At 39.1% G+C, this 144,179-nt stretch overlaps 1 protein-coding gene across 12 annotated transcripts; it reads left to right on the top strand.

Moving 5' to 3' along the window:
* The first annotated feature begins 27,058 nt into the window (after positions 1 to 27,058).
* SCN2A (sodium voltage-gated channel alpha subunit 2) lies at positions 27,059 to 130,677 on the top strand. 12 transcript variants are annotated; one of them, XM_075530446.1, is made up of 27 exons: positions 27,059 to 27,363; positions 28,477 to 28,595; positions 35,841 to 35,930; positions 36,924 to 37,052; positions 37,621 to 37,712; positions 38,591 to 38,860; positions 39,825 to 39,888; positions 41,586 to 41,727; positions 41,863 to 42,069; positions 43,364 to 43,654; positions 47,414 to 47,761; positions 63,420 to 63,549; positions 70,559 to 70,797; positions 92,558 to 92,731; positions 94,571 to 94,927; positions 100,165 to 100,644; positions 111,251 to 111,371; positions 113,067 to 113,221; positions 114,777 to 114,950; positions 115,799 to 115,921; positions 117,712 to 117,993; positions 123,225 to 123,278; positions 125,133 to 125,270; positions 125,771 to 125,875; positions 126,862 to 127,132; positions 128,767 to 129,716; positions 129,768 to 130,677. In XM_075530446.1, the coding sequence occupies exons 1-27, from the start codon at positions 27,097 to 27,099 to the stop codon at positions 129,960 to 129,962; spliced, it is 5,967 nt and encodes a 1,988-aa protein (XP_075386561.1). In that variant the 5' UTR covers positions 27,059 to 27,096; the 3' UTR covers positions 129,963 to 130,677. The 12 variants fall into 12 exon arrangements, with proteins under 12 accessions (XP_075386561.1, XP_075386562.1, XP_075386563.1 ...); XM_075530447.1 differs by lacking the exon at positions 37,621 to 37,712 and adding an exon at positions 37,435 to 37,526; XM_075530448.1 differs by having other exon boundaries at positions 41,863 to 42,063; positions 47,414 to 47,614; positions 123,225 to 123,282; positions 125,137 to 125,270; positions 128,767 to 130,677.
* The last annotated feature ends 13,502 nt before the right edge of the window (positions 130,678 to 144,179 follow it).

Raw genomic sequence — 144,179 nt, 5'->3', positions numbered from 1 at the left:
TATTGCTTAATCCAAGCAAGATGAAATCCTTGACAACTTCGCTCTGTGTTTATCATGAAGTTACCTATTGGTCCAGTTGTGAGTATTTTGATAAACTTTACTTTGAGTTATAATCTATACTGAAGACTGCAGTCCTTGATTTTCATCAGCAAATACTTCAAATCCTCTTTGCTTTTAGCAAGCAATTCTGTCTTATCTGGACATCCTTGTACAGGTTCCACACAAGCACAATTAAATAATCTGGGATTTCCATTCATCTCAATATCATTCATAGTTTGTTTTGATCCACACAGCGCAATGCCTTTGCATAATCAAGTAAATCAATGTAAACATCTTTTTGATATTCTCTGCTTTCAGCTCAGATCCATCTGAAGGCAACAAAGATATCCCGGTCACCACATCCTCTTCTGAATCCAACTGAACTTCTTGCAACTTTCTGTTGATGTACTACTTCAACCACTCCTGAATGATTTTCAGCAAAGCTTTACTTACATGTGATATTCATGATATTGATCAATCTTTTCCATATTCTATTGGGTTACCTTCCTTTAGAATGGGCACAGATGTGGATATCTTGCAATCAGTTGGCCAGGTTGCTTCTTACGGATATGTTGCCATAGACAACTGAGTATTATCAGAGCTTCATCACCTTGCTGAAGCAGTCCAGCGAGTACTCTGCCAATCCCTGGGGCCTTGGGGGTTAATAAGACCTTCAGTGCAACTTGTCCTTCACTTTGGTGCTTGATCATAGGCTACTTCCTGAGATGGTTGAATGTCAACTAGTTCTTTCTGGTACAGTAATCATGTATTCTTTCAATCTTCTTGTGCAACTTCCTGCATCATTCAATATTTTGCCCACTGATATTTTGCTACTGCAATTTGCAGTCTGAATTTTTCTTCCATTCGTTCAACTTGAGATATGCTGGATATGTTCTGCATTTTTTGGTTTACTAACTCCAACTCTTTGTATATTTCATTATAATACTTTACTTTGTCTCTTGAGCTGTCCTTTGGAAATTTCTGTTTTGCTAGTTTGTGTCATCATTTTTTTCCCATTTGCTTTGGCAACTCTACTTTCAAGATCATGTTTTAGAGTCTCTTATGACATCCACTTTGATGTTTTCTTTCTTATTGTTTAAATGATCTTTTGCTTTCCTTAGCTTGATGAAAAAAATCATCCCAGCTCACTAGGTATTATATTCAATGATTCAAATCTATTCTTGAGATGTTCTCAAAATTCAAGTGTGGCATACTCAAGGTCATATTTTGTCTCTTGTAGATTTGTTTGAATTTTCTTCCACTTCAATTTGGATTTACACACAAGCAATTGAGGGTCAGTTCTACAATCAGCCCCTGCCTTCCTTGATCAGCCCCCCATTGTATATCCCACAGATATAGCTAGTTGATTCCTGTGTATTCCATCTGGCAGATTCTATATGTGTAGTTGCTTTCTATATTGTTGAAAATGGGTGTTAGCAATGACAAAGTTGGTGGCCTTGTGAAATTCTATCATGTGATCCCCACGCTTCCTACTGTCACGCAGGTGATATTTTCCAACTACTTCCGCTTCCTCTTTGTTTTCAACGTTTATATTCTAATCATCAATAATCCTCGAAGCATCTTGAATACATGCTTGACCAATTAAAACTGAAGAAGTTGGTAGAATTCTTAAAGTTCTGCATCACTGACTTTAATGGTTGGTGCATAAATTTGAATAATAGTTGTATCCATTTGATTTCCATAAGATCTATCCATATTTTCCTGTCGTGGACAGTATTGTACTTCACGATAAATTTTGAACTGTTGTTTTTTGATGTTGAATGCAATGCCATTCCTCTTGAATTTTCCATTCCCAGCAGAGAAGACCACGTGATTTTCTGGTTTGAAATAAACAAGGCCAGTTCATTTGAACTCACTACTGCCTTGTTGATCTCTATGTTTTCATTTTACTTTTGATAAGTTTTAATTTTCTTAGATTCATATTTTTGAACATTCTAACTTCTGATTAATAATACATGCTTGCAACTATCCCTTCTCAATGTGAGTCTCCCTATTAACAAATGAAGTCCCAAAACCTGGCTCCAGCTATATTTTAGAGGCCGACAGCACTTTAAGAAGGCAACCCTACCTCCGCTATATTTTGAATGCCTTCCCACTTGAAAGGCTCATCTCCACCATGCTATCTGACAATGCTCCATTCATAAGGTCATCAGCTATGTTAAAATGCCTTGGTAAACTTCAAAGACTGCCCAGCTGCAATATAATTAGAGATAAGTAATTGTTATACATCTGGAGAAAGTCCAGTTCTTTTTGCAAATAAGCAACATATTTCTATGTAATCCATGGAACAGGTTCTATACTGAGAAATAATTTGAATACAAAATTGGTTTAATACCCATGTTGTGTCATGTCTTTAATCATTGTGTTGTCTCAGGAAAAGATTGGTCAAATTCGGATTTTAGTCTTCTCAGAAATGGAGGAAAAAAATGGGCAGAAAAATAGATTAAGGGTTGGGGATTCTCTTAGATGATCCATGGCCATCAACAGTCAATGTTTTTATTCTACTTAAATTGTAATAGGGATTTTGGCTTGTACATATGCTAATGGGTAAATATTTTTCATTGTAACAGTAAATAGAGTGTTAAATAAATGTTTTGAAATTTTCTCCTGCTAAGCCCATAAAAGACTATATGTGCAGCAAAATGAATAGGACATTAACAAGGCACTGAATGACGGTTTCCATTTCCCATCAGTGGCACACTAGGAGAAAAAAAAGACTTAATTATGTTAATATTGATAAGGATTATGAATAAAGGATACATTAGATAGTGATTAAATAATGGAATAGACAACCCAGAAAAGTTATGAAATTTTTGTTCTAGGATATGAGACAGAACCATCTGTCTCTGATTTTAGCTAAATCCTTAATGAATATAAGTAATTTGCTAAATGGTCTTTGGAGGGGACCCTATCCAACCACACACATACACACAACATCATTTTAATTCATATCAGTTATGGTGCCAAAGAGTTAAAATAAAATAAATAAACCCCCAACTTGTTCAATATCATAATGAAGAGCAGATCTTTATTTCAAAATCTACATCATGTCTTCTACTTTACTTTTTTTTAAATTGGAAGAACCTTTTAATTATAGGACTCAAACTATGCCATCACATGTAAGGAAAAGAAAAACATTTAATTTACATTTCATGAGTGTGATTTGAACTTTTCAAAAACTGAGTGAGTCACTTCTTGTCATTTGATAATTTCCAAATGATGAGATTTTTCTTTTAGAAATCAGTTTTCACTTTCAATGACGTTTGCTTCGTTGGTCGGGAGTGAGAAAAAAATATGACATATCATTCACGATGAAGAGCCTGCTCATGAACTTCTGTAGAAGGAAGCTAGTCACTCTATTCGGAGGAGCTGGTACATTTCCCTAAGGCTTTGGCCCTTTTCCCTTCGGAAACTTCCTCTCTTCCTTCTTTAATTTGTAGAAGAAACTGGGGCCAAAATACAGTAGTGTGGAAATGATAGATGGGGGCTTCTCCCAGGTGGAGATGATACGTGAAAATTAACTATAACACAGGGCTAGGTTTTTATTTTCTTTCTTTAATTGTTGCCTCCTTGCTGGCTGAGCATCGTGAGCAGAGTGTTGAGTGTGTCTGTGGTTGATGTGTTGCTTTGACTTGACATTCCCCTAAGGTCCTCATCCGTTACCCTGAACAGAGGTTTGATTCCTTCTGCATCTGCGACACTATGCATCTTTTTCTTGCTTGGAAGCTGAGAGCCCACATCCTTGGTTTCTAGATCAGAGAGGTGAGATAACAACTATGGTAGTTACATAGTCTGATGTCAACTTGAGAATATTAAGAGTTAAGGGGTGGAATTTAGACCGCCAATCATGTTGTGACTTGACCTCATTTGGAGGCTCTATGGAGATGAATAACTCACTGATGGCCAGACCCATACTCTCTGCTTCATCATCCTGCTGACAAGCTACATGGAGCTACACTGAGAGAGCTAGAGCCCTGGAGCTGGAGAAGCCACACAGAGACCCATGCCAGTGCTGACATGCTTCAACAAGACTTTTTACCCAGTGGCCTGTGATCTTCCCACTTTCGGTATCATTGCATGTGCTGTGTGAATCTGTAAAAGAATTCATGGACTAATATCAGACAAATGGGCTAAAATCAGACTTATGGACTTGATTTGGCGAGGGCTGGTATGTTTTCTTAAAGTACAATTACAGTTTATATAAAATTCTTTCTTCTATACATATGAGTGTCTAGGAATTTGTTTCTATGGTCAACCTGAACTGACATGATAACTAGCTTTCTATTGTGGGAGTTTGTAATTTTGCAAAGGTTTGGATATTGAACTGGAAGAAGATCCTCATGGCCTTGAAGTTTCAAAGCTTTAATATATGGAAACAGTGCATCTCCATACCTGCTTTGAAGCTCATTCTTCATGGGGTGTAAAGCCTTTATCTCTGTGCCAACACAAGGTAAGCCGACTCCAGCCAACAGCCCTACATTAATCAGGGGCCTACTAGATAAAAGGCCACTTCAGCATAAGTTGCGATGAAGTGGCCTGAGTCACAAAAGCAGCTCCAGCTTGGGGAGTCTTCCCCTCAGTATCAAGATGAAAGAGAGCCTTCAGGAGAAGAGTATCGAGTCCATGGCTTACAAATCCAATAGATGCAGCTCTTATGTCAATGGCCAAATGAAGGTCAATAATGGGTGCTTGTTGGCCTTGGTGCCGTGATGCATTCACTTCCACTGGATCCACCACTGGCTGGTGATCTTCCTGCATTCAGCATCATTGCATGTGCTGTGTGAATCTCAAAAGGAATTCCTGGGCTAATAATGAATTTATGGACTTGATCTGGAATGGACTTGGATGTTTTATTGGTGCATAAGTGCTTCTTGAGATATATTTCTCTCTTACACATATATGAATCTCTCTGGATTTGTTTCTCCAGTCAACCCAGACGGACACAGAGGAGAAATAGGAAAAGAAATAAAGAGAATAAGAAAACTAACCAAGGGTCAAGAGGTTGAATGAATTAATGCTATAATTAGACTAGAGGGAAGGTAGAAGCTAACCTACAGAATGTTGGCGTTTGTTGGTATTAAGTACTATTGAAACAACACTGACTCATCGACCATAAGCACAATCTATCAGACACCACTGTCTCCTCCCTTCAGTACTATGCTCGAGCCACTTGCTATACAATCGCTGCAACCACTGTGCCACTCCTACCTGTTGAGGGTCTTCCTCTGTTTTACTGACTCTCTATTTAGGCAATCATGGCGTCCTCCAAGACTGGTCCCTTCTGATAGAATGCCCCAAGTATGTGAGACAATGACTCCCTATAACAGATTAATGCATGACCAACACATTTCTTTTCGCACATCACACATGAAAATAAAGAGACAAAAATGTGCCGCTATGCTTGCTTTAAGGAGGATCATTGCCATTATCTGCTTTAAAACTGGATCATGCTCAAAAAGGGTATGCTTTTCCAATTCCTGTAAGATTTCCACAAACAGTCCTGAGACTAGGCAGAGGCCTTCTTTTGTATTGCACACTGCTCTCGTGTTGAGCTATTGATGGTGGTCATTTTTCGCTATTGGACTTCAAATCTCCCTCCAGTGTTTCTTGGGTTCAGTCGGTGGGCAGTCATCCACGTTTAGATTTTTCAGGGCAGGTCAAGCATGGCTGTCTGTTTTTCAATACCTTTTTGTGGACTCAGACTGAAGACTCTGACTAGCAGTGAACTTTCCTCTATTTCAGCTATGACGGTTGTTTCCCAGGGCCTGGCTTGGGCTTTGATCTTGACATTTATGTCACAGGAGTCACTGGTGAAACTGCTGTGAAACCAGATGGTAAACTTGATGGTAGTTGGCAGCCTGTACTGCGCAGTCCCCTGTCACTTCTACCTGCTCTGTCTCCTGCTTCCCATTGACATATCATCGCCTTGTGGTGTCATTTCATGCTTGCACTGTTATGTATCTTTCTGTAGGCCTTTCTGAATGAATACCTTTCTGTAATTCTTTTTGATGTAATCTCCTTGCTGGAATCTGTTCATCTAAGTAGGCTGATCACTTCTGGCTTCCTCGCCAACTTCCAGGGCTTTTGCTTAAATGTCACTTCCTCAGCAAGATTTTTCCCTGTTCACCCTATTTAAAATTGACACAAACCCTCCTTCCTCCACATGGATAGGTTTTCTCCCTCTTCTGGCATTGTTTTATTCTATCGCAGTTAGCGCCAACTGCTGTATTCTGTATTTGACTTAACTTGTGTGTCACCTGGATCCCTCTACTGGAGTATGTAGAACATAGGCTCCATCATTGAAGATTTTTTTGGACTGTTTAGTTCATGACTGCATTTCAAGCAACTAAAAACAACAAAAATAAACATATCCTTAGCAACTATTTTAAAACTTTGCCATATGATATAACTGGCTTGCAAATTCCTAAATATCTTGCTTCAGGCTTTATAATTTCACATACTTCTTTTTCTTCATGCTGAGTATGGGAGCTTGGGAAGGGATGGGGTTAACTAATGATTAATAGCACCACTGTGTGTCAGGAACTGTGAGGGACATGACACTTCATTTATGTAATTGAATCCTAAAACAATCCAAGCCTTTTCCTCAAAGAATTACAGCTAGAAAGCAGAGTAATCATGCACATCAAGTCTGTCTCCAAGGCTATTGCCTTTAAAAAAAATCATTTTATTGGGGGCTCATACAACTCTTATCACAATCCATATATACATCCATTGTGGCAAGCACATTTGTACATATGTTGCCATCATCATTCTCAAAACATGTTCTTTCTACTTGAACCCTTGGTATCAGCTCCTCATTTTCCCCCTCCCTCCCCCCTCCTTTATGAACCCTTGACAATTTATAAACTATTATTATTTTTCCATATCTTACACTGTCCAGTGTCTCCCTTTACCCACTTTTCTGTTGTCCATCCCCCAGGGAGGGGGTTATATGTAGATCTTGTGATCGGTTCCACCTTTGCAATGCTGACTACCAAAGAGTAGTGACTCAATATGGGCTCATCAAAATGGATGACATTGTGTAAAATAAATAAAATATATTTAATATAAAATATGGTTAGAAACTGAGGTTCAAAAGACAGTATCAATAAAAAAAGAATAAAATATGGTTTGAAACCCAGTTTCAAAATACTTGTCTATGGGGTTAAAAAGCTACAAAAAGGGAGCTAGCTATAAAAGGACAAAAGTGAACTTCTGGAAAGGAGATCAAAAGCTATTTAGAGCTTTGACACTTTCCAGCTAAATGCCTGGGACCTTCAGTTACCTGTTTTGAAAAGAAAACCATGTATCTGAACATATATATTGATATATTTGTTCAAGATGTATTATCTGTAGTATGAACCCGACAAGGATAGCTAGTCTTTGGGAATCATAGAAAAGTTGCAAGGGGACTTTCTTACTATAGCTCTTGAATGTTCCCCTTACAGCAGTCCAAGAAATGGAAATGATTATATTTCCAAAGTGAGCCAGATTTCGTTGTTAATACTTTTTCTTATTTTGCCTTCACCTTTGACAGTTTAAAATCTTTCTTAGAAAATGCAAATTAAGTCTCATTATGATTAATTCATTACGACAAATTCGTGGAAACTCACGGGCAGTGAAATAAGCACTGGAAACACAAAAGTCATCACTCAAGAACGACTGAGTTGACGCTGACTCATAGTGACCCTGTAGGACAGGGTAGAATTGCCCCTGTGGGATTCCAGGATTGCAACTCTTTACAGGATTAGAAAACTGTCTTTCTCCCATAAAGCTGCTGATGGTTTCAAACTGTTGACCTTGCGGTTAGCAGCCCAAGGTATAACGACGAAGCCAGCGAGTTCTCCCACAAAAGTCACCAGCCTTGTGGGACACACAGCCAGGTGACATCAGTCACAAATCAGGGAAATGAAAGGCTGATGATTGTCTCCAGCAAAACAAGTTATGTCCAATCCAGAGTTGATGTAAATTATATTAATAATTTCTTATTGGTCTCATTTTGCTTTCTTTAGCAGAATATAATTCCATGTGTTTATTTTCAACCATTAGGATTTAACACTAACTTTAAATAAATCTAATAATAATCATTTTTTAAATATTTAAATAAATCTTTTGATAATTTTCTTCTGCTAAGCCCACAAAAGGCTGTACATGCACTGAATTTAATAGAACAATAGCAAGGCACTGACCAGCAGTTTCCATTTCCCTTCAGTGGTACACTAGGAGAAAAAAAGGCTGAATTATGTTAATGCTTATAGGGATTATGAATAAAGAATGTTGGAAAGTGATTAAATAATGGAAAAAATAACCCAGAAAAGTTGTGAAATCTTTGTTCTAGGATATGAGACAGAACCATCTGTCTCTGATTTTAGTTAAATCCTTAATGAATATAAGTAGTCTACCAAATGATCTCTGGAGGGGACCCTTTCCAAACACGTGTGTGTGTGCGCAAACACACACACACACACTAAACATCATTTTAATTTGTATCAGTAATGGTGCCAAAGAAATAAAATAAACAAAAACCCAAATTGTTCAATATCATAATGAAGAGTTGATCTTTATTTCAAAATCTACATCATATCTTCTACTTTATTTTTTTTAATTGGAAGAACCTTTTAATTATAGGACTCAAACTATGCCATCACATGTTAGGAAAAGAAAAACATATTTAATTTACATTTCATGAGTGTGATTTGAACTTTTCAAAAACTGAGTGAGTCACTTCTTGTCATTTGATAATTTCCAAATGATGAGGTTTTTCTTTTAGAAATCAGTTTCACTTAGTTCCTTGGTCAGGATTGAGAAAAAAAATTGAAATATCATTCACGTTGAAGAAACTGCTCATGAACTTCTGTAGAAGGCAGCCGGTCACTCTATTCGGAGAAGCTGGTACATTTCCCTAAGGCTTTGGCCCTTTTCCCTTCGGAAGCTTCCTCTCTTCCTTCTTTAATTTGCAGAAGAAACTGGGGCCAAAATACAGTAGTGTGGAAATGATAGATGGGGGCTTCTGTCTGTTCTCCCAGGTGGAGATGATATATGAAATTTATGACACAGGTCTAGGTTAGTTTTTATTTTCTTTCTTTAATTGTTGCCTCCTTGCTGGCTGAACATCGTGAGTAGAGTGTTTAGTGTGTCTGTGGTTGATGTGTTGCTTTGACTTGACATTCCCCTAAGGTCCTCATCCATTACCCTGAACAGAGGTTTGATTCCTTCTGCATCTGCGACACTAAGCATCTTTCACTTGCTCGGAGACTGAGAGACTGCAAACTCGGTTTCTAGATCAGAGAGGTGACATGTTGCCTTGGTGGACTGGTAGCCTCAGACAGACCCAGCTAGCTTTCTTTAGCGGGAGTTGGCAACTTAGCAAAGGGTAGGAAATCAGACCGTAGCAGGATCCTCATGGCCTTGAAATTTCAAAGCTTTAATATATGGAAACAGTGCATCTCCATTCCTGCTTGGAAGCTCATTCTCCATGGAGTGGAAAGCCTTTATCTCTGTGCCAGCACCAGGCAAAAGGACTCCAGCCAACAGCCCTTCGTTACTAAAGGACCTAAGAGTTAGATAAGAGGTCATCTCGGCAGAAGTTACAATGAAGGATATTAAGTCATAAAAGCGCTCCAGCTTGGGGAGTCTTCCCCTCTGCATCAAGATGAAAGAGAGCCTTCAGGAGAAGAGTATCAAGCCCGTGGCTTACAAACACAATAGACATAGCCCTTATGTCAATGGCCAAATGAAGGCCAATAATGGGTGCTTCAAACCTTGGTTCAGTGATGCATACATTGCGTTAAACCGTCTTGTAATCTGTAGAACCGGGTTCTGCTGTGGTTTCCTAATTAGATAGTACATGAGAGTCAATGCAACTTTAACAAATCCTCTCAGATATCTTGGGATTGATCACAAAATCTGGCCCACACCAGTCCAAGTGTCTCCCATCCTTGTTTGGAACTGCCCTGTCGGGCTTGATGAGTCCTCCAAGGGCGCCATTTGAAAAATCATAGAGCTGCGGAAAGACTACCAAAAGGCATGTTATGGGAAGAGATCTGGTACCTCCCATGAAGGAAGTACCTCCCATGAAGGCCTCCCATGAAGGCCATGACTTGGGCAGGGGTCTCGAGTCCAAAACTGTACAAATTCATATACAGGAGCTTGCTTAAGGAGACGTTGAGACCTAGAATGCAGGGCAATGTTTGTTTTTAAAATGCTTCTTCTCTATTATTCCTACAGCAAAAATATGATATATTTAAGAACAATAGAAAGCTGAATTAACATTGATATTGTGTTCTACAGTTTGAAATGGGTTTTACTTCTTTCCATCCATATTCATGGCAATAAAAACCTTATGCATTTGACTAGAATAGGAAGTATGCTTACTCTGCAGAGAGGATGTGGAAGTTACATAATCTGTCAACTTGAGGGAAAGGGTGGAATTTAGCCTGTTGTTCAGGTTACAAAGTAATACCCATGAGGATTCTGGGAACTTCCTCTTTTTCTCCTGGGAAGAGGACCACACAGTCTCTCTCGGAACATTCCTATTGACAAGCCACATAGAGCCACGCTGATGGCAGCCAGATCCCTGGAGCTGGAAGAGCTACATGGAGACCCGCACCAGGCCTGAGATGCTTCCACTGTCACTGGATCTACCACTGGCTATTGATCTCCCTGCATTCAGTATCATTGCATTTGCAGCATAAGCCTCAAGAGGATTCATGGGCTAATATCAGACTTAGGGGCAAATATTGAACTTATGGACTTGATCTGGACGGGGCTGGGGTGTTTTACTGATGCATAAGTGCTTCTTGATATAGTGTCCTCTTACACATATATGAACGTCTCTGGATTTGTTTCTCTAGCCAACCCAGACTGACACAGAGGCGAAGTAGGAAAAGACGGAGAACGCAAAGATAACCAAGGTCAAGAGGGTGAATGAAGTAATTCAAAAGTTACACGAGAGGGAATGTGCTAATGAAGGTAGCTGCTCACCTACAGAGTGTGTCACTGTTGGTGTTAGGGACTACTGAGACAACGCTGACTCCCAGACCCTGTGTACAATAGATCAGACACCACCCAGTCTCCAGCCCTCAGTACTGTCCTTGAACCCATAGCTGCAACCATTGCAATGCTTTTGAAAAATACAGGTTTATGTATTTCAAGAGTTACAAAGAGGGGTACATTGTAGAGAAGTATTCATGACAAATGTACTGTATGAAATCTAAAACTGCGATTGTCTTCTCAGGTTGAACTGATGATTCTGTGTAGTGAAATAGCACAAGCAATAGTTTAAAAGTGGAGAACAGAGTGCAGGTTGAGAAAAACTTGCACAAATGGATCTATCTACCCCAATATCCTGGTAGGACTTGACAGGCACCGAGACTAGCAAAGGGAGGTGTTGAAGGGGGGTTGTTTGTTGTTTAATGCCAGCATGAAGAAGCTACATTTTATATGGTTGGCAATGGAAGCCACCTTTAAATCCTTGAGTCAGTGTGACAAATACATCATCAGTGTTGGTGTATGCATGGGGGGTGGAGAGGAGAGGGAGTGAAGAGATGAGGCAGATCTTAGGTGAAGGTGTCGGGGGAAGTTACATAAATCCCAACCATAGAGGTGTCATAGTGTCAGGGAAAGTGAAACATTAAAAAAATAAAATTGGAAACCTAGGAAGTTTAATCTCGCATCATGAGTCATAAACTATCCTGGAGGAGAGCAAAACAGGACATAATAAAAATAACAAGGATGCTACTGCAGTTAAACATGGAATGACGATCATTAATTCCACTGTTGATAGATGGTTTACCTCATGAACCCCTGGATGGTTCAAAAGGGCTAACATACTTTGCTGCTAATCCCAAGGTTGGAGGTTTGACCCTACCTACAAGTGCCGCAGGAGAAAAGGCTGGTGATCCAGGTGCACACATTCAAACATTGGAAATCCTATGGAACACAATTCTCCTTGGACATACATGGGATTGTTAGGAGACAAGATGGGCTCTCTTCACAGCCAGGTTTACCTCGGGTGAGGTACAATGTAGGGTACTTAATGAAAACCACACAAAAAGATGGAATAATAATTTCAAAATATATTTTTAATGAAACAATAGAAGAGACAAGCTCTAAAATGTTCATATGAGGCAGAACAACAGACAACAGGAAGCTGGTCCTGAAGGAAGAAACAGAAACTAGCATTTATTAAGTAATAACTATAACCCAGTCACAGTGGTTAGCATTTCCTTAAAAGTTCATAAATGCAGAAAAATGAGCCTGTAAATACAGCCATCATTCTTTATACTGACAAGAAAATGAGACCCAGAGAATTCAAGGGACATATTCAAGCTCACTGGCTTACTAAATGTCAGAACATAAAATATCATTTCAAATCATTTGCTCCTAGCTCTTTCAATAGATAGGCTTTTCCGCTGCTATCCCCCAAAGGGGAGCATTCCTATGAAACGATTGTAAGCCAAAATGGCACAAAGCAAAGAAGCAATTATCATTGATGTGTGACTTTTTAATATTTTGGGGTGTTTCCAGACACCCAACATAAGCTACCAAATCATACCCAAACCACATACATATAACTTAAAATAACAGTAAAAAATAGCGTTGAAAGACACAGTGCAATGTGCTGACTGTCTCCAACCCCTCCCTGCTCCCAGTCAGCAAACATCAGTACAAATGTAGGTCTTTGGTAAAACTGCATGTTGTAAAGCAAACCTTTGAAAACCAGGAGATGCTGTAGAACATTGCTTGAACTGTGTCCCAAGCATCCTTAGAGGAATGACAGCTCTCACCTGAGGAAACGAAGTGAGATCTCTTACTCAAAGTGGTATGTGAGCTAATTTGGGCACTTCATTTTGTATGACCTTGATTTAGACAGGGAATATATTTCATTCCCCACGGAAGAAGCTATTTGAACAAAGGAACAGAGGTTTGAATGCACGGGAGAGGGCATCTCTAAATAGTTCATTGTGGTCGAATATTGGGAAATCAAATGGGCTTAACGGAGGAAAGGAAATGGAAGATCAGAGTGAAAAGGGCTACAAAACTTCCCCCTTTAGGAGGCTTTTTAATTAGACTAATATTTCATAATGTTTGAGCGATGGTTGCTATAAGCAGAGCCATGTAGGAGGAAAAATCAATCTAGTAGTTCTACATGAAATGGCTTAGATAAGCAGCACACTGGAGAATGGAGGTGATTTATGGAGTCATCCAGTGAATCGATGGTAAGGTCCTGAGCTGGGACATTGCTCATGGAAAGAGGAGGCAGGAGAAGTATTAAGAGTCATTTCGGGACCTCAATGGGCAGAACTTGATAGAAAGCAGAGCAAAGGGAGGACAGGACATGATGTGAGGCTTTGAGCACAAAAGCAGGAGGAGATGGTGCCTTTAAAAGAAATAGAAAAGTTCAGGGGAAAAGTTTTGTGATTTCAGTGCTTATTTTGTCCATGACAACCTGCTTCTGAGAAGATTTATAGCCGGAAAACCCTTTGGGGGCAGTATTCTATGCTTAAGGGTAGCTAAGAGTTAGAATAGTCTTTACATTTGAAATGTAGCCCATTAATATGACTCTTCTAGCCATAATTCCTCATGTGGTCTATTAAATATCTGGACTCTCTCCCTGTGGTTATGATCCCATGTTGGAGGGAGATCTCTGCATGATAATGAACAAGATGAGAGGTAGAATTAAGTCTTGATTTCGTTGAGGGTGTAAACCAAGTCACACCCTTTATCTCCAAGGGGCTGTGGTGAGCTGAAAAACACCCCCCTCCCCCCCGCCATAGCTCTTCCTCTGTGTCTAAGAGCCATCTCAGAAGCGGAGACAAAAGAGAAAACTCCCAGGACCATCAGATCTCTCTCTGAAGTGGTGGAGGCCAAGACCAGAGTCCAAACAGGTAAACCATGAGACAGAACAGGGAAGCAGCATGGAGACCATGGGGCAGTGAGGTAGAGCGACAGGTGGGTTTCCTGATACACAGAGGCAGGGGCCAAGGGACCACGTGACCATGAGGCTGAAGACCAGAAAGAGACTTGGCTCTTGCCTAAGAAAAGGTGTTTCTGTGGACCAGTGACTGTAGCTTTATAATAAAAAGTTCCGAATTGTGTTAACCTTTACTCCTCAAACTCCCGCCATTGTGAGTGTTGGCTATGAGATCTGCATGGCTTTCTCAGCAGATTATGAAGCCCTGAAGGATTTGGGTCATCAGAGCAGGTAAAGAAGGGCGGAGCATGGAGCAGGTCCGAGCCCGGCCTTGTTGAACTGGGGAAGCCAGCGAAGGTCAGCTATGGTCCTGCTGCAGTATTGACTTAACAGCAGTGGTTTGGGGAATGAGCCCATTGATCACTATAGTTCCTGGACCATCGATGATACTCCAAAAATCTGTGACCAATGTATTCATTCCCTACAGGGATTATTCGAAACATTGGAAATATAGAGGTGAAAAGATAAACAAAATGCCCTGGTGTCATTTTGTTCCAAAGGGACGGCATGTTGTTTTACTTAGACCAGGCCACCTGGTCCCATGAATTGTTTCTGTATCCCTTTGTGAGCCATGGAGTGGGTTTGCTTCCTAGCATCCGAACATGTGTATCCTTTTGAAGGCCATTCTTGGTGTTATTATTTGGACTGGGTATGGAATCTGAAGTGTCTGGAAGTTTATACTCACCTCCCCCTCTATCATGCACAGGTATAGGCGATGACTGACTTGCAGGCAGAGATGAGGCTACCTGCTCCCCTAAAGAGTTATGGCCCCAATGCCTGTCAGTAGCAGAATGGATATAGAAACTCTAGTACGTGCACACAATGGAATATTATGCATCCCTCATAAATAGCGGTGAAACACCTCAACATGGACAGAGTTGGGGAACATTATGCTGGATGAAATGAGTCAGTCACAAAAGGACTCATATTATATGAGTCAACTACTATTGTAAGGGTGAACACCAAGACGAAGCAGGTGCCTGCTCTCCGGTCATGTAATCTTCTAATTTGCTCAGTCAAGAAACACGGTAGAGAGCTTGCCTAATGCCCCTAACTCATGTAGCGCCCCTTTAAATGTACCTCTGAAAAACCACTTTGACAGAGGAGCATTCACCTCAGCTGGTGTCAGTTTCTCAGGATGAGGGGAGAGAAAGAGGGGCACCCATCCATTTGTTGCCATACCACATTGTGCTAAGGTCATTTCAAGGCAACAGACAGTCCTACCGGAGTGATGAGAAGCTTACTGGAAATTCAAGTCACAACAGGGGGAGAAGGACATGTCTGTCTCAGAGAACGTGATTACACTTCTGTTGGCAGCTAAGAGCAACCTCCCACTGGGGAAAAATGCTTAACAATGGACCCACGACTATGCTCCCAATTGGACATTTTGACATAGTTTCTATCCAGCCCTTGGTGACTCCGATACTGACCTATATACTGACTATTGGGACTTTAGACTGTCCTTTTGAGGCACACAACACTCGTGAGAGGCCACACCAGAAGGATTACATGTAGAAACCCCTTCTGCAAACCAGGCTTTACCTCACCTCACCTGTAACAGATTTAATGAACTGACTTACTCTTAGACTTACTCTTAGACTGAAGGCTGACAGGCCCTGTGTGAAAAGAAGCCGATGACTGCTATCCTAAGGTTAGGTAATTGGTAGTCATTGGACTTTGCTTCTGATCTTGGGCTTTGAGGAGGCCCAGTGAATGGTGGCCTGGGACTACATGTGTTTATTATTCTAATGCCCTGGTGGCATCGTGGTTACATGCTGGGCTGTGATCTGCCAAGGTCAACAGCCCCAAACCAGTTCTCTAGACGAGAGAAGACTTGGCTTTCAACTCCTGTAAACATTCTTGGAAACTCACAGGGACAACTCAACACTGTCCTATAGGGTCGCTATTCACATGATGGCAGTGAGTTTGATTTTTGCTTTGCTTTCTTATGACATGTGTATTAGTCTGGGAAGCATGGTTCTGCCTATGTAAATTAGTGTTTTGAACGTTTCGCCCTATCGCCAATACTTGCTCTTTGTGTAAATAATGAACGGTCACTTAAAAATTTTTAGTATGATGTGTCAACAGTTCTTGCATGGTGGTCTGAAGCTGGCCTGTTGTTATTATTGTCTGGTGGCATGTAGTGAGTTCTGACCCTTTGCGCAACAGAACGAAACACTGCCTGGTCCTGGGTCCCCTCACTGGTGTGCCCATGCTTGCGGCCATTGTTGCACCCACTGTGTCAATCTGTCTTGTTGAGGGCCTTCCTCTCTTTTGCCGCCCCTTCACTTTAACAAGTTTGATGTCCATGTCAAGGCACTGGTCTCTCCTGACAACATTTCCAAAGTATGGAGGACGAAGTCTTGCCATCCTTGCCTTTAAGGAGCACCCTGACCTACATCTTCAAAGACAGATTGGTTTGTCTTTTTAGCAGTTCATGGTACTTTCAATATTCTTCTCCAGAGTCACACTCCAAGTCCATCTATTCCTCGTCAGTCTCCTTTGTTTAAGGCACAACCCTGAGGCAATTGAAAACGCCATGGCTTGGGTCAGGCACACCCTAGTCCTCAAAGTTACGTCCTTGCTTTTCTGTATTCTAATGCTGAAGGTTTACTTAATGCAATCCATGGGGTGATCTCTTGACTGCTGCTTCTCCATGAGCATCGATTGTGAATCTAAGACAGGATCCTTGACAATTGCGATCTTTTCCCCAGTTATCATGATGTTACCTTTGGGCCCAGGTGTGAGGATTCTGGTATTCTTTACATTGAGTTGTGATCCCTACTTAAGATGGCAATCCACTCCTCCTCACTTTCAGCAAGCAAGGTTGCGTCACTCACATATTGCATGTTGTTAATAAGCCTTCCTCCAATCCTGATGCCACATTATCCTTCATATAATCAAGCTTCTCTGAATATTGGATCAGCGTGTGGAATGAATAAGTGTAGTAAGAGGGTACAACACTGACACACACCTTTCTTGATTTTAAACCTGGCAGTATTCATTCCCCTGCTCTGCTTGCACAACTACCTCTTCACCCTTTGTGGTAGATATACAATCATTTGTCAGTTTGAGGATTAAGAGTATAGGGGTGGAGTCTAGCTTGTCAATCAGATCGTAGCCAATGAAGCCTCTGTGTGGGCATGGCCTTCTCCTGAGAATTCTGGGAAATCCGGTACTTCCTCCTTGGAGGCAGGAGACACTTCTCTCTCAGCCACTCCCTGGGAGACTTTGCAGCGAAAAGCCTCATGGAACTGCCCTGATGCAACTAGACCTCTGAAACCGGAGAAGCCACTTAGAGATTCCTGCCAGCGCTGAGATGTTTCCAATGACACTGGATCCAAAGACTTTCTACCCACTGGACTGTGATCTTCTACATTCGGCGTCAGTGCATGTGTTTCGTGAGTCTGAGGAGGACTTTATAGATTGGTATCAGACATATGGGCTAATATCGGACTTATGGACTTGATCTGGACTGGGCTGTGATGTTTTCTTAATGTTCAACTGCTCTTATATATAAATCTCTTTCTTATACACATATGTGTGTCCATGGATTTGTTTCTCTAGTCTACCCAGACAAACACACCATGTACAAGTTTGTCAGGAGCACATTGAAGTGTTCTGGAATTTCCATTCTTCTCAAGGCTATCCTAAGTTTACTATGATCCACACACTCAAATGCCTTGACAGGCAATAAATCACAAATACAAATCTTTCTGGTATTTTCTGCTTGTAGCCAATATCTGTCTGACATCAGCATTGATATTCCTGGTTCCATGTACTCTTCTGAATCTTACCTGAACCTCTGGAAGCTCCCTATCAATGTACTACTGCAACAGTTGTTGGATGATCTTCAGCAAAGTATTACTTGGATGTTATATCAATGACAATGTTCCATAATTTGAGTATTCTGTTGGGTCTTCTTTCTTTGAAATTGGTACAAATATGAATCTCTTCCAGTCAATTGGCCAAGTAACTGTCTTCCAAATTTCCTGGTATTGAGGACTAAGCGCTTCCAGCTTTTCTTCAACCTGTTGAAACATTTCAATTAGTATTCCATCAATTCTTGGAGTCTTGTTTTTGGCTAATGCTTTCAAAACATCTTGAACTTCTTCCTTCAGCACCACTGGTTCTTGCTCATATGCTACCTCCTAAAATAGTAGAATGTTGACTGGCTCTTTTTGATACATTTTTCTTTTTCTTTTCTTTTCTTTCTAACCCTAACCTTAACCCTAACCGTAACTTGATACAGTTTTCTGTGTGTTCTTTCCATCTTGCTATGATGCTTCCTGTGTCACTCAATATGTTCTCATAGAATTTTTCAAGATTATAACTCGAGGTTTGAATTTTTGCTTGAGTTCTTTCCGTTTAAGGTATGCGGAGCCTATTCTTTCTTTTTGGTTTTCTAATCTTAGGTCTTTGTACATTTCAATATATTTGGCCTTTTCAGCATGAGCTGCCCTCTGACATTTTCTATTCATGTCTTTGTCTTCATCTTTACTTTCATTTTCCTTAGCTACTCTATGATTAAGAGCAAGTTTCAGAGTCTCTTCCGAGATCCACTTTGATCTTTTCTTTCTTCAATGTCTTTTCAATGACCTTTTGCTTTCTTCGTGAGTGATGACTCATCAGGTCTTCTGTAATAAGTGTTCAATGCAGCAAGTCTATTTTTGGGATTTTCTCAAAATTCAGGTGGGATAGGCTCAAGAGCTTATTTTGGTTCTTGTGGACTTGTTTTAATTTTCTTCAGTTTCAACTTGTTTCCAGATGGGCAATTGCTGGTCGGTTCCCCAGTCATCCCCTGGCCTGGTTTTAGCTGCTGATATTATTATTGTCCATCGCCTCTTCCCACAGATGTTGTCAGATTGATTTTTGTGTATGCCGTCTGGAGAAGTGCATGTCAATCGTCCCCTTTTGTGTTATTGAAAAGAGGTATTTACTATGAATAAGTCTTTGGTCTTACGAAATTCTATCATGAGATTCCCACTAAGCCCAAGATTTCTATCAGCGCAAGACCATACTTTCCAACTACCGTTCCTTCCTCTTTATTTCCAATTTTTGCTTTCCAATCACCAAGAAATTATCAATGAATCTTGATTGCATGTTTGATCACTTTCAGATTGAAGATGTTGATAGAATTCTTCACTGTATCAGCAATTAGAATGGTTGGTGCATAAATCTGAAAAACAGTAAACAGCATGGCTTTGTGATTCAAAATGGCCAGGAACAGCCCATTTCAGCTCACCAACGCCTAGCATATCAACCTTTATGCATTTCATGTCATATTTGAGGACTTCCGATTTTCCTAGATTCATATTTCAAATATTCCGAGTCCTGATTATGCATAGATTTTTGCAGCTATTTCTTCTCAGTTTTATTTGTGCCCCAACATTTCATGAAGATCCCAAAGATTTCAGTCCCGCAGACTTCACTCCACTCATGTCATAATGGGAGCCTCTGCTTTGAGAAAGCAGTTCTTCCTCAGTCACATCTGAGTGCCTTTTATCCTCAGAGACCCATCTATTGACACTGTCTTATGCGTAAGGTTTTCAGCGACGTCTTACTCTGAAGGGGATGGCGGATTCCTTCTTCATAGTCTGCTCTTAGTCAGTAAACTCCATTGAAACCTGTTCCTGCTGGGTGACCCTGCTGGCATTGGAAATATGAATAACTTAGCTGCCAGCAACACACAGCCACCGCAGCACAACAAACTGACAGAAAAGTATTGAAGACCGTGGGCGTGTTGTCAGGAGACCAGCCCCTGGAAAAGAACGTCATGCTTGGTAAAGTAGAGGGAACGTAAAGCAAAGGCAGGTCCTTAAGGAGTAGGGCTCACACAGTGACTACTACAGTGGGCTCAAGCAGTCATGAGGACGGCTCAGAACGAGGCGGTGCTTTGTTCCATTGAACAGGGGTTGTTTGATTGGAACTGGCTCGATAGCACCTGATGACACAAAAACAACATGTTCTCTCACGTTCCTGGATCTGTGATTCACTGCAGGGCCTCCACAGAAAATCATGACACTTGAACTATATGTCTCATGTAATGGTCATTGCTGTTCAGTCTCAGTACGGAAGATCAAGCGGAGACTAGTTAAATGCAGGGTTCAGAGTCAGAAGCTAAAAGTTCCCAAACTTCATATCAGGGTTTCTTACTTCTACCAAAGCTCAGTCAGGAAACAGAGGTTTTGCTTTTCAGGAGATATTGGGGAGAATTGTACAGCCGCACCAGCATTTATACCCTGTCCCAGGAAAACAAAGGCTGGTGCCTTATGTCATACCCTTTAGTACATTCGTCTGAAAGATTTTCCAGTGGTGTAACTTGGTTCACATCCTCTCCTAGAGCTAAAGATGCCCCCAAGGAAACAACACACCTGAGTTGATTCATGTATTCTACTAAAGTCAGGTCTTAATACCACTCTTATCCTGTCCATTAACACAGTAGACTCTCTCCAAAATGGGATTATAGTCACAGGCATAGTGTCTAGAATTCTAATATATCATATAAGGAATTGTGGATAGGAGGGCTATATTAATTGACTAAAACTCAAATACAACAGTAATTTCAAATTACTATACTTTTAACAATTCCAAACTTCATTCTTGGGTATATGATGCCCTTTGACCTTAAGTGGTTGATTGCTCTAAGGTGTGCATACAGCACTGGTTATTACTCTTGTACACTATTGTTTGGTTAAAACTGAGTCAGGAAGGAGTCATTTCTAGTCATGGGGTGTGTTAGTCTGAGTGGACTGGAGAATCAAATTCATAACCACACTCATATGTGTATAAGAAAGAGGTGTGTATACAAGAACAATTGAACATTGAGAAAACAGCCCAGCCCAGTCCAGAGCAAGTCTATAAATCTGGTCCTAGCCCAAATGTCTAAACCAATCTATAAAGTCCTCTTCAGACTCATGAAACACATGTGCAGTGATACCGAATGCAGGAAGATTACAGGTCAGTGGGTGGGGAGTCTTGTAGATCCATTGGCGTTGTAAGCATCTCAGCACTAGCAGGGGTCTCTACGTGGCTCTTTCAGTTCCCAGGGCACAGAGTCTATCAACATAATGTCATGTGTCTTGTCAGTAGAGGGTCTCTCAGGGAGTGAGCAGGGAGAAAGAGTGTCCCCCACTTCCAAGGAGGAAATACAGAAATTCCAAGAATCCTCAGGGGAAGGACATGTCCACACAGAGGCCTCATTGGCTATACAGTGACTGACTGGCCAGACTCCACCCCTTCACTCTTAATCCTCTCAAATTGACAACAGATTACATAATTACCACATGGGGCAGGGGAAGAGGGTGTGGTTTAAAGTCTCAGGAGGTTCAACCAATCTCTATCCAACCAGTAAATCTGGTCTCTTATGATTTTGTTTTTTCTCCCACCCAACCCAGGACCTTTGAATATGATGCCTTTCAAAGAAGTTGGTGTTGGTAGCTGGGACCCACATAGTTCTGTGTTCAGAAATCGATATTTGCGTGGTCCTTTAGTTCATTTCAGGTTTCCACGCAACTTCATTTTCACCACTTTTCTTTGACAGGGGAAGACTAATAGTCACATCTCAGATGGCCCCTCATGAGCTCTACAGCCCCACTCACTACACACTACAGTAGGACACAGAACTCTGCCATGCCGACAGACCTAGGTGTCCACAAGTCTATGGGGCTGAATTCTACAAGGTGTTTGGCTAAATCTAAGAAGTTTTCATATTTGTCCCCATGTTTGCTTCATGATATTCATGGATATATTTGCAGAAAAGGTCAATATCGATGTACAATGTCCTCGATCAAACCTACATACACATTTGTGGATGTGCTTCCATCCTCGCTCCTACAACCCTTCAGCTCAAGGGCCTCGATGTACCTACTCATAGACTATCATGATTGCAGGACTGTGTATGTAATAACATTACTCCCTGTTTTCTTTAGAAGGAAAAATGGAAATAGGAAACACAGGGAGAAAGTAGAATAAGTGATGTTATATTGTAAGGGTGGCAATGACTTAGATGAAACAAATGCATATTATTAATCAAATGTCAAATGGATGATCTGCTCAGAATGCTGCAACCGATTCACAATAAAAAGTTATTAAAAATATTGAACAAGTAGCATACTATGAATTGCCGAGAACAAGCATGATTCCTATTGGAATGCTAAGCCTAATATTTAAGGGGGAAATCTCCACAGTACATATTGAATCTTTCACTTTATACTGAACTTGGCTCCTAATCTATAGCAAAGCAACGACAACAAAAATAACCATGAAAGTTTGATTGTACCGAACACTCCCTCCCCTGTGGAAATGATTTGTTATAGGAAAGAGATGGTGGACCCTCTTTAAAGAGAGGATTTACAGAAACATAGCATGTAACAATCAGAAATCCATGAGGAAAAAAGATTTAAACTAACGTACTAAGGAAGCTAGAAAATCCAGAAATCAATTCTTCACATGATGTATAGCAATTTTTAGATTATTTTTCCAATATTCATTTGTTATAAATGACTAAAATGTCCAATTTTAAAATATTTTTTTAAATCACTTTCAGCTAAAAGACATTTACCCATCTTTCTTGATTTCTTAACTCTTTGACACAAAATTATCTTTAGATTTTTTGAGTACTTATCCAAAATCATAAATTCTAATATAAACTTATTTATAATTTTTCCACATTTTGAAATACAATAAACCACTCTTTTCCTTAGTATAAATGTATCATAAGAGTACTTATATCATTTTAATGTAGATCCTTTTGGAGAGAAATTAGACTCATATAATATTTATTACTATATATTGATTCTCATTTTGCTGTTGCCTTATCTTTCATATAATTAATTGCAATTATGATTGTCATATAAAATAAAATGGAGTCATTTATTTTTATGTTTTAATTTAAATAGCACATACTCTTTTATACAAGTGAGGATACAAAATTAAAGTAGGCATTGGAAGGTAAACAGTAGGGTTGTCACCAGAATTTAGAAAACAAATTCTGAATATTCTTTCTATATCCCATATTACTTTTATTTTCTGTATACTGAAGAATGTTCAAGAAACTACATGGAAGAAGCACACCAGCCTGTACGATCACGAGGTGCCAAAGGGACCAGGTATAAGGCATCATTAAAAAAAAACAAAAAACATAGTGAATGAAGGGGGAAGTGCAGAGTGGAGACCCAAAGCCCATTTGTCAGCCTCTGGAGATCCCCTGACAGAGGGGTTTAGGGGAGGAGATGAGTCAGTCAGGGTGCAATGTAGAAGCGATGAAGAATACAGTTTTCCCCCAGATCCTGGATGCTTCCTCCCCCCAACTACCATGATCCGAATTCTACCTTGCAAGACTGGATAGAGCAGAGGTTGTACACTGGTGCAGAAAGGAGCTGGAGGCACAGGGAATCCAGGGCGGATGATACCTTCAGGACCAGGGGTGTAAGGGGCGATACTGGGAGAGGAGAGGGTGAGTGGTTTGGAAAGAGGGAACCGATTACAAGGATCCACATGTGACCTCCTCCCTGGGGGACGGACAACAGAGAAGGGGGTGAAGGGAGACGCCAGATAGGGCAAGATATGACAAAATAATAATTTATAAATTATCAAGAGCTCATGAGGGAGAGGGGAGCAGGGAGGGAGGGGGGAAAAAGAGGACCTGATGCAAAGGGCTTAAGTGGAGAGCAAATGATTTGAAAATGATGAGGGCAAAGAATGCACAGATGTATGTATATGTATGGATTGTGATAAGAGTTGTATGAGCCCCTAATAAAATGTTTTTTTAAAAAAGCTGAAATATAAAATCTTCTGTCAGAAAAGCACTCCAACTTAGTGAAGGTAAGAATCTTCAGGTAATTTCTTCCCTGGAGCGTTCTCATTGAATATCACTACATGTTAACAGAGTTAGAGAAAATAGAAGAAAAACTAGCATGCATCACTTATGAAAACTTCATCGTGAGCAATTACAAATAACTCACTGCTACAGAGTCCATTCTGACTCCTGGTGGCCCTGCAGGGCAGAGTAGAATGGCCCCTGGGGGTTTCCTGAACTGGGAATCTCAGAAAGCCTAGTCTTTCGCCTACATAGCCGCTGGTGACTTCCAAGTGCTGACCTTGGGTTTGAGACCCACCTCGAAACCCATGAGGTGGCTTCTTGAAATTATGAAAAAGAGACTTTAATTACTATTTCAAAGATATATGTCAATAATCTTTTTGAGATAAAAATTAATAACCAGGAATTCCTCACTTTTCCATCTGAAATACTTTATTAAAACATTTTGCATTCAACCTTTTCATTGATTCCATGACAGTGTTAGAGTTGCAACATACCAGCTAGGATTAATGGGTGAGAAAATGATAACCCCTTACAATTTATGACAAAGAAGCTGTCCATATTTTGATGCACAATGATTAGAAACATGAATTCTGGACCTAGACTGGAAATTGACTCCTCTACTTCCAGCTACAAGAATTTACTCATTTTTGAATGTTAAGTAATTTCTTGCTGATCCAGTTTTCTTATATTCAAATGGGGATTAAATAATATCTGCTGCCTCTGTGTTATTGTGCTGTTCTAATTGTTATAGCTCTTAACTTAATGCATAACAAAAAGTAAACATTTTATATAATCGTACAACTAACCTCCCTCCCCACAATGTATGGGTAATAACATTGTAAGCCTTTAAATGCCAAGTTTTATCTTTAAAATGAAATACTTTGTATAACAAGATGGTCTATTGCTAAACCACCTGTGTGAAGAAAAACTAGAAATAGTCATTTGATACATAAGACTTCTGGAGAAAAATAACTTTGGAGACACAAAAGCCATCTCAGCATCGAATTGTTGTATTTCAGATAACCTGGGACTGAGGCTAATCTGAGTTTAGTCTGAGATTTTCATAAACTTGAATCTCTGTAGAATGTGTCTTCCTTTTCTGCCTCTCCTACTTTGTTTCTGCTTTTGTTTGTAATTATTTGTATTGATTGATGCTCAAGTTAACAAATAAAAAGCATGAGCAGAAGCACCACGAGTGAACGCAATTAATAAGTGAATTGACACAAACTTAAATTAGCCTACATTAGATCAGTCCTGCCTCCCTGAAAGCTTTATGCTGCTCCCCTGTAAATCTGTGTGCTCCACCCAGGTGTTTCCCTGCTCACAGTTTTCCTCGCCCTCTGGTGGTCGTTCAAATAATTCCACTTTGTAGTCCCCCCACAGGAAATGCCGTTTTTACTTCAGTTACCAGCATCCTTTCACAGGAAGTTAGGTGTGGTCTTTGAAGAATTAAAAAAATAATAATAAAAAGAAAGGAGAGGAAAAAACACACACCAAAGGGGTGAGGGGCAAAGGCATGATGGAATTTTATCTGCAGTCTTCCTGGTCTTGATCCACCCCAACCTCTGGGTGTAAAAGATTCTGCAGGGGTAACATTTTCATATTCTTCTTCTGCTTATTCACTGTGGTGCTGCTCTACCTGTACAGTAGGCTCCTGGGGGAGGCTTTCAGTGCGAAGCTGCTGGCGGCATGTTTTAGCATGTGTCTTCCATTCAGCATCCAGGCGTGGCCGTCTCCTCCCCCACAAGTGCAGGGAGCGTCTTCACGCTGCTGCCTGTAGCGAGGCGTGAGGGTCTCTGGGGTAGATGAGGAGCAGGAGGATGCTATGGAGGCGCTGAGAGGTCAGTCTGCTAACATCAACGCCTTCCAGCCTTGCTGGTGACCGAAAAGTCCACTACTAAACAGTTCTGAAAATGGTATGATGGCATGTTTTTTTAAATGTCCCCTGTTTGTCTGACGTGTACTGCAGCAACTCTCATCCCTGTGGCGTGAAGGCTTAAATGAACTGAGGATTGAAAAAGAAGGAACAGTGAGATGAATGGTTCTGTACGGATGGCATCAGGAACTCCGCTTCTTGGCTGTATTGTTTGAAGTAGAACAGGAGACCTGGCTGCTGGTCCAAGGATCACAGTAGAATGACAACTGTGCTGCGCTGAGTTACAGCCTTCAATCAAATAGGATCACAACACCAGCAAGACTCAATTCATGTTCTAGTCACGACCCTTAGAATAAGAGTTTGAAGGGGGGGGGGGGGGAGATCAACTATCTTAAAGTTATTTTCTTCACGTTCCCATTGGGAAATGACCACTCTGAGTGCTACGCTAGGTGTTGTGTGTGCGTGTGAGAAATGGGCACTGTTGGAGAAAAGGGGTCCTCTCTTTCCTAAGGCACTGCACATTTGTTAAATTGAACAGCAATTATGTGAGCTAGCAGTCGGTTGCTAAGCCAGGGGGTCCAAGCTAGAGACCTCTGATGTGGGTGACTTCCTGCTCCTTTGGCAGGAGCTGGGTCCCTGCAGCTGCTGAGCAGTTCCTTCACCATCCGGCATCCCCTGCTCCTCCCCCCTCCCTTGCTTTCAGCAGCATCCATCGATATTTGCGTCCATAGACTGGGATTTCAGGATCTCCAGAGCCCTTTACCTGGTACATTGATTTTGAGTAAGCATCAAAATGGAGCTAAAGTGAACCAAAGGGAACATGAAAACTTAAGAAATATACTTGTCAGCTCCTCGCAATCCTGTGTTGTATGATTTTATGATCTCCCATTTCGTTTTGAATTTATGATTTTTTCCCCCAGAAAGCATGCTGAAAAGATGGCTGACAAAATATTCAGACAAGTGACAGAGCAAGCAGAAATCTGTATCTTCCATTTCTGATTTGGAGCTGATATTTCTGAATTAAATATCACCTCTGCCTTCCCTCCCCACTTCCACGTAGCACAACCGCTTACAGCATTTTGGAGATGGGATATTAGATCACCTCATAGACACCTACTGCGTGTCATGGAGAGCACTCCATGCAAGCAAATGAACGCAAGCATGAGAATCCCCTGTATGCTAATTATCACATCTTTTAAAAATTATGGAATGTTTGGCTTATGTATTGGATCTCACTGTCATGTGAGTATCACAGTTACCTCTGATCCTAGTGACCATTGCTTTCTTTTTTTATCCCCCATGTTTCTATAGCACTTTCTCATGCAAGGAGCTAAACACTGATTAAAGAAGCAGGATGAAAAGATGGCACAGTCAGTGCTGGTACCACCAGGACCTGACAGCTTCCGCTTCTTCACCAGGGAATCCCTTGCTGCTATTGAGCAACGAATTGCAGAGGAGAAAGCTAAGAGACCCAAGCAAGAGCGCAAGGATGAAGATGACGAAAATGGCCCAAAGCCAAATAGTGACTTGGAAGCAGGAAAATCCCTTCCATTTATTTATGGAGACATTCCCCCAGGGATGGTGTCGGAACCGCTGGAGGACCTGGACCCGTTCTATATCAATAAGAAAGTGAGTGTTTAGTCATGTTGCCTTTCTTTGTCCTACTCAGTCGCTGTTCTGGCCAGCCTTGAGTGTCTGGTAAGGAATATTGTCCTCTTCTGTTCTGTATCAGGTATTACTAGGGTGTTAGATTGGCCTGGCCATGCAATGGGTCCACTCAGTGAGAAGTCTTTGGGAGAATGCATCTGAGCTGCTTGGGACAGGCAGGAAACTAATCATTTCTGTAATAAGAGAATTGGAGAAGAGTAAAAACTGGTAAAGATGATTCACCTCCTTGAGATTTAGTTATATTTCCAAAAAGAGTGAAAATTGACCTCAATTTTCTTTGTAAACCTGAAACCTAGGGACTATTGATATATTAAGTTGGCTTTACATTTCAGTTAATAGTATTTAAATATCTCCTTACAATCTATGTATTTATAGAAGCTGCCTTGGTAGTCTGCGTGTGTGTGTTCATCCACTAGCCTAGATTTTTGGCCTTTCCAGAACTTGTGTGGGTGACAGGATGGGATGTTTCCTGCAAGGTCAGCAGTTTGAAACTACCAACTACCCCTCATCAGAAAGCTGAGGCTTCCCACTCCCACGGAGACTTGCTACCTCAGAAACTCAAAGTGGCAATTATAGTTTGTTTGATAAGGTCACTATGAGTCAGAATCGACTTGATGGCAGTGCATTTTTAATTTTTATTTGTATAAGGAAGGAAAAGTCAGCGGGTAATTTATCTAAGAACAGAACATTTGAACAAAAGCACACATAGAATAGTTCCCATGAAAGACAGTTAATTAATGGAAGTTATTAAAGTTTCCTTTTTGTCTGATAGGTAAGTTATAAATGTAGTTAGCAAAACCTGATAAGGACTCAACAGAAATGCACGATAAAAATAAGAGTTCCTATAACACCAAACATAAGTTTTCTCCTTCAAATCCTTTTGGCACTCTGCAGGTTTATGAGAAATTTTGGTCAGAGAGAAATAGCCCTTGTGACCATTTCATCCACTGGTGATTAGTGTACGTCTACATTGTTTCATATAGCAATGTTTCTTGATGATGATCTCATATTTCTCTTAAAATGTCTTAAATATTTACCCTAAATTCTGTTTTATGTGTTGTTTTTCTTTTTCAGACGTTCATAGTATTGAACAAGGGAAAAGCAATCTCTCGGTTCAGCGCCACCTCCGCCTTGTACATTTTAACACCCTTCAACCCTATTAGAAAAGTAGCTATTAAGATTTTGGTACATTCATATCCTTTTTTTCAGGTTATCATTCTATATAATTTTGCTAACTGGCTGAGCAATTGAGGAGGACAAATTTCAAAATATATGTGGCAGGTAGTGTTATGCGCTCTTTTTCCCTACTCACTCAACACTTAGCATATTGCATGGATGGGATCGTGGGTAAGTACACCATTTGTTCTCACCTCCCAAGTATTTCTCTATTACCTGCCTCACTACTGCCTCTCTCATGGTTTATTTTCCTTAAGATTTGCTTGCTACCTTCACACCATCTTCATTAACTGGGACCCTGTGACCAGTCTCTCCTTTTCTCACGTGTCTTCAATTTCACGATGCTGTATAATGAACTCCATGAACCAAGTATTATTTTCGTTTCTGCTTTTCCCTTTGGAAGATATATACATCATTTGAATTGAGTATTTACACGGTCTAGTCTAGATGCTAATACCCTCTGCTTTTCATTTCGGCATTTGACAGCTTTAAATTAGTGAATGCTTAAAAGTGAAACTGGGTCTAGGCTAACTTGCCAAGTACTTTGTAACATTGTCTTCCCCAAATCAATTCCACTGGTGGTCTTCCTTGCTCTCTCTGCTTCCCTCCCTGGCTGGCTCTCTCTCCTTTCCCACCTCTTGTTGGTGGTAACTATGTGTCATTCAAGAAGCAGGTTCTGTTACCAGTAATTGCCATCCAACGTCTTAATGTGGTATCTGCCCATGTAAGTTCTCATTTTATTTTCCAGTCTCCTTATTTGAAGTGTCTACTTTATGGAAATTGGATGTATGGCACCTTTGTAGAAGGTGGTGATTTGGCTCACTTTTGGGTAGAGTATTTAGACATGAGAGCTTTTGTTCCACGTCAGGCTTTCTGGTCTGGCTGATGGCCAGGTCGGAAAAGACCAAGGAAGCAAAGGCTAGAAGGCTGTGGCTGCAACGGGCTAGGGGACACTTAGAAAGCAGAAGACTTGGGAGGAGGACTGGTGGGCATCACGAGCCAGAGGTAACGAAAGGGAAACAAGTATCGCAGTAAATTATTTCCATGACATGGCCATCCCAGGGTCTAGCTTTTGCAATATATAAGCTCACCAATGTTAGTAGAGTACAATATAATTTCTTTAGATAAGGTGAGACTTTAGGGAAGGTAGGACACTGGGGAGATTCCTCAGTTTTGTTCACAGTTTTACATGGAGTAGGTGCAGAGCATGTCCCCAGACTTGCTGGTCTGGCAGTGTGACAAAATAGCCACAGAAGCATGGCATTCTGGGAATCCATCTCCTGTCACCTCTGGTTCACAACATCCCCGCTTCCCAAGTTTTAGATGAAAATAAACATGCTTTCATTCGATATTCATGTAGAAGATTCTTTTTTGTTTGTTTGATATTTTCTGATGACTCAATAAGGATATATTCCAAATGGCTCACGTTGGGATAGAGGGGGAGAGAAGAAAAGGCGTATATCTAACATGGATCTATCCATCGGTCCCATGCTAGTCATGTCTAAATGGAACAAAGGTCCAGATCAACTTAGACTTATATAATGCTGCTCAGTTTGCACCTGGTTCTCCCTGTTGTCTTCAATTCACCCCAAACACAAGCATCAGCTTAAATTCTGGTGTTCTGACTTTAAGTATGGAAACTTTTTCTGCAAGTTCAATCTGTTTGGAAAGGTCTTGGCAGGGTTTGCCAAAATTTGGAGGTGATTGTGTATATGTTATTATTAGTTTGTAAACCAGAAGAATAGCCATCACAATTAATTAGCATTATAAACTTTCATTGATAGCGTTACTTCCAGCAAACCATTAGCCATTAAGTGTATTCCAAAGTATCTAATATTTCATAAAGAGCTAATGATATCTTCACGAGGATATATTACACAGCAAAATGACTTTTTTATTTTAGCAGAATGGGATGTTATACCTACTATATGCATTTTTCCAAATATAAAAACTACTTTAATGTGTCTATTATCTTGTTTTTGTTGTTATACAGTTACATTTTCTTCATCAGAATTTAAAAATAATATATCTAAAACTTTCAGTTTTTGTTACCTTTTTAAAAAATTATTCTAACTTAATATGCATACTCTTCTCTTGTATCTTACTGTCGTGGTTCATCCAAACGTTCATCTGTAATTGTTCATTGATTGCCACTCCTGACATAGCGTTGTGCTGCAACATTAAAACGTGCAAAATCTCTGCTCTCGTGCGTGGAGTTATAGTCACAAGCATGTGTGTGGTTTGCAGGGAGGAAGATAATAACCACATAAACCGTATGTCAGGTAGTGATAAGAACTTTATTAAAAAAAGAAACCCGTGGAACAGAGAAGAGAGAAAAGGAACTCTTTCAGGTAGCATGATCGTGGAAATTCTCTTTGAAAACATTCCTTGGAAATCTTGCAGAAAGGCAAGTGCAAGAGGAATGAGCAGGAAGGCAGACAGGCTTTTTGTTCCCATAAAGAATCCCAGACCCGAAACCCCCATGCGCAGTTCTGCCCTGCCCAGTAGGGTCAGCACGAGTTCACACCAACTCTATGGCAATGCATTTTCATAGTACCTGCAGAGCAGCGGATCTCAACCTGTGGGTCGCGACCCCTTTGGAGACCAAACGACCCTTTCACAAGAGTTGCCCAATTCAGAACAGTAGCAAAATGACATCGATGAAGTAGCAACGAAAATAATGTTCTGGTTGGGGGTCCCTACCACATGAGGAACTGTATGAAAGGGCCGCGGCATTAGGAAGGTCTAGAACCGCTGCTGTAGAGAAATATTGACAATCAGTGGATGGCTATATAAGTGGTACTTGAAGCCAAATTTGTTGTTGAACTCTACGAGATGAGGGGAGATGGTAGCTTGGAATACAGCCCCAGAAAAACGCCACGTGTCAAAGAATCCCGTGAATACCTGCTTAGGAAGGATCCCGGCATGCTGCGAGGCCCGGGGAAGGGAATAGGTGAGTGATGTACAGAAGGGAAGCGCTGCTCGAGTGGGGTCCTTCCTTAGAGACATGAGTGGGGGTTCAGGGACAAGACACGAGGGCGGAGACCCGGACACGTAGTGGACAGGTTGAAGATGTCTACTAACCCGGTAGAGAGATTAGACACTGCCTCCCGTCGTAGGAAGGAAGGACAGGTGCTAGTGCAGAGAAGTTGCTCAGTTGGAGTGGGAGTGGAGTCAGGGCGATTAGAGGCTTTTCTCTCTGTGAAATAAGGAATGAGGTCATTCACTTGCGGGGTGGAGGTGTGAAGAGAGAGAGGACTATTTGCTTTTAGCTTTGCCAGCGTGGGAGAAGGGCTGAAGAGAAGGAATACAGAGGTCTTCTGAGGACTGAGAGGTCATTCCAGGCACCGTACCCATCTCCACATAACAGAGCAGGCCAGCAGACACAGATGCTTCTGTAGTTTTATATAGTATTTACATGCCATCTTTCATTTTCGTTTTGATCTTAAAAATGAGATAAAATTACGTGTACCTTCAAAATGGTGTTTCTCTCTGTGGGTGTGGGCTCCTTTTTTGTTCTTGTTTTGTTTTTTTAGGTTGTAGTACCCTCCGGTGGGAATCTACGTCATTCACTTGTGAGTGTTTTCTTCTGGAGGCTTTGGGAATCTGGGAATTAAGCACATGGTCACCTCACTGTCTTTGAAACACAAAATATGAGGGGGTACCACCAAAAAAAAAAGAAAACATGGATTTTTTTCAAAGCTATGTACCTATATACTCCAATATAAGCCAACCCAAATATCAGCTGAGGCACCTAATTTTACCGCAAAAACTGCATTAAAAATGTGCTGAAAAATTAGGCTTATACACAAGTATATATGGTATCACTTTTTTTTTTTAACAAAACAGCCTTATAACCTATAAAGCACTCTCCATTACACTGAATTCATTTGTCAAATCTGTGGTTCCATTCTTGGAAACATTTTTCAAACTCATCTATTTGGATGACTGACAGCACCTCTCTTGTTTTTCTCTTCACTGCTTCTACCTAGTCAAATTGCTGTCCTCTCAGGTACCTCTTCATTCGCAGAAACAAAAAGAAGTTTCATGTAGTGAGGTCAGGTGAGCAAGGTATGTGGGACAAGAGAGGCATGCTGTTTTTGCCCAAAACTGCTGCACTGAGATGGCTGCGTGCGCAGGTGCGTTGTCATGGTGGCAAATCCAGTCTCCCATCTGCCACAAATCAACCCTTTTTTGGTCCCACACTGCTACACAGTCTTTTCACAACCTCTAAATAGAAAGCTTGATTACAGTCTGACCTGCACTTTCCACGGGCTTGATTGATGTTTGCTTTCCAGGCATGAGAACAGCACCACGTCTAGCCACCAGTCACGACCTTGGGGAAAATGCCTGGGTCACTTCCAAGCTGTTCTTTCAAAGCATGGCATGTTTCTGCTCTACGTTCTTTTTGCTGGTCGGTCAGAACCTGAGGCAAAAATTTCACGGTGACCCTTCACATTCGCAAATCTTCTGTTAAAATTCACTGAACTGAGCTCCAAGATAGTCTAGATAACTTTTCCATCTCTTCAAAGGTACGTCGTCAGTCTTTGAGCACAAGTGCACGAATGTTGTTGACAATTTCATCTGTTCAGGAAGTTGACAGATGTCCAGAACAAAGTTTGTCATCGAGTGGCATCTCACCTTTTGTGAAACAAGAAAACCACTCATGCATTTGAATTTTCCCCCTAGTGCTGTCCTTGTAAACTGTTCAACATCACAACAGTTTCTGCAGTATTTTTCCAGAACAGGAAACAAAATTTCACAGCTGCACGCTGTTCTCTTAAATCAGCTACTACGAAAAATGAGGTTCAAGTGAAATTGAAAAAATTCACTTTGACCAGAGAGAACCTTCCCAGGTGACACCATTAACTTGCACTAACTCAGAGCAAGTTGCTCGAACTTCCCCTAGTGGGGGAAATGCTAACTATGAAATCTCCACATAGGGGGACCTTTTCCGTTTTGGGGGGTACCCCCTCATAGATTATTGTTTTAACTAAGCCATCTGCCAGTTTCGAGGCACTTTCTAGATTAACAGGACATTGACTCCTCAGGGGCTTGTAGTTTGACACTTGAAGTTGCGTTGATATTGTGTTATGTGAAAGTAATGCAATCGTTTTATACGAAAATAAGAAGTGATAAGGGAATAAAAATTCCCTTTCTGTGATTTTTATCACTGTGCCTAGATTAGCATGGATAAAGACTGGCAATTTACATAATTGCAACTGATTCCTCGTTGTGCTTTTTTTTTTTTTACTAAATGTGAAGGAAAATAATTTCAATAATTTTAACTGCTGAAAATGTATTCTTAACCAAATTTGGTTTTGTTATTTTTCTATATAAATGGAAGAACCTTGTCTCTGCCCACAAAGGTAAAGTGGAACAGGGTGAAGCAAACCAGAGGCTAGTTATAAGCAGTGTTCGCTATGATTCCGAAGGAGGGAGGGTGGGTGGGGCAGTTTATTGAGAATCTCCTAGGTCCTAGGCACTTTAAGATGTGGGAGCTTTGACATATTTTGTCTAATTTGATCATTAAAGGACTCCTGGAAATGGTTACCTTGGTTCCCGTCATGGGATTCAAATATTTTAATGACCAGTTCGCTGCCCTAATAATGGGTTAAGTATTAAAAAACGATATACCAAAAGGTAGTTTATTATTGCAGAGAGCTAAAAAAGAACAATAAGCTAGGTGCAAAACACTAGGTGTTATAAGAAAGTTTTAAGATAATAAAAATACTAGATAATACCTGACAAAAACCAGTAAAAGTTACTTATAATATTCCCATATTACTCTTGATTGACATCTTCGCTTGCAATAGTCTTTGGTTTTACATGAGTGTCATTGGCTGTGTGCTTTCTCCTTAACTATCTTCTTACTGTAGGAGTAGGATTCCATTCCTTTAGAGGTAGGCCACTCAGACAGTAGTCCTTGTGTTTGATGTAATAGAACCAGGCAACCGCTCTTCTCTGAACATATTTATTCATCTCTGGGAAACTCCTTTCTCCTTCTGCTGAACTTACGGCAATGATTTGACGGTATTTTCTAGCTGTTAGAACATTCTTAGTGTTTGCATCATTCACTCACCATATCCTTTGAGAATTTGGGGCATAACACAAAGCTGCAGTGAATGTCAGTGTGCCATTCTCTGGTAGGTTGGCACCTTTTCTCTTTATGTTATATGTTTGTTTACCGAAGTAACAAACACAAGGGAAGAAAAATGTATTTCATCAAAAGTATAGCAAGTTTTATGAAGTGAATAAATAACTATTACAAGCATCATTTCCTCTAAATGTGTATACCTGTGGACAGCATGAACACTGCGCAGATGAATGATTTAAAACAGTAAGAATGTAAAGTTGAGATTTCCACATCAGGCTGTTGCCCAGTCGCAGACCATACAGGGAACCCTGATTGCAAATATGCTGTTTTAGCTTCTGGTCCCTGGGATTCAATCAAACGTGAGGTCTCGCTCCGGCCGACCTGGTGTCAACTGAATCCCACCATTTCTTTGCGCTCACTTTTAATGCCAAACCAACTGTGGTTCAGGGAGCTTGGTAAGTAATTTGGTCAAAGTCAAATTCAGGGTATCCCATTGCTAACAGCAGTTGTCTTAGAATGCTGTGAGCCGTTACACTGAATTCCACGCTCCTCCTTGAAATGCCCTTATTGTAAGGTGTTCTTCCAGGGGGACCCGTAGGTGCCTTTGATAAATTTCTTGACTTCTCTCATGGAGCTTTTGTGCTAGGGATTTACATGCCTACTGAGCTTGCAGTTAAATTGCTCAACCGAGTCTGTCATTAAGAAAACTTGAATTGGTAAATATTTATAGACCAGTGAATAACTTACTTTGCTCTCTTTAATATTCCCTCATAAGGGAGACTGGTGGCGCAATGGCGAAGCATTTGGCAGCTAACCTGGAGGGTTGTCCTCTGGAGAAAAGCCCTGGAGAGCTGATATCATAATGATCCCATAATGATCAGAGCCCCCAAAAGCCCTAGGGCCAGTCCTCCTCTGTCACAGAGGGCCACTGTGAGCAGTCTGTTCATAGCCCAAAGCACCCAACGAAGCGCCAAGTAGTTGAAAGCATGCCTTACCTATGGGTTGCTGAGTTTACGGAAATGTTTGTTTGTTTGTTTGTTTTTAAAGAACCTAAAGCTACAATCGTGAGAGCATAAAAGTTTTCAGTTTATGGTGGTGAATGGCATGATGGTGTATGACAATAAGATGCTCATTGAACTTTGTATTCCTTGACCATCCTCTTCACTCTATTCAATGTGCTCATTATGTGCACAATTCTGACCAACTGTGTATTCATGACCATGAGCAACCCTCCAGACTGGACGAAAAATGTGGAGTAAGTAGAAATTTGCAAATAGCTTTCAGTATTGTCGCCCCTTCTATATTGTACATCGAGCTCTTCTCCTCTTGCGACCTCCTGCGTTTATTTAGCAGTAGAGACTGCGCTAGGCCAGACGTTGGTTCAAGTCCATTGCCACCACTGCCACCTTCTAGGACAAAGCTTGGGGCGACTCATTCACTGCACTGGTTTAATTGCCACCTTGTGTAAACCTCTGGCTTTGTTGTGAGTCTCACATTCCTTGAAAACCACTAGTGATTACAAAGAAATGATTACTATCAAAAGGTCCATCAGTGATTTCTGATAAAACACAGATGTGTGTGCTGTTTCTCATGATGATCACAGTGTTGTCCAGGCCATCCTCGGGGGACAATGCACACCTATCCTTTCGGTCTATGCAAACTTGCTGTGCATGCAGCTTTTACCTTATTGAAGATGCTGTGGGCTCCTCTTGCACGGAAGTAGGCCTAAATAAGCACCACTTGCACTTATTCTAATTCACCTAGAAATTCCACTTAAACATTTATATATACAAGAAAGGATCTTGTAACCCAGAGATTGCCTGTATTTCACCTATAGATGAGGGAGCTTTTCTGTGAATTATTTGATGCCCCCTCAGATAGTTCATGGTTCTTCGTGGTGCATATTTTATGAAACATAACCACTTCATTCATTCATCTTTAGGTTTTTATATTGCTGAAATCCCTTTCTAGTAAGAATATTTTAGAATATATAGAGTAAAAGTCAGCTGACTACAGGTAATATCTCCATATCGAGACATGTAATTTGGATCCTTTCCTTAGTTAGAGACAGGAAGAACGCCCTTCAGAGTTTCATGCTTCTTTCTAGCCTAATCCCTTCCTAAGGATTGTATGACATGGAGATCCACACGGAGGCCGCACGTTCTGGCTTGATGTCTAAGTATCCTTTAAAATATACATGCAAATTTCCTAATAGATCGTTAATACTGGCTTGGCTATTTTCTCTCAGGTATACATTTACAGGAATTTATACTTTTGAATCACTTATAAAAATACTTGCAAGAGGCTTTTGTTTAGAAGATTTCACATTTCTACGGGATCCCTGGAATTGGTTGGACTTCACAGTCATTACTTTTGCGTAAGTGTCTTCTATTTTTCATTTGGGAAAAGTGACTCATTGATGGGAGTCTCCTCTATATTCCACCTCGGTGGCTTCCCTTGATAGGTCAAGCATTTCTCTTAGTTGTCTCGTGAATTTAGAATCTCTTTCTTCCAATTTCAGTTATTCACTTTAGACACATTAGCAATTACCATAGTAAATTTTATGACTTTGGTTTTCATGTCTGCTGTAATGTAATGAGATTCCCCCAAATAACAGCGATGATGATTGACAGCAGTGTCAACATTGTGTTAACTGGGAAACCTGATGGTAACACCCATTGAGGTTGGAAAGGTCTTTATGAAAGGCCAACATAGGCAGAGTTCCCAAACTTCTGAATGACTCTGATTTAATCCTACAGGTATGTAACAGAATTTGTAAACCTAGGCAATGTTTCAGCTCTTCGAACTTTCAGAGTCTTGAGAGCTTTGAAAACTATTTCTGTAATTCCAGGTAAGAAGAAACTGGTATAAGGTGGTAGTCCCCTTATATCTCCAACTGTTTCTTGTGTTCTGTCATTGTGTTTGTATGTGAACCCCCATTACAGATATGTGACAGAGTTTGTGGACCTGGGCAATGTCTCAGCGTTGAGAACATTCAGAGTTCTCCGAGCATTGAAAACAATTTCAGTCATTCCAGGTGAGAGCGAGGTTAAACACCGAGGCTGATATTAGCTATATTGGTGCCCAAATCTTGGCTTCTGTGTATAAGCCTTGCTGCTTGTCACGTAGTGCAAATAAGTATGTGAAAAAGCAAGAATCCAATACATCAGATTTTGGGTGGATTTGATTCTTTGCTTTCACTAGTTGCTTGGTTTCAAAACCGTGCTGAATCAGCCTTGGAGTTTAACAAGTGTTTGCATGAGGCATTTGCAGTAATAGGCTACATGGTCTGCATCTCACGACATCAAGCTTTTCCATGTGGAAGCTAAAGTGAGGCATTCAAACGGATGCAAATTTGACCATTTAGATCTACAACCGGTATTTTGCTTTTGAATGAGTTAATTAAAGGGCCCAGAGGGACTGCATGAGTGCTGCATGGGGTTCCCTCTGCAGATGTCTTCCTTCTTTAACCCACCCTCTGTTCCTAGAATTCAGAAATAGGTGACCTCGGAATCCGTTGACTTTATGATTTCTTACTGCTTTATTCATATAGACTCTTCTAAAATCAATAAGGAGTTCAGGAGTAAGACATCTGTAAATACAAGCAAAATATTTACACAGGGTTGATGTTTAAGCATGAATAACAAAATCACTTCTTTTGCTAGAAGGAGTTTGGAAATACCTGTTTTGTTCATTTTCATTCACAGCATTCTAATGAGCACACAAGTTCTGCTATTCATTCATTTCACCAGCTAGCAGGCTTTTCATGAAAATGTTATTCAATCATAAACATTAAATGAATATTGTTGGCATTTTGCATGATATCTTTATTTCCCAGGACAAGCTCATGTTTTTTGGTGGTAAAGTCACTATTGAGTACCATATTGAAATCTCTCCCCCTGGTTTTATCTGTAGGCCTGAAGACCATCGTGGGGGCCCTGATCCAGTCGGTGAAAAAGCTCTCCGATGTCATGATCCTGACCGTGTTCTGTCTGAGTGTCTTTGCCCTGATCGGACTGCAGCTGTTCATGGGCAACCTGAGGAATAAGTGCTTGCAGTGGCCGCCAGAGAATTCTACCTTTGAAATCAACATCACTTCCTTATTTAATACTTCACTAGATATGAATGGTACCATGATCAACAGAACAGGAATGTTCAACTGGGATGAATATATTGAAGATAAAAGTGAGAAAGATACAGTCTTTTGATCATTAAGTCCTTTAAACACTGTTTAGTCCTTCAAGTACATATATATAAATTTACACTGAATTTAGCTTAATTTTGATATGAACCCAATGACAGACTAATTTAAAATAACATGTAATAGAGACAATATCTTACTTCTTTTTCCTTATGTCAGCAAACATGATAAGAGATATGTGTGCTTATTACATGTATTTTTAATTGTATGTTTTTGAATGAATCTAAAAGTATATATGGGTATGTGTTTACTATTCCTGAGGTCAACAATTTTACAACTTAGTGAAATTACATATACACATACATTACCATATACTTTGAAACTACTGTTAAATGTATTTAGGAAACATATGCCACCCCCAAGAGAAGCAAGTTAATATTTTTTGCATTTAAAAGTAGTAATCAAACCAAACCCTGACTTACAGTCATAAAAAGAGGAGCAAACACCTACACCCACTTCTTGTAAGAAATTATGTTTTTAATTGGCAAAATAAATGAAATTGCCAGAACCTATCCAGAACCCAGGTAAACAGTATTTGTAAAATAATAGTTTCTTTGCATGGGGGAATTTAGCAGTTTAGTTTTCCTGTAACTTTTGGGCCAAGGAAAAAATTAAATTGGCAGTTCTTTCTTGAAATACCCTCCACTCATTTGGAGCTTATATTTATAATATATGTTGATATCCAAAAATTAAAATCATTATTTCTCCTGGATTCTTGATCTTTTAAAAACAGATTTATGGAATATTTAACTAATCAAAGCTGTTGACTTGATATTTTTAATATCTCATTATTATTAAAATGAAATGTCTTTTGAAGCCATTTTTATGTATTATTTGTCTATTTCATTATGATTGAAATACATTTCTGAGAGTTATTAACTTGATGCAATGGTCAAAGCATTTTGAGAGTCTTTGAGTGATTATTTTTATTCCTTGCTTTTTAAACAGATCATTTTTATTTTCTGGAAGGGCAAAATGATGCTCTGCTTTGTGGCAACAGCTCAGATGCAGGGTAAGTGATGGTTCATATTAAGCCTCCCTTGGCACTGCTCCATTGGCCTCAATAACTTACCACCTTCCTCCCACCCACCTGGCCCCCACTTGCTCTTCCTTCAAAGACCATAGATTTTCCCTCATGCTGACTCCCAGAAGAGCTGGGCTGAGTGTGGGTTCTCACCTCCTTCAGACACTCATCTGCAGCCATGGTTTGTTTCATACTAGGTCACGTCGAAGCTTCCAAATAAGTACAAGGAAAATGAGAGAAAACAGCAGTCCTACACAATAGAAGCTTAAGTTAATGGAATGCTCTTACAAGTGTGATCATTCATATTTAGTAATATGCTCCCCTTGGTCTTAAAATGCAGTGCCTCCGAGGGGAATGTCCATCTCCGAGCCTTGGTCAGGGCTTGCCTAGCACAGTGGTTAAGAGCACCGACCTGAGACTTTGACTATTTGAGCTTAAACCGTGCCTACGCCACAAAGCGCCAGTGTCCTCAGGCCATAGATGGGCATAACAATAGAGGTGCCGGGAAGATTAAGTAGATTGGATGTCTTAAATCAATTAACGTATGTACAACTCTTATGGCACTTTCTAAGTGCTTTTAGTGATGGAAATCTATGTCGTTGGACCTCTACTGCTCATAAGCAGGAGCTGGGAGATAAAGCCTAGGCTTCATAAATATAACTTTTTCGCCTATTTGGCAAGATTCAGAATTATAGACAGATGTCTAATATTATTTCGATGTAAGAAGATATGTACATTAGTGGCTTATAACCTATAAATGTTCAACAGCAACAGACTTGCAGCGATCCTGTTGGAAGGAATGCTGCTTTTCTTCTAGATTCCAAGAACATGAGAATCAGAGTGATCGTCCCTAGATGTACCAAACCAAATGCTTTATATACATTTCACTGAAGTCTTACAAAATTGAGAGTTATGTTCTATTATTAGTCTGTTCTTGTGTTTGAGGTGCCAAAAGATTACCAGAGTTAGGAAACTGGCCTAAGATCATGGAGTCCAGAAGTGGCAGGCACAATATTATTGTCTCAAATATGTTAGACCATCAAGGTCAGACTGTCAAAGGTACATTGTACAGGGTCATTTCCTCCCCTCAGTGTGCATCCCACCCTATTCTCATACCTTCTTCACTTCTCTGTCTGACCCTTATTTTCACACATACTTCTACCTCCAGTTATCTTTGGCAAAAATAGATTTTTCCCTGTAGAATTATTTGTTCCTGTTTATAAGTACCAGAGTTATGAATCATTACAGGATTGCTTTTAAATAGAGATATGAAACCAAAGAACAAATGAAACCCACCACCATTGAGTTTATTACAATCCACCATGACCCTATGCAGGATTTCCAACACTGTCAATTTTTTACAAGAGCAGATAGCCTCATTCTTGTTTCACAGAATGGCTACTGGGTTTGAACCACTTACCTTGCAGTTAGCAGAGCTCATTTATAGGAGGATGTGATCAGTATAACAATGAGAGTGAATGGCAGACAAGTCCAAAGTTAAACTTAACAAATCTCATTGTATATCAGTCTAGTGTGCCGTTCTGGGTTAAATCCTGGATAAGCTAAGAGAAATCTGATTTTCTTAGTTTTATATAAAGGAGAAATTGGCATCTATGAAAACAGAAAAAAAATCATAAGCAGATGTGCAGTTGCTGAATGCCTCTCTTTCCTCTATCTGTTTACAGCCAGTGTCCAGAAGGTTACATCTGTGTGAAGGCTGGTAGGAACCCTAACTATGGTTACACAAGCTTTGACACCTTCAGCTGGGCCTTCCTATCCCTATTTCGACTCATGACTCAAGATTTCTGGGAAAACTTGTATCAGCTGGTGAGGATATAGGAAATCTCTGGGAAGCATGGACTCCTGAGATTAAGACGCTTGCTGTAAAAGATTTTATTATAAGACATCAAGTGTAAGCGCTAGCACCCGATAGAGAATTTAATGTCTCTTCTGTTCTTGCAGACACTGCGTGCTGCTGGGAAAACATACATGATCTTTTTTGTGCTGGTCATTTTCTTGGGCTCGTTCTACCTGATAAACTTAATATTGGCCGTGGTGGCCATGGCCTACGAGGAACAGAATCAGGCAACACTCGAAGAGGCAGAACAGAAAGAAGCTGAATTTCAGCAAATGCTCGAACAGTTAAAAAAGCAACAAGAAGAAGCTCAGGTATAGTCACACAGAAGTAGCACTTTGTTTTTATCTCAATTCTCAGGTCTATGTATCGAGATCAGCGGTGTTTTGTCCCTAAAATCAGCAGTAGTAATTGACACTTAAGGTGCGTGTTTGATTTTTAGGAGGTTATTGTTCTATTTTGAAAATTGCTGTCAAAGTTAAGGGCTTCTAAATGGGGGGAGTTCTTGGGGAAATTAACTCGTAGCACCCTCGTTTATGCAACTTCTCAATGTAGCTCTTCTGTGCCCTCAATAAAAACGTGTTTCTAATCTTATGGAGGAAAATAATTTAGTGACAGTTTCTTTACTGCCGTGTCATGGTCGGTGGGAAGAGTTGGATGGCAGAGTCAGACTCCAAAGAGTGTTTCCTGGAGTTTGGAAAAGACAGAGAGAGATTCTGTTGTTACTCTCTTGAAGAGTATACAACCGCAACTTTGTGGGGCTGAACATGGGAACTGTAGGGGCAAACACTACCCAAGGGCTACAGACTCTGCCTCACTCCCACCGAGTCCTGTCAGTTGGGGTTAATAAGGTTTCAACGTGAGGCAAGGCTTTCTCTAATTCTATCTACTCATTGACTGGCTAATCCAATGGGCTAATATTTGTTTGGGCTTCTCCTGGATGCGGAGTGCAATGTCTTTTCCACGCTGAGTCCCCTTCACTAGGTAAGACAGGTTAGACAATGAAACCCCATTAGAGCGGCAGTAACAGCATTGAACATTTTATTTTTCCAAAATTGTACTGTTTTTGCTGCAGAGGGCAAAGACTTAGTGTTCCTTGATGTGTGGCTTATACTCTGCCTTTGATGCTATTTTTTATTGAAACATATATCAAAAAGATGTTTATTTATTAAAATTTTTTGTCTGAATTCAACTCCATAATTCAAACAAAAGTCTTAATAATGTATATATGTGATAGAGAGCAAGTAACTTGCAGCTTTGAATAGGAAGCCTTTTGTTCTTAACGTTTTGCACTCCTAAGTAATATCAAAATGCCCACAGGATTGAAATAGCCTGTACATCTTATTAGAGAATTTTTAAAAGCACACTGTGAAGCTGAAACTTGACAGTTTCAAATGAAGCCACATGAAGCATCTTCCACCTCTCTGTTGATGTGTATCCTTCTATTGATCTAACAACATGGGATTTCTAAAATATAGAGTAGAATGAATAGTCTTTTGTTTTTCTTTTTCAAAATCCTATTCCTGGCATTAAAGGTACCTTGAGCACTCACGCGGACACATTTTCAAATAGTCGCGTGCAACTGCTGCGTACTTGGTGTTATTGCAGGCGGCAGCGGTGGCAGCAGCTTCCACGGAATCCAGAGACGTCAGCGGTGCTGGTGGGATGGGCGTTTTCTCAGAGAGCTCTTCAGTAGCATCCAAGCTGAGCTCCAAGAGTGAGAAGGAAATGAAAAACAGGAGGAAAAAGAAGAAACAGAAAGAACAGTCTGGAGAAGAAGAGAAGGAAGAACATTTTCGCAAATCAGAATCGGAAGACAGCATCCGGAGAAAAGGTTTCCGTTTTTCCTTAGAAGGCAGTAGGCTGACATATGAAAAGAGGTTTTCTTCGCCACACCAGGTAAAAAATAAAAACATTTCATGGAGGTAAAATGATTACCTAACTTACATTTTCATCGCAAATGATTTCCCTCCTCATAATTTAATGTTCAGAGCAGAGATGTCACCTGGCTGGCAGATTGGGAGTCTCAGATGGCCTTGTGTTTAAGTAGTACAAGGCCATTGGCCACACAAAGAATTATCAGCAGTTGGCTTCCATCCTAGGCTCAGTGAATGGTGGTCTTTCCCAAGTGGCAGGTGCTCAGAAATGGACCAGAAATGTTTCAGACCACCTTTGCAGTTGTCCCTGTTGTCTTACAAGTCTTCACATGAAGAGTGAATTCTTCCTGCCCTTGTTTCAACCGAACTGAAGCAAAACTTGTCCACCCGATTCTTAGCTAGCGATGCAGTCAAGAAGATTTATGACCAGAAACAGACAGTGGTATTTGATTGGGCTCAGGTCATCTGTGTTTCATGTTTCATGTGGGACTGGCTTTCGAAGTATACCCTGATTGATTTAATGTTAGGAAAAATGTTTACCTAGTTCCTTTGGCTTGTGTGTCCACAAGCTGTTGAAATCTTACCATTTAGCATCGTTCTCTTAGAAACATTGCCAGGAAGACTCAGTTTTTCAGGAGACAGTTTGATCCGTGGTGGAACCTTAATGTCCACAAAATAACAATCAAAATAGCAACAAGCATGATAACAAAGATAATTGGGAACACTTATCAGAGCAGTACTACGTACTTAGGATATAAAGTCATTTAACCCTCTCACCACTAGGTCAGTACTACACTTATCATCTACAATTTACAGTTGTGGAGGAAAGAGCAGTGCTAACCTTTGCCAAGGGCATCTGTCAGACTTGGCCCATTTACATCAGAACATTTAACGCTACCAACAGCCCTGTGCATGATCATTTCCATGACCTTTTGAGCACATCGATTTAAATAAATTGCAATGTTGATGAGAGCTGATTTTCTTCAATGATTCCTTCTGTTCAATCTAAACTGGTTTGGGGTTTTAGAAATTACCTGGATATGGTGCATCTTTCTTACTAGTCATCATCTTCATGGCACACGATTTCAGTGCAAAATAGAAGTTGATGTAAATAGATGGGGTCCAATCAATATTCATGTAGGTGCCATACGAGTAAGAATCCAGTAAGCCTCAGTGTATGTTACATGCATGTTTTTCCTTCCAATAGGTCTGCAAACACTAATTGAATTGAATAATTCTAGTTAAAATATAAGCTGTTTAACCAAATGTGGTACATAGGACTATTTAATTTTTTTATTTGCAAATAGTTGCTTTTTTTTAAAGTTAGTGATAAGACCACAAATATTGCAACTGTTTTGTCCTGGTATAAAGGCAGGAAGGGAAAATGGAAGGCTTATAATTTAGAAGAGGCTTTTAAGAAGTAACCACTAGGTGGAAACAATAAACACTAAGAATGAATATCACGCATATATTTGATCTTAACAAGAAAATACATGGAATCCAGAAAAGGAAAATAGACTTTTGTTGCAAGTATTGCAAGTGTTGCAAACAGGAGAGGTCCTCTTAGGTGATACTTACTTTCTATAAATAATGAATAGAGTCACATAATATAAAATAACATTTGACAGAATTAGCTTTACTAATAAGAAAAAGAATCCTTTAGCTGCATAGAAAATTAAACACACATACTTAATTGGTCAGGGACTATTAAAATATATAGCTTTAAACATCAAAATTTGAGTTAGCCTTTGGACCTTTGAAGAGAATATTATCAAGATAATAATACATGATGATAATAGCATTGTATTAAAAATGATAGAAACAGAACTAAGTGAGAAAAAGAATGTATTAGAGTATATAAATAACATTTGCAATTAACATAGGAATGACTGGATCCAGAGCTCAGTTTATGCTACCTTAACCACGTCTGTCTCCACAACTCAGTGCAACTTTCTCTCATATGATGGCAGTTCTAAGCTTATATCCGATACGTTCAGAAACCACAGACCTGTGTTCCATGAAGAGGGTGACTCTCAGTGGGCAGAGTAGGGCTTTACATCCATTTCTAAGCCATCCTCTGTGGTCATAGGGGTGGTTTACACTGCATCATACTTCCGCTGATGGATTCAGGAATCGATGTCTGTTCCCACCAAACGACTTGGTATGGGAATTTAGGACCTTATCTCAAGGGCAGTTAGGTAGGAGATGAAGATAAAACGAATATTGCACAAACAAAAAGTATTCACTATCTTAAGGTTATAGATATCAACTAGCGATATGCAGGAAGTGCTTAATCACGCTCACCACTACTACAGTTAAGAATCAAGGGAAACTGCACAATAGCAGTGACCATCCAGCCATCCAGAAAATTGCTTACTAATTATGATTTTTATAAATAGCATGCTCTTCAGATTCCTCAGACAAACAGGAAAGTGGACATCAGGGACGGAATCATGCCATACTTTGAGTAGGGTTCCTTTCATGTGTTGTGGAAAACTATTACAAAATAGGCCAAAGGAAAGGGAGAGCCTGCTCCTCATCATATAATTGAGTAGACTTCCTCGTTAGATGCATTCTAGTTTTCATTGTGCTAAGGTCTGCCCTTGGTTGTGGCCGCTCCAAGAGCAGTGGAGTTGATTCTGACTCGTGTCCAGACCGGATCTGTCAGAGTCAAGCTGTGTTCCATAGGGTTTTCAATGCCCGTTTGTAGGAAGTAACTTGACAGGCTCTTAAGGTGTCCCTGGTAGGCTCAAACTTTCTCATCTAGGTTATCAGTTTAGGGCCTGACCTGTTTGCCCCTCCTGGGGATTCTCTGTGGCCACTTTGTGAATTCTCACTGAGTTTACTATTTGCTTTAATTTTTCAAATGTGGCTAATTATATATTCTATTGATTTCCACTGACCTTGAAATGTTTGTGACACTTCTTTTAGAGAGGTGTCTAGAAATTATTTTTGCTCTAGGTATCAATAATGGGACAAAGCAGCATTCAGGGCACTTCTAATGATCTTAAAGCACATTTACGGTAAAGATAAATGGCAGAGAATGAGTGCGTTAGTCTGGGTAGGCTAGACAAATCCACAGAAACTCATATGTGTTTAAGAGAGTTTTATATAAAGGGTAAGTGTACATTAAGAAAACAGCCCAACCCAGTCCAGTCCAAGCCCAGAAGTCAGACATTAGCCTATATGTCCAACACTGATCTACAAAGCCCTCCTCAAACTCACAAAACACATGCAATGACACTGAATGCAGGATGATCACAGGCCAGTGGGTAGACAGTCTTTGAATCCAGTGGTGGTGTAAGCATCTCAGCGCTGGCAGGGGTCTCCCTGTGGCTGCTCCAGCACCCAGGGCTGCATCAGAGTAGGTCCCTGTGGCTTCTCATCAGGGATGTCTTGCAGGAAGTGCGCCTTGACAGCTGAAGCAGAAAACTAGCTAAGGCAGCCACACACTGGTCCTGCCATAAGAGAGTAAGAGCCAAGAAAGGTGAGGCTCACCGAGCCATTTATCTCTCTGCCCTCCCATTAAACTGTCCTTCAATGAATGCGCATGTGTTCCTTAGCCAGGTTGGCACACTAAACCTAACGATCACAATGAGGAAGCCGAAAATGATGAACAATTGAAAGGAGAAACAGGAAAGGAAAAAGCAAAGGTCGGGGAGGGCGCCAGGAAGCCCACGCAGTTACAACTTGACCGAGAGTGCCTACCCCTGTGGGACAGGGCGTCACGTTTTCCGATTTTCATGTTGTTCATCTGCTTTCTGTTTTCTCTTGTGCACAGTCGTTGTTGAGCATCCGTGGCTCCCTTTTCTCTCCAAGACGCAACAGCCGAGCAAGCCTTTTCAGCTTCAGAGGTCGGGCAAGGGATATTGGCTCTGAGAACGACTTTGCGGACGACGAGCACAGCACCTTTGAGGATAACGACAGCCGCCGGGACTCCCTGTTTGTGCCCCACAGACACGGGGAGCGGCGCCACAGCACCGTCAGCCAGGCCAGCCGTGCGTCCCGGGCGCCCCCCATGCTGCCCAGGAACGGGAAGATGCACAGCGCCGTGGACTGCAACGGCGTGGTCTCCCTGGTGGGGGGCCCGTCCGCCCTCACCTCGCCCCCCGGACAGCTCCTGCCAGAGGTGAGAGCACGAACGAACGAACGAACGAACGTGCGGCCAAGGGGAAGAGAGTCGCGGATGACGATGTAGGCAGGAGGGGGTTTTGTTTTGTTTTGTAATCTACACCTGAAGCTTTCGCTGACTGATTGGGTCCAGGGGCAAGAGTCGGTTCATTCAAGCTACCACCTGCTTTGGCCAAATAGTTCTATGTAGACTTAGCTACAAAGGCACTGAAAACCTGGCCGGGGCTTCGAATTAGTCTTTCCTCGTTTTCACAAGGGGATGAAACTTGTGGACGAGGAGTCATGGCTTGGGAATTATACCGTCGATGGCTGCCATTGAATCAATAAGGGAACGTTTGTAAAAGGCGTGGGCAGTCGTCTTCAGCCCATTGTTAGTGCTTTGTTTAAAATGGGGGTTGGATGTTCCCACTTGAAGCAGATATTATTCCTAACGGCATCTGAACCCAGTAGCACAACATTCGGTCTCCCTGTAGATCAGAGCATTGTAATGTAATATTTGTAGCGGACATTCATATCGTTCCAGCTGCGGAATGTTTGTCTGGGAAAGAAAACACTTTAAATATCTGGTACAGAGTCCTGGGCTGTCTATTATATTGGCAGATTCCAAATTTTGCATTACTGTCGTGAATTATCTTTGTAAAAAATTGCCTCCAAATCCTGCTTATGGAAAGAATTTCAACAACTGAACACTTAGAAAGATATATTGTTGACATTTTCCTTTATAAATGCTAAAGTACTTTTTCACATTTAGTATTAAATAAAACTTCACTTTGTCATAAAAATGAAACATTTCCACTTGGATTTATTTTATACCTTTCTGAATCATATGAAAGCCTCTTAATAATTCTTTACACAATTCCATTTCTTGTTGGAAAACCTCTTCAGCCACATTAAAATCATACAGAGCTAACGTTTTATTACCTAATTGAAGAGATCCTTAGCTTAGATTTAAAATATATGCATTAATTTTCATAAACACAGAGAGAGAGAGAGAGAGAGAGAGAAACATAGCTTGTCTTCACCCTTTGCTTCCAGAGATGTGTCCAAATATCCTGGAATGATATCAAATTATGATAAAAGTATAAATTTGTAGTGAAGCAATCAAGAAGACATCAAAGGGATAGTCCACTTCTCTTAAGCAATTACAGTATCTATTAAAGCACTCGGTTGCTAACTGCATGTTGCTCCCCTAAAGAGAAGATGTGGCAGTCCACTCCTGACAAGGGACAGCCTTGGAAACTGAGGAAGCGGTTGTACTCTGTCCTATAGGCCTGCTCTGAGGCAGGATTGGCACCATGACACCATGGGTTTGATGTTGGTTGATATAACGCATGCTAACCAGACACTTCAGGAGCTTTGGTGGCGTAATGTTATGCTTTGGGCTGCTAATCATTAAGGTCTGTGGTTCAAAACCACTAGCCATTCCATAGGAAAAAGAGGATTTCTGCTCCTGTAACGAGTTACAGTCTCGCAAACTCACAGGAGCAGTTCTACCCTGCCCTATAGGGTCCCTCCCTATGTATCAGTATTAACTCTGTGACAGTTAGATGTTGGTGGTTTTTTTTATCCAGACACTTTGCATGTGTATCAGTTCATTTAATCTCCCCAGTATTCATTTTAGTTACTAATATCATCTCTATTTTACAGAGGAAGTAAATAAGTGCTGTATATGGCGGAGATAGTATTTGATCACAGGCATACTAATCCCACACTCTACCCAATAGTGACTCTCATTTGACATTTTTAGCTAATTAAAATGAAAAAGAAGAGATATTTATTGAAATGCACTATCGTTTTGACCAGGTTCATCAAAACGTGCTTTACTTTCACACTACCTATGTTAGAATTACCTTGGATGCTTCTGGAAAATTTCTTTGAGCCAAAAAAAACTCCTAAACTTATCTAAATGAATAAATTATGTCTGCTTTGAGCGTTGGGATATTTAAAAGAAACGTCTATGTGATGTCAAACTGACAAAAGCAACGCCAAAGCTTGGAGGAGGCGATGAGTTTGAGATGGAATAATTTGACAAAGGCTAGCGACCTAAATGTAGTCAATATCATTGAATTTCACATGTCGACATTATTTACAAAGTGAATAATTGCATATACATTTTAAAAACAAAAAGTTTCATAGATGGGCTAATTCTCAGCTCATTAATTTTACTTCTCTTTTAATTTCTGCATGACCTATAAATGTGTTTATCGCCATATCAATTGAGGGGAACTTTTGAATATATTTGCAATAGAGGTATACAGTTTAAAAATAATAATAATAATGTAATTAATTCACATCACAATAAGATAAAAATAAATAGATCAATTGAACTTATATTTATTTCCATTTTTGAAATAGGGAAGATTCTCAAAAAGCTGAAAATGACATTTTATTTATTATTAACACTAAGACCTGCTTTTCAAATGCCTGGAATCTGTTATTTTTTTCTGATAATTAGTAACTATACTTGTTTATAGTATAAAATTGGAATTGATACTTATTTCATTTTATAATGAGTTTAATTCACGCAGAAAGTGATCAGGTCATTGTGTCATGGTAAAAATGATTGTTATTAAGGTGTCCACAGGTTGGTTCCGCCTCATAGTGACCAGAGGTACAATAGACAGAAGCAGTGGCGAGTCCTGCTCATCCTCACAGGCAATGCTGTGTGTCATTCCACACTGGCAGCCACTGTGTCAAAGTCGTCTCTTTTGAAAGTACTCTTTTCCTAGACTCTGGACTTAAACAGCATAATGTCCTTCTCAGGGACTTGCCTCTTTTCATGCTATGTTCAAAGTAAGTGAGACAAGTTTAGCGTTTCCGATTTTGAAAGAAATGCTGCTTGTACTTCTTGTAAGAAACGTTTGGTTTATTTGTTCTTCTGGCACTCTATAGCACTTAAGATTCTTTGCCAACAGCTGAGTTCAAAAATCATCAATCTTTCTGTGTCCTATAGTAGTCACAGTCCAGTGTTAACAAACGTATGAAATGACTGAAAATACTATGGTTTTGGTCAAGTGCACTTTATTTTTTTAATTGTTTTATTAGGGGCTCATATAACTCATCACAATCCATACATACATCAATTGTGTAAAGCACATTTGTATATTCATTGCCCTCATCATTCTCAAAATATTTGCTCTCCACTTAAGCCCCTGGCATCAGGTCCTCATTTTTCCCCTCCTCCCCGCTCCTTCTCCCTCATGAACCCTTGATAATTTATAAATTATTATTTTGTCATATCTTTCCCTGTCTGATGCCTCCCTTCATCCATTTTTCTGTTGTCCATCCCCAAGGAGGAGGTCATATGTAGATCCTTGTAATCAGTTCTGCCTTTCCAAACCACATTCCCTCTACCTTCCCAGTATCGCCACTCACTCCACTGGTCTGGAATGGATCATCTGCCCTGGATTTCCTGTGTTTCCGTTCATATCTGTACCAGTGTACATCCTCTGTTCTAGCCAGACTTGCAAGGTAGAATTGGGATCATGATAGTAGTGGGCGGGGGGGGGGGGGGAATGGGGGAGGAAGCATTTAGGAACTAGAGAAAAGTTGTATTTTTCATCGTTGCTACATCGTACCCTGACTGGCTCATTTCCTCCCCAAGACCCTTCTGTAAGGGGATGTCCAGTGGCCTAAAAATGGGCTTTGGGTCTCCACTCCGCAATCCCCCCCCCCACCCCATTCACTATGATAAGATTTTTTTTGTTCTGATGATGCCTGATACCTGATCTCTTCGGCACCTCATGATCGCACAGGCTGGTATGCTTCCTCCATGTGGACTTTGTTGCTTCTGAGCTAGATGGCCGCTTGTTTACATTCAAGCCTTTAAGACCCCAGATGCTATATCTTTTGATTGCCAGGCACCATCAGCTTTCTTCACCACATTTGCTTATGCACCCATTTGTCTTCAGTGACCATATCATGGAAGTGGGCACACAATAATATGATTTCTTTGTTCTTTGATGCCTGATAACTGATCCCTTTGACACCTTGTGATCACACAGACTGGGGTGCTTCTTCCATGTGGGCTTTGTTGCTTCTGAGCTAGATGGCCACTTGTTTACCTTCAAGCCTGTAAGACTCCAGATGCTATCTCTTTTGATAGCTGGGCACCATCAGCTTTCTTCACCACATTTGCTTATCCACCCGCTTTTTCTTCAGCGATTGTATCAGGAAGGTGAGCATCATAGAATGCCAATTTAATAGAAGAAAGTATTCTTGCATTGAGGGGGTACTTGAGTGGAGGCCCAATATCCTTCTGCTACCTTAACACTATACCTACAAATACATGCACATATATCTATCTATCCTCATATATAAATATATTTGCACATGTACATGCCCTTATTTAGACTTCTTCTATAAATGCCCTTTGCCTCCCAGTTCTTTCTTCTATTTCCTTTGACTTCCCTCCTGTCCCACTATCATGCTCAGTCACCATCAGGGTTTCAGCAATTCCTCTTGGTTACATTACCTTAGATCATGCCCTACCAGGCCTCCCACACCCTCCTCACCACCTGTTTGGATCACTTGTTGTTCCTTTGTCCCTGGGTTTGTTAACACCACTACCTTTCCCCCCTCCCCCTCTCCCTTGCCCCCCACTCCTGGAACTAGCAGTCCCATTGTTTTCTCCTCCAGATTATTCATCCAGCCTATTTTATTTAGACAAATCTGTGGAGATAATGACATGCACAAACTCAAGACAGAGCAAAACCAAGCAACAATATACAACAAAACAAGACCAACCCAATGATAAAAAACAGAACACAGCAAGAAAGAAAAGTTTGTAGTTAGTTCAAGGATTGTTTGTTGGCCTTTAGGAATGTTTTCCAGTCCAGTCTGTTGGGGAAACATGCCCTGGCCCCAAAGTCCACCTTCCGCATTTCCTGGGGACCTCGCCGCTCCATTCCCTTGCTGTTCTGTTGAACCCACTTAGTGTTTTGCCTCGGTGTGGTTGGCTCAGGTAGGGTACAATTCCCAATTCCCACAATGTCTCCGGTGTTGTTCCCTGTAGGGTCAGTGAGGGGCGTCATGTCTCATAGTGGGGCCAGCCATGTGGTCCTCTCTGTGCATTGGCAGCTCTAATTGGGAACATAATCCTCACGGCCTGGTGGGCCAGGATGTGCTCCACTCTCTCCTCCTGCCCCTTCATCTCTTCCCATGTGCTCTAATTAGATATGTCCCTCTTCTGGAGCTGCAGATTCAATGCCATCCTTTGAAACAAATTCTTCTGGGGTGAGGGGCAGGTGTCTATGTAGTAGTTGGGATTGGGGCCATCCCCCCAGGCCTCTCCACTGGTTCTCTATTCCATGCCAGCATGTTGCATTTACATCTTGGAGCACTGGGTTGAAATCTGGTCTCTCTTTTCCTGTGGGGATATAAACAATACCCTCCCCTTGGGTGGGTTAGTGCCCTGTGCCCCCACTACCCATTTCTTTTTTATTATTATTTTGTTTTCCTTTCCCCACTCCGTTTTAGTCATCTACCATGTGTATCCCTGTATTTGATCTGGTCCCTACCATATTACCTGGTCCTCGCCCAAGTAATGTTTGTATACAGTAGCTTTTTCCCTATGCCCCTATTGCATTTTTTAAAAAGCTTACCTCAGTGGACTCATGTTATACGTGGCCTTTTGTGCTTCACTTACTTTGCTTAGCATGATGTCCTCCAGTTCTTCCCATATAGCGATGTGCTTCATATGTTCACCACTGCTTTTTAGCAATGCATAGTACTCCATTGTATGTATATACCACAGTCTTTTAATCCAATTGTCAGTTGATGGAAATTTGGGTTGCTTCCAACTCCTTACAATTGTAAACTGTGCCCCAGTGAGCATTGGAGCACAGATGTCTGGTCTTTGTTTCTTGCCTCTTCTGTATATATGCCCAGTAGTGGGATTGCTGGGTCGTGTGTTATCTCGATTTCCATCTGTTTTAGATATCGCCAGATCGATTTCCATAGTGGCTATACATACTTACAGGTCCACCAGCAGTGGATGAGTATGCCTGTCTCCCCACAATCCTTCCAACACTTGTTACTTTCTGATTTTTTGAATTGCGCTACCTTTAAGGTGTTAGATGGTACCTCATTGTTGTTTTAATTTGCATTTATCTTATGGCGAAAGATCGGGAACATTTTCTCATATGTTTGTTGGCCATTCGGATTTCTGCCCTTGTGAAACTTGTGTTCAGGTCCTTTGCAGACCTCCTCATTGGGAAATTAGTTTTTTTTCCTTTTTGGAAGCTAGCAGAGTATTTTGGATATTAGTAATAAGGCCTTTGATGTGTCATTGCTAAAGATGTTTTCCTAGTCCATGGACTCTCATATTACTCTCTTGGTGAATTCTTTTGATGTACAGAGGTGTTTTATCTTCAGTATATCCCATTTGTCAATTTGTGCCTCCTCTGTGTCTGTGTCCTTACCTATTTCTGATAGCCTATGTATTCTCTGTGCTGAAGTTCTCACATTGGTCCCAATTCCCTCATTGATGTCCCTAATTGTTTAGGGTTTAACTTCAAGGTCTGTGATCCACCTTGAGCTTATTCTTGAGCGTGGTGTGAGATAAGTGTTTTGCTTCATTTTTCTGCAGGTAAATATCCATTTTTTCCCAGCACCTCTTGTTAAAGAGGGTATCTGCTTCCCATTGGATATATTTGGGACCCTATCAAAGATCAGTTGTCTATATGCTGATGATTTTATTTCTGGGTTTTCAGTTCTTTTCCATTGGTCTGAGTATCTGTCATTGTACCAATACCATGTGGTTTTGACAACTGTGGCTTTATATTATTTGCTAAAATCAGGTAAAGCAAGCCCTCCCACTGTATCCTTCTTCTTGTGGAGTTCTCTGCTAATTCTGGGCTTTTTCCCTCTCCATATGAAGTTGGTAATAAGTTTTTCCATTTCTTTGAAGAAAGATGAGGGTAATTGTTATCAGAATTCCATTAAACTTATATATTGCCTTTGGCAGAACTGACATACTGACTATATTGAGTCTTCCAATCCTTGATCATGGGACATTCTTCCATTTGTTGAAGTTGCTCTTGGTATCTTATAACATTGTTCTGTACTTTTCCCCATATAGATCTTTTCTTCTTTTAGTCAGGTATATCCCTAGATATTTCAATGTGTGTGTTGGCTACTGTGAAGGGTACCACTTTCTTGAGGTCCTCTTCTGTGGTCTTATCTGATGTGTTTAACAGTCTGATGTACTTCTGTTTGTTGATCTTGTATCCTGCCACTCTGCCAAACTCCTCTATTGCTTCCCTTGTGGAACTTTTGGGATTTCCCATAAGTAAAATCATATCATCTGCAAATAATGGTAGTTTTCACCTTTTCCTTCTCCAGATGAATACATTTGATGTCTTTTCTTTGTCTTCTGCTGTTGGCTGAAACCTCCAGCACGATACTAAAGAAGACTGGGTAAAAGGTGCATCCTTGTCTGGTCCCCTTTTCAATGGGATTGTGTTATTCTTTTCTCCATTGACTACCACGTGGGCTGTTGGGTTTTCATATATAGCTAGTTTTGTCTTGAGGAATTTTCCTTCCATTCCTATCTTCTGAAGTGTCTTAAACAGGAATTGGTGTTGGATGTTGTCTAACACTTTTTCTGCATCTATCGATATTATCTTGTGGTCCTTATACTTTTCATGTCAATGTGATGAAAAATACTAATGGTCTTTTATATGTTTAATCATCCCTGAACCCCTGGTATGAATCCCACTTGGTCATGGTGAAATTTTAATTTTATATACTTTTGTATTCTGTTGGCTAGTATTTCCTTAAGAATTTTTACATTGATGTTCATTAGGGATACTGGTCTGTAGTTCTCAATTCTTGTGGGATCCTTATACTAGCTTCATAGAAGGAGTTGGGAGTTTGCCATCTTTTTCTATGTTCTGGAAGAGTTTGTGTAGTGTTGGTGTTAGTTATTCCCTAAATGCTTGGCAGAATTCTCTAGGGAAGCCATCTAGTCCAGGGGATTTTTTTTTGTTGGCAATCCCTTGATAACCTTGTCTGTTTCTTCTATTGCTATGGGTCTGTTGAGAATCTTGACATCCATCAAGGGTAGTCTAGGGAGGGATTGTTTTTCCAAGAATTTGTCCCTGTCTTCCAAATTGTTGAATTCATTGGAGTACAATCCTTCATAGTACTGTGTAATTATCCTTTTGATTTCATTAGGGTCTGTTGTAATGTCCCCTCTTTCATCCCTTATTCTTGCTATTGAAATTTGTTCCCTCCTTTCTTTGGTTAGATTTGCCAGCGGTCTGTTGATTCTGTTTATCCTTTCAAAGAACCAACTTTTAGTAGCATTAATTTTTTCCCATAGTTTTCTTATTTTCCCTCTCCTGAATCTCAGCCCTGATTTTTATTATTTCTTTTCTTTTGCTATTAGTAGGATTGTCCTGCTGGCTCTGTTCTAGTTGTAAATTTTGTGCCAGCATATCATTCATGAGTCTCTCTTCCTTTCTCAGGTGTGCTGCATGTATTGCTATGAAACTTACTCTGATAACTGTCTTTGCTGTGTCCCATAAGTTTTGGTGAATCATGTGCTCATTCTCGTTGGTTTCTAGAAATTTCCTAATTTAATCTCTGATCTGTTCCAATATGTACTCCTTTTGCATAAAGAGTTACTCATCCTCAAATTATTTGTTCTTGTTTTCTTCATCTTCTTTTTGTTGATTTCCAGCCCTATAGCACAGTGGTCAGAGAGAGAAGTCTGTATGATATCAATGTGTTTAGATTTTTGTAGAGTCCCCTTATGCCCCATCATGTGGTCTATCTTCAAATATGTGCCATGTGGTCTTGAGAAGAATTTGATTTTGGGGGGGGGGGGACTTGGGTGAAAAGCTCTGTAAATATCTGGCAGGTCAACTTGTTTAATTGTAGTGTTTAGATCTCTAGACTCCTTGTTGAGTTTCTTTTCCTGTGATCAATCTTTCTCGGAGAGCAGTGTATTGAAGTCACCCACTATATTTGTTGAGGCTGTGATCTCTTTTTTTCCCATCTTTTGGAGTGTTTGGTTAATGTATTCAAAGGGTCTCTCATTTGGGGAATATATATTTAAAATGCTTGGTGGTTCTTTGTCTACCATTCCCTTGAGCATTATATAGTGTCCCTCCTTATCTCTTTTTATGGTTTTCACTCTGAGGTCAATTTTACCCGAGATTAGGATTGCAACCCCTGCTTTTTTTTGAATTGTGGTTTGCTTTGTATACCTTTATCCAGCCTTTGAGTCTCATCCTGTTTTTGTCTGTAGCCTTGAGATGTGTCACCTGTGGTTAGCAGATTGATGGCTTGTGTTTCCTAAGACAGTCTGCTAGTCTCAGTCTTTTAATGCTTCAGTTCAGGTCATTGACATTCAGGGTTTTAATCTCCATGTGTAGACTCTATGATGTCTTCTTATACCTTTTCTGTTGGGTGTTTCCCTACTTTCTTTTCTAATTAGTTTTGGGTGTGTGTGTGTGTGTGTATGTGTGTGATTCTTGACTTCTTTCCATCCTTAAGCCAATGCTATCTTGGGATCTGTTTTTTCTTTTTTGGCCTCTAGGTGAGGTTTTTCTATGTGGTAGTCTCTTATTTATGCTTCGTGAGTGTTGTTTTTCTGCCACACTGGGTCCCCAAGGATCTTCTGTAGGGCTGGATTTCTTCTATTGTATTCTTTGAATTTTTCCTTGTCTGGGAAGACTCGTATTTCTCCATCTACATTAATCAATAATTTGGCTGGGTAGAGTATTCATGGTTTTGTATTGTTATCCTTCAATTTTTGGGAATATGTTACTCCACTCTCTTCTCCATCATTTCTGCTAATCGTTCTGAGTATATTTTTATTTGGGAACCCTTTTTTTTCCTTTTACATTTTATTAGGGGCTCATACAATTCTTATCACAATCCATACACATACCTACATCAATTGTATAAAGCACATCCGTACATTCTTTGTCCTAATAATTTTCAAACATTTGCTCTCCACTTAAGCCCTTTGCATCAGGTCCTCTTTTTTTCCCCACCCTCCCTGCTCCCCCCTCCCTCATGGGCCCTTGATAATTTATAGATTGTTATTTTGTCATATGTTGCTGTATCCGGAGTCTCCCTTCTCCCCCTTCTCTGCCGTCTGTCTCCTAGGGAGGAGGTCACATGTGGATTCTTATAATCAGTTCCCCCTTTCCAGCCCACTCACCCTCCACTCTCCCAGCATCGCCCCTCACACCCCTGGTCCTGAAGGTATCTTCCACCCTAGATTCCCTGTGCCTCCAGCTCCCATATGCACCAGTGTACAACCTCTGCCCTATCCAGTCCTGCAAGGTAGAATTTGGATCATGATAGTTGGAGGGAGGAAGCATCCAGGATCTGAGGGAAAGCTGTGTTCTTCTTTGGTGCTTCATTGGTGCTACATCGCACCATGACTGACCCATCTCCTCTCCTAAACCCCTCTGTGAGGGGATCTCCAGTGGCCAACAGAAGGGCTTTGGGTCTCCACTCTGCACTTCACCCTTCATTCGCTATGCATGATGTCTTATATCTGGTCCCTTTGGCACCTCGCGATCGCACAGGCTGGTGTGCTTCTTCCATGTGGGCTTTGTTGCTTCTGATTTGGGGAACCCTTTTATGTGATTGCTTGTTTCTCCCTAGCTGTTCTCATGATCTTCTCCTTTTTCTCAAAGTTGGATAGTTTAACTATTATTTGCCTTGGTAACTTCTTCTTGGGATTTAGTCTAGCTGGTGTTCTTTCAGCCTCCTGAATGGTTGCCTGGTTTTCATTCATTAAGCTAGGGAAATTTTCCTCCAAGAATTCTCTCACTATTGTTGCAGATGACTTCTTTGTTGTGTCTTCCTCTGGTAGGCCAATAATTCTAATGTTGTTCCACTTCATAGCATCAGACATAGCTCTTAGGTTTTCGTCAGCTTCTCTGATAATCTTATTAGGCTCTTGTTCGCATTTGTTAAAGGTTGCCTGGCTGTCCTCCAAGTCACGGATGCAGTTCTCTGCTTCCTCCAGTCAATTCTAAGGTCTGTGTTTCTGCTACTGGTTTTTGGTATTTCCTCCCTAAGCTCCTGTATTTCCCTTTGATATATCTTTATCTCCTCTATCATTTAATCCTTTTTCTGTATTGTTTACCTCATATCCCATATGACTCCAAGCAGCATTCTGAAAATTTCTTTCTGTGGCAACTCAATGTCTGCTACTTCAATGCATGTCGTTATGTTTGGGAAATCTTCTGTGATTGCCTTTTGTTTCTCCTTTTTTTTTTCCGTTGAGGTCATTGGGATGATGGCTGTTTGCGTTCTGTTGGTTTTGAGGAGCCAGGTGCCATTTTCCACGGAGACAAAGAGCACTGGCTCTCTCTCACTGGGAGACCTGTAGGAATACTTCTTCAAACTGCCTACAGCTAATTTCACTATGGAATTAATCTACCACGTTATGCTCCTATGGCTTCCTTCTCAGGGGCGTGGCCCCAGAAGGCTGGTAGGTTGCCTGCTTTGGTGTTTCAGAGGTTGGGCAGAAGTTCCTGCCCCAGCTTGTAATGTTTACGAGTGTTGGCCAAACTGCCTGAGGCCCCGAGGCACACAGGTAGGAATTCCACAGTAAGAAAGTTAAGCAGAATATCCCCTGGTGGAGGTCAGCAGGGCTTTCCCCAGCCTCGGGCTAGTTTAGGAGGGTGGAGTTTACCAATCTGAGTGTGGCATAGGCATAAATGCCCTAGGCTAAGGGGAGTGGTTTGGAGGTCCACAGTGGAGTATGAGAGAATAGGAAAGAGACAAAGGGGAGAAAAAATTTTTAAGTAAGCATGCTGAGACTGTGCAGGGAGGGATATAGAGGAGAGAAGGAAACAAAAGCAATAATGTAGCTGAGTCTCAATTCCCAGCCTGTGGAGCTGCAAGGGTTTAGTCTTTGCCCGAGGAGGTGGTGGCAACTGTGGCTGTGTTGAGAAAAAGCCTCTGCATAGCCCTCCAAAATTGTGGGGGATAGAGAGAAGAGATGGAAACCAAAGTCACAATGTAGCTGAACCCAAAGCCCTGCCTGTGGAGCTGCAAGGGTCCAGTCCCTGCCCTGAGGCAGGCGGCTGCAAACTCTGGCTGTGTTGAGACCAAGTCCCCCTACGGGATCCAAATGGTCCCAGCTCCAACAGAGACAGTGGCGGCCCAAGATCAAGCCCCAGCTGGTCTCCACTGAGGTAAGCCAAAAGTCCCTTACCCCTCAAAACCCCATGCATCTGTGCCTACTTATCTTTATGATGCTTCTCCTTCATTCCAGCAGCATTGAATTTCCCTCTAAGCAAATCTCCTGGAATGAATTCTGGGCAGTCCCTCTGGTGTGTGTCACTCCGTAGCTATCTTCCCAGAAGCCCCTGGTCAAGTGCACTTTAGTAGTCGAAATAGCATCTTTCTAGTACATCAAAGAGATCTTTTGTAGCAAATTTGTCCAATGCAATAGGTCATTTTCTTTCTTGACTACTCCTTATTTGGACATTCATTGTGAATCCAAATGAAATAAAATCGTTGACAGCATTAATATTTTCTCCATTTATCATAATGTTGCTTAGTGAGGATTTTTGTTTTCCTCTATACTGCAATCCAGATTGAAGTTGTAGTCATTAAAGCTTACCTTTATCATTTTTCCTTATCAGTAAGTTCATCAGGTCCTCTTTCCTTCCAACAAGAAATTTTTGTGTCACCTACATATCTTAGGTTGTTAATAAGCCCTTTCCAATCCTGATATTTTGATCTTTTTCATATAGTTCAATTTCTCAGATTATTCGCTCAGCAAAAGATTGAGGATGTATGATGAGACTAATAGAAACCTTTCTTCATTTTCTAAATACCCAGTAAATATCATCTTGTTCTTTTCTAATGATGCCCATTAGGGCTGAATTCAGATTCTTCATGAGTGTTCCCGGAATTCCCTTTCCTTGCAATAGTATACATAATTTACTCTGATAAACTCAGTCAAATGCCTTTCCATAGTCAATAAAGCACAGATAAGTAACTTTCTGGTAGTCTCAGCTTTCAGCCAACATCCATCTGTCATCACCATTATGCCTCGTAGTCCGGATTGTCTTCTGAACCCAGTTGGCATTTCTTTTCTTGAAGCTCTCTCTAGATGTACTGCTGCACCTTTTTAAAATTATCTTTAGCAACATTTTATTCACATGTGATAGTGATAAAATGGTTTTACAATTTCTGCATTCTACTGAATCATTTTTCTGTGTAATTGATATAAATAATGGGTCTCTTCCAGTTGGCTGGCCAGCTGTCTTCCAAATTCCTTGTTTCCAGCACTGTATCCAATTTTCAATTGGATGTGTCAATTCCAGAACCTAGTTTTTCTCAAATAGCTTCAGTACAGCTAGGCTTATTCCGTCAGTACTGTCAGCTCTTAATTATATGCAAGCCCCTAAAATGGTTGAATGTTGTCCAGTTTTGATGGGTAACATGATTCTGTTTAGCCTTCCCATCTTCTTTTGTTGTTTATTGTAATGTTCAATATTTTGCCCATAGACGCCTTACATTGAAGCTATTTTTTTTTTTTAGTCCTTTTGGTGGAAGAAGTGCTGAGCACGTGGTTTCTTTTGGTTTTTTAACTCCAGATCGTTTCACATTTCATTTTAATACTTGACTGTATTCTCAAGCTGCTGCTCTTAAAAATCTCTGCTCACCTCTTTACTACGTCAATTCTTCCTTTCATTTTAGCTATTCTATGTTTGAGAGTGACTTTCAGATATTCATTTTGGCTTTTCGTTTTCTTTTCTGTCATTCTAATGACCTATGGATTTTTTTCATGTGTGATATCTTCAATGTATTTCAGTATAATACTGACTGGCTTTTCAAGCTGGCCTTTGAACACTAGTGTTCAATGTGCCAAAGCTATTTTTCAGGTGGTCTCTAAATCAGGTGGATTAAGGTAAATTACTGGACACATTTTACCTCTCACTGACTGGTTTTAATTTTTCTTTCAGTTCAAACTTGAGCTTGCATATATGCAATTAATGGTCTGATTTGCAATTGGCCACTGGCCATTTTCTGACTTAAGATATTGAACTTCTTCATAGTCTCTCTTTCCACAGATATAGTCGATTTGATTTCTGTGTATTACCCCTGACAAAGCACATATATTTCATTACTATTTGTATTGCTAAAAAAAGGTATTTACTATGACTACTCATTGGTTTTGGAAATTCTGTTATGCAATCTCTGTTGTTCTATCACCAAGGACATCTCTTCCAACCCTTAATCCTTCTTTGTTTTTAACTTTTCAATCACCAGTAATTATCAATGTATCATTATTGCATGCGAAGGCCGAAGATGGTGGTAAAATCTTCAATTTCTTCACCTTTGACTTTAGTGGTTGCTGCTAAATTTGAATAATACTTGTATTCTTTTGTCTTTCTTATCTGCATATGGATATTATTCTATCAGTGACACAATTATACTTCAGAATGGATCTTGCAATGCTCTGTTTAATGCTGAATACCATGACATTTCTCTTTAACTTGTCATTCCTGACATAGACCATATGATTTATAATTCAACATGACCAATACCAATCAATTTCAACTCACTATTGCCTAGCATATCAACCATTGTGTATCCCTTTTCAGTTGCTTCTAACTTCCAATATTTCTAGTTTCATTTTTCATACATTCCATTCTGAGTTTTAACAAATGTTTGAAGCTCTCTGTCCACATTTTGAGTTATGTTATATCAGCAAATGATAGTCCTAGAAGCTTCACTCCATCTACATCATTAAGGTTAACTCTGCATTGAGGAAGAAACTCTTTCCGGGCCGTATTTTGAATACCTTCCAAAACAAGGAGCTTGTCACCTGACACTGTATCACACAATGTTCTAGTGGTATTAAAATTTTTTCATTAGTTAAATTTTCAGAAGTAGATTGCCTCTTCTTCCTATTTTGTCTTACTTTGGAAATTCCTCTGAAACCTGCCCACTATGGGTAACTCTGCTGGTATTTAAAATGACATCGTTTCTAGCATCACAGCAATACAAAAGCCACCATACCACAACAAACTGATGAGTGGTCACATTAAAAATTAAAGCCCCTTAATTGGAGCTTCTTCTAAGAGATTCAATGCCAGTAATGGGTCATTTTGTGACTGGACTTCTTTGTAGAGGTATCATAAAATTGTACACTCATTTTTAATCTTTATTTACTTATGGTATCTAAAAATGTTATCTTCTTTAATGTAAAAAAGCATTTTCGAGGTTAAATTTACAATGCTTGAGGAGTGCTAACAATGCATATTAAGGAATTTTTTTAAATACTCATATTTCACGAATATATTTCTATCAAACTCTAATATCTCAACTTGGAAGCAAATCTTACAGCAATATGTAACAATGGGACTGGTTGAAATATTAAATGGTTATTTATCAACAGTAGGAATGGTATCTTCATTCCAAAGGTCTAGCATCAAAGAGTAGAAATAGTCTATTTCAAAGCTGTCCCTAGCAAGCACATGCTGAGAATCTGATGGACTTTTAATACTGTACAAGAATGATAATAACAGTGATATCTTAATGAACTGTTTAGATGTGAGAACGCATGGTGACCATTTAGTAATTAATATCATTTATAGGAATGCTTTGGAGTTTGCTGTCTTAATAAATAATGGTGACTTCATTTGAAATTCTATATTTAGGGTACTACAACTGAAACAGAAATAAGAAAAAGGCGATCCAGTTCTTACCATGTTTCCATGGATTTGTTAGAGGACCCCACAGCAAAACGAGCTATGAGCATGGCCAGTATTTTAACCAACACGATGGAAGGTATGTCAAAAATCTTACACGAAATCTGCTAGGTAATGCTTTCCTATGATGTAAAAAAATCATTCAATAAATTTGAAGAAAATATTTTACTATTTGCTCTCATATCATTTGTATCTTTAATTAAATAAAAGTAAAATCCTTGTACAATCCATGGATTTTATTATATTGAATAGATTTTTTAAAAATCTTTAGCCTCCAGGAAACTGATTCAAATTCAAGGTCAATTTGAAACACTACTTTCATAGATAAAATTGGTGACATTGATATATGACATTGAAGACGTATAATACTAAATATTTGGTATAACAACCATTTGCATTGTATTAATTACGTAAGGCACAAACTATGGGATCATTTGATTTAACCAAAAACATAAATGGCAGTTGTGAATTAGGATTTGATGTTAACCTTATTGAAGCAACATATTCAAATCTTATAGTTAACATAGTGTTGATTATTGGGTCACATAATATCAAAATAAGAACCTTGGGGACAACTTGACCAATGATCACTTTCTGGCCGTATGGTAAATGTATTCATTTGTGACCCTTAAACTTCAGATACCTCATCAGACAAATGTGAATAATGATGTTAAGGTTTAAGGTGGTTTTAAGTTTTGAATGAGGCATTATATATAAAGCTCTTAAGTACTTGTCACACAGGAGACACTCAATAAATATTATACTTAAATATTGTGTTAGTGTTGTTATTTTGTTGTTGTTGTTGTTAATTAAGATAGTTGTGCCTTTTCATACTGTAAGTGAATTCAAACAACTCCAATTACTTTGAAAATCCTTTCATGCAAACTGTATTCTATCCTCTCCTCTTGCCCCATTTTCCCTCTCCTCCATTCTCTTTTATTTCCCTCCTTTCTAGGCCCCTGCCAACGAGCATATGTGTGTTTGTGTGTGTGTGAAAGTTGGTATGTCAAAGGAGAAAGAAACAAAGAGAAAAAAAGGAAGGAGAGAGAAAGAGAGAGCACGCATGCTTTTGTTGTTGATTATAGTTTTTTATGAGATTGGGCTGATTTTTAAATAATTACTTTCTAGTCTGACTACAAGGATCCCAAGATACTAATACTGGTATCAGAAACCTAAAAATAATAACCAGGTGGGGGGTAAAAGCCTCACAGTGTAGATGACCAGATATATTATAGATGACCAGATATATTACACCACAACCATATCAAGATTACAAGACCCAATTTTCATAGTGTCCTAAAACAGTATCAGAAATCTTTTAATGATTTCTACGGAATATTAAACTTTAGTGCGTTCTTCCCTAACCTCACCTGCGTTAGCTTGCACTCCTTCTTCCCCCCCAGCTGCCAGTAGCTTGCTCCTCCCTGTCCCTCCAGGTAAATCTTTTGAAGATTCTGGTCTTCTGCTCCTTGCCATAGCAAAACCACTGAGAGGGAGCTGCCAGTGGTTCTGCTACAGATGTCAGCAGCATGCCTGCTCCCTAAAGCAGGAAGTAGAGAAGGAGACAGGGTAAGTCAAACGGTCATACTTTGCACTTCTGATAGTACTACATTTGAGCTAACTTAAGAAATTCATCTTAAAAACATCACAAGATTGAGCCAGTCCAGTTTCTAAGCTACATTATTCAAGATGAATACACCCTCGTCTCCCTTAATGAAAATAACGTCGCATGGAGTTTCCTGTGATGAAAAGCTGGGCAAGAAATAAATAGAACATGGGAAGCAGGAGACTGATAGCATTTTGGTTCTTTACCTTCAGGTTTGGGTTTTGTATTTTCGTGAGGAGCAAATGCCAAGGTTGCAATCTGTTTTTATTAGCTACGTAGAATGAAAGAAGAGTTTTCTTTATTCAACTTTATCTAAATATTTTGAATGTGACATTGACCAGGGCTGCTTGTTAGCAATTCTTAAAATACATATGCACACTTGTTAATATGGTCTCTCTCTTTGGCTCTCTCTTTCTTTTCTTTTTTTTTTCTCCCTGTTCCTGATAATGGTAGATAGGTTTCTTAAATTGACATACTATGATTACTTGCGAATCCTTTTAAGTCTCATAATGGTTTTAGTTCACATTTTCTTTTTACAAATCAGGCATGTTGATCCAGGAGAAACTTTTGTCTTTCTATTGTTTTAACAACAGTCTCCATTGTCCATAGTAATGATTAAGTAAGTATGAGTAACAATCTCATACTTAATGAAGCAGTAGTAGGTGAACAAAAATATTGATTTTCAGGTGTATTTTATGTCAACCATATAGAAATATTTTCAGGTCATGTACTTAGGAAAAATGGTGGGTGGCTGAGTTAGAAGTTCCTGAGAAATCAATGTGAGTCAGCCTACTATATACATTTAGCTGGTTCTTGGTGTGGGTGACCCCTCCATGAACAATGGAAAGGTAGCTATAGTTCTTTGTTGAGGGCTCTGCTTTGTGCCAAGGTGGAAGGGGCTCTATTTTGGCACAAATGATGGAACAATTATATTTTTGGATTTAAATAATATTGCTTATGTAGTATTTTCCTGGTGTCAAGACAAGCAACAGCTGCTGACATCATCCCTTTGAACTTTTCTGACATCCTTTTTTCTACACACTTTCTATTTTCTTGATTTGTCACCCAAAATACAGACAGCGTAATAAAAAATCTGAGTTAGGTGAAAGTTTACAGAGGAAAATTAGTTTTCCATTGGACAATTTATACACATTTTGTTTCACGACATTAGTTGTAATTCCCTCAGTGCAACAGCTGCTGCATTACCATTTTACTCTGTCCTTCTTTCTGTCCCCATTGCCCTCTGGGCTTTGTTTTGGGGGAATAACTGCTGCCTTTTTGTCTGATATGGTTTATTTTCCTCAAGAGTATGTTTCTCACTAGTGTTATTAGTCACCTTCTAAGCCTGTCTGTTGGTGGAGTTCCAAGTCATCTTTGTGGATGGGTTCCTTTCCAGGCTTGAAGGGTATCTTCAGGATAAAGTTTCAGAGGTTCCACTAGTCTCTATCACACTAGTAAGTCTTGTCTTTAACATTTAATTTTAGCTTTGTTCTATATTTTTCTTCCATTATGTTAACGATTTTATGTGGATTTAATCAGAGCAGTCAGAAGTGGCAGCTGATCACCTAAAACTCAATGTCATAAAAAAGAAGAAAAGACCAGGCTTACTGGTATGATGGATTCTTGTGGAACCTCTGGGCATGTGGCCCTTAGTTACCCTTTAAGATCGGCACTGTACTTATCTCTGTGGCTCCACTTTCAGCCAAACAACAGATCAGTGGGTGTGGTGAGCAATAGCATCAGTGAGTCATGTGCTCCTTGCACCAATCAACCACACAAGATCAAGAGCGCAGCCTTTGTGCAGGGCTAATGCTCAGAAGGCTGGAAAGAATAGAAAAGAGCAGCTTCAACAAAAACAAGCAGGAAACCTGGGGAGGAAGTGGAAGGAGTGCTTACCATTGTGGGGATGGAAACGGATGTCAATGTCACCCGGCAAAATGTCAATGGAAAACTAAGGTGCTCTGTAAATCTTTACTCAAATCATGATTTAAAATAGGAGATGGGAGGTGAAGAATGACTTATTGACCACGTGAACAGTAGTTGGGAATTTTTCCAAGGTACAGACTCGAAGAGTGCATAGACAAACAGAAATGTTTTTAATTTACTTTTTGTTATTTACTCTAATTAATATATCTTCTCTCTCTTTTTCATCAGTATAAACATGAGGTTAATTTTGGAGTCATAAAAATATCTACAAAATGACTACCAAGAACCAAACTCAATGTCAATTTACAGTGACCCTTTAGGAAACAGTAGACTATCCCATAGGGTTTCCGAGACTGTATCCTTTATGGAAATAGACTGCATTCTTTTGCCCCGATGGAGCAGCTGGGGTCTCATACCACAAACCTTTGGTTAGCAGATGAGTGCTTAATAACTGTGCCATCAGGGCTCCTCTAAAAATGATTAGTAGATAGTAATTATAGGTGTATATAAATATTATCATACAGTATAAGATTATATAGCTTCTATTGTATTGTATATGATAATTACATAGAATATAATTATTAGTATATAATAGTTCTATTTTTCTCTGATTTATCATTTGAATATTCTTTGCTATTTAAAAAATTAAATATTATGATAAATGGACATATATGGTATACATTAAGAATTTCATTATCTTATGAGACAACTAAAGAGCATCTTTATACTATTAAAATAGCATTATATTAATTTACATTAAGGAAGTGGTAAACTTTACAGCATTACTTAGTGAAAAATGTTTATCAGCATAACAAAATCAATATTTATGAGACTGTCCATTTCGTTTTCTTGGTGCTCTCCTAAATAAATTTAATTGAGCAGATTTGAGTAGTATGCTAGTTGGCACAGTGTTCCTCCCCCTTAAAATAAACAAACTGACGATCCACCAGCGAGTCAATTCTGACTCACACCAATCCTATGCAGGGTTTCTGACAAGATAAATTTTTTATCTTTCTCTCATGGACTAGCTGGTGGATTTGAACTGCCAATCTTGTGGACAGCAACCCAGTGCCTAACCCACCGTGCCACAAGGGTTCCTTAATAGGAACAATAGTAATACTAAAATTACTGTTCAGAGTTGTGTCTTAGATCAATACAAAGAATCTTCCCCTTTATTTGTGTGCTTCAGAAGTGCTTGTTCCATGTTTGGGGAAGTAGATAATATGATGTGAAACAATGATATTGGCAAAACCCAACAAAGTAGGCATCCTGTTCCCGTAGATATGATCAAGAAGTGATCTTGCTGAAGGAAGCTGGCAGCTAAAGGAACCCTCGTGGTTTAGTGAGCTAATTGCTGAGCTGTTAGCCACAGACTGGTGGTTGAAACCCAAATGCCCTCTGTGGGAGAAGGATGGCCCCGTCCATTCCCTTAAAGATTTCGTCTTGGAAAACACTAAGGCGCAGTTGTATCCAGCCCATGGCCTTAGTATGTGTCCTAATGGATTCAATGGCAGTGAGTTACTACCAAAAAATGATTCGCTAATAACAAAAGTAAAATATCAAACAAAATAAAACAAAAACAAGGTCATGACCCTTGAATACATTCCTACTTACAGCGGTGCTAGAGAATAGAGTAGAACTGGTTTTCCGGCTAGATCATTCTGAGAGTAATTTAGTCCATCTTTCTCTCCAGTGAGTTCCAATGGCCTGCCATTTAGCTATCAACTGAGCATTTGATGCTTGTGTCTACAGGGCTTTTTTTCTTGGTCAACATTTATCAAGGTTAATATTTTCTGTATCACCTTAAATATCTGTGATTTCTGTATTCTCACATTCCATTTTTAGTTGAAACTTGCCTGTAAATCATTGTACCCTTTTCTTAATGTAATATATGTATTTTCAAAGAAAAATTGTATCATAATTTCAAAGTGATAGCTATATATTTTAAAACATCAAAATAAACACAACATAGAGGACAAATTTACAGAGACTTCCTAGAAATATCCAAACAGCTTATGAGTTTGGTTTATTGGGTCAAAAGTCTTGGGATCCTAGTCTCAGGGGACAACTTAAGTTTGGTGAGTAGTTTCTGGGATCTCATAAGCTTGTGAACAGTCCTTTAAGGTGCAATTATGGTCTACTCACATAGAACAAAAGAGAATGAAGGAAATCAATGGTTTAAAGAAGAAACTAATTCATGGGACTAAACGTTCACATGAACCTTGGCCTCTTCTAAGCTAAAACAAGAACTAAATGGTGCCCAGCTACCTTTGCCAACCATTTTGACCAGGGATATACATTAGAAGGTCCCAGATAGACTAAGATAAAAAATGTAGGGAAATATAAAATTTCTAAAAGATGCCAGATCTACTGGATCAAGATTAAAGGAATCCTTGAGACGATTACCCTAACATATCATTTTAATTTGAAATTAAAGCTCTTTTTGTAGATAACCTTTCAGTCAGCTAATAGACTGCCCTATAAATAAACAATATTACCCACAAATAATGTGCTCCCTTAAACAATGAACTATATCAGACCAAATGATTAATATTTATCCAAAAGATAAGGAAGGAATGGAAAGGAAACTTGATCCAGAGAAATGGAATGTTTTGTGTGGAAATAATGAGAATGCTGACAATTCATACAAATGGCAATCAATGTCATAGGACAATTTGTATAAAAATGTTAAATGGAACCTGATTTTATGTGTAAAATTTTTTACTAAAACAATGAAATATTGATGTATAAAGGTAAATGCATGCCATGAAAATTTAGGAATTTCACACATGCATTCCACGTCAAACCCTCCTGATAGTTTACCAGCAGTCTACGAGTTCTGCCTTGTGAAACCTTGATCTGTGAGAATTCCATTTCCTTGCAGTAGCACGTCTTTTTATTGATCGGTAGTTAAGGAGGAGAGTGCAGGGATCTTGTTGAATTTAAATATGCCAACTTATATATCTATGGCATTAATTTGAGTCTTTCTGACTCAATACTGACATTGACAAAATGATTTCAATTAAAAGCCCATTATAGATAGATAGACACAAGTAATACATATAAATATACATACACACATATGTGTGTGTATATCTATATATCTATATATCTATATATATATTCATCCAAAAAGATTCAGTGTGACTTACTAAGGAGTTAGGACATCTGAGAGATGTTTTTGATAATCTCTATGTTCTTTCCTCGATATGGAACATGGATGAGCTTTGAGTGTATGAATGAAAATTTTAGTCAGTTTTGGAATCTAATTTTCCCTCTTGAATACAGTTTTCAGAAAGTTTAATAGAGCAGATCAAATACTAGAAACTATATTGAGCCTACTCATTTGTAAAGTTTAATATCCTTTCTCTACCAACCCTTTCTGTAACAGAAAACTCAAGATAAGCTTTAACGTGCTCCACCATCAAATCAACCTATAATGTCTCTTAACAACTTTTTATTTTTCAAAATGTACTTTTAGTTTAAACTGAAGGCTGCTTAGTAGAAAGTAAACAGTTTTCATGAGTATTCTAATTTTTTTTATCCTTTCTTTCAGAACTTGAAGAATCCAGACAGAAATGTCCGCCCTGCTGGTATAAATTTGCTAACATGTGTTTGATCTGGGACTGCTGTAAACCATGGTTAAAGGTGAAGCATATTGTCAACCTGGTCGTGATGGACCCGTTTGTGGACCTGGCCATCACCATCTGCATCGTCTTAAATACACTCTTCATGGCCATGGAGCACTACCCCATGACGGAGCAGTTCAGCAATGTGTTATCTGTCGGGAACCTGGTAAGGCTCACTGAGGGCTCCTCTTCCCATTGAATTCATGTTTCAGGTTTGCCTTCATAAATATACAGACAACTCTCAAATGAAATAGAAATTAATCACCAATGTATACCAGAAGAGTGAAGGTTTAGCATTATTATTTTTAAAATAATAAATATATTCCTAGAGCTAAAATAGTGCAGAAGAATTCAATGGTTTGCATACAGTTTGGCTTAAAATGAAAATTAAGCTATCTATTAATTAGAAAAGTGATTGTGGATTATATAGGATATTGGTGTATGATAGCTAATGTGATCACGTATTTCTCAAATATTTAGAACAGGTTCATTTGGACATGTTTACATTTAAAAACATAAATTTGCAAAATGAGAGTCTTTTGAAATATTTATAAATAACTTGAAGATAGATTCATTTGGGGAAATTTCACAAAGGGGTTATAATTTCCATTTGAATTTATTCTATTGCCTTGTTGATTTATAGATGATTCGTGTTTGAATGCAATAGCAAGGAAATTTTGTTTTAACATTCACTGGCTACATGGTTAATGCACAGTGACATATCAGACAGAAAGCAACAACATGTGCCTCTGTAGAATGCAATCTTAAGGAGTGCAGACCATAGATCTTTGCTCTCTTGGTGTCACTAGTGAGTTTGAATTTCTAGCATCTGAGTGCTTAACCATTGTGCAACTTGGACTCAATTTTTAAGTCATGAGGGAAATGAGAGAGAAATGCGGATCAACACCACAGTGCAATTCCAGTTCATATGCACTAGAGTAGCAAGAATAAAAGGGCAGACAATAATGAGTATTGATAAGGATGTGGAAAATTATTGATGAGCATGTAAAATGGTGCAGACACTTTATAAAGCAATTTAACAATCCCTAAAAAGTTAAACATAAAATTACTGTCAGAACTAGCAGTTTCACTCCTGGTATATATTCAAAAGAATAGAAATTATATGTCTATACAAAAATTTATGTTTGAATAGTCATAGCAGGTTATTCATAATAAACAAGATGTGTGAACAACCCAAATACCCTTCAATTAGTGAATATATTTCTATACAAAGGAATGTTTTTGATAATAAAAAAGAATGTGCTTGTGCATGCTACAAGAGAGATGAACCTTGAAATCATTACACTAAGTAAGAGAAGCTAGCCACAGAAATCATTTGGTGTATAGTTTTATTTGTATAAAATGTACCCAAAGGCAAACATATAGAGATAGAAGGTAGATTAATGGTTACCAGTAGCTAGGGAAAGGGAATAATTTGGAATAACTGTTTTTTGTTTAGTTCTTGTCTTTTCTTTCTCTTTTTTTGGCGACCAAAAGTTATAAAATTAGACAGGAAGATAGTTAAAAAAAACTGATCTGAAAAGATACTAAAAACCATTCGATCGTATGCTATTTACTACTTTATATTTGAAATATTAGTGACACAGCTTCCAGTATCACAGGAACACAAAAGCGACCAAAGCACAACCATCTGACAAGCAAATGGTTGAAGAAAAAATTTAAAAGAAGCAAACTAGAGATAAAAATGAAAAAAATGACTTTAAAGAGTCAAACAGAAAACTTCAAAGGGAAGCTTGACGGCACTAAGGAAAGCGTTACAGCAAAGTGCGCAGAGACCGAGGATCAGTCACCAAACAGGAATTTCTCTAACTGAATGAACATGGTGTAACATTGTAGGGTTCTCTAGACAACTTATTGAGCAAAACCATAAGCATCAAAGGAAAATGAAAAGAATAAAAGAGCCATTCTATTAGAAATAATGGGTTGAAGCTCGCCCATTTTAAGATGGCCACACAATCAGAACAGGGGTTCTTATGGCATGGCCATCCTCCATCGTGGCCCTCATATCACTGAAGATGTGAATGCTGTAGCAAAGTGTGGTGAAAGAAACCCGATGATGCCTGGCTACCAGATATAATAGTGTCTGGGGTCTTAAAGACTTGTCTTCAACAAACAGCCATCTAAATGAAAAGTCAATTGTGTTAGTACGGGTACACTAGAGAAACAAATTCATGGACACTCGTGTGTATAAGAAAGAGCTTTATATACAAGAGCAATTGAATATTGAGAAAACACCTCAGCCCGTCCAGATAAAGTCCATAAGTCCTATATGAGCCCTTATGTCCGATATCAATTTATAAAGTCCTCTTCAGACTCATGAAACACATACAATGAGGTTGAATGCAGGAAGACCACAGGTCAGTGGGTAGAAATTCTTGTGGATTCAGTAGTGTTGTAAACATCTCAGCTCTGGCAGGGGTCTCCATTTGGCTTCCCTAGCTTCCATGGCTCTGGCTGCATCAGGGTAGGTCCATGTGGTTTCTCCTCAGGCATGTCTTACAAGGAGTGAGAAAGTGTCCCGCCTTAAGCAAGCTATTTATCTCCTTGACACCTCCAAATGAGGTCATCATGCTGCAACCTGATTGACAGGTAAATTTCACCCCTTCACTCGTAAGTCTCAAAGTGACAACAGATTATGTATCTACCACATCAAATAAGTCCACATGGAAGAAGCAAACCAACCCATCTGATCCAAGGGTTGTAAATCCCAAAATCCAAATCCAAATGATGAAATGGTATTAGAGAATAATTCTGAACACCTGGTTTGCAGAAAGCCATGAATGACAGTGGAAGGCCAAAATCCATTTACAGGGTCTCCACATGGAGTAAGCCTCCAGTGAATGCCCTCTGACCATAGTTCAGGGATATGATTAGTGTTTCTCTCAGATAGGGAGTTTTGTAAAGTGGATTATATCGAATGTAGAAATGTAGTTAGGTTAACATTTAGCCCCTTATCTTGATCTCCTTTTTGAACCATTTAAAATTATTTCAGTTTTTAATATTTTCTACTTTCTTTTCCATGAAGGTTCTTCTCTTTTGTTTTTGTCATTGTTGTTATTGTTTATGTGTGTATATGTACTTTGTTTCTTATCCAGGATAGGTGTGTTTGACTGCGTGGACTAGAGAAACAAATCCAGAGACACTCATGTAGGTATAAGAAAGAGCTCTATATCAAAGAGTCATTGTATATTAAGAAAACATCCCAGCCCAGTCCAGATCAAGTCCATAAGTCTGATGTTAGCCCAAAGTCCAATCTGGTCCATAAATCCTTCTTCCCACTCACACAGCCACATACAATTATGCAAAAGGCAGGAAGATCATAGGCCAGTGGGTGTAAAATCTTGTGGATCCAATGGTGGTGGAAGCATCAGGTGTCCACATGACTCCTCAGGCTCTCTGAGTGTAGCTCTTCAAGAGGAAGGTGAAGCAGACAGAGTGTGGCCCAACTCCAGGGAGGAAGAAAGGAAGTTCCCAGAATCCTCATGAGAAGATTACACCCACAAGAAGTCGTTATCAGGCTGTGACCTGATTAATAGGCTAGACTCCACCCGTACACTTATTTAGTAAGTTGACATGAAAGTATGTAACTACCACAATACGTAAATATAAAGAGACAGTCTCTGGATTAATAAATCATTAGGGTCTTGGTAGGGAAGATTGGGGGAAATGGGGAGCTAACAACAAGTATGAGAAGCAAATATTCCAAAATGCATGGTATTGATGATTGCACAAATCTTAATATGAATGATCGGTTAAATATATGCCAATAAAACTATTTTTAAAAAGAACAGGAGCCCTGGGGGTATAGTGAATTACATGTTGTTCTGCTAACCACAAGACCAGCAGTTGGAAACCACCAGATACTCCTTGGAAGCTTTGTACTTCAGTAAAGAGTGACAAACTTGGAAACCCACAAGGGCAGTTCTACTCTGGCCTGCAGGGTCGCTATGAATCCAAGTCGACTTGATGGCAGCGAGTTTGAGTTTTGAGTATATGATCAAGGACGTCTGGGACTGAAGGAAGAAGCCTACGTTGTAATGTGGTCACTGGTTTTAAAAACAAAACAAAAACCCAAGGATCCAGGAAATGCTGGGATACCTCCTGTTATTGTTTCAACAAAATGCCATGCTGGAAGTGCTCCCTTCTCTATGCAGAGAAATACCAGAGACAAGTACTTGACCAACAGACCAGAAGCGCTGGTACTGGTTTTTCCAAAGAAAGGTGATCTACTGGAATGTAGAATTGATTGAGCAATATCATTAACACTATATGCAAGTATATTTTTTTGCTGAAGACTGTTCAAAAATGGTTACATAGAGCCTCAAAGAGGAAGTACCAGATGGTAAAGCCTGATTCAAAAGATGATGTGGAATGCAGAATATAATTACTGATACCAGAAGGATGTTGACTGAAAGCAGAGGGTACCAGAAAGATCCTTCCATGGGTTTCATGGACTATGCCATGCACATCAACTGTGTAGACCATTACAAATTATGGATAACAGAATGTTGCTGTTAGGCGAGTCAGAGCCACCTCCCACTCGTAGCAACCTCTGTATGACAGAGTAAGACACCGTTGTTACTTCAACACCCACCATTGCAGTAACCACATCAATCCATCTCATCGAGGACTTTCTGCTTTTACTCAGCATGTTTATTGGATTAGGAACTCCAAAAATTCTAAAAAATGGTTGGAATAGAAATCATCCAAACTTAATTGTGCTCATTCAGAAAATTTGCATAGACCCAGGTGGTCCTATGAACAGAGAAAAGGGATAGTGCATGGCTTAAAATCAAAAGAAGTATATGAGGGGTACCCAAAGAAAACTGGATTTCTTTTCAAGGCTGTGTATTTAAAGTTTTTTACAAAACAATCTTATCATCTTCAAAGTACTCTCCATTATGCTTAATGCATTTGTCAAATCTGCGATTCCCTTCTTGGAAACATTTTTCAAACTCATCTGGATGGCTGACAACACCTCCTTCGTTTTTCTCTTCGTCTCTTCTATGTCATTAAATCACTGTCCTTTCACATCCCCTTTCATTCATGGAAACAAAAAGAAGTCACACTGAGCGAGATCACGTGAGAAAGGTGTGTAGGGAAAGAGGCACGCTGCTTTTTGCCAAAAATTGGCACACTGAGATGGCTGCGTGAGCAGGTGCATTGTCATGGAGGCAAGACCGATCCCCCATCTGCCACCAATCAGGCCTTTTTGGTCACACACTGTTACACAATCTTTTCAGAGTCTCTAAATAAAAATCTTGATTAACTGGCTGACCTGGTGGAAAGAACTTCAAATGCACTATCCCTTCACATCATGTCTGTGTCTGGGGGGTACCCCATTCTATATAAAAATTATATCCTTTTACCATACTTATTTCATCAATATACTGAACAGTAATTCAAGAAGTCAAACTATATGAAGAAAGCAGCCTCCTCGTATTGGAGGAAGACTCATGATGTCATATGCAGACAGAACTTTGCTTGTTGAAAAGGAAGAGGACACAAAGCACTTACTGGTGAAGATAATACGATAACTTTCAATATGGATTAAACCTTGTTTTAGGCAGTGTTCTCTGGAGAAGCAAAACCAGGACAATTATGAATATGGATAAGATGATGTAGAGAAAAGCACTGTAATGGCAAATTAGTCCACACAGCAGTACAGAGAGCTCAATTCAACTCACTTTCATGGGTCAGTTAATACAGTGCTGGTCCTTCCAACTCCTGCAACCAGTAGCCCAAGACCAAGGAAGCAGGCAGTGGGGAGATGATGTGGCCAAGTGTTAACAGAGGCCAGAGGTGGAGCCTTATGGTGCAGTGATGCAAAATGGTGGACTTCGGGGTGCAGGGTCTAAAGTGATGTCAAGATGAGCAGACTTGGCCTGTAGGCAGCAGACACAGCAGTCAGGGTGGGGCAGTGCAATGGCAGGGAGCAGCAATGCACAGTGATGTGGTCCACCACAATACACAAGTTGATTCCGCCCAGTGGAGCAGAGCCCTGCATAGCCCACAGGTAGCACAGCACAAGTGAGGAGTCAAGGCAGCTAGATCAGGCAGAGTACTAGTCTGACCGCCCAAGAGGGAGAGAAAAGGGTAGGACTCCAGAGAGCCATTCATCTCTGTCGTACCTCCAAAGGAGGCCATCAAGCTGCAACCTGATTGACAGGCTAAACTCCACCCATATCTTCTTATGGGTGCCATGTTGGCACAAAAAACCTATCACATACCTCAACCTAAAGAAAGATAGTCATAACTGGACCAATAAGTAACACCATGATAAATGGAGAAAAGATTGAAGGGGTCAAGTGTTTCAATTAACCTGATGTATTTCTTTTTTTTTTAATCTTTTATTGGGGCTCATACAAGTCTGATCACAATCCATACATACATCAATTGTGTAAAGCACACTTGTACATTCATTGCCCTCATCATTCTCAAACTTCGCCTTGTGCTTGGGTTCCTGGAATCAGCTCATTTTCCTTTTCTCCCTCCCCCTCCCTCTTGGCTCCCGCCCTCCCTCAAGAACCATTAATAGTTTATAAATTAATATTTTATCTTATCTTACATTGCCCGGCGTCTCCCTTCACCTACTTTCCTGTTGCCCATCCCCCCAGAGAGGAGGTTATATGTAGATCCCTGAGACCGGTTACCCCTTTCTAGCCCCCCTTCCCTCCTGGTATCGCCACTCTCACCCTTGGTCCTGAGGGGTTCACCTGTCCTAGATTCCCTGTGTTTCCAGATCCCAACTGTACCACTGTGCATCCTCTGGTCTAACCAGGTTTTCAAGGTAGAATTGGGATCATGATAGTTGAGGGGAGGAAGCGTTTAAGAGCTAGAGGAAGGTTATGAGTTTCATTATTGCTACACTGAACCCTGAGTGACTCATCTCCTCCCCACTACCCTCTGCAAGGGATGTTCAGTTGTCTACAGATGGACGTTGGGTCCCCATCATGCTTTCTCCCCCACCCCTGGCTTTGTTGCTTGAAACCTGGTCCCCTCGGCCCTTCATGATCACACATGTTGGTGTGCTCCTTCCATGTGGGCTTTGTTGTTTCTGGGCTAGATGGCCACTTGTTTACTTTCAAGCCTTTAAGTCCCCAGACGCTATATCTCTCAATAACCAGGCACCATCAGCCTTCTTCACCACATGTGCTTATGCACACATTTGTCTTCAGCGTCTATGTGGGGAAGGTGATCACACAATGATGGTTTTTGTTCTTTGGTGTCTTCTACCTGATCCCTTCAATATCTTGTTTACTTAGGCTTGTGTGCTTCTTCTCTGTGGGCTTTGTTGCTTCTGAGCTAGATGGCTGCTTGTTTGTCTTCAAGCCTTTAAGACCCCAGACACTATATCTTTTGATAGCAGGGCACCACAGCTTTCTTCACCATGTTTGCTTATGCACACGTCTGTCTTCAGCGAGCATGTCGGGAAGGTGGGTATCATGAAATGACCTTTTAGCTGAGCAAGTTGCTCTCATATTGAGGGAATGCATATGAGGAGGCCCAATGTCACCTGCTATACTACTACTAAACCTATAAATATATGCATATAGGTCTATTTCCCCCATACTCATAAATATATTTACATATGTATATGTCTGTATTTAGGCTTCTCTGTATGCCCTTTGCCTTATACTCCTTTCCTCTATTTCCTTATTCTTTCCTCCTGTCCTACTACCATGTTCAGCCTTCATTCTGGTTTCAGTAATTCCGCTCAGTTACCTTGCCCTTGGTCACTACCAGTCCTCCCATCCCCTCCCTCCACTGGTTTTGAACCACTCATTGTTCCCTTGTCCCTGGGTTGGCCAACACCTCCTCCCTTCCCCTACCTACCACACTCTCATGTCCCTCTGGGACCATTGGTCCTGTTATTTTCTTCTCACATTGTTTGTCCAGCCTATCTTATCTAGGTGGACCTGCAGATATAGTAATATGTGCATAAAATGTGGAAGGCTTTGGCAGCACCAAAGTGGCACATAAGAACATGGCTTCAACGGCAGCAGCACTGACAAGCTAACAAACAAAAAAGCCACTGACATACAAAATTTAAAAGAAGAGAAAAAAACAAAAAGACAGCAAAAAAAAAAAAAAGAAAGCCTGTTAGTAGTTCAAGGTCTGTTTGTTGACCTTTAGGAGTGTTTTCAGGACGAGTCTGATGGGGTGCCGCATCCTGGCCCCAAAGTCCATCCTTTATACTCCCTCGAGACCTCCTTGCTCTGATTACCCCGCTGCTCCATTGCACATCCCCAGTGTTTTGCCTCAGTGTGGTGGGGTCAACTCAGTCACACATCCCCCCACTGTGTCTCAAGTGCTGTCCCATTAGGGCCATGGGTCAGTGTAGGATGTCACATCTCACCGTGGGGCCGGCTATATGGTCCTCTCTGTACATTGGGCCCTTCGAGCCAGGCTATCATCCTCTGAGCTTGGTGGGCCCAGGTGTAATCTGCTCTGTTCTTCCTCTATCCTTTGCTTCAGCTTCCTTCTGGGTGTGGTGTGGTAGGTCAGTTCCGTTCCCACACCAGATGATCTATTTTCATTTTCTGTAGTACTCCCTTCGATGGTGGGGTCGGGCTAATTCTGGTTGGGGCCGGTGGATGGTCCAGTCTCTTTGTGTATTCCTCCACGCTTTATGTTGCCCTCTGGTTTGGCATGTCATAGGGGGCTGGGGGGGATCCATATGCATCTTCCAGTTCTATGAGGACACAACCAATACTCTCCCCCTGGGTGGGTTAGTGCCCTGTTTCCCTCATGACATCTACTCGGTTTCTTCCCACCCCGCTTCTCTCTCCACCTGCCCCTATTCCCTTTCTTTATGTTGGGCTCTCAAGTACCTCACTAGGTGTGGCCTGCCCTCCCTCCAACTGTCTATGCTTCCACCCATTTTTTGCAAGATAGGTGTTTATTCTTCTATTCCTAGCATGTTGATTATACTTACCTCAGGGGACTCGTGTTATACCTTGACCTTTTGAGTTTGGCTTACCTCACTTAACATGATTCCTTCTAGCTCTTCCCAAGAAATGATGTGTTTCATGTGGTCACCCATGCTTTTCAGTGCTGCATAGTACTCCATTGTGTGTATGTGCCAGGGTTTACTAATCCACTCATCTATAGAAGGAAACTTAAGCTGTTTCCAAGTCTTTGCGATTGTCAATTGTGCCACAATAAACATTAGAGCGCATATTACTGGTCGTGTTTTATTTGCTACTTCCACCAGGTATATGCCCAGTAGAGGAATGGCTGGGTCATAAGGTAGATCAATTTCTATTTTCTTTAAGTATCACTAGATTGCTTTCCACAGTAGTTCTATAATTCTACATAACCACCAGCAGTGGAGGAGGATTCCTACTTCACCATGCCCCTCCAACACTGTGGCTCTCTGATTTGCTGATTTGGACTAGCCTCAGGGGTGTTAGGTGGTATCTCATGGTTGTTTTGATTTGCATTTCTCTTATGGCTAATAACCTGGAACACTTTCTCCTGTGCTTATTGGCCATATGGGTCTCCTCCCTAGTGAAAGTTCTTTTCAGTTCTTTTGCCCACTTCCTTAAGGGGGTTAACTATTTTCCTCTTTTTGCAGGTCATGATGGTGTTGTAGATTTTAGAAATGAGCCCTTTGTCTAATGTGTCATTACTGAAAATCTTCTCCCAGTCTGTGGGTTGTCTTGTCACCCTCTTGGTGAAGTCTTTCGTGGTACACAGGTGCTTTATTCTTATTAAATCCCATTTGTTGATTTCCAGTTCACCTGTGTATGTACCCTTCCCTATTGCAGTGAGCCTATGAGTTCCATGGGCCAGTGCTCTGAGATTAATGCCAATTCCCTCCGTGATGGTCCTGATGGTTTGGGGTTTAACTTCTAGGTCTGTGATTCACCTTGAGTTTAGTCTTGTGCATGGGGTGAGGTACAAGTCTTGTTTCATCTTTCTACTTGTGGATAGACATGTTTTCCAGCACCACTTGTTAAAAAGGGCATCTGCTTCTCACTTGATGGTTTGGGGACCCTTATCTAAGATCAGTTGTCTATATGCTGATGGTTTTATTCTTGGGCTTTCTATTCTTTTCCACTGGTGTGAGTGTCTATCATTGCGCCAGTACCACGCTGTTTTCACCACTGTAGCTGTATAATAGGCATTAAAATCGGGTAAGGCAAGTCCTCCAACTTTGTGCTTCTTCTTGAGGAGTTCTCTGCTATTTCTGGGTTTCTTCCCTCTCCATACGAAATTGGTGGTCAGTTTTTCCAATTCTTTGAAAAAGGTTGATGGTATTTGAATTGGTATAGCATTGAACTTGTAAAGTGCTTTAGGTAGGACTGTCATCTTTACGATGTTGATCTTTCCAATCCATGATGTGAATTGAATATCCCACAAATGGGGATGTTCTTCCATTTGTGGAGGTCACTTTTGGTTTCCTGTAATAGGGTTTTATAATTTTTCTTACATAGGTCTTTAGTATTTTTTTGTTAAATATATTCCTAGGTATTTCAGTTTGTTCTTAGCTACTGTGAAGGGTACTTCCATCTTAATCCCCTCTTCCATGGTCCTGTCTGATGTGTATAGAAAACCTACCAACTTCTGTTTAATGATCTTGTATCTTGCTACTCTTCCATATTCCTCTATCACTGCAAGTACTCCAGCTGTGGAGCTTTTGGGGTTTTCAATGTACAGGATCATGTCATCTGCAAATAGCGATAGTTTCACCCCTTCCTCTCCCATTTGGATGCCGTTGATGTCCTTCTGCTATCTTATGTTGTTAGTCAGAACCTCCAAAATGATATTGAATAGAAGTGGTAGCAGGGGACATTCTTGTCTTATAAACTTTTTCAGTGGAATTGTTCTGGTCTTTTCTCTATTGAGTATGATGTTGGCTGTTGGTCTTTCATAGATAGCTTGTATAAGCTTGAGGAACTTTCCTTCCAATCCTATCTTCATGGGTGTCTTGATTAAGAATGAGTGTTGGATGTTGTCAAATGCTTTTTCTGCTTCTATGGATATTATCATATGATTTGTATCCTTTTTATTCTCGATGTGATGTATAATATTGATAGATTTTCGAATGTTAAATCATCCCTGCATCCCTGGGATGAATCCTACCTGGTCGTGGTGGATGATATGTTTTATATACTTTTGTATTCTATTGGCCAATATTTTGTTAAGGATTTTTGCATCTATGTTCATTAGAGATATTGGTCTGTAATTCTATATGCCTGTGGGGTCTTTGCTTTGTTTGGGTATCAAAGTAATGCTGACTTTGTTAACTGAGTTTGGGAGTTTGCCATCTTCTTCTATGTTATGGAATACTTTGTGGATGATCGGTGTCACCCCTTCCCTGAATTCTTGCTAGAAGCCTGCTGTGAAACCATCTGGTCCTAGAGCCTTTTTTGTTGGTAGGTTCTTGATGACCCTCACGATTTCTTTTCTCACTATGGTTTTGCTGAGGTTCCTGATCTCTGTTTGAGATAATCTAGGGATGCACTGTTTTTCCAAATATTTATCCATGTCTTCCATTTTTCTGAATTCATTAGAATACAGACCTTCATAGTACTTTGTGATTATCCTTTTAATCGCATTGGGGTTTGTTGTTATTGCCCCTTTTTCATCCCTCATCCTGATTATTGATGTTTGCTCCTTTCTATCCTTGGTAAGCTTTGCCAGAGGTACCCTTGGTTGCCTTTGCTTTTCTGGAAATCTTCTTATTAATTTCCAGGTTTATGGCACGGTGATCTGAGAGAGATGTCTGGATAATATCTATGTGTTTGAATTTACTCAGGCTGGACTTGTGTCCCAGCATCTGGTCTATTCTTGAAAAAGATCCATGTGGATTTGAAAAGAATGTGAAACCTTTTGATTTTGGAGGGAAAGCTCTATAGATGTCTATCAGGCCCTGTTGCCTAATTACATTGTTTAGCTCTATGGCCTCTTTGCTGAGCTTCTTTCCCAGTGATCTCTCGTTCTCTGATGGTGGAGTGTTAAAGTCACCTACTATGATTGTTGATTCTGTGATTTCTTTTTTCATCTTTTTATTGTTTGTTTGACAAAAGTCGCCGCACCATTATTAGGAGCCTAAATATTCAATATGCTAAGTGCTTCCTGGTTTACTGAACCTTTGAACATTATGTAGTGTCCCTCTTTGTCTCTTTTTTATAGTTTGGATCTTGAGGTCCATTTTGTCAGAGATTAAGATAACCACCCCTGCCTTTTCTGAGTTACAATTTGATTGGTAAACTTTCTACCAACCTTTATTCTTAGCATATTCTTGTCTGCACACTTAACATTTGTCTCTTGCAGACAACAGATTGATGGATTATGTTTTCTGAGCCAGTCCTCCAGACTTTTTCTTTCAATGTATGGATTGAGTCCATTGGTTATCAAGTTATTTTCACTATCTGTGGATTCATAGCTGTTATGCCCTGTTTTGTATTTTGAGTCTTTACCTATCTCACTTCATATCAGTGTGCTGTGTTTGAGTGGAGAGTTTATAGCTTGTCTTCTTTTCCACCTGAGTCCCTGTTGTCCTGGTAATTGTTTCTGGCATGTTGCCTTCTAGATGGAGATAGGATATAAGGTGGTGTCCTGTTTGTTCTTGGTGCTCCTCTGGCCATAGTGAGTCAGCCAGTATCTTCCGCAGGGTTAGGTGACTTGCAGCATATTCTCTGAGTCTTTCCTTGTCCTGGAAGACTCTTATCTCACCATCTATCTTGATGGATAACTTGGCAGGGTACAGGATTCTGGGGGAGTCGTTTTTTTTCTTTCAGCTTTTTGAAGATGTTGCTCCATTCTTTCCTCCTCTTTATGGTATCTGCTGATAGATCTGAGCATATTCTTACCTGTGCTCCTTTGTATGTGACTGTCTTCCTTTCTCTTGCTGCTCATAAACTTTTCTCTTTTTCCACTAAGTTGGATATTTTTACTATGATATGTCTTGGAGTGTTCTTCTTGGGATTTAGTCTAGCTGGCGTCTTTTCTGCTCCCTGTATGAGTGTCTGGTTTTCCCTTGTTAGGATGGGAAACTTTTCTTCCAGAAATTCCTTTGCTATCTTGGCGGTCAACTTGTATATTGTGTTATGCTCCTGTAGACCGATTATTCAAATATGATTCCTCTTCATAGCATCTGTCATTGATCTCTGGCTATCTTCTGTTTTTTAATTTTTCTATTTGACTGTTTTTCTCACTTAGGTCTGTTTAAGTGTCCTTGAGATCACTGATATGGTTCTCTCCCTCCTCAAGTCTGATCATAAATTCTGTGACCTTGTGTGTGGCTTCTGCTACCTCCTCTGTTAGTTCCTGCAGTTCCCTTTGGTGGGTTCCATCCCCTTTATGGTGGACTTCATCTCCTCTATTGTGGACTTAATCTCCTCATTGCATCCTTATTCTGGGTTGATGTATTACTGCTCCTGTATTACTGTGATCAGACTTCTGAAGATTTCCTTCCTTATCTGTTTCTTACATGGGAGACATTAGTTCTGCTACTATGTTTCATCTCTGTGTTTGTTTGTTTTTTGTTGTTGTTGTTGGTAGTGATGTGGTCTGTTGATTTTTCCTTGATCCTTTCATAGGAAAGGATCATTCTTCTGGGAGACCAGGGTAATATTATCTGTGTTACTGTTAAGGATTACTTCAGGCATCTGCCTATGACCTACTATTATGATGGGTCAGACTTCTGTGTAGGCAGAGTTCCCCGAAGGCTTAGTGACCCACAGTGGTGAGATGTTTCAGCAACTGGAGTGGGGGCTGGCACCTTAGTGAGTTCCCTCAGGCTGCTTTGACCTGGTTTGTCAGGGTACACTTAGCAGTCCCTTTTTTGGTATAGTAATAAAAAAGAATTTAAAATGTTAAAAAAAATTTTAATGAGTTTTAACAAAATTTTGGGTGGAAAAAGAAAAAACTGGAGAGAGAGGAAGAAGGAGAAGCTATCAAAGAGGAGAGAAAAGAAGTGATAACAGAAGTAGAAGGAGAAGAAAAAAAGAGATAGAAGGAAAACCTATAGAAAAGGGGCAGAAGAGAAGTACTAGCAATAATGAAAAAGGAGGAAGAAAGAAGAGAGAAAAGACAACACAGAAAGTAAAAGAAAGAAAAGAGAAAAACCAGCACGAGATAAAAGATGTATATATGTATACAGATATATAAAAATTTTCCCCCTTTATTCCCCTCTAAGTTCTAGTGATGCCCAATAGAACGTGGAAGTGGGGGATGCCTTGCTGTCCCGGGATGTGGTTCTGATCTGGGCTCCGGTGTGGGGCTATGTCAGCGGAAAATGCTCTTCAGATCACCAAGCCCTTCCAGGTCCCTGCAGGCCGGCAGGGTTGAGCCTGTGGGCAGAGGCTACACAGGCAGGAGCAGCCCCCCAAGGGAGGACTTCCTGTAACAGCTGGCAAAGGCTGGGGCCACGAAGGGTGCTGAGAGAGGCACAGGCCGCAGCGCCCGCCTCCTATGCCGTCTGGGAAGGACTGGGGCAGGTTTAGACACTGGCACTGGGCACTCCGCAGGCCTTAGCTGTTGTGAGAGCTGGCTGGGGAACACAGATGTCTCCCGCAGGGACCGCAAAGCTGTGTCCTAGGCTCCCTAGCAGGCAGGGACGAATATTTCTTATGCCGCCGACCCTGTGAGCGGTGCAGGCTCCGCAGAGACGTGGTCCTAACCGGATCGGACAGTGGCGGCTCTGGCGAGAAACAGCAGGCAATGGCTCTTGTGCTCCGCCCAGGAAGGAATGTGTCACAGCAGGCTCAGAGCTGCTGGCCGCTGGAATCCTCGCAGCACACCGTGGAGGGCAAGGCCACTCCCACAGGAGTGCAACACCCTGTCGCTCGTGCTACCAGTAGGCAGGGGTACCCACTGTTGCTCCCGGAGCTGTTGAAGCTGTAAGGGGCGCCCTCGGCAGGCAGGCTTTGTGCACCGGGACACGGCTACAGGTCTCCACGGTGGCGCAGGCCAGCCTGAAGTGGCTCCGGCAGAAATGCAGTGTCAGGGGTAGAAGCAGGATGGGCTCTAGTGTGGCTTGTGCCTAGTCCACCATCTTCCGATAATCCAACCTGATGTATTTTAATAGGAAAACCTGTTTAAGCCCTCTTTGATATGTCAAAAATCAAAGAAGTCACCTGGAAGACTAAGAAGCACCTGACACAAGCCATGATATTTTTAATTGAGTCATATACATGGTAAACCTAGACAACGAATAAGGAAGACCTAAGAAATATAAGAACTGATGCCTTAGAAATCTAGAGTTGGCAAAGAAAATTAAATAGACCTTGACCTGATAGAATAATGAACAAATTTATCTGGCAAGAATTATAACCAGTTGGTGAAACTTCATCTCATGGACTGTGGTTTGTTTCAAAATGCAAGATTTTCTTGTTTTGGAATGAATCATTGCACATATTTATTTTGGAAATTAAATTTTGCTATCTTTGTTTTTTTCTCCATGCAAAATAAACAACACCTGTTGAAGTTCCTCTTTTGAACTTTTATGATTTACTTTTTTCTAACCATTTCCTATCATCAAGAAGGATAAATCTTTGGAGAAGGCTGTCATGTTGGATAAAGTCCGTGAAAAGGGGAAGGGCCTCAGTGAGAGTGGTACCAGTGGCTTACATACCCAAACAACTGTGCGGTTGGTTCAGGACCAGGCAGAATTTTATTCTGTGGGACATAGGGTTGCTATGAGTCAAAACTGAGTGGACAGCACATAACAACAATAATTCTATACTAGGGATGCATTACAATATATTTATCCAATGACGTATTGGTAGACGTAAAAATTGGTGCCAAAGTTCTTGTTACCATCATACCACATTAAGAAAACATATTTGTATATGTCATCTTTTACAATAGGGCTTTAATTCTGTGTATCAGGGTCAATAATCTGTGCATCTCCCTTATTAACAAATACTGTAAGATTGTTTTTCAAAAACTGCTGAAATAGGTCACATGGGAAAATACATGTTCCTGTACCTTGCACTGAACATAATTTTTCATTTACATATTACTAATTTAATAGAGGGAAGATTGATACATATTTTGAATTTTTCTCATGACTAGAGGGTAGCATACATTTAGGTACTGTAATTTTTCCTTCTCTATAGCCATTGTAATTTTTTCCAGTACAGATTTCAGTCCATTTAACATTGCAAAAGTATTGTGACTATTAGAAATATTAATTAACCCCCTATCACATTTGTTGTAAATACATTTTACAGTTTATCATTTGTCTTTCCTTTTGGTTGTGAACTATTTGTTTGTTTTAAGTACACTTTTTTAATTTAATAAAATACACCTCTTTATTAGTGGCTATAGGTACCTTGTGTTGCTTAGTAAATTTTTCTCCACTTCTAAAATTGTATGAATATGAATAACAATAATTTTCCTTGTATTTAAAAAAATTCATCTTCAATCCATTCATAAACTTTTTATAAATAAGCTGATCTACTCAATTGCTTTATATCTAACAAGAGCAGTCTTCAAAAAGTCCATGTGAAATGCATATTATGAAAAAACTGCATGGATTCCAAAATGTTTCATACCAAAATATGCTTTTACTAAATTATTAGAACATATCTAAACTAGATCTACTTTGAGGTACTAATTGGAATAAGATAACCATTTAAAAAGAGCCCTTATGAGAGCAACATATATTCTGCTAATTTGAAATAAGGAGAAGTGCCAAATTATGGTGAAGCTTGTGTAGAAGTAGTGAAATCTCTAATGTTTAATGAAAAGTTTCTAGGGAGAATTCTCCAAATAAATCCACAGTTTACAAATGAATAATGCATTTTAAGAAGGGACAAGATGCTGAAGGTGAAGCCTACAAGGGAACCATCCACATCAATTGCCACGTGCTAATTGAAAAGAACAGCAATTAATAGCAGAAGTAATAGACAGCTCTACTGGTTCAGTTCACACAATTCTGACTAAAAAATCAAAGTTGAGCAAACTATGTGAAATCAGTGCCAAAACAATTGCACCAGATTCAGCTACAGATAAGAGAAGGGCTTTCAAAGGAAATTTTAAACAGGTGAGATCAAAATCCTGAAACTTTCCTTTGAAGAACTGCAGCAGAAGATGAAACAGGGCTTGACCGGTACCCCCCAAAGAGATAGCAGGACCAAATCAGGAGGAGGAAGTGGCCCAGACAAAGCAAAGATCATGGTGACCGTTTTGGGGGTACTCAAGGCATTTTGTTATTTACTTTCAGTCGGGCCAAAGAATAGCATTTGCTTATTATAAGAGTGTTTTGAGAATGTTTGCTAAAATGCTTGATTTTTTTAACTGAAAATCACTTGAGAAAACTTCATCAAAGGATATCCAACCACAGCAATGTTGCTTATCAAACAAGGACAGTTTTGTGACCATTTTCCTGGGATATCATTAGGTATCTATCTCACAGTCCTGTTGGGTTTCTTTGACTTTATTTGTATCCTAATGTTAAAAAAATTTTTGGAAAGCACCATTTTTGACATAGTTAAATTCCCAGGATGGTCTAAATAACTGGTATCATTACTTACCAAAGTGTTTTAGTTTAATAGAGCTTGTGCTGATAAATTAAGTTTGTATTTTTTTATATTTTACATTATTTTTTCTGTAACATTATTTAAGTCCCTTCTTACTACTCGATCAATAACTATAGCTTGGATACATTACCTAATTGTAATAACCACAGTATAGAATCTCTTGAAAAACTTTAAAATATTGCTCTACTAAACTTTCATTCTTTCCTGAAGATATTTGGTTGACATTACAAAGCATCCCTCACCCTTCACTCATTGACTTCCTAATAATCTCATGTGATTGTCCTGACTCTCGATGAAATCTATGCAGATTACCCCTTGGGAAGTTCAACAAGATAGCCTCCTAAACATTCCAGGTTAACCTTTCGGCCCTGAATTTAACTGGTTGGCAGAACATCTTAAAAGCCACTGTTTTGATAAATCTTCTTTTGAAGGAACCGTAGGGAGACTGAGACAAGTGTATCACCGAGGCAATATGTCTGGAACCACGCATTGATTGAGACTTGTTTCAACATGGTTTGTTTGGAATAAGCCCCCTGATGGAATGAACTGGGACCCGACCAGCTGTACTTTCCGAATTACCCACGTGTCACGTAAAGGGAGCGAATCAACATCTCCTCAGGAATGATTCTGATTAGAGGACAGTGGGCCGATGAACAAAAAAAGAAGGAAGAAAAAGAGAAAGGAAGGAAAGAGGAGAAAGACAGAAAAAAAGAAGGAAGGAAAGAAAGAAAATTGCCCAAGATTCTACAAACAGTAAAAACGTCCTACAAAAACAAATGAGAAATAAATAGTTTTCAAATAAATAGAATCAGAGAAATTGTTGTCACCGGGGCAATACAGGGCAGTCCTATGTGGGACAGAATAGGACTCTGCTATAGGTTTTTCAATTGTTGACTTTTTAGAAGTGATTTTCAGACCTCGCTTTAAAGGTACTTCTGGATAAATTTAAATTCAAACTTCCCACGTCAAAGAAATTACCTATAAAATATTAATATCCTAGACTGGATTCTCTAGAGAAGCAAAAACCAGTGAAGCTTCTCTCTCACTCTGTAAATTTCTATTAAGAAAATGGCTGCTTGTAATTGATTGATTCCCCCTGTCTCCCCCCTTCCCCCTACCTTCCCCTTAACCTCCTGGTATCTCTACTCTCCTTGTTGGCCCTGAGGGGTTTATCTTCCCTGTGTTGTGGGCTCTTATCTGTAGCAGTGTGCATGTTCAGGTCTAATCCAATTTGTGAGGTAGAATTGAAGTCGATCACAAGGATCAACCCATCCCAGGGGGACGAACAACAGAAAAGTGGGAGTAGGGTGACAGAGGATGATGTAAGATATGAAAATAATCATGTATAACTTATCAAGGGTTCATGAGGGAGGACAGGAGGGGATAAAACGAGGAGCTGATATAAAGGGATCAAGTAGAAAAAAAACACTTTGAAAATAATGATGGCAGCATATGTGCTTGACACACTAGATGATTATATGGATTGTGATAAGAGATTTAAGAGCTCCCAATAAAATATTTAATTTTTAAAAAGGAAAGAATAAGACAACTAACATGAATGTCAGAAGAGACCCTGAAACCTGCTTTTGAATGTAAAACCCTCATAAAATTATAAATAACATCATTAACCTTTAAAAAAACAAAGAAACTAGCTCACAGAGTTGTAGAAGTGGGAAAGTCCCAGTTCAGACAAGTTCCAAATCTGTTGATAAAATGTTAGGTTGGGGCTTCTCCCCATTCACATAGCTGCAAGACTGGTAAAGCCAAGATAAACGGGAAGACAATAGGCTTATGTCTGCAAAAGCAAGTGAATCCAAGGAAGACAAGCCAGGTGGTAGGCTGCTGCTGATTGCCAGGGTTATCAACACGGTGGCCACTGACTCAGTCAGAAGAACACAAAGGTCAACAAGTGAGACGCAGGATCCAGCAAACCATCAATCGGGTTTTTTCACAGCCATCACTTTTATTTGAAGCAGGCCACATCTCCAAAGAATTTACCTGAATGATTTTCTATTCAGCACGGATCTAATTATGGAGGTGATTACATTGTGTTCAATTTAAGTTTGAACTGCCAAACCATGGAGAATATTGGCTCTGTCAAGTTGACACAAAATCTTAACTATCACAATTAGTAAACACAAATCCATCAATAGATAGAAAAGAAATGTATTTTAAACAAATGAGTTTTAGTTTAGAAATGCAATGGTGGTGTAAAATTTTTTAAATCAATGAATTTACCTTGCAAAGAGAAGTTACCATGTAATCTATGTAAGATTTACTCAGTAGATGCAGAAAAAGCATTTGACAAAATTCAATTAAGATAAAAAACTCTCAGTATACTGTTGCTATCAGGAGTCATCAGATCAGTTCGGACCCATTGGAAGCCCGTATTCAAGAGGACAGAGCGCTGTTCCATCCTGCACGGCATGCACATCATTGTTAGGGCTACCCCCACTGTTGCATCTGCTGCCTCAATCATTCCATCGAGGCCCCTCTCCTTTGCTAGCGCCCTGCCTCCCATGAGGACCTTCTCTAGGCACTGGTCTGTCTTGGTAATGTGTGCAATGTACATTAGTGTATGTTTAAGATATGGAGAACAGTGCGCAGTGACATTTCTCAGTAAACCAGTAATAGAAACTTTCTCATTTTGATAAAGGACATCTAAGGAAAATCTATAGCTTATACTTCATGGTGAAATGTCAAATACTGGGCACTATGAATAAGACAAAGAAGAATAGGAATAAGCAAATATTTACTCTGACCATTTTTATTGAACATTTCAATGGTCGTCCTATCACGTACAATAAAGAAAAATGAATAAATGAAATGCAGAGATACTGAGATGCCACAAAACCCGTTATGCTGATCAACAAGATCATGTATGAAGAAAATTTTAAATCTGAAAAACTATTAATAGAACTAAACAATGCATTTAATGATTTTATCTACCATAATGCTAAAATATGCAGGCTATTTAGGAATGAATTTAAGAACGCGTGCAATATCTCTAAAGCTATGAAGGCTGACAATCATAAAGAATATGTAACTAAGTAGACAGATCAGTGCACAATTTTATAAAATGCAAGATTCAACACTATTGGGATAATTCTAATAAAATATATCAGACCATCACTTTCTTTGTAGAATATTATTAGGTGATTTTTAAATTTACATGAAAATACAAGGTACTTAAAATAGTTAAAACTTGTTAACAAAAAATAATTTACCTCTATGACTTCAGGACTTATAAAACTATATTCATTGAAAAAAATAATATTGACATAAACAAATATATCAAAGAAACAAATTGAGGAGTTCAGTAATAGACTGAAAATATCTCAATTGATTTTTTAATGAGATCACCAAAACAATTCAATAAGGTAAAGGGAATGTTGTCCACCAAAAGTTCTGTAACACTTGCTAAGGTGGAAAGTGAACCTCACCCCAAATTCACACTATACACAAACCCCACAATCAACCGTAGACCTAACTCTAAAAAGTTGAAGCAATAAAACGTTTAAAATCATGCATAGAAAAATATCTTTGATACCTTGGTGAGCTTTTTGTTTTGCAAAAATATCACCAGTGGCGCCTAGCAGATAATCACTGGTCAAGTGCATGAGCCAGTCAGGGTGCAATGTAGCAACGATGAAACATACAACTTTCCTCTAGTTCCTAGATGCTTCCTTCCTCTCCCCCAACCCCAACCACTATCATGATCCCAATTCTACCTCACAAACCTGGCTAGATCAGAGGATGTACACTGGTACAGATAGGAACTGGAAACACAGGGAATCCAGGACAGATGATCCCTTCTGAACCGGTGGTGAGAGTGGCGATACAGGGAGGGAGAGGGAAGGTGGGGTAGGAAGGGGGAATCGATTATAAGGATCTACATATAACCTCCTCTCTGGGGGAGAGACAACAGAAAAGTGAGTGTAGGGAGATGTCAGACAATGTAATATATGACAAAATAATAATAATTTATAAATTATCAAGGCTTCATGAGGGAGTGGAGAGTGGAGAAAGAGGGGGGGGAAGGAGGAGCCGATAACAAGGGCTCAAGTAGAAAGAAAATGTTTTGAGAATGTTGAGGGAAACAAATGTACAAATGTGCTTGACACAATGGATGGATGGATTGATTGTGATAAGAGTTGTATGAGCCCCCAATAAAATGGTAAAAAGAAAATTAAAATGTTGATTTTATTATCTTAATTTGTGTGCTTTTCACTACATATAAAGCTGTAAATATAAGGAATGAGGAAATATGAGCTTGTATTCTGAGCCTTTATATGTAACAATTCATTGGGCCTAAATCAACTTTAAGAACTCAGAATCAAATTGTGTGCCTTCTGGGAGGTACATTACATTGTTTATATTACATCAACTCTCTGTCTCATGTAGGTCTTCACTGGGATCTTCACGGCAGAAATGTTTCTCAAGGTCATTGCTATGGACCCTTACTATTACTTCCAAGAAGGCTGGAATATTTTCGATGGTTTTATTGTGAGCCTCAGTTTAATGGAATTGGGTTTGGCGAATGTGGAAGGATTGTCAGTCCTCCGATCATTCCGGCTGGTAAATGAGCTAAGAGAATCTATAATGTTTACTTTGTAATTAATTTAAGTAGCCTTCCTCTTCAGTTAATAGTAATTATCAGATGCTGACTAATTTTCATATTCTTTAGATGCACTTATAAAATAAACCAAATTGTTTCACAACCAAAGGTAATTTCTCCATCTTCATACCCATAATAGGCAGATTAAATTTATTCAAACAAATAGTTGAATGTTATCTCATTATTTATTGAAGAATGAGAGCCACATCAGAGTGAAAAAAAAGGAAGAAATCACAGGTAGCCCACATCACCAGTAAATGACCATATAGTTCACTCTTAATAGAAATTTACTTAGCCGTGAATGAGGTTGGTTGGGATTTAGCAAGGGAGCCTTTTGGCGGGAGCTCAAGAATTAGTTATTCATTGCTCCCCTTGTTTCCATAGGAAAAAAATATATTTGGCGGGACCAAGAATCATGTACAAAGGAGGGAGTAAATAAAGCCAATAGCTTTCCCAAGTCACAAAGTCCACTAAAAAATTACTTATATCCTATGAGTTTTCAAGAAAAATATCTTTCTTTTAGTTCTCATACTTGAGTTCACTCTAATTATAACTACTTAGCAAATACTAGAAGTTATAAATATACTTATGAAAGACAGCTTATTATGGATGGTTTATCTTAAACAGTAATTAATCCCAAGGCTTTGACGTGAAATCTTTTTTAGAATATTTCCCTTACCACCTTCAAAGTCACATCTATGTCGTACCCTTAGAGCTATGATGTCCTTCCCTTAGTTTAGAAATAGGTGTCATTTTAGACAGAAGAATATGAAAATGAAGCAAAGATTAGAAATGGCTGTATGGCAAATAGCATCAACTAATGCTCATAAATATTTAGCAAACTTGCATGATAATGTGATACAATTAGCAGAACTGGAGAGTATGGTATCTTTAGTGGTTTTACTAATGTCTCAAGCTCTTCTGCATGAATGATTTCTTGGGGTTAATTAAACACTTCAGTGCTTATATTCACTACTTTGAGACATTTGGATACCAATGATAATGCACATCTTAGCCTGACATTCACTGAAGCTTCTGAAATAAAATGCTGCTGCTCGTTAGCCAGGAATGGTACTTGAGAGGCCTCTACGAGCTAATACAACCAACGTGTCGAGCAGGGGCAGAAAGCCATTTACTCTCTTTAATGAGTTAATTAAGTCACCAAAGACATAAAGTTGACACGATTCAGTGTATTACTTAAGTCCAAATAAGTCTACTTTAAATACTAATAATCTGCTCTAAAACAGTTTTCAGCTTAAATGACTAAAGAGTGAGATTATAACAATCTAAAGATTGCAAGGATTGTTTCAGCTCTTATAATGCATATAATCTGTGTTACTAGTATTTGCATTTATTAATTTCAACATGCTATATTAAGTGAACTGAAAATATATTCACTTTGTGCTTTTAAATGATGAGAGTCTCTACTTTCTGAGACAACTTCTGTTATTGAACCATTATTTAACTGTAGCTATCTCAGTTCCTTACTGAAAAATAAAAGGTATATATATAATATATGCTTACAGTAGGAATCTATAAAAGTTGATGAATTTTATTACTAAAAAGCCACAATAAGACTATGTAATATGATAATTTTATTTATAATATGGACGAGTTCAGAGTGAAAACAAAAAAACCTAAAGATAATGGAAGACTGCTGCTTAGTTCAATGATAGTCGTACACACTAATAATTTATCCTTCTCAATGGAGACAGTCATCCTGTAGAATTTCCCTGTACATAAAGCTGCAGATTATTTAGAAGGTAGGTCAATAACAACCTTCTTGCTTTGGTTTCCAGCTCCGAGTTTTCAAGCTGGCAAAATCCTGGCCCACACTGAACATGTTGATAAAGATCATTGGCAACTCAGTGGGGGCACTGGGAAACCTCACCTTGGTCTTGGCCATCATCGTCTTCATTTTTGCCGTGGTCGGCATGCAGCTCTTTGGTAAGAGCTACAAAGAGTGTGTCTGCAAGATCTCCAATGACTGTGAGCTCCCACGCTGGCACATGCACGACTTCTTCCACTCCTTCCTGATCGTGTTCCGAGTGCTGTGTGGGGAGTGGATAGAGACCATGTGGGACTGTATGGAGGTCGCTGGCCAAACCATGTGCCTTACTGTCTTCATGATGGTCATGGTCATTGGGAATCTAGTGGTATGTAAATGATATTTTACTCATTTTCACTAAAAGAATGTGTAAATATTAAGTAAAAAGATAACGGCATGTTCAACTGAGGAATATTTTATGCGGTTATTTTGTATCAAAGACATTTTCAGTTCTCAATTATTCATGACTACAGGAGCCAGTTATAATTTTAATTATGTGTGAGAGTCTGAGTAGACTAGAGATATAATTCCATAAACACACATAGGCGTTTAAGAGAGTTTTATATAAAGTATAATTGTACATTAAGAAAGCATCCCAACCCAGTTCAGATCAAGTCCCTGAATTTGGTATTAGACCATATGTCTGAAACCAATCTATAAAGTCCTCTTCAGACTCACGAAACACATGCAATGACAGGAAGATCACAAGTCAGTGGGTAGGAAGTCTTGTGAATACGGTGGCATTGTAAGCATCTCAGTGGTGGCAGGGGACTCCACGTGGCTTCTCCTGCTCCCAGGGCTGCATCAGGGTAGGTCCATGTGGCTTCTCCTGCTACCAGGGCATGGAGTCTATCAACGTAGTGCCATGTGTCTTGTCAGTAGTGAGTCTTCAAGGGAGTGAGAAGACAGAGGGAAATGTCTCCTGCCTCCAAGGAGGAGAAACCAGAATTCCAAGAATCCTTAGAGAAATGCTGTGCCCACAAATAGGCCTCACTGGCTATATCCTATTGATAGCCTAGATTCCACCCCTACACTCTTAATCCTCAAATTGACACCAGATTATGTAACTACCATACTATTGTAATCCACAGAAACCTTCAGAATACTTTTTTCAACCAAAGTTGTTACTCTTTTGTGGAGAGAACCTTTCTGCTTTCTATCTTTTACTTCCTGCTGAAGCATGGAAATGCTACTGAGAAAAAGCATTAATTTTATTTAAAGCACTAAAAATGAGTGACTTGAAAATATTTCAAATAAATTAGAAACCATTTCAGCCCATAATTCACCATTAGAGGCATATTTATTACCTATAAAGTACATTGTGAGCAAGTAGCTCACGCTAAGAAACAGTTACGATCATATTATTTAAAATAAACCATGTCTGGAAACCACTATACTGAGATGTAGAGGCATATGAAGAAAGAATAGGAAGATATGTATGATACTCAAAAGAATAAAAATAAGAAGTTACTGTTATTTGGATCATTATGAAAGATTGTAAAAACAAAGTACCACATGTCAAATTCAAAATATGACCACATGGCTCTTTTGGCATGACAGGTATGACCAGAGAAAATCTTAACAAATAGTTCACACCTGACATGTTTTTAATTGAAGTATAAGACATCACCTGGTAGATCATCCTCTGAATTGGGCCCTTATGGGTCTCCCTGTCATATGTACTATGGTAGTTATCTGAGTTTTTATGTCTTCTTAATAGTATTGTGGGAGCAAAGAACAACAGTCCCTGAGAGAAGTATCAAGATCTTATATTTCAAATATAAACTACTTATAACAAGTTGATTGGTTAGGGCATACTCCGCAAAATAGAACAAAATCTGCTGTAGCCAATATTTCAAAGTATCGAATTTACAGACTTAATCGCCTCTCATATGGTTAGTTGTCAGTTCCCCAAAAGAAGAATAATGCAAAGAATAACAGAAAATCATATCATTTTCTTTTGATCACTTTTTAGATTTCATTCTCCCTATTACCAGCTTAAATAACACTAACATATAATTTTTAAAATATTATAATAAAACTATTTAACAAAACATTGTTAGACTTTACATGTGCAAGTCAGCAAATGAATTACTTTCATCATACTGTGCTACCATCATCACTCTCTAGAGTTTTTTCATTACCCTTAACACTCAGTACCCTTTAACCAGTACTCAAGTGTCTCCATTTCAAAGCATAGTGCAAAGCTACTGTAATCAAAACTATCTGGTACTGCCATAATAGGCACACGGACCTAAAGAATAGAATTGAGAGTCCCAAAATAAACTCATACATCTATGGCCAATAGATTTTTGATGCAATTTCTAAGTCCACAAAATTCCATGTTTCCTGCTATTAGGGAAATATGCTCAGGTCAAATTGCTTAAATAAAATAAGATCACGTGTACTTAATGGACTTCCTCCTACTTTTCTTCCTTCTCTTCCTCACCTGGAGTGAGGAAAGCCCATGAACAGATGGGTTCTCTCTGTTCTTGTTAATAGCTTCCAGTCTACTCAGTCTCAAGGTAGAATGAAACACTGTTTGGTCCTCACAACTGTTGTTATGTTTGGGATCACTGTTTCAGCTTCTATGTCAATCCATGTCATTGAGAGGTTTCCTCTTTATTTTTTGCTAACCCTCCGCCTTATCAAGCATGATGTTCTTGTTCAGGGACTGGTATCTCCTGATAACATGTCCAACTACATGAGACAAAGTCTCACCATCCTTGCTCCTAAGGAGCATTCTGGTTGTACTTCCTCCAAGATAGATTTGTTTTTGTTGTTCATATGGTAGTTTCAATATCCCTTCTAATCAACATATTGCATTCATATGATATACGTTATAATTTATGAACCAATATTGATCATTACTATTAAAAATCTTTAGGACTCACTTCTGCATTTGTATACTCTTTTGAGTTGGACAAGTGCATTATATAGTGTCCTACCATTGGAGCATAATGAAGAGTGGTGTCATTCCCCTTCAAATGCCCTGTGCTCCACCTCCATCCCCGAGCCCCAGGCAAGCACTAGTTTACATATTATCTACAATGTTGCCCTTTCCAGATAAAATAGAGTTAGAATCATATTATATGTACATTTCAGACCAGGTTCTCTCACTTAGAAATGTCATTTATTGGCTTGGTAGCGGATTTATTTCTTTAACCACTGAAGAATATCCATTGTATGAATTTACCTCTATTTGTTTTTACATTCACTTTGTCAAGGACATATTGGCCAATTGTAATTTTGGCAATCATGAATGAAGTTGCTATTAACAAACATGTTCAGGTTTCTGTGTGGAAATATATCAGGAGAAGTCAGCCCCTAACACATTATTACGGGTCCGGTAGGTGCAATTGTACAGCAATAATAAGTAAAGATCATAGTAAAGTTATAGAGAGCATGAGAGATAGAATCGAAGTATTGAAATAAATGGAGTCAGACACGATTCATGGCAGCAAGCTCACCTCAGCCCCGCTTGGTGGTCCGCGTGGAGGGAGAGAGCCCTTTAATGCTAACCCAGGCCTTTTATATTCTCCGGGGACATGAAAGCCCCCTAATTACAGGTGAGGACAAACATCACAGGGAGGGGTTGTGCTATAGGTAATACAGTAATGAGAGGGGGTGGTCTAGGGACATACATGCCATAGTAAGAGGAGGGATTGGGGGTATACATGTGATAAGATGGGCGAATAACTTAACTTTGGATGTCACAGAGTCAGTTTGGCCTGTTCCCTGACTCAACTGATAGAGATCATTATTGGTAGGGTGAGAACGCTTGGTCGCAAGCCTCAGGGAGGAATAGTTTATTGTCCCCAGTAGCAGGGAGCAAGGCCTACCCTGTAGTCTGGTGACTAACTGTCCTCGGGGAGGATGTCGGTAAGCATCTGACTTCCTCCCACAGAAATAAGTTTTAGACTCATTTGAGTCAATACCTAAACCATGGTTTTAAGATTGTGTGTAGGTTTAGGATAAGCTTTGTCAGAAACGGCCTGGTTGTTGTGCCACTTTGCATTCTCACCAGCAATGAACGAGAGCTCCTGATGTTCCACCTCCTCCCCAGGACTGGGTTTGGTCCCCTTTGAGGATTGTAGCTCGGCTGAGAAGTGTGCCTAGGAGCTCTGGTAAACAGGTTCAGCGCTCCGTGAAAGAAAGATGTGGCAGTCTGCTTCACTACATTTATTTATGGACTATTTATTTTGCCTTGATGCTGGCATAGCATTGAATTAAGTTATTGATTTATATAGTACATCATAGGAAAATTTATAAAACTAACAGAAAACTCTGATATTGTTTATAAGTGTATAACTAGAAAGGAACTAGCAATAAAGAATAAACATAAAACTTTGTTTTTCATTAACTCTGCTCACAAGCAATTAAAATAAAAAGACCTCAGAACTGTACTATGAAAACACAAACATAATGTGTATGAGTTATTGATTGAATCGTGAATTATTGTTCAGAGTTGATAATAATTCTTGCATTACTGAAATTTTTTGAGAAATGTTATATAAACCTTGTTATATATTTAAATAAAACATAGGGGGATCAGACTAAAGGACAATTACAGACTGAAAACACAGTAAAAAGCTGTTTTCATCACTGGTAGCCTGTAGCTATACTACTCTAGAACTTGACCATGAGGCAAGATGAAAGAGCTCCTAACTTAGCAGCAAAGGTGAACATCTGAGAAAAGGAAAGAAAGAAAGGGAAACCACGAGACAGTAGGGCTGGGGATGAAAAACCACGAGGACAGGATCCAACCAGTGGCAGACTGCATACACACCAGGGGCCTTCATAAAGTTCAATGGAGAAGTCTATTTTCCTTCCATTCCATTTCTTCCTAATTTTTTCTACCACCCTGTCATGTACATGTATTACAAAAATGAAAATAAGCAAATAAAGTACCCACCGCCATTGCCCTGAAGAAGGAAGAGAGGTGACCTCTCCTCTGGAAAGATTCATTGACGTGTGTCATGAAAATGTGCCTAATAGACAAGGTGCGTGCATCAACCCGCATTAAACTAAACCTGGAAAGTAAGCCTGGCAGCAAAATTAGATTTTGCGATGGAAAAAGCCAATAGTCGGTTTTATTCTATTCTATTTTCATTTTCTTTCATCCAAACAATAAATTCAAAGGTGTGTCTTTAATAAAACATTTTTATTGACAAGTTAAAGAATAATGAGGTCTCAGTCTGAATGCCCAGAGCGGTGGCACAACTTTTTTTTTTTAACCATCACTCTTTAGTGTAACTTAGAAATAGTTAAATAAATGAGCACTATCCCTAATAAGCTCATTGACTGCAGTTATTTTTTTAAATTTCTCACAGAGGGGGGTGTTGGAATTAAATTCAAGGAATTTAGAACCTGAAAGACTTTCCTTGGATTCTTCTTATGTGCTGCTTAGTCCTTTTGAGCCTTCAACTACCTCTTTGCTTCCTTCGTTCTGTAGCGTTAAACACTACAAGGGACCGAGCTGCATTCTTGTTGTGCCGCTTATAGCAAATAGCAGATTTTATTATTTGTAAAAAAGATTTGACCACATGTATTCTTGCTTTTTAGGTTCTGAACCTCTTCCTGGCCTTACTCTTGAGTTCATTTAGTTCTGACAATCTTGCTGCCACGGATGATGACAATGAGATGAACAATCTCCAGATTGCTGTGGGGAGGATGCAGCGAGGAATCGATTACGTGAAAAGAAAACTCCGTGAAATCATTCAGAAAGCCTTTGTTAGAAAGCAGAAGGCTTTAGATGAAATTAAACCTCTTGAAGATCTAAATAACAAGAAAGACAGCTGTGTCTCTAATCATACCACGGTGGAAATAAGCAAAGACCTCAATTATCGCAAAGATGGGAATGGAACTACCAGTGGCATCGGCAGCAGTGTGGACAAGTATGTCGTGGATGAAAGCGACTACATGTCGTTCATAAACAACCCCAGTCTCACGGTGACTGTACCAATTGCTGTTGGAGAATCTGACTTTGAAAATTTAAATACTGAAGAATTCAGCAGTGAGTCAGATATGGAAGAAAGCAAAGAGGTATGTAGTTTTGGACAAAAAAGGAATATGGTCTTATGTATTTCTGTTGTTTTCAAACCTACCCGAGGGTTATCACATAGTTTCTTTTGCTCAGAAAATAAGAAATATCTGTTAAATTGGTGATAGTTAAATTAGTTATAGATGAAAATATTGGTAAAAATAATGATAAGCTTATGTTTTCAAATATACACTATTTTGAATTGTGATTAAATTAATGTGCAGGTTAACATGAACATTAGTAATTCTAAAACAATTGTAGACTTCTGAAAATGTCCCTGCTTATTGATTTATTCTTTTACTTCTTTCACAATAGTGACTTTGAAGGAAAGGTAGTTCTAACTCTCTTATGAAATACTTAATAAATTGTGATTTTTTTTAAATTTAGTTTGAACAGGTATATTTATTGATGTAATACCTGATTGAGATCTTGCCATGAAACATATATGATATATGTCCTGTCAAGATCTAAATATAGATGTATTTTTTAATGTTTTCTGAAGTCAATAATTTTTAAAGGAAAGTCAGGTGACGATGAGAAATCACTCTGAAATTATTTTTCACCCTCCTGAGCTCACAGCATGTAGTTTAAGCAAAAACCTAAAACGATTATATTATGTGAAATTGTGAATTGATCAATTTGACAGTAAGAGCCCGGGTAGCTTAAAATACTATTTTATTGTAAGAACCCCAAATAAAATGATCTTTTAATAAAAAATAAAAGCTAAATATGTATTATCTCATTTATAAGAGGTGTATGAATACAAGAGTGAATAGGGTTTGTTTATAGATTCATAAATAGTGAGTTAAGGTAAGGAGAAAAAGGAACATAAAGCCTTAATGTTCAGTTGCTTAATATACAAAAATGAAGACAAGATTCCCAGTGCTTAAAACTTGCATAAGTAAAGCAAACTAAAACATTCATAAACAAAGATGCACTATCTCCATTATTTGAATTGATTACAAGGAAGGTAGGACCTTTTTTGCTACTTTCATTCTAAGAAAGGTCATTTAGGGCATTGGGGACATGAAATAATACAATTTAATTTACATGAGAAAGTGATGCTACCAAGATACCATGATACATAGATACCAGTTAATGAAATTATTAATAAAAATATATTTCTAGTATCTAATCTTATTATTTCAGTCTGTATTACCAGATTTGACCCATAAGATCACTAAAGATTACATTATTGTTCATTCTCTCAGGTTTATTGGATAAGTAGTATCACAAACATAAGTGTGTGAGTAAGCATGAGTAGCTTATGAACTTGACATTCACATAAAGTTTCAGTATAGATAGTAATATAAATTAGGATAACTGATAAGTAACTGGACCATTGATTTACAAAACAGCTGAAATAACAATAACCATGTCATTGGGCAAAGAACTGCTGAAATGTCTTGAAATATGGTTTTTTACTAACTACACTATTATTTAAACATGGAATAACATCCTAAAATCCAATTAGTACAATTTTGTATACACATAGTTGGTTGAGCTATGCTGAAATAGTGGAGCCTAATTTCTGATGTTGTATATGCTCAAAGTTAACCTTTAGGAAATACTAGTGGGTCCTTAGAAATTGAAACACATATTTTTCTCTTATTATTTTCACATGATCCCTAAGAGCAGATACTTTTCCTTTAAGTAAAGAAAGTTAATTTTTATATGTGTTTAGTTTTAGAGTCTGATATACACTAAGGATGGATTATGAAAAAATAATAGCATTGGGGTTTAAATCAGATTAATTTTTGAAGTACTTTAGAGGTGTGACTTTTTAATTTGACAGCCAGTCTTTTTATTGTTTTAGAACGTGTAAAGTTCAAGTATCCTCTAAATCTTTTGTCAAACGAACATGTCTTGTGCTTTACCTCAAGCTATTATATGTAACAAAGAGGGATGTTCAGAAAGTGAAATCTGAACTATCTTTACAGTTGCTCTCGTTACCATTAAAGCTTTAAAATTTTTATTTTCTGCTTTAAAATGAGTGACAGAGAACTTAGCTACTAGTTGGAATTATGCACAACTAATATATTATTTGAGCTGTTAAGTTCTTCTAATATCTCCCCCCCTGAAATAATCTGAGAACAAATGAAGTTGAGTATCTGAAGAAATTCCAAGCTATGGGTTTATGTCACACTTTCAAGAGAAAAGCTCATGAAAAGATAAATGATGCGGGTAAGAGTCTAGGAAGGAGCTGCACTTAGATGTCAATGTTTCAGTGTTTTACATGGTAGTTCTATGCAATGGAAAAGAAAAGAAAAATAATTATCTAAGGATTTCGAACACTCTCAGCTGAAATATTGCTGTAGTGTTCAGTATAGATGTAATTATCTGGTTATTGTCTGAACTGATGGAGTGGGAGAGAGGTTTGGTAAGTAGCTATCTAGAAATGGCATACGGATAATTGCTCCTCTTTTCTAACTGATTACAAAGTAAAAGATAGAACTTTCCCCATTGTCGGCATCACTAAATGAACACCTCGTGATAAGCAAGCCTGTCAGAATGCACCTAGAGGTTGTTTCACTTGCTGAGCGTTCCTTAGTGCATGCCATTTAATTCACATCATGTTGTGTAGACGCTTTAACGCCTGTTATTTTAGCCACGCTCAAAGTAATTCCTCTTAAACCTTTGTGATTTCCAGTAATTGATTTTTTTAAAGAATGCTTACTCATGTTGAAGCCATGCTTGACTGATTATTTCTCAGAGTGAAATCTGGTAGTGCAATACAGTGACCTTCACTGCTTACCGTTCTTACTTCTCACAGGAGTAAAATCAAGCCGGAGCCTCACGGATGCAGCTCTGGTGGTTTTAACCAGCCAGAGACTCGCGCCACCACTTTCACCCAGGTTACCCAAGCAAGTTGTACATGTATAAACCTAATCAGTTTCTAAATGAATTTGATTGGCCTGCATGTTACTCAGCTACATCCCTCCCCATCCATTGGCAGTGAAATAGAAATGCACAGCTGCTCTGAGCCTGGTTCCTTAAAGCATGGTCAGGCAAGTCTGACACCCCGATGAGTTAGCTGCTAATGTTCTTACCATGTATTTTAATAGAACTTATATGCCATGGAAAGAAAAAACTGCATGCCTTTAAGGAATACTTAATTTCCATTTAATGCTACGTTTTTTAACATCCTGGGGCCAAAAGCAAACATGTAGCCACTTTTACAAAACTTGCAGAAAGATGTTCTCACTTTAACCTTATTTTAATAATTTAGCCCCAAATGGATGTATCTCATTGGGGATGTTTTTCCTGTCATAGTACATTTCTGGAAGGGTAGTCTGCAAATTAAAGCAATCTCTTATTCAGATGTAAACATTTTCAAGATAGTTTTAGTACTAATAAGGTAAATGAATTACAATGCTTATGTTTTGCCTGATAGCAAAAGGGAACAATTTTCATCTGCCTCAAAGAGTTCATGGCATCTCTTTATTAGCAGTCAACTAAAAATAGTTTGTATTTAAAGTAGGATCCCTTTAGAGATTTGGTTGGTATTTTCCTCAAATCTCATAAGAAGGAAAGAAAAAGAAATAAATGCTTTTTTTGGTATAAAATAACAAAAAATACAGGGAGATTGAGGTATAGACTTAAAGACTTATTAAAAAATCAATAACAAAAAACCTACTATTGAATTTATTCTGACTCATAGCGACCCTAACGGTGTCAGAGATTGTAAATCTCCAAGGGCGTAGAGAGCCTTATCTTTAATTCCTCACACCAACTGGTATATTTGAACCTCTGATCTTGCAGTTAGCAGCCTAATGCTTAACCCACTACCCCTCAAGGGCACATATAGATGTTTCATTTTAAAAATATATATATATGGATTCCTCTATTTTTATTCTATTGCCCTTTACTTCCCCCAAATCCTACTCACCACCCCCCTTTCATCTAGACTAGCTAGGAAACTTTGTCTTGAAGAATATTATTTTAATATCATTATTAAATTATTGCTTATTTACATATATATAGATTATGCACTATAGACTCCTATGGAGGAAAAGATCCATGTGAGTTTCCTATTTCTCCCCAGGGGACAACTGAACCAATAACCTTGGGGCGAGTGGCCCTGTGCTTATCCCATGCGCCACCAATGCCCCTTCTTGCTCCTTTCCTGTTTCTTAAAGGGAAGAAATATTACATTTCATGTGACTATAACAATGAGCATAACTCTTTTCTATGACCTTCCATTTGATAATTAATTGCCTGATGTGGAAACCGCAACAGGGTACTCAAACATGTTGACTAAATTCTTCAATCCAATGGGAGTAGTGTTTTACAGAAACGCTAATGAATACATGGCCTGTAAGATATTGCTTCCCTTCCTTCGTTAAAGCTACAAAGAACCCTCCACATAAACATATTTGGCTCTTTGGAAGAAGTAATGATCATGCATTTCTGGACATTCTTTTGTATCAGGAATAAAATATTTAATCACTGGTTCTCTAGATGCATGAAAGGTAATGCCTTCATATTAGAGGAACAGTATCACATAAATACTGATCCAGGATGTGTTGTTGCCCAGGCATAAAAACACACATGTGAGTATTCAAGGCCTGGAAACATGTATTTTCCCCTCTTATGTGTAAATTTTTCTGCAAACCATGACATGTGGCTTCTTATGATATTGCCTCTTTCCCCGAGCTTCTTGGAAAGCAGCAGGGTTAATTTTCCAAGGCCCTATGTAGGAAGGCCTTGTGAGGAAAAATGATCCAAGAACTCAGGCTGACCACTCTGGAGTCAATCCCGACTCATAGTGACCCTACAGACTTGGACTGCACTGCCTCGGTGGGTTTGGGGACTGTAATGGTGTAAGGGAGTAGAAAGCCTCATCTTTCTTCTGCAGAGAGGCTAGTGGAGGCTGGTGGGCTCCAACGTCTAACCTTGAGGTTAGCAGATCAGCGGGTAACCACAACACTTCCAGAGAAGAGTGGCAGTCGGGTTGATTGCATCTAGGAGATTTTGCTGGAGGAAATGTGATGTACACAAAATAAACAATACCTAATTTCCTTAAGTGTCACCCTTACATTATTAGTGTCCAGGTTCCCAGAATAGGTCTGTGATCCTCCTTCAAGAATGCTGTCTACTCCCTTAGCAAATGCAATCGATTAGAGTGCAGGGGAGGGACCAAGCTGTGTAGGGGATGTTTGGATGAGTTACATTGTGATGGGTTCAGTAGGAATCCATTTATCATTTTATTCTGAAGAATGTGTAGTCCTCAGGGGAAATTTTCCCATGAGATAGTGATGGGAGGCAGGAAGCTCTAATATACTGAATGCAAACTAAAAAAAAAAAAACAAACAACAGCCTACTATCGTCAAATAGGTTCTGACTCATACCAGTGATATAGGGAAGAGTCAAACTGTCCCATGGGATTTCCAAGGCTGTGAATCTGTATTTAAATAGCCAGTTATTTATTCTTGTACAGCCATTGGGTGAATTTGAACTGCTGACCTTTCAGATAGCAGTCAGTTATCTATGGAGGAACAAAACAAGTCAAAGGACCATCTCAGGGCTACTGGGAATAAAGCTTAGGAGCAGACCAGCTAGACTTTTGTGTCTGTTTTGCTGGTTACAGAAAGAGATTTAAAATCCCCACTATTTAGGTTTTAGAGAAATTCCTAAATTACAAATTTCTAATTAGTTCATGATAAAAGGTTCTACATCAGTGTTTCCCAAAATGAGCGATACCATCGCTGGGGTAGGGATCAGGTGCACAGTGGGTGAGGGTGGGTGGGGAGAGGGAGGGGCCATTCCCGAAGGGTATAAAAGGAGACACCTACCCTTTCTCCTGGATTATGGGTTATAGTACAATTCTTTTTAATTGCCAGAGCGCTAAGTAATTTTGCTTTAAGGGACAGTAGGCCAAATAAGTTTGGGAACCTGTCACATGAACTTCTTTATTTTCTTGGTGGGCAGTGTCCATTTTGCCATCTTTATTAAGAAGGGGGTACTAACAAAACCTTCTAGTGTCTGTTTCCCTTGGTCCTTCGAAAGTCAGCAAGAAAATCAGTGCCATTGTTTCAGTGCTAAGATTTCCCCAGTAAAGTCACCGGAGCTCCGAGTGTCCCATCTGCAGGGAACAAGGGATGACCCTTCTCGGAGACCAACACCGAATACTGAGTACTTGCCTTCATCAATCTTTGACGTTCGGCTTTGTATTTTATTGAATCAAATTACAATACATACTTTCTCCCACAAAATTGTTTGCAATCTTTACTAATAATTTTTTAAAGGCAGCACGACTTCGTAATAAGAAAGAAAGCTGACTATACAAAAGTATGGAAAACAGAAAGTGGTATATTTTCTTCCCCTTTTCCATTGTGATTCCTTAAAAAATGTATGTGCTTTCTAAACCAAGACTATTATTTGGGCATGCTGATGTCTAACAGTAATTTATCCATGATGTGGAACTAAAGGTTACAAGAATAGTGTTTACAAATCTGTAAAATAAAAGTGTGTCTAGACATCTACTTAGTTGATCCTTAAGACATATTAGATGCTTAAGCGGAATATGATTCTGCTCTGCTTAGCTCCTGTGACTAAAGTTCTTTAGCCCTTCAAAACCATTCCAGCAGATATTAAGTGGGAGGTGGCCTATAATAAGAGATTTCCATAAAAAAAATTTTCACAAACGTTATCTTGAGCCTACAAAGCTTAATTGCATATTCCTCCCACTACGTATTTTTCTCTGAAAGGGAATGCTTGCTGTTCACAGTATATAATAATCGGCGTTCTATTTTATATCTTTAACGCCACAACATCTGCGTCTGTATTCGGTTAGAGCTTTCCTTGTGAAGTCCTATTCTAACCGTATCATCCAGCCACTAGCATCCTGATGGCAGGCACAATCAAAAGGAACCAAATCACCACATTTTACTAAAGGGAAGTTAGAGATTTGTTTTAAAGCTAGTTCTAATTCTACTCAGCTCATCATTTGGCCTTTTCTTAAGGTGGCCAGATTGGAGCGTTTAGAAGCAAGCTGCTTATGAAAATTCATCTTTAAGTGCATGGAATCTAATAGTTCCATGAAATGATATGTATTTGAGAATTCTAACCAGTGAATTCACACTGCAGTTGGTGCTTACTGTAATTGTGACCTTATCTAAAGTTGAAAATATTTTATACTCTTCACTCTTTTGATTCCTTTGACACTTTATGGACTCCATGCAGTCTAAAAATTATTAGGAAACAGTAATGTTTTATAATACAGTGATGTTTGTTTCATGTCATTTTAAGAAAGTGGTATCAAAACCCATTTTTTAGAGTTTCAGATCAGTATTTAAAGTGTACTTTTTTTGTTCATGGACTGTTTTAATGTTCACACAAAAGAATTACAAATGAAGCTTGAATCAGTGCGGAGGCTAATTATTATGAAAGCATTACCTTGAGCCTGCAATGTTTACTTGCATATTCAGTCTACCGTTTTTTCAAGTGGCAGAAGGATATGTTTGCATCCGAGTCACCGAAGGAATTCTCTAGGGACCCTGGCAAGATGATGGGCAGATGACCTGCTGCTAGTTCCCGACACAGTGTAAATTTCAAAAAAGATGATGAAACCCATATTTCTCTCTCTCGAATAGACATTCCCTTTGTCAATGTTTATGGATTAATGTGAGACTTGGGCTATTTTGATTAGTGATCCAAGAATCAGAGGGGTCTGTGTTATTGTTAGTTACTGTTGGGTTAATTCACTGACTGAAAGTGTAACGGTATTTACCTGATGTGCGGTAAACCTATGCTGTCCCATTTCAGGAGGAATAAGGACGAGAGAGGTTCACTCTCCTTAAACAAGTTCTATTCCCCAACGTGCCTGTAGAGTGATGCAGCTTGGAAGAAAAGGCATGACTTAAAAGTATTCAGTAACTACTTTCCTGCCAGCACGTTTAAACTCTAGTTTACTCCAGAGGGTCATTTCAGTTCTGAATAATCGTGAACCTGGTTTGGGGTTTACACTCCTGATGTTAAGACGTACGCTCATTCATTCTTTACATCATTCAGAATCTCAACGGATTTGTGTGCGATGTGTGAGGAAAGCCCTGTATAAGAGGATTTAGAACTAGTTAATAGTGAAATTAAACAGTCCACGTTTTCAGCTAAATTTGGCAATATCTGGTTGACATTAAAAAATTAAATGAAGATCAAATTATCTGGTGAATTGTTACATTAAAGAATTTAATCTTCACTTAATTCAATCAGTATTTAATACTGCCAGAAAAGCACATGGAGGACATAGTCTACTCCTAATACTGAACTATGCTCTATCATCGATAGGCTCTAAAATGCAAGATTCCCGCCCCCAAGGAGTTTAAAAGCATCTGAGAGAGACTAGAGTTAATATGTGTGCACCAATGTAAATATAAACCTATGTTTTAGCAAAGCATTATGATAAACCACAATAGAGACTTTGAATAGTGTAAATATTTGAGTCAATATTGCAAGGGAAATATGGGAGGGGGGTAATTAGAAATCTAGATTTGTCAGAGAAACTTAATAAAGGGGAAGGAAATTCTTGCAAAAGACAATCAAGAAAGAATGTTTGGGATGACCCCGGTCTACTAAAGTTGTTCGGATTATGTGCAAACCATTAGTTGGCAGTAAGAGTAAATATAGGATCCCTTGTCCTTTGGTATCTTGTAAATAATTTGAACCAAGAGTCCCTGGAATATATCATCTAGTGACTTTTCCCAATCACTGACAAGCCTAGACTATGCCCATTTATTCATATATTTCAGCTATCTTGTCTCATCCATAGGCCCTAGTCATTCATCCATCTGTTCATTGTTAATCATTTTTTATTGAGTCACATACTGATCTGTGCTCTGGAGCAGAAATTCACCAATGCTATATGCAGTCTCTCAAAAGCCCTGACTATGGAGCCTCACGTTTTCTTTGCCTGTGGGACCTTTTGGGATCAGAATTTTCAGGTTTCTTCTATAAAACAGCACCATGTGACTTAGATGGATTAAATTGAGAGTTTAGTCATTTCTTAGTTATTGAATGTAGATCAATACAGGTATATTTGTATGAGAATTAGTCTAACTCAATGACAAAGAAAAGGAAATTAGAAAATATTTTAAAAAGTAGAATATCAGTGATAAATATTTTACTTCGATATTTCACCTCAGAACAAAACAATATTTTATTTTGAAAGCAATATTAAAGACAAAAATAACGAAGATTATCTGTCTAATATTGTGATATGCTTAATGAGCCAAAAAATAAATTCAAAAGCTTCAAACATCTTAGATAATCTTTAGAAAAATAATAGTAATAATAATTCTAAAACTAATTCTAAAATGAGAAAAGTTATATACTATTTATTCTTCTATCACTGGTACTGTTAAATTACAGAGCGAACACATTTTTATTTTATTTCATTAGCACCACTAGGCCAAGTAAATATTTTATATAAAGTAGACTATTTCTAAAAAATAAGGGCACCATCTTTCTAGAGAGAAATCCTTTAACCTTATCCCATATATGAGTAGAATGTTTTTATTTCTGCCCAGTGTATCTATTTTATAGAGGGTCAACATACTTGAATATGCATTTTAATCACGTGCTTACTCATCCTTTTTATAAAGTAGCTATTTTTAGCTCAGCCATTTCCAAATGTTATGCATTATTGGTAATAACATTGTAACTGGTCCAAGAATGCCATGGCCCAAACTACTCTGATAGTGTGTGGCACTCACACCTGGCCCTGCAGTTCTGCAGCATTGGAATACCAGGTTAAAGACTGGGATCCCTTCATTTATTCGATTCCCAAGAATGACCTGACCTGGCTTGAGTTTCTAAACATTTCAAGATTTAAAGAAATGTCTTTCTATTATATTTTGTTTGGGTTGTATTTGATTTAAACAAAAGGAAATCAAAATAGCAGCCAAAGATTCGCTTCCACCCGTGCAACAGGACAGGTAAGAGTGCCAAAGTAACAAGTAGTTTCTAAATGCACAAGGAAACAAAGGAGTGCATTGGCCAAAGAGAATGCAAACTGCCAGCTCTTGCTACAAAGCTAACCATGTGCTGCTCTTTCCAGAATCAGAAAACTATGGAAGATGTTCAATAACAATTAGTAGCATTTGTTTTCATGTCAATGAAAAGTGGATAAATTTAGATGGTTGCTATTTATGTGCATTGATCAAATCTTTTCAGCATTTGACATGAAAATCCACCTGTGGAGCTTTCCTGGTTGGGTCACAATTTTAGAATAAAACAAACTGTATTTTCAAACTAATATACACAATTAAATGTACACAGGATCATATGATTCTGACAGTAAATGCATGTTTTGGCACAATTTTATTTAAAGAATCTCTATATATGGGCTTAAAAATTATTTCAATTGTTAGCATCACATTTAAAGAATATATATGTACATAAATATATACATATACATATTATGGTGCTGTATCTAATCTTGTGACCTGCCACGTCTACCAAAGCAGATTGGCATTACATTTAAGTGATTCTTAAATTACAGATCAAGGAAATGCATACAGAAGACTTGGGGCCTGCCCAGTGAATTTTAAAGTGGAGATTAATGAAAATATTTAAAAATATTTTCTGTGGGGTTCATTTTCTGAATTTCAGAAGCTAAATGCAACTAGTTCATCCGAAGGCAGTACAGTTGATATAGGAGCTCCTGCTGAGGGAGAGCAGCCTGAAGTTGAACCTGAAGAATCCCTTGAACCTGAAGCCTGTTTCACAGAGGGTAAGTGAAGCGATGTACCGGTTATGGCCATAGGTCTCTCTCTCTCTCTCTCTCTCTCTCTCTCTCTCTCTCTCTCTCACACACACAAAATTGATAAAACACATACATCTATTATTTATTCACTATTTTACTCCATTGCGTATTTGTTTTCTTTTCCTATGTCAAAACAAAGTAAAGGTAAGATTTTCAAAAGGTAAGAGAGATTTCATATATGTGATTATATTACTCTCATTTTTTGAGGATCCTGTTTGATTCTAAGAAATATTGTTCATATATGACTTTCCTGAGGTCTTCTAGAATACATTACAGGAAAGAGGGGAAAATTATACATGTTTCTCTCAGCTTAATGGAGGAAGGCGGAGAGAGTGAAAAAAAGAGAGAAAATGGGGAAGGGAAGTAAAAGCAATAATGTTTTGTGATATTAAAACTGCTTGAGCAACAGCTGCTGCCTGCGAAGAGCGCCAAACACTTTTCCCTAGTTCTGAACGATGATCATAGGTCATGAAAGACCGAAACACGCAATGAGTTATGCATAGGAGTTTAGAATAATCTCAAATTGTTTTTGAAGATTCCATTGGATCATTTGAGGTGTAAATGTGTTTCTACTACAAAAATAATGCTACCTATCAAACCACCCCAGACCTCAACATGTAATGAAAATATATAATGTATACTAAAATATCACTAGCTTTGCCAACAAGTCAGATAATTTTTGCAGACGTTGGCTGGGCTGGGTCACATCTTTGGGATCTTAGAATGAGCGGATACAGCTCCCACACACACGTGTTTCGCCCTCCTGCACTCACAAGCAGCATGAATTTAGAGAGCCAGAGAATAAGCCCATGCACCAAGGACACCTCCAGGTTCCACATTTGTCATGTGTGCTCGTCCAGATTCCCTTTTCAGGTAAAATGACTTTTTTAGGTTCAAAATATTTGCACAGGAGTTATAATAATATACAATTTCAGCATTTCCTTTTTCATAATTTTACCAAATATTACATATGAAATATAACCAGTACTATATTATAGAAAGTAATAAGAATATATATACAGATATTGATCAATCAGCTCTAACAATTTGGGTATTTATCTCATATTGGCTTCAGGCTTTTTATTTAAGAAGAAAGCATGTATGCACGCATCCATCCTTTCCTGTTTCCTTCTCTCTCTTCCAAATATAAACCATTCCCAAGTTTGGCATTCATAATTCTCACTAGTATTTGCCATTTTCTCTTAAACTGTCCTTTAACATCTCATATATTCCTTGAGGGAAAACATAAACTAAGTTTTTTGTTCCATTTAATTTAAGCAAACTAATCTGAATTAAAATATGTATGCATATTTATATGTGAGTGGCTAACAATCACTAATAGAATAGATATGATGGAAAGATCAACTTTGCTGATGCTTTTGTATTTTGTTTTCTGTTTTTCTATTTATTTTCCTGTCAAATAGCTTTCCAATGGAATATAATTCATTATCATCAGCCCATAAAAATAAAAGAATGTTTGTAGAATGGATAATTTTAAAACTGTGTGAGTAATATGCATTTTTATGAGAACAAACTACCTTTAAAAAGAAGGGTATTCACTGGAATAATTTCATTTGGAATAATGCAGATGCCTCTCCCGTTCATGCAAATGTACATAATCAGAGTGATTTGGATTTTCCTTACTGATCACATCTATTTCAGACTGTGTACGGAAGTTCAAGTGCTGTCAGATAAGCATAGAAGAAGGCAAAGGGAAACTCTGGTGGAACCTTCGGAAAACGTGCTATAAAATCGTGGAGCACAACTGGTTTGAAACCTTCATTGTCTTCATGATTCTGCTCAGCAGTGGGGCTCTGGTAGGTGGTGGGTGGCGGACCTTCTCCTCAATGAGCCTCATAGTACTCTTCCGCAAAACAAGCAAGGGGCTTGCGGGGATGGGAGTCATTTATATTTGATGTGTTTAGGCAACATGCTTGATATGTGAGAGGCTCAGTAAATAGCAATTTTTATTTCTCTACTGTGGGCCTCAGATCACCTCAAACTCATTTTGGTGTCATCGAATATTTAGAGAAGACTGTTTCTAGCTTTTAGTCCTCAAAAGCAGCTCCTCTGACTAATCAAGCAGGCACCCTATGGGGTCATCAGCTGAACGGCACAACATAAACTTCATGGGGCTGGAAACCCATCAGTTCACGCGGATGTGCGAATGCACTGCATATGCCAGTGTCTACTAAGTTACGTGTGCTTGGGTGGGAAAGAAAAGCATCCACACTCAATATGTCTTTGATTTGATTCAAATGGATGGTCAATCCGGTTGAAAAGCTGACTAACGATCATGAAAATGGCATGACTTGTCTCCCCACGTGGTGGCTGTAGTTTCCATATTTTCAATTAGTCTCTTGAAGGTTTGGGGGGTTCATTTCATTAGAAGAATTAGGAAATTGGATCTGGAGGCTGTAAGTCCATTTCTGATGGGACCAAGAATCCTGCAGCCTGCCTAGTGCCGGCCGAGTGTAAAGGGAAGCGTGACGTCTCATCCGTGAACAGCAGCTCGGACATGTTTAGCTCTAAGCAAAGCTCACTCCAACACACTGCTGATTACGCTGGCTTCCCAGGAGCCTCGAGCCCAAACAACCTAAGGGTCTTTAGTGAGCCATGGTAACAAGCCTGGAACCCCTTTCTGAGAGAGAAAGAGAGAGAGAGAATCATTTTGTCCTTCTATAGACAAACAGGTGATGTTAATCATTTCTTAATAGGGACTCCTAAAAATTAGTTCCCCCAAGTTTTCCCCAAGAGCGCTGCATAAAACCTGCAGAGGTGCTTCATCGCCAGTGTATACACACACTGAAAGAAGGAGAAGAGGAGAAAGACAGACACATGAAGACAGAAGAGACACAGAGAGCCATCATCCTTGCCCAGGGTTAGGGGTCCAAGGGTTTAGAGGTAGTTGTTAGGTGCCAGAGTCAGTTCTGACCCATAGTATGTACCAGAGAAGAAACCCTGCCGGGTCCTGTGCCATCCTCGGGGATCTTAGCCTTAGATTCGCATGACTAAAAGCCCATCCATAGACAATCCAGAGCAAAGCCGAGTTGCTTCCAGATGGTTGCTTCTTGCTCCAGGAAAAAGCAGCTGGCAGCTTCTCAAACATGTAAGGCCTGTGGGGAAACCTGCTGCTGAAGTTTGAAAATGACTGACACCCAAGTGCTGATTGAGGCACATGCGTAGTCAGCACTCACTGGTGTTCAGAGAGGTGCAGCGTAAAGTGTCCCCATGGGAGACACGAAGCCTTAGGCACTTGCAAAGAGTTTTGCATCGTAATTTTGTGGCGGTGGCGGTGCTTTTCAAATTAAAAAAAATCAATTAGAGACTGCTAAAGGCAAAGACGTTTAAACAGCTTTTTCTCACTTACAGGCCTTTGAAGATATATATATTGAACAGCGAAAGACCATTAAAACGATGTTAGAGTATGCTGACAAGGTTTTCACCTATATATTCATTCTGGAAATGCTGCTAAAGTGGGTGGCGTATGGTTTTCAAATGTATTTTACCAATGCGTGGTGCTGGCTGGACTTCCTGATTGTGGATGTGAGTACGCCCCGACTCCTTGCTTCATTCGCACTGGCATGCAGTCATAGCGACAGGGCAGTGTTCTCAACCTTCCTGATGCGCGACCCTTTCATACAGTGCCCATGTTGTGGTCACTGACACCGCCCCCCAACCATAAAATGATTTCCGTTGCTACTTCATACCTGTATTTTTTCCACTGTTATGAATTGGATGACCCCTGTGAAAGGGTCATTCGACCCCATAGGGGTCGTGACCCACAGGTTGAGAACCGCTTGACTAGGGCTAGCATGGTGCCTGGCACATAGTAGGCAGTGTATTTTGGAAATTTCAATATAAACTTGTTCATGGATGAAACAATTACACTTGTTAGCTTAAAATTTTGCTTTTTCCATTTTTCACATCTCACCCAACCCACAGTGTTTTCCAGGGTTACTTGTGGTCCATGTTTTAATTTTCCTTTTAGGTTTGCTGAAGAATATAAGAAGTGATCAATTTTCTGAGAGGTGTAAATGAAGATTTCATTTCTGTGTTATTTTTATTGCTTTGCTTTTGATGTTTCAAAAACCTGTAAAGGATTTTTAAGAGCGAACACACACACAGGTCCTTCTTTTCCCAAGTTTGCCACAATGGTCCTCAAAAGGGGAGGATCCCCAGACCAAACTTGTTAGAAAAACGGCTTTGCAGGCTCGCCCCCCACCCCCTGCTGATTCATACCCTGTCAGTTCTCCATGTGCTTGACAACCTCTCCAGGGCCTTCTGATGCTCACTAACTTTGGAGAATTGCTGCCCCATTGCACAGAGCAAGGTTGAACGGTGTAGACCATTTTACCTGAAAATAACAAACCATGTGGTTTTTTTCTGTATAGGTTTCATTGGTTAGCTTAACAGCAAATGCCTTGGGTTACTCAGAACTTGGCGCCATCAAGTCCCTGCGGACACTCCGAGCTCTGCGGCCACTCCGAGCCTTATCGCGGTTTGAAGGAATGAGGGTAGGTCCCAATGCTTCCGGATTTGTTGGAATTCTACCTGAAATCAGACCGACACTTTATACTCTAGTATAAATGGAATGACAAATCCATAGAGAATTTACAAGTGTCTCCTACATTCACACGAATGTACCCAATCAGAAGTATTTATCAGATGCCAATAGTAGTTGGCATGGTTGGCGAGACTCGGTTAATATAATGCCTGAATGGCTGTTTCTGAATTAACTAGATTTTCACTCAGTAGGACATCTCTCTTCATCCTGTGAAAACTGTGGAGCTGCATCCAGAGAGCTCACGTTCCTTCCATCTATTCCTGTGCAGGAAATCCTACTCACTGGAATTTGAAAGCACCGACCATCCCTCAGTGCTTCCTCCTGAGTCCCTGAGTCTGTTCGAGGTCTTTTTCAAGTCTAGATACAATCGCTCAGCTTTCAAATGCAGACCGGGTGGCTCAAAGTAGGTCAGCTATAGAACTCAAACAATCATTTTCCGAGGTGGCACAAAGGAACCAGGAAGAATCTGTCCTGACATTTGTCTGCCCTCCCCCGGCCCCCCACCACCCGGAGCAAAACACCTGAGAACAAAATGTCTTCATCATCAAAGAAATCATGATACCCCGTCTTTATAGCTTTATATGTTCAAAGGGGGAACTTGCAGAAAATGAGGCTTCTTGTGGCATTTGAAAAGAGTGACTTGGGACTTTCTTTGGACACTGCAAACCCAACCAGAAATGCTGCGTGGGTAGATGTAAAGAATTGTTAGATGGTAGATTCTTTTCCCTTGACCCATTTGGAATCATCTTTTCATGTAGTAATAGGCTAATTAAGCAAAAAGTTTCAAGCTTTTAGTACTCCATTGATTTTCATATTTTATATAAGATATCTATACCCATACATGTACATATCTGCACACACCTAAGAGTATTGTAGAAGATTTATATATATATATGTACATATGTATATATTTCTTATATTTTACATGCCTACTTCTTGATAATGTGTCTATCTGTTATGTTTTAGGTGTATGTGTAAATTTAGCTAAACATGTCTTTCAAAATAATTTAAGAAATGTACTGAAAAGGTTCCTGATGATGCCCTGGTTAATTGGGAAAGCTGCAAGTATCAAGACTATTAGGCAAAACCATTGGTCTCAAGTTATAAACGTTGATGAAAATATAACCTGTCCTAACCAGTCTGACAGCGTTTCTCTTATCTAAGAAGTCTATTTTGAGAAAGTTTTCATGGATTAGGACTTTCAGAGTCAGGAAAATTAAGTGACTTTCCCAAAAGCATACAGTTAATCCATGTTTCTATATGAAAAATGTATGCAATGTTTGCCTGAGAGAGTTCTGGTATGCACTTCTGAGGATAATTATGATTAGTACTCCTGCTCACTCTGAAAATTATCCCACGAGTGGTTTCTTTTACTCTCAAAGTTCGTAAAGCAAATTGTATATTTTGTATGGTTTTTAAAAATGCGATGTTCATATGATGAACATCAATGATCATATCAAAATTGATATCCAGAATTATTCAATGCATTTGTAATTAGTTTGATGAAAATTCTATATGCGTACATTCTCACTCCTTAAGAAAATGCTGTACAAATAGGAAGTTCATGTATGCTCTTCTGTATCATTGCTTTAAAATTCTTGGTCGGCGTTTTCATGATTCAATCTGTACTGAACAAATGTAACATTTGATGTTAGTCTTTTTATATCATCTTAGACTAAGGAAAAGATAATTATTTATTATTGGCCTTTCATTTATTTTTCTTTCTTGTTTCTTGGATAGGTGGTTGTAAATGCTCTTTTAGGAGCCATTCCATCCATAATGAATGTACTCCTGGTGTGTCTAATCTTTTGGCTAATATTCAGTATCATGGGAGTGAACCTCTTTGCTGGTAAATTCTACCACTGTATCAACTATACCACTGGAGAGATGTTTGATATAAGCGTGGTCAACAACTACAGTGAGTGTAAAGCCCTTATAGAGAGCAATCAGACTGCCAGGTGGAAAAACGTCAAAGTCAATTTTGATAATGTGGGACTTGGATATCTTTCTCTGCTTCAAGTAGTAAGTAACCGCTTTATTAATCTCTGGGGTATATTGTTAAAATGAAACTACAATTCTTTCTGCTAGATATCTGTGATGATTTACTTTTGTCTGTAACAGACCTTATCTCCCAGCAAAACTCCCATATCTACCAGTGAGCAAGAAACATTACATTTGCCAAATCGTAGTAACTTATTTACTTATGGCTTCTGCTTCAGTCTGTTTGGGTTATCTGTCCAGTCAAATTCACATTTCCTCCTCCTGTACTCTCCTTTCTTTCTCCCTAAGGTGACTTAGGGAACAGTACACATTTGAAAATGAGTCAAGGTGCGCATCAGGGTTGCATCTTGTCACCACAATTATTCAAACTGTATGCTGAGCAAATAATCAGGGAGCTGGAGTATGTGAGGCAGGAGGAGGCATCAGGATCAGAGAAAGGCTTATTAACAACCTGATCTACACAGACGGCACAGGCTTGCTTGCCGGCGGTAAGGAATGCCCGAAGCACTTGCTGATGATAAAAGACTGTTCCTTACGGTGTGGATTGCAGCTCAATATAAAAAATCAAAATCCGCATAACTGACCCAATAAGCACCATCATGATAAACAGGAGAGACTGAAGCTGTGAAGGAGTTCATCTTGCTTGGATCCACATTCAATGCTCATGGAAGCAACAGTCAAGAGATCAAACAATGTGTTGCACTGGGTAAATCTATTGCACAAGAAATCTTTAGTATTGAAAAGCAAGGATATTACTTTAAAGAAAGGGGACCCAACCCAAGTCATTGTATTTTCAATCACCTAAAATGCATGTGAAACTTGGATATTGAATAAGGAAGACCAAAGAAACATCAATGCATTTGAATTGTGATACTAGTGAAGATCATTGAAAGCACCATGAACTGCCAGCTTCTCTGAATATTTGCTCAGCATACAGACTGAAAAAGTATGGTGAGAGGATACAACTCTGCGCACTTTTCTTGATTTTAAAACCATATCATATTCTCTTGTTCTGTTTTCACAGCTGTCTCTTGATCCATGTACAAGTTCCACATGATCACAATGAAGTGTTGTGGAATTCCCATTCTTCTCCAGGCTATCCATAGCTTTTTCATGATCTGCCATCAAATGCCTTGGTATTAAAACACAAATAAGCATCTTTGTATTATTTTTGCTTTCAGCCAAGATCCATCTGATCTCAGCAATGATATCCCTGGTTCTGTGTCTTCAGAATCCAGCCTGAATCTTTGGTAGATCCATTATTCAGTCTGAATGCTGAGCAACTAATCAAAAAGTTGGATTGCAGGAAGAAGAATGCAGCATCAGGATTGGATGAAGTTTTATTAACAAGCTGCTCTATGCAGCGATCACAGCCTTGCTTGCTGAAAGTGAGGAAGACTAGAGGCACTAGCTGAAGAAGATCAAGATTTCTGATTCAGTCTATGTGGGTTATCTGTGCAGTCAAATTCACATTTCCTCCTCCTGTACTCCCCTTTCCTTCTCCCCAAGATGACTTGGGGAATAGTACAAGTATGAATTACAAAGCAATGTAAAGAAGACCAAAATCCTTACCATTGGGCCAGCAGGTGACATCATGATTGATGGAGAAAAGATTGAAGTTGTGAAGGATTTTATCTTGCTTGGATCCACAACCAATGCTCAAGGAAGCAGCGGTCAGCAGAGTAAAGGATGCATTACATAGAACTGCTGCAGAAGCTCACCTGAAAAGCAAAGGTGTTACTTCGAGAACTAAAGTATGCCTGACCCAAACCATGGTATTTTCAATGGCTTCATAGGCATGTGAAAGTTGAACATTGAATAAGGAAGACCAAAGTAGAATTGATGCATTTGAATTGTGGACCTGGCAAAGAATATGGAAAGTCCTAAAGACTACCAAAAGGACAAACAAGTCTGTCTTGGAAGAAGTTTGGCTAGGGGGCTTCTTACAGGCAAAGATGACGAAACTTGATCTTAAAAACTTTGGACATATTGCCAAGAGAGACCAGTCCCTGGAGGACATCCTGCTTGGTAAATATGTTAGTCTGAGTGGACTAGAGAAGCAAAAAATCCAGGGAAACTCCTATATGTAAAGGAAAGAGCCTTATATACAGGAGCAGTTGAATATTGAGAAAACATCCCAGCCCAGGCCACATCAAGTCCATAAGTCCAAAATTAGTCCATGTGTCCAGTGCCAGTCTTGAAATTCCTCTTCAGACTCATGCAACACATGCAATGACGCCGAATGCAGAAAGATCACACGCCAGTGGGTGGAAAATCTTGTGGATCCAATAGCAGTAGAAGCCTTTTAGAGCTGGCATGGATCTCCACATGACTTCAGCTCCACAGCTCTGGATACATTAGTGTAGCTCCACCAGGCTCCTCGTCAGTAATGTCTCACAGGAAGTGAGCATGTGGCCCACCTCCAATGGGCTGTTTTTCTCCATCGTGCTTCTAAATGAGGTCATCAAGCTGCGGCCTGATTGATAGGCTAAACTCGAACCCTTCACTCTTAATTCTCAAATTGACAATAGATTATGTAACTACCACAGTAAAGTGGTGGGGGCAGTCAAAAAGAGAAAGGCCCTGAAGGAGATAGCTTGACACCATGGCTGCAGCAATGGGCTCAAGCATAAGAACAATTGTGATATGATCAGGACAGGACTCTGTTTCTTTATGTTGTGCATCGGATCCCTATGGGTTCAAGCCTATTTGATAGCACCTAACAACAACAACAATGTGGACGACCAGAGAAAAAGCAAATCTGCCTTAGAAGAAGTGTAGCCATAATGCTCCTGAGAGGCAAGGATGGGAAGACTTTGTCTTTCATACTTTTGGCATGTTGTCAGTAGAGACTATATCCTGGAGAATGACATCATTATTGGTAAAGTGGTGGGGCAGTGATAAAGAGGAAGTCCTTTGACAAGAGGGATACACAGTGGCTGAAATGATGGGTTGAAACATAAGAGTAATTTTGAGAAGGGCACCAACTGGGCAGTGTTTGGCTGTGTTGTACATCAGGCTGATCTGAGTCAGAACTGACTTGGCAGCACCTAACTAAACAATACGATCACTTAAGCATCCTTGAATACTGCCCAAGACTCAGAAGAAACATATTTGGCCCCCATGTAGTTTGAAGTTTTCATTGATTTTATTTTGCATGGATCCTTAATCAACCTTCATAGAAACAACAATGAAAGAAAATCAAAGGACATATTGTACTTGGCAAATCTACTGCACAAAACCTATCAAATGTGTTGAGGAACAAAGATGTCACACTAAGGTCTGAAGTGTTCCTTGCCCAAACTGTGATGTTCTCAATCACCTCGTATGTATGAGAGAGCCAGACAATGAAGAGGAAAGACCAGAGAAGAATTCAAATTTGTTTTTGAATTTTCGTGCTGGCAAAGAATATTGAAAATACCAGGGCCTTCCAGAGGAACAAACAAATCTGTCTTGAAGAAGCACATTCAAGATGTTCCTTAGATATGAAGGTGGCAAGATAATCTCTCATATATTGGCCATGTTATCATGATGGTCCAGTTCCTGGACAAGGACATCAGGCTTGGGGAGCAAAAAGGTCAGGGAAAAAGAGGAAGACTCAATGGAACAGGTTGACACAGTTGCTGCAACAATGGGCTCAAACATAACCACCATTGTCACAATGGCCCAGGACCAGACAATATTTCATTCTGTGCACAGGGTTGTTCAGAGTTGGAACCAACTCAAGGACACCTAACAACAACAATGCCAGCATGGGCTGTGTGTATTGCTTTGGTTTTTCGTCCTGCACCATGTCTTGGCTGACTTTGGATTTCCTGTTGTGGCATGTTATGATGATGTGATGACAAAGCCGTCTACCCAGCACCACATTCCGCATTCTCCTACTCTCGGCTGAGAGTGTCCTCACACTCACAACACTTCTGTCCTACTATCCAATTTCCTTTAAACTATCCAATTACTGTTGTCTGTTTATCCAGCATAAGACAGGGTTCTCTGATCTACGCCAAGGTATTCATTGGGCGTGTTTGCCTAGGTCTTTCCTTGCCATTGCCAAAATATCTTTCCAAACCGTGATAGAAATGGGGACTGTGCTACAAGCTTCATAGTCCTCTCTAGGTATCCAAGCACAAATCCTTTGTTAACAGGATCTCTAATGAGTTCCCCATGGTTCCTTCCCACACTTTCTGTGAGTAAAGTAGAGGCAGTAACCCTGGGGTGGTGTTAGAGGGACTGGGGTGGGGCGAGATCGAGAGAGAGAGAGAGAGAGAGAGAGAGAGAGAGAGAGAGAGAGAGAGAGAGAGAGAGAGAGAGAGAGAGAGAGAATGGTATCACCCATCCACCTTTCACCACCACCATTACAAACTCACCATTACACCCCTCATCCTGACTCCAAGGTCAATTCCCATGCTTCTTACCTGCTGGTTGAACCTTTCCCGTACAAGATTGTTCCTATGCAAATGAAAATTTTACTATCAAGACTATTATGTCTGCTCTACATTCATAAAACTCCATTCAGTTCCTCACTTGGCCACATTGTTGTCATATTCATACACATCCTTAGGGAGTCCATGTAGACAATTTCCAACAATATTTGAATAGACAAAGTTTGTGTGGCTAAGGAACTGAAACACACACACAAGATAATTACTTTCAGGATTACAGCTTCCACACAATAGAAAACAAATGTTTAAAAAAGATAAACCGCAGTTCAATATAATGTTCATTTTCTGATAAGGACACCATTTCTTCATGTAGTATAATTGCTTCAAAATAGCATGCTCAACAATACTAAAGAGGTTTTCAAGAACAAACCCATTATCAGTGGTGATTGGTGGTAGCACTATTCATTTTAATCCTTTAGAAAAGTATAAATAAAAATAAAGCAGACCACAATATAGAGTATGCTTTTCTATTTATTCCATGCTGATACTTCTCACATGAAATTCATTAATTGCACATTATATACCCACAGGCACATCAGAGACAAATGTTGATCATTGCTTTTATGATCGTACTTCTGGATAGTAGACTGTGATTTCCAAATATTCAACAATGCTAGAGAAGATTATAAAGTTGATTTCCTTTCAGTAATATACCTGTATTATAAAACATTGCCCTAAGAGATTAAATATTAACTCCAAACGCTTGTATATTCCTGTTTAGAATGACTATTGGTGAACTGATCATGTACTTAATTGTATTTCTAAAGTTGTATTTTTGGCGGAAAAGTAAACAGTATGACTATTTTACAGGCCACCTTTAAGGGATGGATGGATATTATGTATGCAGCTGTAGACTCTCGAAATGTAAGTTTATTTGGAGGGGAAATTGTTTAATCTGATCACATGGAGGCTATCTTATTTTAATTAAATAGTACTGTCAGTAAAATAAAACTATTGACACTCATAGAGAACCTTTGGATAACAAAAAATAAAATAGTTAATAATACAATTTCTTCCAAAATGTGACTGAAACATTTTACTTTCCTTGTTGTGAATTTTTATCTTTTTTAGCGTCTAGCATGGTCCCTGGAATTTGAAAATATTCATCAAATTGATGTGCAGGACATTTTCCTTTTGACTCTGCTCGTTCTGTTCGTTTATGCATTGAAGGTCCTCGCAGGCAGTGCTCTTCAATGCTACAGATCCCCTTCAGCACCTGATGGTTGGAAAAGGAGGGGGCGGGGGAAACAAACCAAAACAGGAGAAAAAACAAACCCAAAATCTCAATAGTTGTCTGTGGGAGATTAAATCATCTACTGGAATCAAGAGTCTTTCACACTCTATCACATCAGTGCTGGTGAAAAATGTTCTATAGATTCCATTAATGTTTCATTATTTCACAATGAAAGGGGAAGCTACATTTTAACATCTGGTGGGGGGGGTGTGTATTTATTTCTATCACCAGAAACTATAAATGACACCCCAATGTTATTTTCCTAGTATCAAGAACTAAGTTTTCTGAATAAAATGTGAATTCCTGAGCTATTTCTTATTCACTTTATGAAAAACAGAGAGCTAAAAACCTTGTATTGGATGAAGGGTGGTAAGAAGAAATGAAAAGATAATGGAAATTTTCCATGAACTTTTTGAACTCCTCTGTTATCTCTGTAAGTGCTATCAGGAATTCCCAGTTATTGTGCTTTTTTTAATTTTAACAATAGCTATAATTTATTATTTTTGGTCACTCGGCTAGCACATTGTTTCAGATTGCTTCATAGGATCCCAAACAACTCTCTTGCAGATATACATTAACCCATTTTACTGCTGCAACAGAGAGCCTTGGCAAAGGGCTAGACCACTGAGTAACTCTGACTAAACACACTGGAGCCATAGACAGCTTCTCTAGTAGTTTCGCAGCTATTTGATCAATTTGTTTACAGTACTCTCTACCTTCCTAATCAGCAGCGTAACTGCCTCTTTATTCTATAAAACATATTCTCAGCTTCGTCCTTAATAACTCCACAGGTGCTGCCTGCACAGAACTCCTCAACAGTCAAGAACTTTACGAGAGTTCTAATAGCCGTACAGTGATCAGCTTGTCACTTTTACACTTGCTGGTCACCAGGGAAATGCAAATTCAAACCCAGTGGTATCCCTAGGGCAGGCAGGAAGCACAGACCTTGGCGAACAATATGTCAGGACTGTCTAAAATTCTTATGTAGTGCTTCAGCAGAAATTTCTTACTAATTTATGTTTTAAAGCCCCATAGTTAATTAAAACAAGGACACCTATATTTACACACAAGCTCATGAGATATAGGACATGTTATTTTCATTTTGCAGACATGGAGGTTGAGTCAGAGAGAACAAACTATAAAGGTTTTAACATAGAACAGCGTAATTGTCATATCTACTCTGAGAAGCAAAAAAAAACCACAATGTGCATGTTCAATTAGGATCTTTATTTATCAATTAAAATACATTAGTAATATTAGCATCTATTTAATTGGTAAAATTAGGTTTCATTATTCAGACTTTTCTATGAGTTGTTTCATTTTTGCAAGTCAGTGAATATTCTTGCCCAGCTTCAAACATTTTAGGTTTCATGAAATATTTTTATTCCCAGAAATCTATCCATGATTGAGAACCGAAAATCCAATCCTGTTTATTTTATACAACAAATAACTTATCTAACGGTAATAATTCCTCATATTTTCAGGTAGAACTGCAGCCCAAGTATGAAGACAATCTGTACATGTATCTTTATTTTGTCATCTTCATCATTTTCGGTTCATTCTTTACCTTGAATCTCTTTATTGGGGTCATCATCGATAACTTCAACCAACAAAAAAAGAAGATAAGTATACTTAAGCTTCCTCTTTACTCTGGCATGTGAACTGAACATTTCCCTCAGCCCAAAAGGCAGTCACTACAACAGAAGAATATAAAATATAGAATTATTGTGAGAGATTCAGTCAGATACATGACTAGACACATTGTTCTGATATCAGGTTTTGATGTTTTAAGTACAGAAATGTGAATATCGTGTGACATAATTTACATAGTGAGTGTGTGCATTTTACTAATCGCACATGTCAGTAATAGTAAGGCAGTGTGAGACGGTTTGCACATGATGGCCGGTGCCGCTGAGTTGATGCTGACTCACAACAGCCCCGTGGGACTGAGCGGAAGCGCCGCATGACGCATGACGTTTCCGACATTGTTCTGCGAGGGCGTTGTCAAGGCTCATGCTGTGGGTTCAAACCACGGAGCTTTCAGTTAGCAGCTGGGTGTTAGGAAAGTAGATGCAGCTAGCAAAGCTCGTGGTTTTAACAAGTTTTGTTTTTATCCCTTTACTTTGGAGGTCAAGACATTTTCATGACAGAAGAGCAGAAGAAATACTACAATGCAATGAAAAAACTCGGTTCAAAGAAACCACAGAAGCCCATACCTAGACCTGCTGTAAGAATGACACCATACTTCATCAACAGTAAAGGCTGTGTTATCTCTGACTCTGACTACCAATAGCATCCAGAAACTAGGCCTGCTGTAAATTCTCAGCACAGTGTTTACTTTAAGAACATAAAATTTGCATGAAAGTAAGGCAAGGCCTGTATCCTAGAGCCTCTGATATACTCTGCACATACACACACAAAGGAACAAAACAACATTCAGAAATACAAATGGCTTATGAGATGAGGACTTAATATCACAAATAAGATATAGATCAGTTACTACTTGGAAATAAGGTCATGATACATAACTGAATTTTATTCTTACATAAAAGTTGTGAACTGGTTTCAGAGTTCCCCATATGATCATCACCCTGTTATCCCTTATGTCAACATCATACATAACCACAGATCAGTTTTCAGAACTAAGAAATTAACCATGATATAATCGCTTACACAAAGTACAGAACTTAATTGAGTAACAGTTTTTTTCCACTCATCTTATCTTGCTTGAATTACAATGAATTACAATTAAACACCTTCACAACCTCATGTGAAGGTGGAATTTAAGATACTGTGCTTTGAGTGGAAATTTTAAAAGGGACAGGAGATGACAAAAAACGCAGGGAGGATTAATTTTATACTCATTCTTCAGGCTATATTCTGATGAATAGCCCCAACACATGAGATAACAAATATTTACTTATTATAGTGGCAAATCTTTATGTACTCTCATACACATTACCATGCTCTGGACACTGAAAAGATAATATGTTTAACATAGTCACTTCATAAAATATTGCATCATAAATAGTATGGATAAAATGAATACATTTATAAAAGAGTTGGGTACTCCAATAGATAAAACTTACTCCAATAACATAAATATACTGTGTATTTGTACATTCCTCTTTTTAATACTTCTATGTCAAAGTCAGAGAAGTTGACTTAAAATTTTTTTAGTTTCTAAAGTAACTTTAATATTCTTTTTTCCAGAACAAATTCCAAGGAATGGTCTTTGATTTTGTAACCAAACAAGTCTTTGATATCAGCATCATGATCCTCATCTGCCTCAACATGGTCACCATGATGGTGGAAACGGATGACCAGAGTCAAGAAATGACCAACATTTTATATTGGATTAATCTGGTGTTTATTGTTCTGTTCACTGGCGAATGTGTGCTGAAGCTAATCTCTCTCCGTTATTACTATTTCACTATTGGGTGGAATATTTTTGACTTTGTGGTGGTCATCCTTTCCATTGTAGGTAAGAGTGGGTGCTTTTACTTGAATAAGCACATTGACATCGAAACATCTGTGTTTTAAGTTTGGAAGAGGTTTTCTATTCATTTTTCCTATTTATCCTAGACTTCCAAAACAAACAAACAAAATCTAGTAGCCAATTCATCACCTTGCTATTTCTTTGATTACATTTTCTGCATGAAATAACATATAAAAGTTATGTTTTCCAGCTTTCATTTAGAAGACAAAAAATGCAACTCTGCATAATAATCTTACAGTCAATCCTACCTCTCTAATATAGATAAGCATCACTTTAATTAAAGATTTCACATACACATATACATAGGTCAAAAGAAATAGTCAAGTCATCCATAAATATGATCTCTTTATAATTGAATAATGTGTATATGAGTTTATACATGTCAGTTTCCCGTTCTCCTTGGGTTCAAATAGTGTTCTATAGTTTGTTTATTTTTCAGAAAGAGACATTTTATCCAAAATTCCAAAATCATTCTTTTACTTTTTTCATATCTTACAATTATACTAGGTAGTAAAATAAATATAAGGAGATCTAAGATAGTATTCTGCCTATTTGAGCCAAAAGAACATATATAAAGAGAGAAAAATGCTATATCAATAAGAATACTTTAAAAATAATTTCTCTGGAAGACCACACATTTTAACAATGTGATGTGCTATTTAATACTTGTAAGAATGCTATGAGATGCTACTATAATGAAGAGATGATGCTCAGGGAGCTCTCTGGTTTTCCAAGCAATACTTCTGCAAAGTATTAAGAGGAATAAATGAAATATGCAAATAAATATGTTTAGCACTGTGCTTTGTACAAAGAAAATAGTAGATCTTGAATTTCAACCCCCTAAAAGGAAAAGTATCTTTACCATAAAGCGATGCATTAAGTCAAAATCCAGGACATCTTTCTCAATGTTTGTCTCCGAAGCCTGTATCTCCTCTGTACATTTTTCTGTGTCCCCATCCCGGGAAAAACGGGATCACAAAAAACCTCAGAAGCATAAGAATTCTCTTTCTGATCCAATATCACATGCCTTATCATCTTCTAGTTCTTATACAAACGTTAGGACTCAAAAATCAAACTCGACTCAGAGAGACATGAGGGCACAAGGTGGAACTGTCCCTGTCTGTGACTCTTGAGGAGTGTAAAGCGATGCGGGTCGATGGTTTCAGACTGCTGGTTCGCAGTCCGGCACGCCACCTGCTGTCACGCCAGGCCTTCAAAGCCATGACTAGAATTTTGGAAATATAAACCCATTTCTGTTTTTGGCCACCATATATTTTGGAAATGAAAGAATCCCTCAGTTGTGCACATTTTTAGACCTTCAGTGGTTGAATATCTCCTTTTACAGATGCTCGTTTTCTTGAGTTACAGTGAATTGGAGTTGACTCAATGACACCTAGTTTTTGAGAGAAAAAAATGACCATTCATGCCTTAGAATAAAGCTAATATTACAACAAACATAGAGGTTGAATTTTGCTGGACAGACAATTTCAGAATGGACGCATATACTTTTCATATCCACATTTCATAAACCATTATCGCTTATCTTAGTAATGTAATTTCTTCACTTACTGCTATTGAATATAGCACTATTTTTGTTATTGTTTCTTGATTTTCCACAGGTATGTTTCTGGCTGAGCTGATAGAAAAGTACTTTGTGTCCCCTACCCTGTTCCGAGTGATCCGCCTCGCCAGGATCGGCCGAATCCTGCGTCTGATCAAAGGGGCCAAGGGGATCCGGACACTGCTCTTCGCTTTGATGATGTCCCTTCCTGCGCTCTTTAACATCGGCCTCCTGCTCTTCCTGGTCATGTTCATCTACGCCATCTTTGGGATGTCCAACTTTGCCTATGTTAAGAGGGAAGTTGGAATTGATGACATGTTCAACTTCGAGACCTTTGGCAACAGCATGATCTGCCTCTTCCAAATCACCACCTCTGCTGGCTGGGATGGCCTGTTAGCACCCATCCTGAATAGTGGGCCTCCTGACTGTGACCCTGAGAAGGTTCACCCCGGGAGCTCAGTGAAGGGAGACTGCGGCAACCCCTCCGTGGGGATATTCTTCTTCGTCAGCTACATCATCATCTCCTTCCTGGTGGTGGTGAACATGTACATCGCTGTCATCCTGGAGAACTTCAGCGTGGCCACGGAGGAGAGTGCGGAGCCCCTGAGCGAGGACGACTTCGAGATGTTCTACGAGGTTTGGGAGAAATTTGATCCTGACGCCACCCAGTTCATCGAGTTTGCCAAACTCTCGGATTTTGCGGCCGCCCTGGACCCGCCGCTTCTCATCGCCAAACCCAACAAAGTCCAGCTCATCGCCATGGACCTGCCCATGGTCAGCGGGGACCGGATCCACTGCCTCGACATCCTGTTTGCCTTCACCAAGCGGGTTCTGGGGGAGAGCGGGGAGATGGATGCCCTTCGGATACAGATGGAAGAGCGCTTCATGGCTTCGAATCCCTCCAAGGTCTCCTACGAGCCCATCACCACCACTCTGAAACGGAAACAAGAGGAGGTGTCTGCTATCGTGATCCAGAGGGCTTATAGACGCTACCTCTTGAAGCAGAAAGTTAAAAAGGTTTCAAGTATATATAAGAAAGACAAAGGCAAGGAAGGTGAGGGAACGCCAATCAAAGAAGAAATCCTTAATGAAAAACTCAATGAGAATTCCACTCCGGAGAAAACCGATATGACACCTTCCACCACGTCGCCACCCTCCTATGACAGTGTGACCAAGCCGGAGAAAGAAAAATTTGAAAAGGACAAATCCGAAAAGGAAGACAAAGGGAAAGATATCAGGGAAAGTAAAAAATAAAAAGAAACGTGGCAAATACACTGGGTGATCAGTTGTTTACAGCCTGTGATGGTGATGTATGTGTGTCAACCGGATTCCCACAGGACGTCTATGCCAAACGGACTGTTTTTACAAATGTATACTTAAGGTCAGTGCCTATAACAAGACAGGGACCTCTGGTCAGCAAACCGGGACTCCACAAACCAGAGAAATAGCATCCATGGGAGGTTTCTGTTTTCACAACCAGCTGACACTGCTGAAGAGCAGAGACGTAATGGCTACTCAGACTATGGGAACCAACTTAAAGGGGGGAGGGAAGTAAAATTTTTATGTAAACTCAACATGTGACACTTGATAATAGAAATTGTAACCACTGTCTGTGATTTAATTGCCACATCTGCCATATTTCTACAAAATGTGTGCTGTGAATTTATCACCTTTTATTTTTTAATTCACAGGTTGTTTACTATTATATGTGACTATTTTTGTAAATGGGTTTATGTTGGGGGTGAGGGATCCGAGGGAGGGAATTCTACATTTCTCTGTTGTATAACGGGGAGTGTTTTCAATGAGGGCATGCTGCATCTCTTGTTCACGCGTAACAAAAAATCATATCACAAAAGGAGAGAATTACCCTCTTGTTTCAGGATGTTTTCAGATTTTTGAGGTGCTTAAAGAGCTATTCCTATTTTTAAGGTGTCTCATCCAGAAAAATGTTAACGTGCCTGTACATGTTCCTGAGAGTTCACAACGTTAAAGAGTTGTTTTATTTTTACATGATCCATTATATGTACATGTATATATGTATGAATGTATACATACATATATATGTATACATACATACTATCTCATAGTCATTCTGAGTCCCGGCAGCATGAATATAACACTTTTCATAAGTGTCCTTTGGCATAAAATAAAAATATCCTAACAGTCCTTTCTAAAAAACCTGAATTGACCAAAAAAACAAACAAACCCACCCCCACCCCCACTTTACCACTTTATAAAGTCGATTCTGCTTTTGCCTGCAGTATTGTTTAGCCATCTTCTGCTCTTGGTAAGATTGACATAGTGTATGTCATTTTAAAAAATCTGCTTTGTAAATAGTAATTTTACCCAGTGGTGCATGTTTGAGCAAACAAAATGATGATTTAAGCACAGTATTTATTGCATCAAATATGTACCACAGTAAGTCTCATTTGCAAGCTTTCAACAGGTCACATGACGCTCTTGGTTCCAGTACAGTTTGAAGCCGTCCCTGCTGCATGTTTCTCTTGCCTACGCTGCTGTATTTCTTCCACTGTTCAGAAGTCCAATATGGGAAGCCATATGCCGGTGGTAAAGTAAAACAAATTCTTCAACTAAGACCTCATTCTTCATGTCATTAAGCAATAGGTTGCAGCAATCAATGAAGAGCTTCTCGCTTTTTCTCCTTCCAACGTTAATTGAACACTCTGGTGAAGAGCCTGACTGTGCAAACATGTTGCAAGCTGCTTAAAGCTGTTGAAAACACACGCTTAGAGTTTTCTAAGAAAATATAAATACTGTAAAAAGTTCATTTTATTTTCTTTTTCAGCCTTTTGTACATAAAATGAGAAATCTAAAGTATCTTCAGGTGGGTGTCACAGTCACTACTGTTAGTTTCTGTTCCTAGCACTTTTAAATTAAAGCACTTCACATGCACTCAAGAATCACAGACAAAGACACAGAGTAGGTTTCTGCATTTTTCTTAGTACTGTGAACTTGCACACATTTCAATGTGAAAGGAATCTCAGACTGACTCCAGCGTTTATTGGCTTTCAAATAGTAATCCCTTATCACCAACAGAGGCTTACAGGAGGATGAGTTGATATTCTAGCTATTGTTTGAATTTGATGTTTCCACCTATTTTTTATAAATCAATAAATTATCGGTCACTTCCAGTGTTTGTTCACAAAGATAGCGCTTTTTCTTACTGACTCATATCATCCTACACCTGTACCAGATATGACACAGGATTCATGCTTTTTGCCCCCTAACAAATCCAGGTAGCTAAATAATCTTACTAGTTACAGCAAAACATGTGTTTCTTTCACAAGCAACATTAAATGTAGACTCTTTTTACTAAAGCTTTTGACTTGTAGTGTGTTGGTGAAATGCATGCAGGAAAATGCTATTACCATAAAGAACAGTAGTCCACATTGCAATCAAGCCAAAAGAATAAAGAATTTGCTTTTGTTTTGTATTTAATTGTTCTGTCTTTGTTTCTATCTTTGAAATGCCTTCTGAAAGTAAATTCCTATCATGTACAAATTATCTGAAATAACACATGTAAAGAATACATATAAAAGATAATAGTTCATCTTTATGATTTTTCAAGGAATGGAAATTAATTCAGAACTGTAACAAATATCGGCCAAAAACCTAGATATGGCATTGGGTAGAGTAGTGGAAAGCTACAAAAACTAATAAAAAATTGACTAATACTTTTAGTTGTGCATCTTTTCTCCTTCCTGTCCATATATGTCTATTTTCTCCCTGTTTCTCCTCAGTCCTTTTCCTCTGCATTCTTGATCTACATTTTTATATATTCTCTCTGCTCTTTGAACTCTAGGAATATTTGTTTATTAAAATATTCTCCTCCACTTGTTCATGTTCACCAAACATCTGTTTACTGCAGACGACAAAGACTCTGCGTACTTGTCACTAGTTGCCATTAGGTTGATTCTGATTCATGGTGAATCTGATTCATGTGTGCAGAGTACAACTGTACCGCTGAGTCTTCAAGGCTGTGCTCTTTGGGAAGCAGATGGCTGTATCTGTCAAACTGCCAGCTTTTCAGCTAGTAGTCTAGTGCTCAACCATATATGTGCCACTCAGGGATGCCAGTAATTTACCGTCATTCTATAAAGTCCATAAAGCATCTCTGTGTTCATTCCTACATATTCCTTGCCAAAAATTTCCAAGTGAGTTTAGTTGTCAGCCTTGTAATAAATAATCTAATTCCCCAGATGACATAGATTTGGTTATTCCATACAATTGTGAGCATGGAAGAGAAAGGTCCTCAAACCCCATTGCATATTAAAATTAATGGGACACTTTAAAAGGAAAAAGCTAATGTATGGACCCAAACCAGACCAGTTGAATTCATATCTCTTAGTATAAGACTTAAGTAATTGTTTTTAAGGCTCCCGTTGAGGCCAGTTCCTAGTGAGATTGAAAATCAATGAGTTAAGGACTACTGGTCCAATAAACAAGAATGTTTGACAGAAATTGTGTATTATAAGAGTGAGACCCTGAAACCTTTGATTTGGAGGTATTTTATCTTGAAACTTGAAGAACTTACATTAATCCATTTATATCAAGGGTTCCCTTCTCAGACAGCAGTTGGTGGAAATCAAATTATATCAGAACATTCCCCACACATACACACATACTACAACCCCTCACCACCTCCAGCACATAATATGTGGGAAAAATATGAGGATGGTTTACAAAACAGTACTGATTCATGTAATAGCTCCCCAGGTAAATCCTAGCATGACTTGATGGGTGAGAACCATTAATCCAGATGACTGGGACAGCTGTCAACCGTCAGCCATGAAACCTAAGTTCAATTATTCCCATTGACAATTTCTTCTTAATGCACCTGTTATGATTGACTGACTTTCATGAAAGGAACAATTTATAAAGCTATGAAAGGAGAAAAGTAAAGGAAAACATAGAAAAGGGAAATGAGGAAGAGAAGGAAGAAAACGAGAGACAGTAAAGGATGGAAGTAGGGTATGCAAAATAGGAGGGAATACTTCACAAGGTATTTTTAGAAAAAATGTTTGCTGCTCATACTTACAGCAATGGTGGGGGAAAGCAAAAGAAAGAAGTGCTAGGGAAAGTACATTTGCATAGTTAGAAATCTATGAAGGATGTAAATGTGATTCGCCTCTGAAATGTTAAAGAAAATTACCCATAACATGTGCAGAGGGCATTATGCAAGTTGCTCCAATAGACAGTGATTGTCCCATTTTTTATCTGAATTAAATGAACATTAAAATATCAGCCATGTGCTCATTTTATGACAGGAACTGAGAGGTCAAGGATGAACACACATGCTCGGAGGAAGAGGTAGGCAACCTTAACAGGCATGTTAAGGATTCTTCAGGTGTAATCGATTCTTCGTCAGCAACAGAATGAGCAGTGAAATCAGATACATCTATTCCATTTAATCTAAGAGTTAGATGGCTACATTGCCCATTAGTCTTTTACAAATATCTTATTTCCTCATCTTTTTAATTTGCACATTTATGTGTTCCTATCTTTGAGTTTATATATATATAATCTCTAGATACATAAACTCTCTAGATACATATGTAGAATATTCTACCATTTCATTTTGCTCCTAGCTCTCCAGGTTTGGTTTTATTCCTCCCCCTTCACCCCTTCCTGCCTCTCTGACACTGTCACTCTTTATTCCCATCTTCCCAACCCTGTTGGCACATGTCCTTTTTCCTTCTTTTCCTGCCACATCTCTCCTGCTTTCCCTTCCTTAATTTTCTCTTTTTATTTATAATTAGTCTTATACTTATCAAGTATAATAAAGGCAACATATAATCAACATTTGTATCTTGAGCTGAAATAATGAAGACTCCATCCCACTTTTAAAACACTTTATTGAGCTAAAGGGGAAAGTTTACAGAGCAAATTAGGTTTCCGTTGAACAATTTTTGTAGCAACCCTTCTGTGGTGGTAGTTCTATTTTTCACAAGGTGTCTGCAGTCTCATTATTTCCATTCCTCTTGTTTTCAGCTAACTTGCCTGCCATCGTTTCTTTCCACGATCATTTTAGCGTACATGCTGATAATTGGCCTCATTTAGTTGATTACTGAAGGGGACACAGAATTCATGGTTAGTGGTTATTTACAAGCCAATTGATTGTCTGGAAGAAAGACGAGCATGGGGAGGAGAGGCTTTAGTTCCAAGGGAATCTTGGGCAATCGTCCTGGGGTTTCTTCTCGCTTTTATCCATCTAGCACGTCTGGGCTGTTTTAGGAATTGCGTTTTGTTCGATAAGTTCTCCTTTTCTCTCCAGGATTTTCTATCGTGGCCCTCTTGACAACCTCTGTGATGACATTCTTGTGCTGTGTTGATTCTATCCTGATTGAAACCCACATGTCAATCATGTTCTCGATTTTGCTTCTTAAAAAAGTCATCATGGTGCATTATATTTAATCTGTTTTAGAAATATACCTGATTTGCTATAGATTCTGTGTTTGTATGTTCTATAGAAGCCCTTATCAGATTAAAGAGAGTTCATAGAGTCCTAGTATCCTAAGTGCATTGTTTGTTTGTTTTAAATCATGCAGTATGAATTAATTTTGTTAAACTTTGTCTCATCTGTAGCTAAGCATGTTTTTCTTCTTCATTGTCATCAGGTGCCATTGAGTCGGTTCGGACTCATAGCAAGCCTGTGTGCAACAGAACACTGCATGGCCCTGCCTAGAGCCATGGTCACAATGGCATGCCCTTGGAGGGCATTCCTGCAGCCCCTGTAATGCATCCGTTTGCTCAAGGATGTCCTCTTTCTGCTGCCCCTCCACTTGACCAAGACTAATCACTCCTTTATTCCATTTACTTATTTCTTTTTTATTTATTTTCTTCTCTCTTTGAATTAAGTGCCCTGGTGCTGCAGCGGTTAAAGTGCTCAGCTGCCAACTGAAGTTTGGTAGTTAGAACTAGGTAGTCTGTTTAATTAGAGATTTACAGTCTCAAAAGACACTAAAGGGCAGTTCTACTCTGCCCTGTAGGGCCTCAGAGAGTCAATTGACTCAACAACTGTGCATTTGGTCTGTTTTGTTTCTTCTGCCATTGTGGTAAACAACATTGGCAGATTTTAGAATGTGGGGCCTAATTGCCATTGAACTTGAATTCAATTTAAAAATTTGCATTATACATTTCATACATTGCTGTTTGTTGTGCTAATATTTTATTTATCTTGTGGTTATATTTATCTTTTAAAATCTATACTTGTAAAAAAGTTAAATTTATAATGATTTTTGTAATGTGCTTAGTATTTTTTATATCAAGTTTACACTAACTTGTTGGGGATGGTTTCCTCCTTTTCTGTTTTCTAGTACAGATTAATTAAGATTGGTGATAAATTTTCTTTACCTCTTTAGAATAATTAATCAGTAAAGGTATTTGAGCCTGAGCAGGTTTTTATAAGCCTATGACTCAAAGTATGATTTATTCTATTCATATTTTGGTGTTTTCTTCTTCTTTTTCTGTTTTTTTTTTGTTTGTTTTGGTGATGTGTTTTTGTTTTTCTAGAACATTTCCTAGAAATCTCCTTTTCAATATGAGCATGAATTTTTGATATTACAAGTTTAATTTTGCAAGCTCTGTCCCTTGTCTAAGTCCAGAGACTGGTACTTTGTTTCTTCTCTCTTGTTCCATAGTCTTCCAGAGCACCAAGTTTGGGCCTTTTGAAACATGTTTTACTGTATGTTCTTTTTCATTTAATATTACTTCTTTTTGAAATATAATTATCATTGTCTTCCTTCTATTTTCTTTGCCTTTAATTTACTTTATTTCCCCTTCAGATTCTTTAAAAGACTCATTGATTTTCAGTCTTTATTCACATTTTAATAAATTCGAAACAAATACAATTCTCATTCTTGGTATGGCATTAATTGCATTCCACAAATTTTTATATATTTTATATTCATTTCCATTTTGTCGTAAATATGCTGATTTCTACTATGACTGATTCCTGTCCTATTATAGATTAAGAATAAAACCAACCAAACCAAACCCACTACTATCTAGTAGATTCTGATTCATAGCAACCCTATAGAGAGTTTCTGAGTCTGTAAATCTACTGGAGTAGTATCCCTTAGCAGCTGGGGCCTGGCTGGTGGTCTTGAACAAATGACCTTGTGGTCAGTAGGCTAACACTCTCCTAACAGTGACACCAGGGCTCCCTATCTTTAGAAGAGTATTGCTTAATTTCAAAATAACTGAAGGTGTTCCATATAGATCTTTTATGATTTCTAATTCTACTTCTCCATATTTGGAGAGCATTGTGGCAAAATTTAAATCATTAACATTCTAGGAAATGCCTTTGTAGCTCATTCACTATCAACTCTGGTATACATTTCATGTCGGCTTAAAAGAAAGTGCATTATGCAATTGCTAGGTGCAATGTTCTATATATGTTAATCATGATATCAAATATCCTAAATCTTTATTGACCTTGTGGGAACTTTCATTTTCTCTTCTAGTCTTTCAACATGAGTGTTAAGGATTGAATTGTAACTTTACCTCCCCAAATGCGTGTTGAAATCCTAACCCTTATATCTATGAACACAATTCTCTTTGGAAATAGTCCTTTGTTGTGTTAATTAGGTCATATCTCAATAGGGTGGATTCTAAATCGAATCACTTCTGAGTTATAAAAAGAGCAGAGTGGACACAGATACACACAGACATATACACAGGGTGTGACAAACACCCTAAGAGTATTGTCACCCAGACTCCCAGCACCCAAGAAAAGCTCCAGAAGACTTGTAAGGAAGGAATCAACATGTGGGAACCCTGATTTGAACTTTCACCTTCCAGACTGTGAAAAAATAAATTTCTGTTCTTAAAACTATCCACGTGTAGTGTTTCTGTTATAAGTCCTTTTAGTCATTGTGAAGTAGTCTTCTTAATTTCTAATACTTATTGTTTTAAATTCCCTCTATCTGATATTGTCATGCCTAAAATAACATTCATTTGGATGACATTTACTAAATATATCTTCTGTTCCATCATATTTAATGTAGGTGATAGTTATTTTATTTAATCTTATAATTTATTCATGCAATATTTGATATACACATAAACTCACATTTACTCATACACACACAGGCATAATATTTACATTTAACTGTATCTTGGATTCAGTATATTGTTTTATTTCATTTGTAATTATTCCAACAATTGCCACTTCTTTAATTATTAAATTCTAAATACTTTATTAATATTACCCCCTTAAAAACACTGCTGGGCATGAGAACTCTTTGAATCTTGTTGGCTATAATTGTCATGGATTTTCACTTTGCATATATTTTAAACTCTGGAACATACTGTTCTTGTTGCTACTTTTAAAAGTCAGAATTCAGTTAGAATTATTGAAATATTTATTTAGTTAGTTATCTATTTACCTATTTATTTATTTAGGTATTTTGGTTGTTAGTTTTTTCCTGTATTTTATTTTTCTTTTCTCTGGGTGATTTTTCTTTTTCCTAAAAATAAAACAGAACTCTCTCTTGTTTAATCATTTAATGGGGGGGGGGGGGCTCTTACAGTTCTTATAGCATTCCATACAGCAACTGTATCAAGCATATTTGTACATATGCTGTCATCATTATTTTCTAAACATTTACTTTCTATTCCAGCCCTTAATATCAGCTCCTCTTTTTCCCCTCCCTACCCTGCCTCGTGACCCCTTGATAAATTATAAATTACCTATTGTTTTCATATCTTACACCAACCGCTGTCTCCCTTCATCCATGTTTCTGCTGCTCATCCCTCTGGGGGGTGAGGTGGAGATTATTAGTCAATCATTGTGATCAGTTCCCCCCTCCTTCCCTCCTCTCCCCACCTTTCCCCTATCCTCCTGGTATCGCTACTCCCATTGCTGTTCCTTAGAAGTTTATCTGACCTGTATTCCGTGTGTGTGTGCGCTGTGAATTCTTATATATACCAGTGTAAGTGCTCTAGTCTAACCAGAACTGAAAGGCAGGACTGGGTTTATGATAGTGGGGGCTGAGGAAGCCTCAAGAAACCAGAGAAATATTGTGTGTTTCATTGGTACTATACTGCACCCTGATTGATTCACCTTTTCTTGTGACACTTTTTTGAAGGGGTGTCCTATTGTCTACAAATGGGTTTGGGGTCTCTGTTCTGACCCCCTCATTCTCAACAATGTTGTTTTTTGGTGGGGAGGTGGGGGTTCTTCTCGTGCCTGTTACCTGATTCCATCAACACCCCATGATGGCACAGGCTCGTGTGTTTCTTCCAAGTGGGATTGTTGCTTCTCCGCTAGATGACCACTTGTTTAACTTCAAGCCGTGAAGATCCCAGATGCTGTATCTTTTGATAGCCGGGCACCATCAGCTTTCTTCACTATGTTTGCTTATGCACCCATTTTGTGAGCATCACAGAATGCCATGTGGTTAGAACAAAGTGTTCTTGCATTGAGGGAGGGCTTGAGCAGAGGCCCAAAGTCCTTCCACTTCTTCAGTATTGCCATATCAATATATGTACATAGGCCAATACCTCTATTTTTATGAATTAATATATTTACGTAAGTTCACACCTATGTTTATAAATCTATCCATAGCTTTGCTTCTTGGATCTTTTCTGTTTCCTTTTACCTTCCTCCTGATCCACCCTTCTTCTGCTTCTTAGTAATTCCTCTCAGCTAGATTGCTGTTTCTCCAACAGCGCCAGGATCTCTATGTCCCTCTCATTGCTGATTTAAATTCCCTAGTTCTTCCCCTGTCGATGGTGGTCCTTGCTCACCACTCACTTCCCCTGCCTCCTCCTCCCACAAGTCCATTTGCTTTAGATATCACCAGTGGCTTTCCAAAGTGCCTGTCGGTATCTATAGGACCACCAGCAGCGGAGGAGAGTGCCTATCTTACCACATCCCCTCCAACATTTGTAGTTTTCTGATTTTCTGATTTGGGCTATGCTCAAGGGTGTTAGGTGGAATTTAATAGTTGTTTTAGTTTGCATTTCTATGGTGGCTATTTGATTGGGAGCATTTTCTCATATGTTTATTGGCCATTCAGGTCTCCTTCCTCGTGAAACTGCTGTTCGGGTCTTTTGCCCTCTTCTTCAGGGAGTTTACTGTTTTCTTCTTTTTGCAGGCTAGGAGGGTATTGTAAATCTTAGTAAAAACCCCTTTGTCTATGGTGCCATTGCTGAAAAACTCCCCTCTGTCTGTGGGTTCTTTGTTACTCCCTTGGTGAAGTCTTTCCATGCACACAGATGTTTCATCCTTAGTATATTCCATTTGTCGATTTTAGCTTCAACTGCGTGTGTACCCTTCCCTACTTCAGTTAGCCTATGTATTCCCTTTGCCAAGGTGTTTAGGTTTGTCAGGATTCCTTCATTGATGGTCCTGATAGTTTGGGGCTTTACTTCTAGGTCTGTGATCCACCTTGAGTTTGCCCTTGTGCATGGGGTGAGGTAAGGGTCTTGTTTCATTTTTCTACAGGTGGATATCCATTGTTTTCAGCACTACTTCTTAAGTGGGAGGACATCTACCTCCCATGTGTTGCTTTGGGGTCCTTGTTGAAGATAAGTTGTCTCTACACTAATGGCTTTATGTCTGGGTTTTCTGTTCTTTTCCCTCGGTCTGATTATCTGTCATTATTTCAGTACCATGGAACAAAACTCTCCTTGGTCTGCTCTTCAGTCTCTCAAGTTTGCATAAAAGTATCTCTGTTTTCTCAGTTTTGAAGAATGCTCTCTTTGGATATAGAATTTTAAGAATTTTTTTTCCTATTTTCGTATCTGGAGGTAATTCCATTGTCTTCTGGCTTCCTCATGAATATTAAGCATAATAAATTACTAGAATCATGATTCCCATTAAATATATAATTAACAAATGACAAAGATTTTTGTTTAACTCATTATTTAATGAGAAAAATCTTTAGGAACTTGATTTAGCTCAATGTCTACCTTCCAGCAGTAACTTGCATTGCTATCTACTTTACATTAATCTTTGTCTCAACAGATTTATAAAATTACCTGGTCAGAAACAAACACAGGTATACATACCTATAAAATTAGATAACACCAGGTAGAATTTCATTTTAAAATGATGTTTGTTTACAAATTTCAAACAAAATCTTCCAGCATATCTTCCTATAACATTTTTTTGTTAGAAGTCAGTTTTCATTCTTATTGGTGTACGTACATTTTTTAAACTATGATTTTTATATCTGAAAATGTTTTGTGATATTCTTCTTTTCTTGGTGTTCAATATGTTTACAATGATGTGCTTAGTGGAGGTTTTCCTTGATTTTACTATATTATTCATAGCACATCTTGTTCTCTAACTTGTCAGTTTTGGAAATTTTCAAAATATTGTTTTTATGTCATTCTGTAAATTATCACATAGAAATATATTAATTATTCTTTTATTATTTATTAATGCTTTCATTAAAGAAGCTTAGTTGAATTAAATCACATTCATTGACTTCTTGTCTTACAGTATTGTACTTTTCTTCTCTAAACTTGTTTCTCTTTTTTTTAGATTCTAAATTTGTGCTAAAAATTCTCAATTTTGTCTTCTATTTTCTTGAACATGCATGCCTTTACTATTATTTTGGTTTTTCTTCCCCTTAGCTTTTGGCAGTTTCGTCTTGTTTCTTGGTAGTGGTGGTGTTAGGTGTCATCGAATAGGTCCTGGCCCATAGCAACCTCGTATACAACTGATGGAAAGATTACCTGATCCAGGGCCATTCTCACAATTGTTCCTATGCTTGAGGCCATTGCCGAAGCCACAGTGTCAATCCATCTCCTTGAGGGCCATCGGGGCAGTTTGAACCTGTCCTATAGAGTCATTATGAGTCAGTTGACTAGATGGCAGTAGTGTTGGTTTTTTGGGTCCATTTTAGCCGAGTTCTAATTTTGTTAATGTGGGTTATGCATTTGTCCTGCTAAGTACAAGATTGGTGGTTCAAATTCACCATTAATTTCATGCTGTCTCTTTCTTTATATCTTTTATTCCAAGATTTATGGATTGCCAAACCTTTGTTTGTCTTGTCAGTCTCTTGAAGACTGCTATTATTTGGCAAGTGCTTGGACAATAAATGAAATATCAAATATATGTCTTGACTCTCTGTCTTAGTCCAGGTCTACTAGAGAAACAAATTCATAGACACTCATATGCATATAGGAAATAACTTTATATACAAGAACAATTGAATATTGAGAAAACATCCCAGCCCAGTCCAGATCAAGTTCATAAGTCCAATATTAGCCCATATATCTATAAAGTCCTCTTCAGATTCATGAAACACATGCAATGTTGCTGAATACAGGAAGATTGCAGACCAGTGGGTGGGAAGTCTTGTGGATTCAGTGGCATTGTAAGCATCAGCTCTGGCAGGGATCTCTAGGTGGCTCCCCCAGCTCCCAGGGCTCTGACTGCATCAGGGTAGCTTCATGTGACTTCTCATCAGAAACGTCTCGCAGGGAGTGACCGTGTGTCCCACCTCAATCAAACTGTTTGTCTCCTTAGCACCTCCAAGTGAGGTCATCAAGCTGCCACCTGATTGACAGACTAAACACCACCCCTTCACTCTTAATCTTCTCAAATTGACAACAGATTATTTAATGAGTACACTCTCTATATTCCCTTTTCTTCGATCTCTCAAATCTTCATAATGCAAATTAATCTCCTATGACTTCTGTGGTGATTGATTTTTGTCTTAATTCACCATGGTGTCCACTGGTTAGGTCAAACACTAGTGTCGATCTGGACTTATAAAATTTTTTCCACAAGTGGCCCTTTATGACTTGAGAAATTTACAACCTGGGTAAACACTGCCAGAAAAAGTTTGGGTTCATAATGGGTTTGATTTTGAATTAACTTATAGTTGTTGTATATTCAGAAACCTTTTCTGTTTCCAAATTGTTCTCGATTCCCTAGATCCCATTCAGTTACAGTACCACATGCAGGGGGCAATACAGAGCTAAACAAGCTCTGCTTTGGATGAGGCAATGAGGTATTTCACACATGTGAATAACATTATCAATCCGTGATGTTAACGAAAAGAGATGATTTTCAGTAATGTGTATGTGTCTCACTCAATTAGTTGATGGCCATAGGAGTGAAAAGGAAGTTTCAGGCACAGATGGTCATGGAGTTAAGTCCAACTCATGGTGGCCCGTGCCTTACAGGCTGGAAGTGCACCTCATGCTTGTAGCTGATCTTTTGGAGACCCATTGCTAGGTTGTTCTTTCAAGCACATGGGGGGGGGGGGGCGTCAATTTGCAGTTGGCAGACACTTGAGAAACTATCAATGTGACTCAGAGACTCCAGGTTTCAGGAAGAAGTCATTCTGCCTAAAGATTGTAACATGGCAACCTTGTCTGACTTTCCAGTCAGCTGAACTGTCCTCCAGATTTTGTTTCCAACTCTTTTCTGAGCTCCAGAATCAAACTCTCTCTTTCTTTATGTACATAATTGCATACAGCTCTTTGTGTATATATTTGCATATATGTAATGTTGCTATGAGTTGGAAGTTGATTGATTCAGTGATGTGTGTGTGTGTGTGTGTGTGTGTGTGTATTCTACTAGTTCTGTTTCTCTGAAGAACACTGTCTGACACTGATAATCTCCAAGGATTATTTTTGCTTTATTTTGTTTTTCATTTATCTTTGGAGGAAAATTTGGTCTAACGCAAGCCAATAAAAGTCACTAGAAAGTGGAATATTTAAAATTATTTTCATTTCAATGAACATGTTTTTATTTCTCAGTATTTTGGCCTTTTTAAAATCTTTCTTTTTTTCTGTTCTTTATTAGCTTGAATTCTTTTCCAACATGAGTGATTTTAGGCAAGCTTATTTTATAGATTTTTCCTAAACTATTATGTTACTATATAATATTTCTACCTCTACCATTGTGATTGTTACAGCCCCGTCTCCTCACTATGGTTGCCTGTGTCCCAGCATGTCTTAAGGTTTTGATTGTGAATTCATCTCCAGTGGAATTATGAGGGGGTATTCCCCCAAAAAAACTGATTTTCCCCAAAGCTATGTATTTAATTTTTTTTTTACAAAGCACCCTTATCAACTTCAAAGTACTCTCCATTATACTTAATACATTTGTAAAATCTGCTATTCCATTTGGGAAACATTTTTAAACTCATCTGTTTGGATGGCTGACAGCACCTCCCTCGTTTTTTTAAATTCACCTCTACTAAGTTGTCAAATCACTGTCCTTTCATGCCCCTCTTCATTCACAGAAAGAAAAAGAAGTTGTACGGAATGAGGTCAGGTGAGCAAAGTGCATGGGGCCAGAGAGGCATGCTGTGTTTTGCCAAACACTGGAGCACTGAGATAGTTGCATAAGCAGGTGCATCGTCCCGGTGGCAAAACCAGCCCCCCATCTGCCACAAATTGGGCCCTTTTTGTCATACACTATTACACAATCTTTCCAAAACCTCTAACTACAAAGCTTGATTGCCAGTGTAACCTGAT

Source organism: Tenrec ecaudatus, chromosome 13, assembly GCF_050624435.1.
Source record: "Tenrec ecaudatus isolate mTenEca1 chromosome 13, mTenEca1.hap1, whole genome shotgun sequence".
Taxonomy (NCBI): domain Eukaryota; kingdom Metazoa; phylum Chordata; class Mammalia; order Afrosoricida; family Tenrecidae; genus Tenrec; species Tenrec ecaudatus.
Note: the sequence above shows the minus strand (reverse complement) of the source record. Positions and strands in the feature narration are given on the sequence as shown.

What these genes read in the sequence shown, in the direction of transcription:
- SCN2A (XM_075530440.1), top strand. Translation starts at nt 27,097, where the DNA reads ATGGCACAGTCAGTGCTGGTACCACCAGGACCTGACAGCTTCCGCTTC. An exon ending in TTCACAGTCATTACTTTTGC is followed by an intron (nt 37,053 to 37,620) that starts GTAAGTGTCTTC and finishes CCCCCATTACAG; the next exon opens with ATATGTGACAGAGTTTGTGG. An exon ending in TCAACCAACAAAAAAAGAAG is followed by an intron (nt 125,271 to 125,770) that starts ATAAGTATACTT and finishes TTATCCCTTTAC; the next exon opens with TTTGGAGGTCAAGACATTTT.